Raw genomic sequence first — 144,179 nt, forward strand, 5'->3', positions numbered from 1 at the left:
ATTTCCTCTAGTAATTTACTGTTCAGTGTTTGGCTTTCAGCAGCTGTGCAGCAACAGTCAAATAAAAGTAAAATACCAGACTATTTCATGCTGACAGTAACGGCCACTGCAATAATTTTCTGTTGTGAAGAATGGTGTTCTTAAACTGACGGTTTGAACACTGCAATGCATTACTAGTGCCCTTGTCTTCCTTCTACATTTGAACCAATGTGCCTAGCCAGTTTAAGAGGACCTACATTTTAAAATGGAATCTGAAGCATTTTCCACAAATCATTGCCAGAGGTGAAAGGAGGGCAAGTGGAAATACTATAGCATCCAAACTAATAAGATGGCAAACAGAGATTTGTTTACGATATTGCTCCTTTCCTATTTTGTGTGAGGTGAAATATTTATGAAAATGCCATCGCGACTGAGTAGGTTGGGGTCAAATGCCAGTCATCAGTCCACAGCCAGTTGCTATCCAGCAATAGCTGTAGGCATTTGTCTGTAAAACCAGCTAGATTACATTTCTTGATTATTTTTTATAATGAATATAGTTTATGAAGATTAATGAAATTTGTTACTCTGGCCAAATTTATTGGTTACCAACTGAAGATTAAAACTGAAGAAGTTGCAGAAAAGTACTGAAATTATGAAAAAGTGGATAAACTGAAAGGTGCCAGTGGTTGTTAGTTTCAAAGGGAACATTACACCAATGAGTGACAGAAACAGGGGAATGAAATAAAATAGAAGAATAGGTATGATGTTTGAGAGACAAACCAGTTTAGATAAATAACATAAAATAAGCAAAAAGACAACATCCAGTACAAATGCTTCAGTAAAATATGAGATATGGAAAATAACCAATGAAAAGAAAAAACAAAAATTTGGTAAATAAAGCAGGCAAAAGGGAATAGACATAACGAAAAACAAGACTTTACAAAAAGTGCAAAACCACAAATATGGAATGGTTAGATAAGAAATACAAAGCTGTAGAACCATCCATCATTACAGGAAGAACAGATGATGCCTACAGGAAAATTAAAGAAACCTGTGGAAAAAAATGAAGCACCTGTCTGAATATTAAAAGCTCAGGTGACAAACCAGAACAAAAACAAAGGAAGGAAGGATGAAAGGGGCAAGGAATATATAGTTTTGTCAGAAACAGTTTAAAAAGCTTGTAAGGGCATTGCACAGTAGGTTGTGCTGAGAAACAATTGTTAAGGAAATACAGTAGGTTGCACCATTTCCTAGTTAACTGGAGTTGAAGTTAGTCAATCAGTCCATTGTGCGTGAAAATTCAAACAGCCTGCCAGCGACAGTGTTGCCAAACAAGTTCTTCGTTCGTATTGGACATAGGGTGGTAGTAAGGATCAAACCCGAGCCAAAGGCTGAGCAGTCTTGTGTATTATCATCTACACTATGAGAATAATTGACACTAATTGTATCAGGTGCCATCTTTGTTTACAAAATGTGAAAGTGTATATGTGATGTATTATGATAGAGAAAGGAGCCTGGGACCACTGGAGACAGTGCCAAATGTTACCCCAAAGTCTTAATAAAACACACACATGCCATATTAATACACTCAAATCCACCTGATGGAAGTTTCAACTTTTGAAGCATGTTGTGGAAAAACACTAGTGTCTGGTAACAGTAAATTTGTTGCTTCATTCAACATCAATAAATCCTGGTAATGCTTAACCTGAAACACATTTGAAGTTAATGAGATAGGAGTCACCAAAACATTTAGGATTCTCCATCACCTCAGACAGCTTTAAATACCTACTACTTCCAACCACACATTAGAAAATTTGCTTAAACGTTCTTAATCAGGTGATTCCATGTATATGCATTAACATAGCATTGCATATTTTTACTGTTTATGCATATTTAGGTTATACAACTGACATTATCAATTGCCGGCACATTCAATGGAATAGACATTATACACCTTTACACATATCTGAACAAACACCCCTTGAAAAGTAAAATTTTCAATGCTCAAAAAGTGAGACCCTTTTGGAAATTAGAAATCTTCACTGCAGGAATCAACATTGGTTCCACAAACAGTGACGTAGTGAAATTCAGCTTATTCTTTTTGCCCATGTCATCCCAAAAGCAGCAGATAGTGGCCATAGTTTGATGCCATGTTCTTTGGCTACTGCACTGTTGACTAGTAAACAAAATACAATCTTGCAGAATATCAGGCCAATTTTGTAGTTGGACTTCTACACCAACTTCTACACAGACATGCTGCAAGCCATCGTACCCTGTACCACTACTAGGCATTTCCTTTACAGTTCCACTTGCCGAAGCATCTTCGTAACACTTACATGTTGTTCGAACCTACTCGTAACAAATCTAGCAGCCCGCCTCTGAGTTGTTTCATTCAATCCAACCTGATACGGATCCCAAACACTTGAGCAGTACTCAAGAACAGGTCACACCAGCGTCCTCCTTAACAGACGGCACTCAGTTTTTCACCCATATTTCACCCATACAGTGAGTGGAGAAATTGTCAGTTGTGAAAGCAGTTTCAGGCCCAAACCAAAGACATGCTGTAGGGTAGTTGGTAGTTACTATTCGTATAACCTGAACAGGTATTCACAGATAATGCTGCTATATGTAGTGGGTTAAAATGACAGAAGATTGTAGCAGAATGCAGGCAAGACTTGCAGAAGTCTACACTCACTGTAGCAACTGGATGTTAACCACGAGTTTGAACAAATGTATGTATTGTGCATAAATAGGCAGAAAGGTCCACCTGTGTTCAATCATCACACAACTGGAAATCCATCACTGGAAACAGTCACAACTGAAAACATCTAGGATTGTGCATTGTAACTGACCTAAAGACAAAACAACCACTTGAAGCTAGTTGTAGGAACAGCAGATGCCACATTGTGGTTCACTGGAAGAATTCTAAGGAAATATAATTCAACCATGAAATAGGTAGCTTACAAAAGTCTCAGTCAGCCAATTCCTGAGTACTGATTATCTGTCTGAGACCATCACCAATTTGGATGGAGAAGGTCTAAGGAAAAACAGTGCACTTCATTTCAGATTCACTTAGTAAGTGTGAAATCATCAGATGGATGTATATTTAACTTCAGTGGCAAATGCTACAAGAAATTTGCTCTCTCTTACAAGAAGTTTGCAATTATAATTCTGTGAATGAGCATTTAAAAAAAGACGGGGGGAGGGGGGGGGGGTGAGTCAAGAAATGTATTACTTATTCCCAAATACACCTCATAAAATGAACATGACAGAAAAATCAGATAAATTTCAGCTCATACAGAGGATTACAGACTGTAGTAGTTCTGAATTCAGAAAGTGGAGACTATTACTTAAATTTCAACATCTTGAGAAATCTCTACAGCTTGCATTCTGAGTAACAAAAATAAACCATAAAACTTTCTAAAATCAGAACATTTTTATTAACTCTTATGTTTATCGATGCATCGTCAACTGTCCAGCTACATGTGTTTGCAGCCATTTTTTTCTCATTGCCCAGTTTACATTTCTGAAGTTCCACAGAAGTTCTTACAAATAGGACTACTGCAGAAAAACAGTAATGTTACTCACTTCCACTGAGAACAACACGAGTTGATAACTATTCTCATAAGTATATTGAGATACATCACTTATTTCTGAGAACAAAATACTGTGTGCATCTATGAAATACTACCCGATATGTCAAAAAGAGAATTATGTGGAAAGGACGATCAGCGTATTGACTTGTTGATGGTTGGACCTTCAGAGACATGTCCCGAGCTTGGCTTGGGCCACAGAGGAGGACATCATCCATGCCCTTTGCAAAGGAACAATTCCATTATCCGCGTAAGTCTTTAGGGACACCACAGAAAACCTATATCAGGATAGTCGGAGGAGTTTATGAACTCTGCTTCTCATGAATGTCAAACCAGTCTCTTACCACTGTGCCGCCTTGCTCAGCATATATTGGTAGTGCTGCATCACTTTCCTTAACTATAAGGCTTGCTCAGCTAGATATGGTAAATGACCATAATGTTATAATAACAGTAACCAACTTCAGTTTTAAACAATTAACAACAAAAATTTAATTAGCTCTCATAATTAAATTTTAGAGTACAGAAATAATTAATAAATTAGTAAGAAATTTATCATGAACAAAGTATAGCAAACCAATAATTCAAACACAATTACTTCACATTGAGTATACAGAGCTGTAAACATTTCACACAATAAAACTGAACAAGTAAAAATTTAACATCATTATTTTAGATTATCACGCAATCACACAAAAAATAAAATGAAACTTCGAAAAGTAATTTGCAAAAACTTCTAAATAAGAAAAAAATTATCATTAAAGTACTTATAATAATACAAAATCAATGCATATTAACTTCCAATTTTTATACACTCAAAAGTATTTGAAGTAATTTAGTCATGTCTAGATGTACTTGTAAGTGTATAACACTACTTCATTTGTACAAATTATCACATGTTGTTTGTTTAACTTTTTTACATAAATGTGGACTTCCATGAAATTTATTAGGGGCACCTGCTTCAATTCTCAATCAGTCACAGAGAAACTTACAAACTCGAAACCAAATATTGCTCATTTTAAGACCTATCATTGTACAGAAAAATCAACACAAGAATAGTACAATAATATAATGGCTTGCGTGTTTTCTGTAAAATATAAGCTTGTGTGCACAATTCTTTATATGCTCTAAAAATTAAAATTATAACTTTTTAAAGACCTGAATAGATCACCATTTTAAAATAGTGTCGATGCTTATAAAAGTTAGGTAGGTCCCACTGTACTTACTGTCTTTTTATGTTCCAGATTATTGCACTAACTCATGTCACATGTAGTACATAGAATACAATTATTAAACAAAACATAGGACAGGAAATTAAACAGAAACACATTAGCAACACCAGTTTGCAAAACTTAAATTTAATTTCTTGTATCTCATTTATGATCACCAATTTCTCTTCTAACTGACAACTTTTAACACCCCCTCCCTCCTTTTCACACACACACACACACACACACACACACACACACACACAATGATGCAAACTAATTTTATGTAAGACATGATAAACATTTTTAAACAAATGTAGGAGCAGTAGATATTACACACTGTTCTGCTTCAACAGGAAATTTTGTTTTTGCCATGAACAATTCTTTAGAATCATCACTGAAACAATGAGAAATGGAAGTCACTGACATCATCCTTCACTTTCAGAAAATGTCTTCTTTTCTACAAACCCATCAACTTCACACTTTGTTGATTATCAATACGCTGCCACAAAAGTATCAACAAAATTGTCACTGGTTAATTTAGTTATCTTTCTTATTCCACTGAAAATTCCTTACATGATTACAGACAATATGTAGCAAGAACCATGTAATCATTTCCTTCAGCAAAGTAGTCATGATTTTATTATAAAATTTTCTGTTTTGTGTAAACATGTAAGTAGGTACTGCGATCGTATCTGACATGAAATACGAACTGCACTGCATGTTTTCAGAGAAAAATATAATAATAATAATAATAATAATAAATAAATACAGAAAAAGACCACTTAAATTCCACATAAAACTACTTATTAGAAAATAGATCAATTCTGTAATCACTGTTTAATATTAACAAAAAGTTTACTTATTGCTAGGTGCAAGCATTTTTCCATCACCACCATCTCATGAGGTGGTCGAACGAATATTACAAAGACAACCAGCTCGTGTGCATATTGTAGAAGATTCTTCGATTAAGTATCAAATATGAGGTGTAGATCCCATTCGTTGCTGAGGAGAGAGATGCACTATAGCTATGAAGTAATTTAGGCATTAGTTGCTCTAAGTGTTCTACAAGTCTTAAACAGTGTAATAAATAATGGAATCAGTCTTTTATGATACTTCTCTGTAAACTTACCAAAGATTTAAAATAGTTATTAAAAATTAACTATTTTGTAACATGGCAGTAGTTAAAACTTTCATGGTTACTTTGCATAAGAGAATGTGTCTTGTTTGAAGAGATCTGTGTTTATTAGCGAATTAACTGCTTTTAACAACAATCAACACAAGGATCTTAGAAAAGTATTAAAAAGTCTATGACAGCAGGCTTTGTCTTCTCTTGTTGCAACTCTGACTAATAATTTCTACTTTACACATGATGACTTTCACAGCTGAACTGCTGCTTCATCTGTACAGGACAGGAAATAAAATTCCATTCACAAATAATAATAAACATTTCAGATTTCAATAACACAGAGTTTTAAAAAATTCACCAATTGCTACATTATGTAATTTGCCAATAAAAGTTTTTTGTTTTACTAAAAGCTTACTTTTTGAATCACAACATATGACTTCCTGCTTCAATAACAGATTTCATGATTTGAAGCAGCCTTATGACTGATTAAAAGTATTTTTATAACTGAAATATTAATCTGTGAAATGCAAGGGAAGAAACAGAGTTTTATGAACATCTGACATCACTTATAAAACAGCAATATGAGACACCAAAGTTAAATAATGAAATTTAACTTACAAAAATATTCAGTCCTTTGTAAATAATTAATTGCATATTAAATGAGGTTTCACACTTGATGACATCAACATCTTGCCACAATATTTTGGCTGACAACCATTCAGCCATCTTCAGGTGAGTTTTTACATCATGTACATCGTGGCAAAATGTCAATTTCATTTGGCTGCAAGCCTGAAACCTCATAGAATAGTCATTAAGCTGGAAACTGACAAGAATCAAAATTATCTCCATATATATATACCTCAGCCCAACCTGCATCAACAGATGAAGTTTCCTTAGTCCTTCAATATGGGTATTAACATAAACTTTATGTAAGGGCACAAATGTACCAAAACAGCAAGGAATAAAGAAATTAAATGATTAGTGGTCATGTGACAACCAGAGTATATAACAACATATATGCACATTTAATACACATACTATCACAGACATCTGTTTCACAATAATATGTACAATTAGTGTTACCAACACATTAACATTCTGTTCTGATGGAGGAAATCTAACAATTTGATATATGAAGCAAAAAAATAAATACACTCACACACTGTAAACTAGATATGCTGATAGAAAGCAATAGAAAAATCTTGAAGCTCATTAAAATATAACGTGATGTCTTGGAAAGAAAGTAAGTGGATTTTATTTCAATGTCAACTAATGTCACTCAAGGCCTTCAGCTTGAAAATGTTACCATAGTTTTCCTAGTCTTGGTTTTGTATTTATGCAAATTTTTCACTTAAACCTTTTGAACATACTGCCACATTACAATAAAAATTCTGAAGTGTATTTCTCGGTGTGCTATGTCTAAATTGTCATAACGGTAACAATTTTCTTAATCACATTTAACAGTTTACAGTACAAACAATTTTTTATGTTTGCAGACAAAATCAAGGGAAACAACAGTTAAATCACTTTTTCCCACATGATAAATGTGTGATAGATTGTACACAAGCTTTAAGTGATAGAGAAACTTGAACTTTGTATTCTTGTTTTTCTCACATGTTCCACATCATGGTGACTCTCCTCACCATCAATGTAAAAAACAGAGTATTTCTAATCTAATCAGCAGAACAAAAATTATGTTGTTGCTTAGATTTCTTGGTTTTAAGAACTTAAACATGTGGTAGATGGGAAACATTTATTACTTACATACATTGACGAATTCAGCTCCATATTTACATTGAAAACAAAAAAGATTATACCAATGTACATACTACTGTCACAACAGGTACAAGAAGAATAAGATGGATGGATGGATGGATGGATGAGAGAGAGAGAGAGAGAGAGAGAGAGAGAGAGAGAGAGAGAGAGAGAGAGATTAAAATGTATTCTATGGGTTTCATGAATGTTAACTACCACCAACAAGTTTTTTGAATGTGAATAAAATTCTAACTCATTGGATTCTCAAATTTTTATAATTACCAATGCCCATTAGTGACAATCGTATATCTCCAGCTCCTCCTTCCTCCCACTCAGAAACTCACTCACTCTTTTTCCTTCTTCTTCTTCTCCTCCTCTCTCTCTCTCTCTCTCTCTCTCTCTCTCTCTCTCTCTCTCTCTCTCTCACACACACACACACACACACACACACACACACACACACACACACACTTATGAATCAATGAGATATATAACACATTAAAAAATAGCATTTAACACACAGGAGATATACTGTTGCTCTGCACTATAACTATATTTATTTGGTGTTTATGACTGCCATGTGACAAAACCCGCAATTCAGGAATTATACATTCACACTTCACAAAAAAAGCACTTAAATAAACATTAGTGGTAATATCTCTCATAACCAATGTAAAGAAATTCCTTAATTTCAATAAATTTCTGTAGTGTAGGAAACAATTTCTTTTGGACACCATATCTATACATTTTACCTGTTCAATTTTTTTTAATTAGAATGATTAAATTTAAAGTTACTAGTGAGACTAAAACTAAAACTTTTAGAATGCGAAGATACATGTAAACCCTGAAAACAAACAGCAACAGTAACTAACATTTTTGACATGTCTTTTAATCACAGCAATGCACAGCACATCCCATTCCACATTGAACATTGCAATGGTCATTAAAATATCATCAATGCCTGACAAACAAAAATTTCCACACACAAAAAGGGATGTGCTTCTCTAATCTTTTCCTCAACAACAAAAAGGGAAAACAATATGATGCCTAACATTAGTACTTTTTCTACTGAAGTTCTGTTACTCTCCCACTTTACTTTGTAACAGCTAACTAGCTGTTTCAGTACTTACACACAAGGGCAATGGAATTTTTCTCATTTCATGAAAAGAAACAGGCATTAACCAATGAATTTCCAGTTCAGAGCGAACTTAAGGCACAACCCAAGGAACCTGACTGCAGAAAACTTATGTACTCAACCATTCCAAATTTATGATACACTACATGAATCAGCAATTTCTGAGCATAATTCCTCTTCATAATATATTTAACAGTTCATTGCGAAGATTAACAATTAGTGGGAGGGTGGGCTTTAAGCAACGACATTCATGTTTGTAATTTAGCACTTGTAAGCTCATAAATAGAAAACAACTTTTGAATAAAGAAACAGGCGTTATCAGGTTTTTCAGTCTTCCCATTCATCGTCCCCATCATCATCATCGTCATCATCATCTCCGCTTGATCCACTACTTTCTGAATGAATTACACGAGCCCTTTCTGCTAAAGCTCGAGCCAATGCACCAGCTAAGCTATTCTGTGTCTCCTCAACTTGTGGACGTTGGTTTGGCTGTACCTGTAAAAAAGAATATTACGTAAAACATTGTGCCACATGCTGCTTTAATATAGACAAACCAATTTTATGATAAACAATGCAGTCAGTTGCAATGACACAGCAAACAAGAAAACATGCCAAATTTGAGAATTTACTTCCACTAATGACAGACAGCAAACATGAAAACATGCCAAATTTGAGAATTTACTTCCACTAATGACAGTGGAGAGGTACTTTAGAAGTGCAGCAATTTATTAGAACTCATAACAGAACTACTGCTATACTTCTTTCTTTAGTTCAAGCAACTCTTGAGCAAGTGACTAATGTATAATGCATGTGCAAAACACTCCTAAAGAACATAGTTAATTCTACACTCAAAACTGGTAAGACCACAGCAGTTTGTCTTAGTACAAATTTAATAGTGTTTCTGGAGAACAGTTTTTAAAATTCTGCATAATGAAGATAAAATATTGCCACTAAGTGGGAGGAATATGCAGGATTTAAACAGCTCCTTATCCTATTAATGTTGTTAATGGTCACATTTATTCCTCACTAAAGTTGTGCAAATCTAATGAGAGGAATGCCCATTTTCTTGGAACACAGACTGCAGATGTTCCCAAATCCTTCAAACAGCAAAGAGTACTAGTACTGTTCAGCTGCCAATTTCAGCTGAAGATGGCTGCTGGTGGTCAGCCAAAATACCAAGGCAAAAGATGACATCATTTGTTCCAATCAAGTTCGTTTAACTAACATTGCAGTTTGTTATATTGGCCCATTCCTGGGCTATGAATATTTTTTTGAATACACCGAGTTATTACAGGTTAAAATACTGTAGAACATAAGAGAGTGACAACATAAAAAGTATACAAGGCTGTTTTTTTTTCTTTTTGCAGTGTAAATGACAGTGGGGATTATTCTAATAATAGATAGCATCAATCAGCTTTTACACAGAATTCTAAATATGAAACTTCCAAATAAATATTTTATTTATATTCAGTCCTTGTAACTTAAAATATTTTGTTATAGTGACTTTGTAATACAAATGTCTGCTTGTGTCTGTGTATGTGTGGATGGATATGTGTGTGTGTGCGAGTGTATACCTGTCCTTTTTTCCCTTTTTTCCCCCTAAGGTAAGTCTTTCCGCTCCCGGGATTGGAATGACTCCTTACCCTCTCCCTTAAAACCCATATCCTTTTGTCTTTCCTTCTCCTTCCCTCTTTCCTGACGAGGCAACCATTGGTTGCGAAAGCTAGAATTTTGTGTGTATGTTTGTGTTTGTTTGTGTGTCTATCGACCTGCCAGCGCTTTTGTTTGGTAAGTTTCATCATCTTTCTTTTTAGATATATTTTTCCCACGTGGAATGTTTCCCTCTATTATATATATATATATATATATATATATATATATATATATATATAAATTGGGCTTAAAGCATAGCTCTGTGGCATCCCCCCCCCCCCCCCCCCCCATTAAAATCTCACAGTAGCCATTCACATACAAAAATTTATTCCCTGTTGGTGACAGTTGATAACTTTCTGATCCCAATTTGCCACATCTATACATCTACACAATTACTCAGCAATTCACAATAAAGATTTTGGCAGAGGGTTCAATGAACCACCTTCAAGCTGTCTCTCTACTGTTCCACTCTCTAACGGCACGTGGGAAAACCGAGCCCTGATTTCTTTTATTTTATTATGATGATCATTTCTCCCTATGTAGGTGGGTGCCAACAGAATGTTTTTACAATCGGAGGAGAAAACTGGTAATTGAAATTTCACGAGAAGGTCCCATCGCAACAAAAAACGTCTTTGTTTTAATGACTGCCACTCCAATTCACGTATCATGTCTGCGGCACTATCTCCGCTATTTCATGATAATACAAAATGAGCTGCCCTTCTTTGTACCTTTTCGATGTCCTCTGTCATTCCCACCTGATGCGGATCCCAAACCGCAAAGCAATATTCCAGAATAGTGCGGACAAGCATGGTGCAAGCAGTCTCTTTAGTAGACTTATTGCACCTTCTAAGTGCTCTGCCAATGAACTGCAGTCTTTGGTTTGCTCTACCGACAACATTATCTATGAAATCATTCCAATTTAGGTTATTGGTAATTGGAATCCCTAAGTATTTAGTTGAATTCACAGCCTTCAGATTTGTGTGACTTATCGCATAATCGAAATTTAGCAGATTTTTTTTTTTAAATTAGTACTCATGTGAATAACTCCACACTTTTCTTTATTCAGGGTCAACTGCCACTTTTTGCACCATACAGATATCTTATACAAATCATTTTGCAATTCGCTTTGATCATCTGATGACTTTACAAGATGGTAAATGACAGCATCATCTGCAAACAATCTAAGAGGGCTACTCAGATTGTCTCCTATGTTGTTAATATAGATAAGGAACAATAGAGGGCCTATAACACTTCCTTGGGGAATGCCAGATATTACTTCTGTTTTACTTGATGACTTTCCATTTATTACTACAAACTGTGACCTTTCTGACAGGAAATCACAAATCTAGTTGCACAACTGAGGCAATATTCCATAGGCATGCAGTTTGGTTAGACACTTGTGAGGAATGATGTCAAAAGCCTTCTGGAAATCTAAAAATATGGAATCAATTTGACATCCCCTGTCGATAGCACTCAATACTTCATGAGTATAAAGAGCTTCTTGTGTTTTGCAAGAACTATATTTTCTGAATCCGTGCTGAATATGTGCCAATAAATCGTTTTCTTCGAGGTTCTTCATAATTTTCGAATACAGTATATGTTCCAAAACCCTACTGCAAATCGCTAGATACAAAAGGTATCACTGATGAGCGTTCCCACTAATTCTGCAATGTTTCACTTTGTGATAAAGTATAACTTGCTTGGTTCACACACTCAAATGTTGTTATGATATCTATTGAACTCAAGTTATCATTTTGCTCCAAAACTACTTCACCCGCAAAAGAATGAATTGCCATCTCTGTTAATGTACCTCTTCTGAAGACAAATTCCCAATATGATGGCAAAATACATGTACTGAGTCGGGCTACTAGTCTCTTACGAAGACATCTCAAAAACCTCCAAAAACACTAGTACCAATGAAATTGGCTGTAATTGTCTGCCTTATTTGTTTCTACAATTTTAAACAGTGGGTGTACTAATGACTACTTTTATCAGTCTGGTCAAGTCGCCAAACTGGCATCAACTAAAAAGACTTGCACTAGGTGACCAGTCTATCCGATGGAAGGTCTTAGCCACACATACAGCAGTCTGAAAACTAACCACTCCAGAAAAACATGAAACAAGGAACAGAGTACATCAGTAGTGTAAAATGAAAATGAACAGATGATCTTGAGCGTAACTGATATTTCGTCATACCCACGTAAGTCTTTATACTTCAGCTCTGGCAATAACTGTTTTTTTCATCAGCATGAGTGAAGATATGTACAGAGTCCAGTCTTTTATGACTCAGGCTTACACGTTTACTGATTATGTTTACTGATTGTAATATACTGTATACAATTAGATACTGTGGGTAGTTGTTTGGGTAACATATAACATATATGTACATGGATTTATCCACATGAAAATGGCTACATAACTGTATTGACCAATAGTGGTTTAAACAATTTTTTTTTTCTGCGTACAATAATGGTTCCCTGCTCCTGTAGCACTTATTATTGTAACATGTATTGGTCCCCCTTCAAACACTCATGTCTGTAGGATCTTTTCGTGGTTATAGTAATCAACTTTCTAGGGTAAATGTGCCATTAAACCTGAAGATACTGTAAAAACTGTTGCTTTGGTGGGAGATGATCACAACATGCTGCAAAAATGTTCAGATCTACACCTTCCTATATGTCCAGAAGCGTAAGAAGGTACAGGGAATCTGAAGGCTATGCAACGAAATCAGGATCAGGTCCAAGAAAAATAGCATCTGCAACTATTGGGAATAATGTAGTCGAAGTACCAGATTCAGATATTGATATTACAAGCAATATAAGCATTAGTGATTGTTGCACCTTGACCAGGCGGAATAAAGTGCTTGCAGAGAACACATTGAAAATTGTGAAAGGTTTTAAATACTCTGTTGACATACATATACATGGTATGTCATGTGCTATTCTGAAGGATACTGTATCTGATATTGTTGAACCTTTGACTGCTGTCATTAACCAAAGGCTTGATGTTGGTATTTTTCCAGACTTCATAAATTGGCAAAGACAATACCAGTGTATATAAAAGGTGATCCTAACAGTCCATCCAGCTATAGAACAATTTCTATAATACCTATAGTAGCAAACATGATTGAAACTATAGCGAAGAACCAACTATTATGTTATTTCAAAGACGACAATCTCTTCCTGGATAACAATCATGGATTTAGAAGAACGAACTCTATATTTACTGCAATGCTTGATGTAATAACAAGAACTGCATGGTTTTAATTCTTTGTGCTCTACACAAGGCATCCGATTGCATCTCTAATATGATACTGTTGGAAAAATTAAAATTTTATGGTATAAAGGGTGTCATTTTTGGGACACTACCATCTTACCTAAGAGACAGACGGCAGATTGTTTGTATCTAGAGAGCAATGTTTCGTGAAATGGTGTTTCAACACTGCATACTGCAGGGCTCTGTACTTGGCCCTCTGCTCTTTTTAATATTTTTTCAACGACTTAAGATGTGATGGTCATATTCTGTTCTTTGCAGATGATACAACATTAATGACTAAGAGTAGAAATTCAGGTGAGGCACTAATGGATGCTAATATTTTGTTTGAAGTAGCCAAAACGTGGTTCAAAGCAAACAAAATGGGATTAAATTAAGATAAAAGCCAGAAAATATTATGCAGCCTTGGTGACTGTGGACCCACAGCAAATATTTATAGTGTCTGACTCCTGGGAATGACAACTGACAATAAGCTGATGTGAACCAAACACATTACACATGTGTATTCTAAGCTCTAAAGAGTAATTTACCTCATCAGGAAGCTCAAATGTGTGATAATAGGTCAGTACTTAATCATAATATATTAGGCACTGCTCCACAGCCACTTCACATATGGACTGTTGCTGTGGGGACACTCTACTGGAAGTAAACATATTGAGCCTACAAAAGAAGGCTGAAAGAATAATGTCTTCCAGCAAGAAGTTTGACAACTGTAGACCCATTTCCAAGCAGTTGGGAATAATGACAATATTTAGCCAGTATGTTTTCAACTCTCTTTGCTATATCTTGCTACTAGTGCGTGTGAGTTTCAGTGAACTGAGCGTGGTGTTGTCGTGCATGTGTAGTTGAATCGGCTGCAAATTGTATCAGATTGCTGGAGGCACCTGTGGGAAGTGTGCACATGGCCCAATCTTCATCAACCATCTGCTGCCAGCTTGCGCATATATATGCACGGGGCAGTGCTGACTGGCACTTTCTGTGTTCGCCCAGTTCTGCCGTTCACACCAGATGTCTCATAATGTGTGGATTCCTGACTAGCTCATTTCTGCTATCACTCAGTGGCTTATGAATAAAGCCATATTTATGTTACTTGGATCAGTTTTGTGTATTACTTGGTTATTACACAACTGGTGACGAGTTTGGAACGGTTTCCACGTGTGCAGTCTTTAAGTGCAGTTTCATCAAATTAGTCGTTATGGACACCATGTTACCGACCCTGATTGAACAGCTTACTTCGGCAGTGACCGTTTTGTCAGCTTTCATTAACACACAGGGTACCATTCCAATGGTCCATCCAGCCACTTTTCCTCTGTATGATGATTTGGCCGATGATTGGGAAGCTTACAACAAAAGACTCACAAAGCATTTTTTCACTTTCGATGTGACAGACTCAAATTTGTGCAGAGCCTTCTTCCTCTTCTAGATAAAAAGTATCCATTACTGTGTCGGCTTGCCCTTTTACAAGAGCCAGCAGCTCTTACTTCTGATCACATGTACACTTTATAGTCCAGCTACGATCACAAATGAAAGTCTGTCATAGCGGTGCGAGTTGAATTCTACCGATGCCACAAGAAATCATACTAGTCATACAGGACCTGGGCAGCTAAACTTCATGAGCTTAGCAGAAAGTGCCAAATCATTGCTGATGCCCATAATCACTCTTATGCAGAGTCTCCTGTGCGTGTTGCAATTATCTGTTTAGCTACGGACAACGAAGTGCACCACAAGACTTTACTCTGTGAAACCCCCCCCCCCCATTGGCAGTTGTTTCGCAAATAGCACAATCTCTTGAAGTTTCTGAGGCAGCAGGTGACCAAACTGAAGCATGGGATGATGGGGCAGTAGTGTTACAAGATGTGCCCACTATGATGACAGATAGCTTGCAAAAGAAACAGCAGTAGCAATGGTTAACATATGGACCCAGAGCCGAGTGGATCAAGGCCGGCCCAAGCAGCCGCGACCACCATAGCACCACCATCAGCATTCTGTTTCCATCTTGTCCTTTTTGTTTTGTCAACAGGAAAGTCAGCATGCCGTAAGCACTGGGCTAACTGTAATGCTTGCCAGAAGAAAAGCCCCGTCGCCTCTGTGTGTCATTTGGCGAAGGCTGCTCAGGATATGGACATGGGCATAAACAGTGTGACTCCAATACTTGTGACTGTCCCAGTTATTTACCGAGTTAAGTGTTTTTTGACAAGTACTCTGGCTACAGGTCGACACAGGTGCTGCAGTGATGTTATTGAATTCTCAATTAGAAACACTATGCAAGGAGGTTTTGGACTTTTTTGTTTTTGAAAGGTATAGTATTTGCTACAAATTTTCTGCTCACATCCACAGTTCAGCCCCATTTCTGTCACACCTATTCTATTCCTGTTGCCCTGAAAGATCAAGTGAAAGCAGAATTAGACAGACTTCAATCTCTAGGGGTGGTGTAACCTGTTATGCTTAGTGAATGGTCGTCGTCACTGGTTTTAGTTCAGAAACCACTGGGGAAACTTCACCTCTGTGGCAACTTCAGTACGACTGTCAACACACAGTCAATCATGGATATGTATCCTCTACCACACGAGGAGGAACTGTTGGCAAAAATATTGGGTGGTGAGTACTTTTCTAAAATTGATCTGTCTGAAGTGTATCTGTAGGTTACTGTGGGCAAACAGTATCAGCGATTCTGGATTTGAGTACTCCTTTGGTCTCCTTTCGGAGTGGCTAGCACCACCGCTATTTTTCAAGGATTTTTAGAGCAACTGACTATGATATTGTTGTCATGGGCTCCTCCACAGCTGATCACTTAAAAAATTTGCACATTTCGTTTTCTGTCTTACAGTCTGCAGGCTTACAGTGCAACCTTACGAAATCTCAGTTTTTTTCAACCTTCTGTTGTTTATTTGGGGTTTGAGGTCTCGTGGGATTGGGTTTTCCCCCGCCAGACCACATCTCCACTGTTACGTCTATGCCTCACCACTCGTTCATAAAGGAGCTTCAGGCTTTCCTAGGGCAGATAACCTACTACCATAAATTCCTGCCAGGGGCAGCCACATTGGCCTACCCGTCACATACCTTGTTACGCAAGAATGGACCTTTTCAATGGAGCCAAATTGCTAATTTGATTTTCAAATGAAATCCAAACTACTCTTGGCCCCTTGTTCAGCTATGTTCTCTCTGGACCAGCACACAGTTTTGGTGACTGATGCCTCACAGCAAAGCCACGGCATGGTCCTAGCGCACCGATATGCCAACAGCTATGAATGGCCTGCTGCTTTTGGCTCTAAATCTCTCACTCCACAGCAGCAGCCTTGCTTTCAGGTGCAAAAAGAGGCTCTTGCTGTAGTCTACACTCTCTGGAAGTTTCGTATTTTTTTATGTGGCTCCAAGTTTCACCTTATTACTGACCATAAACCCTTGGTTTCCTCATTTAATCCTCACACTAACTTGCTGACACAGCAGCACATCGCCAACAATGCTGGGCACTGTTCTTGTCTCATTACAATTATGAAATCCATTTTCAACCTATGTCAAAACGTGTCAATGCAGACACCTTGTCCCACATTTCTGGATTTGATTGTGAAGAAATGCTTTGCTTCCAGCTTGATATTTAAACACAGGCCAAGGTTGAAGGTTTCCCAATTATGAGCACGTGCATAGCAGCTACCAATGCTGCCTACACGGTTCTCCACCATGTGGTTCTGTTTGTCAACAGGGCTGGCCAGATAAATTGCCGGGTCAGGCTTCGGACTCCCTGAGCAACTGTTTTTTCTTATGATATCACCTCTCTGTTTTAGACATTGTTTTCCATGGAAGACTTCCCTCCAAGAGTAGTCATTCCCGCTGCCTTATAGCACACGGTTCTACACATCCTCCACCAGGGCCAATGGCGAAGCTTCGAACACTAAACTGTTACCTAGGAGACATGTTTTTTGGCCACGGATTGATGGCGAAATTGTCTGTTTTGTTGTGGCTTGTGAGCAGCGTGCCCATCAACAGACAGCTTCCAGGGCATCCCTGTCCCCCTGACCTGCTCTCTGCCAGCCATGGGAATGTATTCATGTGGACTTTGCTGGTCCCTTCTTTAATTCCTATTGGCTCTTGGTTCTGGATGCATTTTCCCTGTTTCCTTACATTCTCCAGTGTGTTTAGACATCAGCTGAGGTCACAATTCACACACACTTTTAAAGGTTTTTTCTACTTTTTGGTTGCCTTGTACCTTAGCTCCTGATAATGTGCTCCAGTTCATTCCTCACATCTTTCAATTGTTTTGCTCCTATCACGCCATTAGCCATGTTATGGCTCCATCATTCCACTCTCAAATGGCGAGGCAGAACAACTAATGCATACATTCAAGTCCCAAATGAAAAAGTTTGTTGTGGATTCTTTACAGGATGATACCCAACTCCATTTTCTGAGCACCTATCGCTTCATGCCTATGGGAGAGTGGAGGCTGGCGAGTTGCTTTTCGATTGGCAATCGTGGATGCTCCTCCATCTCCTTCAGCCTGCACCACACCTGCCGCAGTTGGGTTCGTCTGGCCATATCACATTGGGATCACTGGTGTGGGCGTGAAGGTTTGGTTACCAGCCCAAGTGGATACTGGCCACTGTTGTCCACTGCTGGGGGTGCCATCTTTGTGACATCTGTACAGCCGATGGGCTGGTGGCACATCACTTTGATCAGTTGTACCCTCTTCGTCACTGGAAGCTACTGGTTTGCAGGTGTGGCCCCATCACCACAACCTGCCCCATTGCCCTCTGCCTTGAGACTGTAATCATTGCTGTGGAGGTGAACCCATCCCATTGGCTGCCTTCTCTGTGTGTGGCACCCTGGGGTTCCATCTTCCTGTCGCGGGGTTCCAGCTTCCTGTCACTGGGTTCCAAGTCCATCTCCGGACTTGGGTCCGATGCGATGGCCTGCTGTTCCAGTCAGGCCATCTCCACTGACCCCCTTGCTATCATCGCCTCAGCCACTGTCATCAGTGGGTTCAGCCCCACCTTTACCGCACTGGGACCTGTCTGCATCCTACTCTCCGGTGCTGTCATAAGGTGTCACGCAGGACCACCACCGTCGGGCGTGCCCACATCCCTGCACATTCCGACCCAATGCTCCAGTGACTGCCTGGCACATTGTTCCGCCCCCTCTGTCCGCAATGGCTGCCGCCAATCTGGAGCTGATGGATGCCTCTCTCGTCGGGCTGCTGCTGTCTCCTCCGTTGCCTGGGTGCCCATTTCGCATGAGGGAGAGGTATGCTGTATCTTGCTACAACTGCATATGAGTGTGCCGAGTGTGGTGTTGCCACACGTGTGTGTGTGTGTGTGTGTGTGTGTGTGTGTGTGTGTGTGTGTGTGTGTTTGTGCCACCAACTGTATCAGGATGGGCTGGCCATTGGAGGCCGCCTACTACAGGCGTGAAAGAGTCGTAGTCTCCGCCACACTGTCTGTTAGCACCGACTGATGCTCTCTGTGTTCGAGTTTTACCATTCACACCATTTGTTCTGTATATCATATTGCATGGATTCCCAACAGGGTTATTTCTGTTACTGTTCAGAGGCTTATGAATAAAGTCACAGTTGTAATACTTGGATCGGTTTCGTGTATTACAAAGCCGACATTGATTTTCCAAGCTGCCGCCTAAGTAAGACACGGGACGGTTTTTCCACAGCAGCCATGATGACATTCAACTGCCTACCACTGGATGTTCGAACATTGCCACAGAGGATGTTCAGAGCTAGACTGACGCATGTGCCCAAGCAACAACCACTATATTCTGTAAATAAATTTTCCTCTACAAGTGGAATTGTAGACTGGTCAGCATGTTACCATCACATGTGAAGCCACAAACTGGAAACATTTAAGAGCTGTAAAGTGTTGTTTATAACTAATGCTTATAACACCAACTGTTGTGTAATGCTTCTTGTCTGTTTTCTTAGTTTTAGTAGTGGTTTTAATATGTAATTGCTAAGATGGGATGCAATCCAGGCGGCCATGGCCGGTGAACAATGTTGTAATAGTAATAGCAAGAGGTGACCACTTCTTGGAATTTCAATTTCTCTGCCACTGTCACACCACTGCTATTGAAGCATGAAATTGACTCCGCCAAGGTAAAGAGGTCAATTTTAGTAAGAGAACTGTCTAAACAAGACAGGAAGAAGCCAATCTTCAATCCAGAAGACCTGCTACAGACCCAGAACTCACCAGACTCATCACACAACTCGACTATGTTTTGCAAGGGACAACTGGGGCAAGTATTGGTCACTGATGGGTCGCAATTTGACCTGCAATTACCTGGCAGTAAAGAGAGAGTATGGGGTTCTCCTTTGAACATTCTCACCCAGGACACCTTTTCAGGGTGGTTCTCTGATGGTGTAGGGAGGAATCATTATGACTGCTTGTACGGATCTCATCTTTGTGGAGCATGGGGACCTTAAAGCACATAGGCATGGGGAAGAGACCCTTTTGAAGCACATGGTGCCTTTCACTCCATTTAATGATGATGGTTTTACACAAATACATGACAATGCATACCCACATGTTACAAGAATAGTACAACAGTTCTTGGATGAAAAAGAGATTTATGCTATGACTTGGCCTGCCCAAAGCCCTTATCTGAATTCTAGTGAGCATGTATCAATGCAGCTGGGGAGAAGGTCCAGTTAGCACTATTGAGAGGGCCTATGGTAGGCCCTCTTGAAAGAATGGTATATGATTTCTCAAGAGGACACTGCAGCAGTAATGAGGAGTACGACTGAAAATGTTAGATGCCGTGATAGGTGCAAGGGGCAATAATATGTATTTTTGAAGGTTTGAAGAGAGATCTGTGGAATGAAATGTAGAAAACCAAATGAGAGGTACACTACTGTTATGAGCTTGCTTAAACTTTGTTTTAAATGTGAATCCATTTGTGTTACTTCCACATCTCCAATTTAATTCAATCATAATTATCTTTTTTTCATTGTTAGTCACGTAGATTGGACCACATGACAATATTTTATGATAAAATAGTAGATTAGCGATATAAAAGTGACTGGAATTTAAAACAAAAAATTTAAATAGAAGTTTTTACAAAACTGAAGTGTTGCATTCTTTTGTGCTGGTCAGCGTACACAGTATTACTTATTTCTGACTACATCCTGTCATCATAGTCCTGCTGTCAACTGAAATAATGTTTTGGCATTATCAGCTGATTTGTCTGCATGTACATGCAAATAAAGGACACTCATAAGGAGTTGGAGGGCTGAAAAGCACTATCACAATTGTGTGCTTTTTTTCATGTTTGGAAGCTGCTATAGCACAATCAAATCAAAGGACAAAATGCTCAAATTGCTGCAAAATTATACTGAATCATTCGGAAGTGAAATTAAATCTCTTAAGGAAACAAACGCCAAGTTACTAAGTGAATCAGCACACTGTGTTTGTGGGAACCCAGTGCCACACACAAAAAAAACTGAAAATTCTCATGTGCAAACTATGAATACTGCACCCAGTGCGAAAACAAACGCAAAAAATTCTCATGGGCAAAATAGGACTGAAAAAGATGCAGAGTGTAAAAACCTATAAGTAACTATAGTTGGAAAACAGCCACATATAATAAAAGGAAGAAACATGAAATTGATTCACAAAATCAGATAAACAAAAATGAATTACCTCTTATTGGCAATTTTAAAATAAAATATGTAGTTTCACCAAACTATGAAATCGCTGTCTGCCCTGGTACCCGACCTCATCAGCTCAACAAACATTTTAAAAATCTCGTGCATAACAGTCCACAACTAAAAAAGGAAACACTATAAAGACCAATTTCATAGGTGTTTTTATTCATTCTGGGATGAACTCAGTACGAAACAGTAATGAGGAAGATATTTAAAGTGAGATCAGAAACATTATTCGCTCAGCCAAAGCATTGTACACAAAACTTAAGACTCTGGAATTCTGCACAGAAGGTCAGTAAGTAGTTCTTACATAAACAAAATAAACAGCGGTATCAGGGAACAGTGCACCAAATCCAGCACAATATTTGTTGATCCTAACCAATTTTTAAGTGACAAATGCCTGGGAAAGGATGGTATGCATTTAAACAGAGAAGGCTCAATGAATTATAGTAAAATGATTACAGACATCTGTAAAATCAATAAGAACAAAGGAAACTGATACCACGTGAAGGGCGGTAAAATTTCAAAAGTCACAATTGAAAATAAAAAATAACTCCCAGTCAGAAATTCCAATATAAATATAAGTACTAAGGGCAGTAAGTTTCAGATCTTAGATTTAACTCCAAACCTGATGATATTTCATCACAATGTATAATCGCTATCCAACAAACAAACAAATAAATTTCATAAGTAGGTTAGAACTTAAATAGTGGCAACACTGCTGTGGAGACACTATGCAATGGAATCTACTATTGTCGCTGATAGCACACGTTGTTGACATACCTACCTTACCTCTGAGCAAATGGACTCACCTGTCCCACATCACCGGCATGCGCACAATCGAGTGAAACACAGTCACTTGTGAGCGAGGGGTCTAATGTAACAAAGTCACTATGTTTTTGAAACAGGAACAATGGAGTTGAATCAAGATTGACTCTGCCAAAGGTTGTACGGAACGACAGTGTCATCAAGGTCTTCAAGAGGGATGCAGGGAATTGGCATTGCCACACAGAACAGTGGTACATTGGGTAAAAGCCTTCAACGTAGGTCGTCAAACTGTGGCAGACATACATCGGGCAGGTCGTCCTAGCGTATCTGAAAAAGAAGTGCATGCTGTTGCCGGGTTAGTGGACAGTGATCGACACCATACGATTTGTGAGCTCACCCACAAAACTGGATTAGCGCATACGACTGTGCTTTGGATTCTAATGGAATGACTGAGCATGTGAAAAATTGCATCATGATGGATTCCACATTAACTGACAGAAATGGATGCATTATGACGTTGCTCAGACGCACTTTGAGTGCTATGAGCGTAAAGGAGTGGCTTTTTTATGCCACATCGTAACACTGGATGGGCCACATCATACGAGCCAAAATTGAAACGCCAATCCAACGAATGGCTTCATTATGGGTAGCCGCGAAAGTCAAAAGTGCGTCAGAGCCCCAGTATGGTGAAAGTTATGGCGATTCTCGTGTATGACTTTGATGGTGTTATCTAACGCATTACGTTCCTCCATGGCAGATCATATTGTTCGTATTTGGAGCATCACCTGCGACCAGCTTTGCGAAAGAAGCGGCGACACATTTTGAGCAACTCACCCATCATTTTGCACAACAATGAGCGGGTGCTTACAGCTGTGGCTGCTCTGCTCAGGCAATGGGACTGGGAAGTACTGTACCATCCACCATACTCCCCGGACTTAAGTTCTTGTGACTTTGATTTGATTCTGAAGATGAAGAAACTATTTCGTGGCATTTGCTTCAGAACTGTTCCAGAGATTCAACAGGCAGTAGACCGCTCCATTCGCACAATCAACAGAACAGGCTCTGCTAATGGTATACTACGCCTTCCACATTGCTGGCAATGGGTTCTGCACAATGCTGGTGACTACTTTGAAGGACAGTAACAGGTGCAAACATGTAACTCCTTTGTACAGATTGTGAATAAATAGTTAGCACTATTTAAATTCCAACCCTCATATTTTGTTAGAAACTAACATGTAAAACACCTTCGTATTATGTTTTACTCAACATTGGCTTAATACGGTATCCATTCCAAATTTTGCACTGAGTAACTATTTTTGTAGGAAACTGAACAAATATGGCGGTAGTTGCATTTATGTCAAAAATGGCATAAATTTTAAATGTATACCCCACTTAGAAAAATTATCCAAAGAAAAAGATACTGAGGTAGTAAGTGAATTTGAAATCACTAATTAAAAATAGCTATAATTTGTCTATAAAGAGCACCAACTGGAATATACATCATTTTAAAGAACCTTGAAAATATCTTACACCAGACTGCACAAGAAAGTAATTATATGAGGGGATTTCAATACTGACTTTGCAAGTGAGTCCCAGCAAAAAACTGTTTTACTGAATCTCTTAGCAACTTTCAATTTAAAGGTTACTGTAGAAACACTAACACACATCACAAAAACCTCATCCACAATCCTTGATCAAATATTTATGAATCTGCCCTTGAAATATGCAACACAGACCTTCAATACAGCCCAAGAAATTAATACATGATTAGGAAAATAGCTTTGTTTGACCAAATAGCTAACAACTACATCTACGAAGTATAATGACGAGAACATACAAAATTTCCTTCACTGCCTGAGTAAAGAAACTTGGGAAGAGCTCTATGAATGTAAAAATACTAATGGTAAGTTCCACAAATTCTTAAGTAGTTTTAGCTATTATTTTGAACTTTGCTTTCTGCAATCACAAAAAAGGGATTTGAAAATAAAATGGGTTACAACAGGGATACAAATATCAGAAAAGAAAAACAGATTACTTCATGACATATCTAGACAGCACACCACATCTCCAGAATTTGCCTCCTATTTTAATAATTACAAAGAGTTTTAACGAAAGTTGTAACTGAAGCAAAAAGAATGGCAAATAGTTCCTACATAACAAATGCACCAAATAAAATGAAGGCCACATGGGACATTGTAAGACAAGAAACAGGCGTACAACAGAGAAAATACCATAACATACAATTGAAAGAAAACTCATTAGTAATATTTGATCCCCATCAGATAGCAAATAATTTCAACCCAAATTTTGCCAAGGCAGCTGAGATTCTGGTGAAGCAAAACTTTCAATATGCTAGCACTGCAAGTCAGATTAGAACTATCCCTAGTAATAAGTCTCTCTTCCTACACCCAACAGATGAATGGGAAATGCTAAAAACAACAGCAGAGCTAAAATCAAAATCTTCCTTTGGTGCTTACAACATACCAGACTTAGTAGTTAGGCCCATGGTTGGCATATGCAACAGGTCACTTTCTGAGGGAATCTTCCCAGAAAAGGTAAAAATAGCTCAAGTGATGCCACTGTACGAAAAAGGTGAAAAAACAGAAGAAACAAATTATAGGCCAGTCTCTCTACTATCACTCTTTTCTAAAGTAATTGAAAAAAAACTTTTACAAAAGACTCATAGTTTTCATTGAAAAAAAAAATTATACTTTTCTCACCCACACAGCATGGTTTCTGAAAATGTAACTCAACCGAGACAGGTATTACTGATTTCCTAAATGAAGCTTTGAACACATTATACAAAAATGAACACATAGCAGCAATATTCCTACAACTTTCAAAAGCATTTGACAACATTAACCACAGTCTATTGCTTAGAAAGCTAGAAAATGTTGGTGTCAGAGGCCCAACCTATGAGTGGGTAAAGTCATACCTACAAAATAGACAACAAATGGTTGAAGTCTTGCACAAAGAAGGCAAAAATTGAATTTCCTATCTTTCAGAAAAATACTGTGTGCCACAGGGTTCCATACTGGGAGCAACCTTGTTCTCGCTGTTTGTAAATGACTTGGAACCACCCAGCCCTAACTATAAGTACATTAAATATTCTGATGATACAAATATTCTTATCCAATGCAAGATCCCAGAAGAGCTCCAAAACGAAATAAAAAAGATCACTTCACGTATATCAGAATGGTTCATAATGAACAACTTAATAAACACACAGAAAACAAACACACAGACCAGAATAAACAGCCCCAACTGCAAACATAGAACTGTTAGGCAAAAGGCTTGAAACTGTAAACAGCACCAAATTTCTAGAAGTTTGGATCCAAGATGACCTAAGATGGCAGAACCATACAGAACACCTAAGTAGTAAACTAAATACCATTTGTTATAGTATTAAATTTCTTGTTGGATGCACATCAATACAAGTCATAAAAATGTGTACTATGCCCTAGCAGAGTCACAATTAAGATAGGGTTTAATTTGCTGGGGAAATCCAATACCCGGCAAAGGCTGTTTCATTGTACAAAAAGAATTAAAAGTGCCATGGCAGGCACAGCACCTCAACCTTCATGCAAACTTTCATTTGAAAAGCTTCATATTCTTCCATTATCATACCTATATATCTTAGAAACAATAATGTTTATAAGGAAAATCATAGAGGACAACAGCAAAATTGCTCCAAAAAATCAAAACCAATTCATACAACAACAGGAATAACCAAGATTTACATGTGCAGTTTGCATATACCACACTGAAACAGAAAGGACCTCTGCAAGCAGCAAAAAACTCTACAACACACTACCTAAAAGAATTAAGATAATAACTGGCTTGCATAAAACCAAAATAACAGGGAGTGACTACTTGCTACAGAATTGCTGCTACAGTGCTGATGAATTTTTATCTACTATGTAAATATGTGAAAAAAATTAAATAGTTTATACAATTAAGGCCAAAATAAGAAATGTGTATGTATAAATTTATTTGTGTATTCTATGTATGTGTGGACTGTTATATACAAATGTGTGTGTGTATAATCAAGGCCAAAAGTAAGAACTGTGTATGTGTAACATTATTTGTGCATTTGTGGACTATTTTCCTCCTTATCTTAGGCTTATATCACTATATACTGTGCTATACGACAGCTTCTGTTCAGAATTTATTGCAATTATTTGACTTGTCCGACATCACTATGTATCCCTGTACAATGTGAGATTCACAGGACCAAGAAATATACAATACTATACAATACAAAACAAAACAAAACAATACAATACAATACAATACAAAACAATACATCAATAGTGGTGTAGATACAGAGAATAAATGAACTGTCAGTACAGCTGCAAGGTTCAGCAGAAGGTTGACAGAAAATACTGGGTTCAGCGACCTGAAAGTGTTAATACATCAGCATAGCAGACTATCTGAATGCAAAATAATGTGTTTGTCACAAACAGGCAAATAGGAACAATTCCAGCATTCATCTGATTTGTAGTCCATTGTTATGTGAGACTGCCAAACTGGTCTGCTACTTGCATATTCCAACCATACCAATAAACAACCAGAAAGAGCTGTGATAGTCTGGCAAATAATGGATATTACGGTATGTGTGTATGAACTTTTGAAGAAACATATGACCTGTTTCCGGTATGACTATGTACTTGCAGACTGGCTGCGATCAACCAACATTACATTTCCCCCCCCCCCCCCCCCCCCCCCCCCCCCCCCTCTAGTCTCAGAATATTACAAGTTGACTACACAGTCATTACACGTCTTACAACATAGTGGAGGAGCTTTATCACATTGGATAGCTCCCAAATAAACCAGATCTGTACACTAACTTGTAAAAGTGGTCCTTGTGGTACATGGTACATCATGTTAATCAGTACAGATAGAATGTCCATACAATCATGGGGAACACTCAGAAAAGAACCTCTTTGAGAAGTTGTTTAACTTGCACAAAACATTGGCTTAATGTCAGTTATGTCATCAACGAGCACTTGCACTCTGTGTATATTTCTGCACTCTGTCATTTTGTGGTAGGTTCCTACCGATAACATCAACTCTCGTCACATGTGATAACTTTTTCCAGAAAATAATTGTCCACATTTTGCATTTCAATCAAGTCGTGGCAGGGATCAAAACATATTTTCTTTTTTTTCTCCCCCACCCCCCTGAGTCAAGGTTTGCAGTACAAACTTTGTACACACTTTTCTCTTCTTCAAAACATTCTGTTGAAGATCTTGAACTTTTTATACAGAGATGTTGCCCCACTGCAACAATGCTTTCACAAAATAGTCACACAACCACTACTTAACACTGGCTGCTCACAACTGAATGGTCAGATGCACATCTGTTGTTTACAATTGTTAGTTCAAGCAGCTGGCTTGTGGCTCTTGAAATAATGTCTATTGGATGGCTATCAGGAGACTCAAATCTGTCACTGACTACAAATGAGGGGCTGAGTTAGTCTCTTCTTCAGGCAACCCTGGAGAAAGTATAACACAGTGACCAATTTGTAGCAACAGTATAATCAAGTTGGACTGCTAGAACTGACTAACAGACCACTCATAAAATTAAGCCTGAATGCAACTATACTTGTCAAATGTTGTGAACGCTATAGCTTTTTTTTTTTTTTTTTTTTTCAATCATGACCTTGAGATTAGGAAGTTTAATAACAATGTTTACAACATGTCTAACAAAATCATTCTATACAAAGAAAAAATATCACACACATCAATCACAAAATGCATGTAAACTTTTGAACTCATCTAATGTCTTACACCTAAAATTTGCTAATTTTTACTGGATTTACACTGGAAATTTTGTTAACCCACAAACTGAAAGAACAAGAAGAATTTCTAAGACAGGTGTTCAAGGAATGGTGCTTCTCTTCTTGGGCTAGGATTCACTAAAATTGTACTGGTGTGCGTGTGTGTGTGTGTGTGTGTGTGTGTGGGGGGGGGGGGGGGGGGGGGGGGGGGGGGCTCAGCTCCAGAGATGCCAGCAATTTATGATGCTTGAAATTTTTGAGTGGATATACAGGGATATTACAATGATTGAAGCGATTTCACAGCTCTACAATCACTTTATTATTTCAGGTATTTTCACAATGCTTTGCACACACATACAAAAACTCAAAAAGTTTTTTTAGGCAATCACAAACGTTCGATATGTGCCCCTTCAGTGATTCGGCAGATAACAAGCTGATAATCAAGTTCCTCCCACACTCGGCGCAGCATGTCCCCATCAATGAGTTCGAAAGCATCGTTGATGCGAGCTCGCAGTTCTGGCACATTGTGTCTGTTCACTTCACCATTAATAAAAAATGTTGCTTCATCACTGAAAACAAGTTTCGCAATGAACGCATCCTCTTCCATGAGCTGTTGCAACCACGCCGAAAATTCAAAGCGTTTGACTTTGTCATCGGGTGTCAGGGCTTGTAGCAATTGTAAACGGTAAGGCTTCTGCTTTAGCCTTTTCCGTAAGATTTTCCAAACTGTCGGCTGTGGTATGTTTAGCTCCCTGCTTGCTTTATTCGTCGACTTCCGCGGGCTACGCGTGAAACTTGCCCGCACGCGTTCAACCGTTTCTTCGCTCACTGCAGGCCGACCCGTTGATTTCCCCTTACAGAGGCATCCAGAAGCTTTAAACTGCGCATACCATCGCCAAATGGAGTTAGCAGTTGGTGGATCTTTGTTGAACTTCGTCCTGAAGTGTCGTTGCACTGTTATGACTGACTGATGAGAGTGCTTTTCAAGCACAACATACGCTTTCTCGGCTCCTGTCGCCATTTTGTCTCACTGCGCTCTGGCGGCAGAAACTTGCAGTGCGGCTTCAGCCGAACAAAACTTTATGAGTTTTTCTACGTATCTGTAGTGTGTCGTGACCATATGTCAATGAATGGAGCTACAGTGAATTAATGAAATCACTTCAATCATTTGTAATAGCCCTGTACTTTCAGAAGCTCATGCATGATATCATACAGAATGTTGAGTTTGGTTTGAGTTCTCAGGCATCTGATAACATCTTTCACTTGTTGCCTAATGGGTGCCAAAACAATGCTTGTGGATCTCCTTACCTAGTTCATCTTAGTGGACTCTGTCAAAGGCATCACCTTTTGTACCATTGCACTGCAAACTGAGCATCTATGACAGACACAGTTCAGAAGCATATAAAAGTGGTATGTGCTTGGTATTAGCCAGTGTTCTGTAATATACCACATGTTTCCCTGATAATGCGATAAACTTCTAGAGACAGTGTAGAAATACAAGAAGCAAATTAAGATAAGGAACCTGTATGGGAATATTTAGTACAAAAGTTACACAGCAAAACAGTTGTTAACAAGACAGCCTCTAACAGAAACAACCCTACCTTGACTGCAATTACATACATATCATTTGCCCCCCCCCCCCCCCCCTCATGCTCATTCAAAGTTTCTATATAGGGAAACATTTTCTTTGTGTTGGGTTCCACAGCCACTAAGATTAATTAAAACTGTGGTTCTACCAAGGTTGTAATTTTTTGTCAACATTTTTAATTTTCAACTAGTGAAACAAAGTATCCTTAAATATATTCTCATCTTAAGGTGTCGGTTAATGCGTAGGAATGCAGAACTCTTTTGAAAACTGGGTCAGTGCAGAAATGTTTTTTACACATATCTATATGCCAGTAAACTTTAATTTTGCTGCATGAAACTTATTTTGTGCTCTAAATATTTTTATGGTTGTGAAATTACAATTAACGATTTTTTATATCTGTGTAGTTACACATATATTTCTCACATTACAAGCAGTACTTGATAATGTTAAAAGCTGAAACAAGATTGTAGTGCATGTGAAAATTGTTAAATTTTGTTAAAAAATTATAGCCACTGCGGAACCAGGGTTTTAATCCTCAACAAGTTCTACACAGATATTATAGTTTTAATATATCTATTCTAACCACCATGTCATTATTTGAACAAGACTACTAGCAAGAATAGCTTTTGCCAGAGTTGCTTCTCACTGTGTATAAATAAAAATACACTGAGGAATAGGTGTCTATTATGTAAGTGTTCACCATGCTTAGCCACATGTTCACTGCAACTCCTTGTTGTTGGTGCACCACAGCACTAGCAATGGGATCTACATAATGACTACTGTAGCTATTACATATCAAATCTGCAAAGAAATATGCTTAATCTGTTGGCGGCCTGTAGAGATGGAAAGAAAGCAAGAGTTTAAAATCCTGTCAACATCAATGTCACCATAAACTTGGCTATAATAATGGCTTGAAAAGGATGGGCAAAGGAGATCACCTGCGTCCTCATTAAAGGAATCACCCTGGAATTCTCGTTGAATGATTTATGAAAACTTAAAACAAGATTTCTAGATGGGGTTTTTAATCCCGAATGAATTCAAATACGATTCAGGCTCCTATTGGATCATTTACCTTGTTGAAAAGTATGTAGACTTGACTGACTTTATTTGATTGTTGTCATAGTAACCATTCCTAACATTACTGCTGCCAACATTCAATTCTTGGGCAACTGATGATTGGTCAGTCACCCAATGAAGTAATTTTTCTTCAAAGTTACAAGATCTTGCTGCTGTTCTTGTCCACTCTCCTTATTCAAAGTGCTATTGCAGTTGCCCAGTTTCCCTCAAATATTGACAAAATCTGTGAAAAACTGTGTAACTCTTCCACTCCCTTGTGGCATCAGTTAGCTTGTCTTTAAAAAATGGAGGGAGAGAGGGGGGGAGGGAGATGAATATATACACTCCTGGAAATTGAAATAAGAACAGCGTGAATTCATTGTCCCAGGAAGGGGAAACTTTATTGACACATTCCTGGGGTCAGATACATCACATGATCACACTGACAGAACCACAGGCACATAGACACAGGCAACAGAGCATGCACAATGTCGGCATTAGTACAGTGTATATCCACCTTTCGCAGCAATGCAGGCTGCTATTCTCCCATGGAGACGATCGTAGAGATGCTGGATGTAGTCCTGTGGAACGGCTTGCCATGCCATTTCCACCTGGCGCCTCAGTTGGACCAGCGTTCGTGCTGGACGTGCAGACCGCGTGAGACGACGCTTCATCCAGTCCCAAACATGCTCAATGGGGGACAGATCCGGAGATCTTGCTGGCCAGGGTAGTTGACTTACACCTTCTAGAGCACGTTGGGTGGCACGGGATACATGCGGACGTGCATTGTCCTGTTGGAACAGCAAGTTCCCTTGCCGGTCTAGGAATGGTAGAACGATGGGTTCGATGACGGTTTGGATGTACCGTGCACTATTCAGTGTCCCCTCGACGATCACCAGTGGTGTACGGCCAGTGTAGGAGATCGCTCCCCACACCATGATGCCGGGTGTTGGCCCTGTGTGCCTCGGTCGTATGCAGTCCTGATTGTGGCGCTCACCTGCACAGCGCCAAACACGCATACGACCATCATTGGCACCAAGGAAGAAGCGACTCTCATCGCTGAAGACGACACGTCTCCATTCGTCCCTCCATTCACGCCTGTCGCGACACCACTGGAGGCGGGCTGCACGATGTTGGGGCGTGAGCGGAAGACGGCCTAACGGTGTGCGGGACCGTAGCCTAGCTTCATGGAGACGGTTGCGAATGGTCCTCGCCCATACCCCAGGAGCAACAGTGTCCCTAATTTGCTGGGAAGTGGCGGTGCGGTCCCCTACAGCACTGCGTAGGATCCTACGGTCTTGGCGTGCATCCGTGCGTCGCTGCGGTCCGGTCCCAGGTCGACGGGCACGTGCACCTTCAACCGACCACTGGCGACAACATCGATGTACTGTGGAGACCTCACGCACCACGTGTTGAGCAATTCGGTGGTACGTCCACCCGGCCTCCTGCATGCCCACTATACGCCCTCGCTCAATGTCCGTCAACTGCACATACGGTTCACGTCCACGCTGTCGCGGCATGCTACCAGTGTTAAAGACTGCGATGGAGCTCCGTATGCCACGGCAAACTGGCTGACACTGACGGCGGCGGTGCACAAATGCTGCGCAGCTAGCGCCATTCGACGGCCAACACCGCGGTTCCTGGTGTGTCCGCTGTGCCGTGCGTGTGATCATTGCTTGTACAGCCCTCTCGCAGTGTCCGTAGCAAGTATGCTGGGTCTGACACACCGGTGTCAATGTGTTCTTTTTTCCATTTCCAGGAGTGTATAATAAAACCGAGAAATTTCAGGGATGGATTCATGACTGGAAGTGGAAGAAAATATGATCATGTGTACAGAAATGCATTGTTGCCATGGTAGATGGCACTGATTAATGACAGTTCCTCTGTCCACATGCCATGTGTTTCTTCCATGTTGTAGCTTTGTGATTGATGCAGCATACTCTACGTAGCAGAATGGCCTGATATTGATGTTAGGAACAAGCCGAGATTGTGTTTGTGTATGGCCAAGCAAATGTAAATGGTCGAGAGGTAGCACAGTTATACCAAAACGGCAAGTATGTATATACACACACACACACACACACACACACACACACACACACATACACACACACCAACCACATCACACAACATTTAAAGCTCTTTTTGTGAGTTTGTGAGATCATGGGTACTTTTGGACAGATCCACGGAGGTGGCGGACTGTGTTTACACGAGATTTGGAGGATCAGGTTCTACAGGATATTTAGATGAACCCTAGTACAAGCTCCAGGCACGTGCCCAACCAACATGGTATAAACCAAAGTACAATTACACGTATCCTGCATCACAACTGCTACTGTCCTTATCATCTGCAATCCCACGTAGGCCACTCTGAATGCCTGTAGTGATGTGGCTGCATTGCAGTTCTGGACTGTGTTCTGGAATGATTTGTTGTCATTGCACGCAGACCATCCATTTCTGGACACATTCATAGGAGCTTTTTTAGAGAAAATGTTAGATCTTCAATATGCAAACATAAAGCACAAGAAAACATATATTCCGATATTCCAAGCTCTTGCCTCCCACCCTGCCCCTGTTAACGAAACGTATGGAGGGCTGACAATGCATTTGGTGCTGCACATTTTCACTTGTTCTTCATTATGTTAGTAGCGTTGTTGTCTCGACTGATATCTTGAGGAGTGTTATCTACTGGCTGCATGTAACTATTTTCGCTGAGATCTTTCAGTTGACATGTTTCCAGACCTATATCACTTAATATAACAGTAGAGAAACTACTGTTTAGAAAAATAAGACTGAGTTATGCTTATATAAAAAAGCACCAGTAGATGAATAAATATTAGTGAAGAGAGGAAAAGCAGAAATGAAACTGCTAAACAGACTGAAAGGACACATGGTTGGAGCCATCACAATACCAAGCAGTGGTAGAAAAATGACAAAATAATACTTCCAAATAATTGCAACTTCCAGGCAATTTGCCAAAAACTGACATTTTGCAATCATTGCTGTGTACAAAATATAAATTAATTCTTACAAAGAAGTAAACAGCAACCAGCCAAAGTTACTATGCAAATAGTGCAGATATTGTTTTCTTCTTTGCAAGAATCAACATGTGCTTTGTACATACTCAAGGACTTGAAATGCAAATTTTCGACAAAATAGTCTTAAGCTTACCAAACCAGGTGCTGAGAAATGTTCGTGCTTTTAATGTAATCTACATGTGAACAGCCATGTGAAGATGAACTTTTGGTTCAAAACCGGTAATGGCACTATTTGTGTATTTACACTGACTAGTTACTGGTTTTTTCTTTGCAAGAATCAACCAATATACTGCTACTTCGATTTTATAATTCACAAGTCTCAGGAAATTCAACTGATGTAATTTTTTTTTAAAGTGAAAAATTATTTCACTGAAAGTAAATCTACTGTGTTCATGTGTAGTATGATAAATAGCATTAAACCCATTGCCCATGGGTAGAATGGATTTACACTGGTGTAATATTAGAAAATATTTAAACTTAAAACTTTACTTCATCTGGAAATCAAATACTGGAACTAATAATGCGCAGTATCCTCTGTCACTTCCTGCATCAATGACGTACTGTATACATTTGAAAAGGTTGGATGGATTTCTTACAAAAAAACTGGAAAATCCTACCATACTTTCTAGTTCACGTGCATTGCCAATTCGGAATAACAAAAGTTATTTTGAACCTTTTAGAATAAATAAATCCAAGTTAATACATTACTACATTCACATGGATGGAAATGATTACGCAATTAATGCACCACTGAGCCACCTTGTGCCAGCAGTTAGCCACCAAATTACACCTAAACTTTAAATGAGTGGTGTTTGGTGATGGAACTTGGCATCGAAATGATATGATAAAGCCAGCAGTTTACAGAAATTAATGATGCATTCATGTCAACTTTCGTCACTTTTTTTTAAATACAGAAAATATTAATTGAAATATCTAATAAAATGTGAACAAACTTGTGAGACTGTTTGTTCAGTCTGCTCTGAACATTTGATAACTCAGTGAGAATCACTTCTACACAGACCATCTGGATTCTTGATGTAATTTATGACAACACATTACTTTTACATGACCCAATTCTCCCATCTTACTTTTACAAATGAATTATTATGTAATCTGCAGAAGACTATGACACAGCTTTTGCCCTTTCATGCCATCAGTATCTATCTGTTTCTGTACACTATTGTATATCGGTCTCATAAATTGACACACAGTTGGGAGAGTGGTTTGCTGATCACATGTCCCTCCATAAACCCATCGACTGACACCTGTGGGCTGAGGATGACGTGGTGGCTGGCTGGTACCGTTAGGCCTTCGTGGTCTGTTTAGGTGGAGTTTAGTTTAGTTTAGTTGTTTACTACAGTATACAGTCTCATCTTCTGCTTTCAATATCTTATGAAACTAATGCACTTCCTACTTTCTTTCTATCTTTCCTTCTTTCTTCGTTCCTTCCTTCCACATTGTTACAACAACATAAGTACCTGTATTTTTCCTAGGTTGTTTGTTGATCAAATTTATACTCTGTATTGCTGTATTTATCTGATTACATGATGAGGCTTTTTCCCTAATTTGTCATTCAAAAAATACAGGGCCATCTTATATTTGCAGATTAAACTATTGCTGCTGAGGTTAACATTTTTACATTGTTTTAGTAGACTATATAGGGGTCACCTTACATTTACAAATGAAGTTCTGGCAATTGAGGTCATGTGCAGATTTATTCTAAAGAATTCGGAAGGGCAGGCTGGGTCAATGATATTCACGTTCAAAGATGCTCAACATTTCCCAGTATGTCTCAGTGCTCGATACAGTACTGAAGTTGCTCACTCACATGACATTCGACTCACATGGCACTAGAGGAAGGATATGCAAGAAATTACGAACTAGCCACTACAACAACCTATTGCTCTGCTTAAAAACTGACAATTTTGTGAAACGCAGAAGAAAATAGCACTAAATTCTATCACCTTACAAACTCTTGTTGTACTCAAACAGGTTTGCAATAAAAGTTCTCATACAGGTATGAATACTGTGTACAAACATTAATCCTGCTTTTTAAGTAAAGGTAATATTAAAAAGCAGAAATGTTGTCCTTCAAAGAACATTACTTGATTCTGAACGGAGATCAATATTTTACTTGGCTATGAGAAACTGTAATGATTTACTAAGCGTGTTGCAAATGAGAAATTCAGTTGCTGTTCACATAATAGAATACAAGGTAAAAATTTTATCAGCTTTTAATCAGCTTTAGAACATGATAGTGACATTCAGATGAAACAAGGAGGAAAGTCAATCCAGAATTAAATGCCTAACACATGAAATTAATCATATTAATCTAACTATAATAATTGTTGTGAAAAAATTACAGCAGCAAGACCATCGTGGGGATAGTACCAACAGATGTCAGTAGATCAAGGGATGAGCGGAAGCTCAAGAATTGGATTGAATCGTGATTGCGATCTTTTAGTTATTTATTAGTTACTGTTGTAATATATGACTTGTACCTGAGAAGATATTGCAATCCGTGTTTCACAGTTGCTTAAGCACAGTATTATGGAAGAGTTGGAGGGGAAACAGTGATATTTGCTTGGCTGAGAACTTGACGATTGCAAGGAGGGGTGTAGTGAGCAAGCCAGCCGGGGTGGTCGAGCGGTTCTAGGTGCTACAGTCAGGAACCGCACGACTGCTACGGTCGCAGGTTCGAATCCTGCCTCGGGCATGGGTGTGTGTGATGTCCTTAGGTTAGTTAGGTTTAAGTAGTTCTAAGTTCTAGGGGACTGATGACCTCAGAAGTCAAGTCCCATAGTGCTCAGAGCCATTTGAACTACTACTTTTTTTTTTTTTTTTTTTTTTTAGTGAGCAGGCAGAAAATTACATCCTGTTGCCAACCATGGAAATCTATACTGCACACTGTGGCTTCTTAGGAACTTCTACCACATTTGACTGCAATTTACCTGAATCCATTTGTATTCGGAATTGAATTACTTTAAAACTAGACAATTACTCAAAAACAGTATTCATTTCTGTGGAGATGATAATAGTCTAGATAGGAGCCAGTGGCGTAACTTACGTGTTTCATGGTGCATTGGTCTTGACACTCACCAAGACGTATGACAGGAATGAAAAGGGATGTGAAAGCTTCTGGTTCTACACAACCAATGAGATAGTGGTGGGCAAATTATACATTTGTAAGCAAGAGACATTATAACATTCTCAATTCAGAATAAAAGCTAAAGTCGATATGCATTTGGATTATAACAGCTACAGTATAACCCCACTTCTACATTCCCGGAATTAACATTTTCCCGCTGTTTATGACATTTTTTATTGTTCCCGTCAAATTTCCTATGTTCACAATTTTAATTTGCACCCTCTACAATATTTTCACTTGACAATGCAAAGCATGAAAAAATACGTAACTAGTGCAGTATTTCATTATTTAAATATTGAATGACAGCAGCAGGCTTTCAAAACATCTATTATGACATATGAAATTGAGTCAAATGTTCATACTTTCCAGAAAGTTATCAGTTCCAGTTACATCAGCGGTTTTTATTAGATAATAAACCTTTATTAGATAATAAGTTCCTGACAAGTCTTTTGAAGGCTGTTACGTACTTATATCACACAACGTGCGAAAATGCAAGGGTGTATCCTATACATAACTTTTACAGCTTAAAAACATTATTTCCCACATTTTACACCATTTTTAAGGCCCTTGATAAGTGTAAAAGTGGGGTTTCACTGTTTTTTCTCAGGTCCCACGGTAACCACAGCCTCAAAAATTGAAACAATCAAATATTTGTGACAATGAATTTTGATCAAAAATAATGACACCACAGACAACAGGGCTAGCAAGCGAAAAACATAGAAAAGAAAATGGATCACAATTTAATGTAAGCCATTCATTTTCATTTATTTTATTTCTGCTTGTATTATCAAAGTGTAGACAATCAATAAACAACATAAATTTATGACACGTATAATGTTTAGCTTTTTAGGCAGATACTGCATGTCAATAAAGCAGTTTGTAGTTTTGATTAGTCAGAATATGTTGAAAATAAATTTTTCTCAAGAAGCCTCTTGAAGAAAAGGGGACCGTCTTATAATCAGGGTCGTCTTATACTCGGGCAAATACTGTGGTTGTTAACATATATACAGTAACCTTTTCCAAGTAAATCACATGCTTGTTCCAAAGTAGTTCAAGAAGTTACTTTCTCTTCAGGATAGTCTGTGTGTTATAATTTGCATCCCTGACAGTACAAAAAATATCTGCCAAAAGTTCTTAACATTCTGCACTTTCCTAAAGGTGGATTTGCATCTGTGCAGCTTGCTCCCAGTTGTCACGTGTTGGTCCTTGCCTCATACACAAAAAGAGGCACATATTGAGAACATGTCATGTGCATGCAACACTTCATTCACATGTTGACAAAAGCATGCACAGTTAATTACAGAGTTCAAAATGACTGCTTTGTTAAAAACAATTGCACCACATTGGTATTATTTTGCAACAAAGACAAAAGGACAGGTGTTGGGTAAATGAATACCTTTCACGTCATAGTGTGCATGTGTGTGTGAATCAAGAAGTAGAGACTGCAGGATGTGTGCTTTATTAAAATTTTACTTCTAAATTGGTAACTGATATTGAGATAATACATCATACTTTCTAGTTTGAGGTATCTATTGCGTCAATATGTGGCTTTACCCTTTTAAATTCCTATAAACACTCTTGCAAAAGACTTGGCACATGCTTAACATTCACAAACTACAGTCAAAGAATATGTGAAAACTTTCTATTTTATGTCTGGACATCCAAGATTGTACAAGTACAGTAGAGTCTCGATTATCCAATCTTCGGTTATCTGACCTTCTATGTTATCCGACCTTTTCTCCACACCGGACGTGTGCCAGCCAACGACAAGTCAGTGACTAACGTGTCGTTTGTTGATACTCAGTTCATTGTCGCCGTCTGCTACTCCTCACTCCTCAGTGCTAACTTAGATCTGTAGTGGAGTGGACGTGTTGCACTTTGTTTATTGTAAAAATTTGTGGTGATGGCTTCAAAATGGAAAAAAGTGGTTGTTTCAATGGAAGAAAAACTTAAAGCTTTAAAAAGAATAGACAATGGTGAAACTTTATTAAAAGTGGCACAAGATTATAACATCGGGATAACAACAGCTGGAGACTGGAAAAGCAACTGCAATGAAATTGAGAAGTGGTGTTCTCAGTGAGCAACCTCGGCTGTTTTGGAAGATTGGAAAACCATGAAAAAATGTGATTATGAAAAAGTAAGTGAAGCTTTGTTCCTATGGTTTACTCAACAGAGATAAAGGTTTACCCATGTCAGGGCCTATTTTGCAGGAAAAAGCCTTAAAGTTTCGTAACAAACTAAACGAAGGTGAACCTGATTTTACAGCTAGTGTAGGCTGGCTCGGTAGATGGAAGAAAAGATACGGAATTCAGCAACTTAATGTCTGTGGTGAAAAGCTTTCAGCAAATTTTGAATCTGTTCAATTGTTTAGGAATAAACTTCACAATGTATTGGACAAGGAAAACAGGTGATCAAATTTTGAACTGCGATGAGACTGGTCTCAATTACAAAATGTTACCGGAAAAAACATTAACGTCAAAGGCTGAAAAGGCAGTGCCAGGCTACAAATGTAGCAAAGAAAGAGTGACAATTCTTGCATGCAGTAACGCCACAGCAAATTTGAAAATGAAACTGTCTATGATAGGTAAGCCAAAAAAACCGAGAGCATTTAAAAATGTATCTAAAAATGCTTTACTGGTGAAATATTACATTAAAAAAAAAATGCTTGGATGAGCTCAGACATTTTTAAAGAATGGTTTTTTAATGAGCTCGTGGCACCAACTGAAAAGTTTTTGAAAGCCAACAACTTGCCCCGCAAAGCACTATTGCTTCTAGACAATACCAATTGTCATCCTAATGAAGATGAATTTCAAGATCAAGATATAAAGGCCATGTTTTTGCCTCCAAATGTCACATCCTTATGTCAGCCTATGGACCAACGGACCTTAGAGACACTGAAGAGGAACTACTGCAGAAACTTGCTTTCCTCTTTAATGCTATGGACAAGGGAGAAGACATGCTAGAGCAGTTGCGCCGTATTAATTTGAAAGACGTAGTTTATGATGTGGCCCAATCTTGATTGAGTGTTGGAGCAAACACAACTGCAACATGGTAAACAAAAAAGAAGACGACGAAGAAGTGGATGTAGTGGAGGAAAGTGCGCCCAAGATTTCTCACAACCAAGGACACAAGGCCTTAGAAACTGCTTTAAAATATGTAAAGCAACTGGATGAAACATTGTCGACCGAGGTTTTACTTCTTAAGAGACTACGTGATTTAGCAGCAAAAAAAAAACGGCAAAACGGCAAACAGCAGGCAAACAAAAGACAATTACTAACTTCTTCACACAGTATATATCAATTCAGTCTAATTTGATTTGTATTGTATTGTATTGGACTACTTAAGTGCTGCTCTTTCCCAAGCATTAGTCTGCTATGTCAAGGATCACATGGTCAGTCTCATCTCATGGTCTGCTTCGTCTTAGAATACACATTAACCTTAGGTTTTAAGTTGGATTCCTCTGCAGGTTAAGGATCTCAATTTCACCCTGCTCTACAAACCAGGACAACAGCTGTCGACTGGTATGTATGCGTGAGCAATCTAGAAGAAATTTGATAAGATCTTGTGGATATCATCATATTCATTCTGGAAACATCACATGCTCCATGGTATGAAGAGACTGATCGGCACTACGGGTACTACCAATACAATGACACACACATCAGGCACCTCTCTACTTTCCTAGATGATATCCCAGCTGGTTCTTGGATCTATGAAGAACTGTTCTAGCAAGACCTTGCTTGAGATACAATATGAGTGTTCTATAGAAACATTCTGTGTACTGATGATCAGTATACTGTTGATACTGGACTCTAAGAGGTAAAATAAGGGAATTTCAAAATGTTTGTGATATTTCCCTTACTGTCAGAGCTCCAAGATCAATGGAGACTTGAAGCCATACTAGATGAATATCAGACTGTAAATTCCGGAAAAAAGTACAAGTTTTTCATTCAGAAAGTGGTTTGCTTCTTAGCACCACCAATTTGCATATGGTCATCATCAGTAGTAAATCTACAAAAATATACAGCATCAGAGAAGAAGATTAGTGTTTTATATATCATCAGTATTCTATTCAGTCACGTCTTTGCACTATTCCACATACCATGAATTACACTTAGGTGTCAACAGTCTTAGCATGAAATTATAACAGCATTACAGATCACTGCATTCCTAATACCTTAAACATTTTCTGTATGGTGTGAAAGTGTCAACTGACTCAAAATAATAAAAAGTGTGAGCCCATCAGATAAGTACTAAAAGAATTCCATTAAATTTTGGTTACACAATAAATAACACATATTTAAAGGTTGTATAATAAAACTGGCTACTGGCCCAACAGGTGAGGCATCCCATGCTGGCTTGGATGTTTTATCAACACTGGGTAGCACCTTACACCTGTGGTTAAGAGGTATGGGGCAGCCATGTGACCAGTTCCCATTTCCGCCCTCTGCCCGGAGATACGTAAACCCATCATTATCCCTCATTCACCCTGAAGTGTAGACAGACCGATCACCTGTTACACACTGAATGATACAATGGCAATGGTGTTTCCGGGGGATTTCAAGAGAATCACAAAGATGATGCAGCTTTTGCCAGTTGTGCCCCAAAGTCGTTCCATCTTAGAGCAGTAGCCTGAAGTGTGATGACAGTTGCCAAGTAGCTGTTTCCAGACAGTGGTCATTTCACCTTGCAGCCACAAACAACAGGCATAGTCTTAATCCATTCCTTACTGTGAAGTAACTATATAACTGCATAACACAACCACATACTGGAAATACATCACAACTGGTATGCATTAGCTCAAGAAGAATAAAAATACTAATGGTGACAGTGCCCCATGGGACTTTATGGTATTAGCCATAACAGCTTTGTTAACATCTTTGGTGTGACGTCATAAGCGAGTGACTGCGTGAGAGATCGCTCTCTAAGTTTTCATATATTTTTAGGTTTCAGATACATATTTTAACAGTTTTTGTGATAATATTTACTACATAAGTGACGTATAGTGGTTTCTTCATTCACCTCTGCCTTTCTTGTGTTGTGACCTGATATTTGTAAGTGTTTCGTATCGAGCAACTTAACCTCTTGCCTGTGTTTACATTCCGCGCTGACCAGTTGCAGCTGTAGCGGCACATCGAAAGCTAAGTACTAATTAATTGCTTGTGTATAGTGGTTTATTTAGGAACTTTAGTAGTCTTCAACCGGTGTTCTTGGTGTTTTCTGGTGAAATAATTTCAGAAGAACCTTTTGGGAACTGTTTTCAGCTTCGTTACTGTGTCATTAGACGTTTGATTCTCTTTCTGTATTAGTCTTTTGTTATATTCACATTTGTTGTTTATTAATACTGTTAATAATAGTAGTTACTTCCCTTGTAGAGTAAGTCTGTGATTATTGTAGTCAGGTTTTTAACATCATCTTATTGTAGTAGCGGAACTTAGAAAAAGTAAAATTTTACCATGAGTGAGAAGTGTGGGCTTTGCCGTAGGTTCGTGAGTAGTGGATTGCGGTGTGAGACTTGTTCGAAGTATTTTCACTGGGGGGGAATGCAGTGGGGAAGCCAGTGGGCATTGTGGTGAGATCCTCTCCTGGAACTGCAGGTTATGTAGCAAGAGTAAGTTGATAGAGGAGCAGGAGCGTAAGATCTGTGCCCTTCAGGTGCAGTTGAAAAACGCACAGGAGGAGCTAGATAGGATGAGGAGGGAGAAGGGGGTTGGGGAATGGGAGCTGGCTGTTGGCAAGAGATCTGCTAGGAGAAGAAGATTTTCAGATAGTTTGGTGTTTACAATAGATATGACCAACTGTCAGAGTCTAGTGGAGAGGAATCTCTAGTAGCTGTAGATGTAGGAAGTATGCAGCAGACCTCAGTAGTTACTGTGCCTAGAACAGTTGCAAAGTCGAAGAGGAAGAAGAAGTTTCTGCTGTTAGGTAGTTCTCATGGCAGAGGTGTAGGCCAGCAGTTGCAGGAAGTGCTGGGGAGTGAGTACCAGGTCACCAGCATTGTGAAGCCTAATGCAGGGTTGGCTCAGGTGACTGTTAACATAGGGGCGTTATGTAGGGATTTTACTAAAGAGGATCACGTAGTGATTGTGGGTGGGGCTGGTAATAGTATTGGTAGGGATGGGGAGTATAACATAGAGGTGACCTGGAAAAGATAGCCACTCAGACTGGCAACACGAATGTGCATTTCGTGGAACTGTTTCAGCGTCACGATCTGCCTCATCTTAATACAGCCGTCAGGCGTAATAACATGAGACTTGGGGGTGCGCTGATGACAGAAAGCATGGGTCACATTTCAGTGGTGTTGGTGGAATCTATCAGCAGGACGGGTTTCACTAGACATGGCCTGCACCTCAACAGGTATGGGAAGGGGAGGTTGGCAAAGCTTATAGGTGACAGCATAGGTGGGGTTGGTGGGATCACTCATGAGAAAATTCCTGCAGTAGTGGGTGTTAGAGCTGCACCTTTTTTAGATTGAAGTCAGCTGATAGGTATTCCTGCTTAAGGAAAGTCTCTCTAACAAGGGAATCACTTTTGACAGAGCTTAGGTATCCGAGTAATGAGGGAATTAGTATATTTCATCAAAATATACAAGGTATTAGAGATAAAGTTAGTGAACTGCTTATAGATGTTGACTCTGAAATTATTGGTATATCTGAACACTTCTTAAATAAGGAGATAATTCAGAGGCTTCCTTTACCAGGATACAGGTTGGCTGGCAGCTTTTCGAGGAGCTCTTTGCGGTGTGGGGAGTAGCCATGTATGTGAAAAACGGCATCCCATTTGAGTCAATTGATGTTTCAAAGTACTGCACTGAAAAGGTGTTTGAATGTTGTGCAGCTGTGGTTAAATTTAATGGAGCTAAACTTCTAACTGTTGTTATTTATAGATCCCCAGACTCCGATTTCACAACATTTTTGTTAAAGCTAGAGGAGGTTCTTGGTTCACTTTATAGCAAATACAAAAAGTTAGTTATATGTGGTGACTTCAATATTAATTGTATAAGTGATTGTGCAAGGAAGAGGATGCTGGTAGACCTATTTAATTCATATAATGTTATGCAAACCGTATTCTTTCCAACGAGAGTGCAAGGGAACAGTAGAACAGCCATAGACAACATTTTTGTTCATTCCTCATTACTAGAAGGGCATTCTGTTAGCAAAAAGGTGAATGGCCTTTCAGATCATGATGCACAAATTTTAACTTTAAAAGATTTTTGTGCTGCAACACGTGTTAAATATAGTCATCAGCTGTTCAGGAAAGCTGATCCAGTTGCTGTAGAGACCTTTGTAAACCTTATCAAGGAACAAGAGTGGCAAGATGTTTATAGTGCTGATACAGTAGACGATAAATATAATGCTTTTCTCAAGACTTTTCTCATGCTCTTTGAAAGTTGCTTTCCGTTAGAACGTTTAAAACAGGGTACTAGCACAAACAGGCAGCCTGTGTGGCTGACTAGAGGGATAAGAATATCTTGTAGAACAAAGTGGCAATTATATCAAAACGTTAGAAACAGTCAAAATCTAAATGCAGCAGCCCATTACAAACAGTATTGTAAGGTGCTTAAAAATGTTATTAGGAAGGCAAAAAGTATGTGGTATGCAGATAGAATAGCTAAGTCTCAGGATAAAATTAAAATCATATGGTCAGTCATAAAGGAAGTTGCTGGTCTGCAGAGACAGGTCGAGGATATAGAATCAGTGCATAGTGGGAATGTCCGTGTTACTGATAAGTTGCATATATGTACAGTATTTAATAATCACTTTCTGAAAATAGCAGGTGAACTAAATAGAAACCTAGTCCCCACAGGGAATCATATAGCGCTCTTAGAAAAAAGTGTTCCGAGACTGTTACCTGAAATGCTCCTCCATGATACTGACAAGAGGGAGATTGAGTTAATAATTAAATCACTAAAGACCAAGAACTCTCATGGATATGACGGGGTATCTAGCAGAATACTGAAGTATTGTTCTATGTATGTTAGCCCAGTTCTCAGCCATATCTGTAACTTTTCCTTTAGGAGTGGTCGGTTTCCTGACCGATTAAAGTACTCGGTAGTGAAGCCACTTTATAAAAAGGGAGACATTGATAACGTTGACAATTTTAGACCTATTTCTATGCCGTCGGTGTTTGCTAAAGTTATCGAGAAGGTTGTATATTCAAGGTTACTGGAGCATTTAAATTCACATAATTTGCTGTTAAATGTTCAGTTTGGTTTTAGAAATGGTTTAACAACTGAAAATGCTATATTCTCTTTTCTCTGTGAGGTTTTGGACGGATTAAATAAAAGGTTGCGAACGCTAGGTGTTTTCTTTGATTTAACGAAGGCTTTTGACTGTGTTGACCACAAAATATTACTGCAGAAGTTGGACCATTATGGAGTAAGGGGAGTAGCTTACAATTGGTTCGCCTCTTACTTTAAGAACAGAAAGCAGAGGGTAATTCTCTGCAATATTGAGAGTGGTAGTGATGTTCAGTCCCAATGGGGCACTGTTAAGTGGGGCGTTCCCCAAGGGTCGGTGCTGGGGCCACTGCTGTTTCTTATTTATATAAATGATATGCCTTCTAGTATTACAGGTGATTCAAAAATATTTCTGTTTGCTGATGACACCAGCTTGATAGTGAAGGATCTTGTGTGTAATATTGAAACAGTAACAAATAATGTAGTTCATGAAATAAGTTCGTGGCTTGTGGAAAATAATTTGATGCTAAATCACAGTAAGACTGAGTTTTTACAGTTTCTAACTCACAATTCAACAAGAACCGATATTTTGATCAGACAGAATAGGCATATTATAAGTGAGACGGAACAGTTCAAGTTCCTAGGTGTTCGGATAGATAGTAAGCTGTTGTGGAAAGCCCATGTCCAGGATCTTGTTCAGAAGCTAAATGCTGCTTTATTTACCATTAGAACAGTATCTGAAATAAGTGACACTTCAACACGAAAAGTAGTCTACTTCGCAAATTTTCATATGCTTATGTCGTATGGTATTATTTTTTGGGGTAATTATTCTGATTCAAAAATGGTATTTTTGGCTCAAAAACGGGCTGTTCGAGCTATATGTGGTGTAAGTTCGAGAACGTCTTGTCGACCACTATTCAAAAATCTGGGAATTCTGACATTGCCCTCACAGTATAAATTTTCTTTAATGTCGTTTGTTGTTAGCAATATTAGCCTATTCCCAAGAGTTAGCAGCTTTCACTCAGTTAATACTAGGCAGAAATCAAATCTGCATGTAGAATGCACTTCCTTGGCTCTTGTGCAGAAAGGAGTGCAGTATTCTGCTGCATCCATTTTCAATAAGCTACCACAAGAACTCAAAAATCTTAGCAGTAGCCCAAACTCTTTTAAATCTAAACTGAAGAGTTTCCTCATGGCTCACTCCTATTCTGTCGAGGAGCTCCTGGAAGAGCTAAAGAATTAAGCAAATTCCAGTGTTACATTGTTGATTTTCTTCATTTAAACTTACGACTTGTCACCTGAATGTGTTTTTTTATATTTCATTTTATCTGTTTCTAATATCATGTTATAATTTCAAGTATTGACTCGTTCCATGACCATGGAGACTTCTCCTTAATTTGGTCCCACGGAACAATAAATAAATAAATAAAACATCCCAGACTTGTTAACCTGAGCAATCACTCATAATCTATCAGTGTCACATTGCCCACAGTGTGATGTGTTTGGCAGTCACTACGGTTGTATCTTTGTGAGAGTGCATGCTTAAACTGGAAAAATAGCAGTAGCCCAGTGCGAGCTAAAAGTTAATTCTGAGTTGTCAGGTGTACGTATGCATCAAATCATCAGTATGCTAGTGAAAAGTAGTTGACTTTCCTCAGTCTAATTCATTAAATTTTTATAAAACTTTTTTAACAACAGTCTGTCCTCAATATCTTCATCCCTGGATGGAAAAAAGGAATATTAAGGTGTAACCTCCAATTACGAATGAGGTCATTAGAGCAGGAGTACAAGATCGAATTTGGGGAAGATACTGAAGAAAATAGATTATGTCCTTTTAAATATAAACATATCTATAACTGTCTTATGATATTTCAGGAAACCATGTAAATACAAAATCTGGATGGCCAAATAGGGATTTGAGTTTTCACTGTATATTGCGTATTGCACCACCTCAACTGAGCCTCTCTGGCATTCTTTATCCAGAGAGACTACAATTAGCACCCCTCAAAACCCACAGTTATCAGTGGATTATTATTCTAATAAACATCTCTGATTTACAACAAAAAAAGGAAAGAAAGAATTTTAATTGGTGTAGTTGACTGATACTGATGCCTCCTTTGAAACAACCTACACTCTTTTCCACCAATAATCACCTAACACTTCTCCAATGATAACACTTCACAACTTCTAACAAATAATCTTATTGGCCTTTCTTCAAATGCATAGACTCCTTTTGCTTATTTGCTTAATGTTCACAGAAATATAAAATGAAAGAACAAAACTTAAGATTAACTTTGTAATTGTAATAGAAATTGTCTTTTGCTATATCTTACTGGAAAATACTCATTTACTCACAGATTTTAGCTCAACGCCTTGTCTTATTTGGTCAAGCAGATCACCACGTGAATCTCCTCTACCTCCTGACGATTTCTTCTGCTCAACTTCCACATGCTGCAATAAGAGATTTTTTGTTTTATTGTTTACAGTCTGCTGTGTAAACGCAATTGTACAAATATTTGTATGCTTCTAAACTGTTTGCATTATTTTAAAAAATATGAAAAAATTAACAAAAATAATTATTATCAACATGATGGAAGAGAATGAATCCAATTTACAACAAAATGAAATACATCCAGTTTGAAGCCACAAAATGGTTTGTGTAGTCAATTTCTTTACCAGTTATATCATGGTATCCAATGAACACAGCAGACAAATAAATGTCAATGACTGTTGAAGCATGAGAAACTGTTATATACACTATATTAGGATGGCTTGCATCAGAAGAGTATAACTGGGGTTTAATGTTCAAACAGCAAAAAATTCATTATAGATGGAGCACCAATCCAGTTCTACAAGGAGTGGAGAAGTATTAGGCCACTCCTTAATAAAGACTCCATCCTGACAGTCATCAGATGTGCAGATGTGGGAGACCTATTTTCCATTGGCCAAATAGGGATTGTAATCCTGTTCCACACAGATCAGTTTTTTATGCTCTGTAGTTCCTCACTCAATTCAAATGCTGTACAAATGGAAGTTCAGAGTGAAATACAGTGGTGGTGTTTTCTCAAAACATTTCATGCCACAGTATAACAATATTATTGCAGAAAAATATTACACTCACAAAAACCAGTGGAGATCTTTTTTTAAGTCAATCATCATAAAAAATACAAACCTATCATCTCAAAATTACACCCGCTACAGGCACATATTCATATTCATATAAAGCATGAGGGGTGAACTTCAAATCCATTAATATGTCACACACAAGAGGATGGTACAATGATCAATCACTATGTTGCTATGTAAGCAACATCCACAATCACCAAGATGAATACTATGGTGATTCAGTGTTCAATACAAATACATACAAGTCTTTTCCACTGGATTCAGAATGTTTTCCAACGACGAATGCCTTTAAAAGTGGGAACAGGTGGAGGTCACATTCTGCTAAATGTTGTGAATAGGGTGGGTGTTAATTATGTACACAGATAGTTCATCTTAAGTTTTGATGATCAAGTTTCCAAGTATCAGACTAGGTGATATAAATGACTGTATCTTTTGATTTCACTGACTAATAGCTTAAATTTTTTTCCCCAGTGGATGTTAGAACTTAATAGTTGACAAATTTCAGCTTGATGCCTCTATCTGGTTTTGAGAAAACAGGATCTTAACAGATGGACAACAAAGTGACCCTATAAGGGTTCCGTTTTTATCAACTAAGGTACGGAACCCTAAAAGATAACTTCACACATGAAACTGACTTTTTTTTAAAGACATTTAATGCAGCTGTGGATGCACGAATACAAAAAGACAACTCAAATCCACAAACTGAAGGATCTTCTAAATCAACATAAAAACATCTCATAATTTCTTTAAAATTAAGAACAGTATCCCTTATCGTTAGTTCAGGAAAGTTAAAAACAAAACATTAATGGTTAAAAGGGGCACAAACTGAATTCAGTTGAAAAATGAAAATCTTTGCTCTCCAGCTATTCCTCCAGTATTCTGTCAGCTCCACAAAAGAAAGATATGTCATCCACAAACAATGAACACTGAACAGGATTTCTTACTGTCACTGTTTTACTGTTAATAGTTACAGCAAGGGAGACATCACCACATTGGCATTTAAAATACCAGGGGGAGAGAAGGACAACATAAAGATGGGAGGACATCAGAAGGCCGATTCGTAGAGCTGCCCGAGAATCTATTGCCTCCAAAATGCATCACGAGCCTTCTCAATGTCAAAAAATATACTATTTCACAACAGCAGTGCATGATATCATATTATGTGGCTGCTTCCAAGTTATCAAAGATGGGTTGATATTACCTAAAACCACATCAAAAATCACTTAGGAACTGTCTGGAGAAGTTATATGCTTCATCACTGGCGAAACTGAATTCCCAATGACCCCTCTTGGCAACAATGCTGTGGTGTTCAAAAGCTGGCATCTGACCGTAACATTGAATAATTGCTTGTCATCAGACCAATCACACAGTAACACTGTCAGTTTTGTAACAGATCATTTTGGCCTGTTTTTCTTATTCCCTTGCTTGGATTTTGGGGAAGCCGTTTCATTGAATTTTTTTTTCCCTCAGCCTGCCATAATTGTTCATTGTTCTGCTCAACGACAGGTTCAGCTACATTATGTTTCTGTTGTACACATACATGCTGGTCTAATCAGAGGTGCAAGTTTGCAGCTATACTTTGATTAAAATAACTTTGTGATTAATAAATGTCAGTGGTGGGGAGCAGAGTAGCCAGCTCATACACACAATAGCATATGCTCATGCAACCGACAGTTGCGAGTCTAAAAAAGAAAAGAATTTCATGTGGCCGGCCCACCTGGCGCACCTACCTCCCTTTGGAGCTTGCACTGCAAGGCACTGCTGTTGGTGTCTGTAGAACAGTATGTGGAGCCAAAACAGTAGCAGCAATAGGCTGGTGCCCAGTTCCTACTACTCAGCCCACAGAAACATCAATCACAAAGATATTTTAAGGAAGTGGAGCCCAAGCAATACTAGCTATGGGCTGGTGCCTGATCCACACCATTTGACCCCACAGAAATGTCAATCACACAGTATACATCTACACATGCAGGTTGTTGTGCTTGACTCAGATGTCACTGACTAGGTGCCAAAAATGGTCTTTATTATGAAGGGGATGACTTTATGGAAGTGGTGGCTGGATGGCCATAAGTGCATTTTTCACCTCATAGTACGGGATCCCCTGGATGAGCTCGATTTTCCACATCCTTCTCTCTTCTGTGAAGGCTCAGCACTGTCTGCTTCATACTGGGTGATGTTGGGAGTAATTCACAGTTGGGGAGTACTTTTTGTTGGCAGCCAACTGCCACATCTGCCACTCGTTGCCTGTCCTTTGCATCTTACAATTGTGTTCTCAAGATGTAGCACATGGGATTAGGTATATAAGGCCTAACCTAATCACGGATGAAAGCTCCAGCAGTGCACTCAGGTAATTTAAGCATATTACTAAGTTGGTGCATAGGTTCATAGCATTTTTGTTTCGCATGTTGGTATTCCAATCACTACAGGTTTATTTATCGACAGTCATTTTTTACTTGTAGTTCATTGTTGCTATCTGAGTTTACATATTGTCATTTTATCATTTGGAGATAGTAAGTGGAGCTGTGGATGTTAGAAAATGGTGTGTCTAGTGGAGAAATCAGAACATTTCCAACATATTCCTGCATTTGAGTTCAACAGAGGAGTGACAGCAGTAGAGGCAGATAGAAACATTTCTGCTGTAAAGGGGATAAGATCAGTCAACAGAGCACAGCAAAAAAACATTTTTCTTGTTTTGACATTAATGACTCTTCAAGTTTAGGATGACCTTCGCAATTTGGTGAAGATCATTTAAACACATTAATCCACAATGATCTAGGTCAGTGTACTTGAGAACTGGCAAATGTGATGAAATGTGATCATTCCACCATCGTGCAACATCTGCATGCAATGGCGAAAGTTCAAAAATCGGGTGTATATATACTTCATGCCCCACACCAAAATCACAAAACTCAGTGTATGACCATATGTGCATCTCTGCTTGCTCACCATCAATTGGCTTGTGAACAACACTGACCATTCCTACCCTGTATTATTGGTGACAAAAAATGTGTCTTTATGCTAACATAAAGAAAAGAAAGGAATGGTTGAGCCAAGAAAAAGCAACAACTCCCCATACAAAGATCTGCAGCATTCACAAAAGATAACATTATGCACCTGGTGTAACAGCGACAGTATATTGTACCACAAATTGCTTCCCTGAGGCGTAACCATAACTGCTGACATTTATTGTCAACAAATGAGATGTCTTGCAGATGCAGTCCAAGAACAATGACCAGGAAGACAACATGAAGTGATGCTACTCCAGATAATGCCTGCCCGCATTTTGTTAGACTGACAAAAAACACTACACAGGAACTGGATTGGAAAGTCTTCCTGCAACCACCTCATTCACCTGATCTTTTGCCCTCATATTTTCACCTTTTCTGCTCTCTATCAAACAACCTTCACGGAACTTCCTTGCTGGGTGAAAACATGCTCTGAAGATGATTTGATGATTTTTTGCCTCAAAGTCACACGATTTCTACAATCACAGAATATAAAAGTTACCCCAGCATTGGCAGACTGATGCAAATAGTGAAGGACAATATATTATTGATGACCAAAGTCTATTTTATGTGTATCTGTTGTGTTTATTAAACTTGTGGAAAAACACAATGAAATTATGCACCAATCCAATATATGTGAGAATAAAGGTATCGTCTTTTCAAACTCATCATTTACTCTAACACCTTAATTCCCATTTGCATTGTAGTTCCTAGGTGAAGAGACGTGTTATTCCCTGCAGCTGAATATCCCTTTACTAAACTTCAGAGTGGTGTTCGGTTATGTATTTATAACGCATTCTCCTAACAACTTAGTGTTTAGCTGATTGCTAAGTTGGGCAGCACTTTTTGTCTTGAGCAGTAATGAACCACTTCACAGTTTATTAATGGATTTTAGTGTCTCTGCGAGTCCCTCCAATGCTTTATTAATGCATAAAGGTGATTGTTCATCAAATGTATTTCCTACACATTTAATTACAATGAATGTGTTATTCATGACAGGACATGGTAGTGGTAGCAGTTTCTCTAGTATTGACAGAGGTCTCGTGTGGACGTCTCGTGTGGACCAGCCACACAAGGCCTCTTTGTTGTATGCGCATTACTACTACCCAACGGACCACTTGAACTGCTGGGAGTGTTCGTAATTTATGTAGGACCCTTTAGTGTACCACAGCAGCTACGGAATGAAGTGTCCAGCCTCAAAAAGCTCTGCTTATCTAGGTAAGCCTTATATAACTGGAGTGTGGCATATGCCCCATATGTTATAGTTAGTGCTTTGCCTCAACACCCATCTCTCTCATTGGCACAGAGCACTTCTTGGGGTTGGACTTTTTTTTAAGTTTTGTACTGTACATATAATCCAGGATTTAACCCAAGATTCCTGTGACAATGTACCACCACCACAAGAACAGCCCAGTTCAGAGCCCCCACATTCATCAAACCTCTATCCAGTCAACAAAGACTCAGCTCCCTAATGCACTCACTATTTAAGCATGACTTAGGAGACATATGTGGCTTATCAAATGCCATGGATGTGCCTTTCATGCCATAATAGATCCCAGGAACAGTGAGGTATGGTCCTCCTCACAGATTTAGTCTCATTTCACCTACAGGAGGCTGTTCCAAAGGTGCCCCAAGAACCAGGAGTGCTCCAGAGCACTCAGTGCAGTGACTCTGAAGCCTGAGAGGTGGGGGAAATTGAACTCACCGCCCCCGGGTTGCATAAAGTCTTAAGAAATGCAACAATCTGTGTTCAACAACAGCTATGGTCCATCACAGAAAGCCTATACCTCAACTTGAAGATACATTTCTATTTATTGATGGGGGAAGGGAAGGGGGCAGAGTGCCTTGTATGTCACAATGTAGTTAATTCTGCTAAGAAGTACAACATACAGTATCATTATGCAAGTCTTCACACAATGCATTCTGGGCCAAGGTATAAGGCAAAGTACTAAGAGAGCTAGTAGCCAAGCTTAAGAACAACACACTAGGAGACATAAGTTTAGAACAGAATTCTCAGTATATAAGTTACATAAGCATGCATCACAAGTTCATTAACTGTAACGCGTTTATAAATTTTCAGGTGAATGACACTGAAGAAAAACAATGGGAGGCGGCAGTTCAAGCAAGCTACAAAGCTGCTCACATTATAGCAACGAGTTGCAATCTGTTTCAGTGGGACCTCCCATAAAACCATATTCATCAACTGCAGAATCACATCCTATCAATGTCGTGCCTCACCAATCCATGACTAGAACTTGGCAACATCTATGCGACTACGCCGCCAATCTGCAGCTGGCTATGATACACGTACTTCTCAGTCCATGCAGTCAGCATTGCCACGGAACCGACTTAAAGGACATTTGCACCAATCTGTCACTCACTCTATTTTAGCCTAATCTAGTGTGCCTGTCCAGTCTAAGCATTGTCATTCAGCCTCTGTAACTATCGTGGATATCCGACTTGTATTGTCTCAAGAACTCACATTGGACATTGTTCTGGACTTGCCGTTATTCAAGTTAAGTATTATTTTAACAATACATGTGGGTTTCATTCTTTTGATTTTCTGTCACAGAATCCACCGACTCCTTAGCATCCACCAGCTGGATGACCACACATCTGGCGACATGGGAAACACTATCTTCGGTTGCTACCTAGTTCTACTTCTCACCAAACAAGCAACTGGTGACGATATTTATTGTATATTTGTTGCAGGACTGTGTTCACCTGCTATGCTTACCTGCTACATTTCTTAAGTATTGTAGTACGTGTGTGTTTCAAAACATTAGCTCTGCAACTGACCCAATGTCTCGTGCTTCACAGAGGCTGTTCCTTCTAGTGACTAATTCACACTTTCTTGCAGCACTGTTTAGCGGTTGTGCTATACTTCTTGTTCAGGTGTTATTTTTGTGTGTTTCATCACAGCCAGTCCACCACAAGAACTGTCAATAACTCAAGATTGTTCTGTTTCAGGTGTAGCAGCTCATGGAAACTACGACCAGAATGCTTGCAGCGCAAGCAAACACAGCAGCACTGTCACAGCAAGCAGCAACTGCTTCCATACTGCCATTCCGTGCATCTGATTCTACATGAAGAATGGTTGGAGTACCATTCACAACTCAGCTCAATCCAACTCATGCTTCACGGCGCGCTACATTGAAGATAGTAAAAGACAACCTTATTTTCTTGCAAAATTTGGAGTCTCCGTTCACCGATTCGCTAGCAAACTGGTCCCCAGTACCCGCCCTGAAAGTGTTCCTTATGATGGTCTCATTGCTCCACTCGATAAGTATTACGATAAGCAGATTAACACGACAGCTGCTTTATGCAACCCAATCAGACACATAAGCAGTGGGTAGCAGATTTCAAGGACTTACACATCATTGTCAAATCAAGTGTGAGTGTGTACACTACTGTAGAGATGCCATTATTAGGGGCACCATTACTCAAAATGTGTCAGATTCTCACATACACAGATTCTGAAGTATCCTGAGCCTAGCTCGGAAGAAGTTTTGAAACTAGTGGAGCATCAGGGCTCTTATGATAATGCAGCGGTAGACTTTGACTCTGCTCCTGCTTGTGCAGTACAGAGAAATGGTACGCCAGTTGTGCCTGTAGTTCGTGCACTGTGGCAATCAAAGCCTCAGCCACAGCAGGATATAAACAAAACCACTGTACTGTGCAGCAGCATAGTGGAGTTAAATTCTGTCCTCGATGTTTCACAGCACGTTATCATCAGGAATGCCCTTGTCGTATGCTAAGTTTTACCACTGTTGCGAGCACACTGAGGTTTAATCTGCTTGCCTGCAGAAATGCAAGTCCAACAAGCACTCTGTACATTCTCCCATATCTCAGTCAATGGATATCAATGCAATATTTTTAAGGTCAAATAGTGATTCTAGTGTTGATCAGTGCACGTCAAGTGCATCAGTGAAGAAGCCACACACTTCTTCCATCCAGTGTCAGGCTAAGGAATCGTTTGTCACTTTGCACATTGGCAAACACAAAATAAGCATTCAATTAGGCACTGGTGTGTCTGTGACTTTGTTGTTGGATAGAAGCATATATGAGGCACTGAGAGCACAAGCGGACCAAGCCACACTTTTTGTGCATTTGAGGTACTGACATGATGTGATAACAGTATACGATTATTACGCATTGCCTGTTGATCTGTTCATTTATCTGAAGGTTTGTCTAATTTAGCAACATACACATCGCTGTTGCACTCAACTGTCGATAAATACCGTTGAGAGCAGGAGTGGGCTATGCATCATAGTCAATTTGCACTCTGTGCTCTCCATCCACTGTCGCTGCATGTGATGCGAGCGAACGAAGAATTTGTGTATTCAGCGTGGAGCAACGTATTGGGCCAGTGAGCAAGTGGAAGTGTATGTCAGTTGTTCAGCATGGAGGCCCCTGCGAAAAGTGTGGAGGAGCAATTGCAAGTTTAGTTGTCGTGTTCCTTTCTTTTGTTTGTGGATAACACTGTCGAATGTACACTAACTTGTTCATATTCAAATACTCCAGAGGTATCACGAACAGTGACTGTTCACAAAATGCAAGTTGTTTTCCATACGAAAACACAATGAAATACAAACAATACTTTATTTATTGCTATATTGTGTAAGAGAGTAATGATCACTTTTAATGTTATGTGTACGACGTTTTAGCGTCCGCCGAGTTGTGTTGTGCAATTGCTTCGCCTGTGGATACCAATGCCCATGTTGACCATTACTGTCATGTAGTTAATATTACGTTGAGGGACGGATATTTTTATTACAGAGATGTTTGCATCAGATGGGGAAGCGCCGGGAGAAGCGAGAGTGAGCACGGCTGCAGCAACAACTTCCCCAGAGGATGTACCAAAGACAAACGATGAAGCCGTGATACAGAGCCGAGGAAAGAAGTGCCTTAGAAACAAAGATTAATGGCTTTGTAATGCTAGGAAAGAACTGAGAGCTCCAGGTCAAGAGTATGCCAACCGTAAGGGTAACATTGTACCTCGAAAGCAATTGCGGACAATCAGCGAGTGTTTGTGTGGTATGAGAGCCACAAAAACATCAATGAAGAACGGCAGGAACGAGTGTTCAATGAGTTTATCTCATTTTATTTTCCACAAAATTTTTTAAGAAAACTGCAATTTGTCATTTCATCCACCCGTGCCTGACTTGTCAAACATGCGATGTTTTGCAGGTAAAAATAACAGCTGCCAATAATGATAAGGAGAGATGGGAGTTAATTGCAGAACGTGAATTCCATCAGCAAAAAGCTGAGTATGCACAGGCAGGTTTACAGAGTGATACTTTGCTTAGCAAATCAGATGGTAATGTTACAGTGATAACATTTGATTTGATGAAAACTTTGCCTACACCAGTTATCTCAACTGGAGTTTGCTATTACAAACATCAGTTGTGGACATATTGCTTTGGCATCCACAGTATGCACAATGATGATGCATACATGTTTCTGTGTAATGAATACATTGAGTCGAGGGGGCCACAAGAAATTGATTCTTGTTTGCTGTATTTCATATGCAATTTTGTCAGGGCTGAAAAACTAATTATGTACTCTGATCAGTGTGGAGGCCAGAATAGAAACATAAAAGTTGCTGTACTGTGCCAATACATTTAAGCAGCTCAGAGTTCTCTGTGAAGGAAACAGACCATAAATTTTTAACAATTTTAACAAACATTTTTGGAACAGTGATTAAACTGATGTCAGTTGACATCACAGCAACTGAGAAGAGTGCTCCACCTACCATCTTCGAAGGATGCCATAGGTCTGATGATGGTCATGTGATATGACCGAAACTGGTCACCTATGTTCTTGTAACATACGTGGTGTGATTAAGACTGAATTTTAAAAACAAAAAATTTCATAAATTTTTAGTCAGTGGACAATCATACCAGCCCTGTGATCAGGATTTTGGCTTGGTTCAGAAACATAAAAAGTATTTTCCTAATATTTACCTTCCTGAACACCGGAATGATGTGGTAGTGAGTGCCAAAAAAGGAATTGGTTCAAGGTAATCAATATGAATGAGGAATATTTACTCTAAAGAAACATCATAAGAAACATCCTAAATCGAAAAATGTCTTCTGACAATTGTAAAGTACAATGGTCGAACATACAGTGGCTGCAGTTTGAAGCAACCAGCGGATTCAAAATATGGTATAAATACTCGAACCAAAGCCAAGAGCCATTTCAGGAAATTGATGTGGCCAAACAAACATCCACATGCATCAGCAATCTCAAATTGCTTTATCCTAATGCACATGTAATAACAGAAGCAAAAAAGAAGGATCTTCTCAGTTTGCTTCCATATGTACCACCACTTCATCATGATTTCTACAAAAATTTAAAAGTGTCTTCAAATGCTGTAGAAACATTGCATGTGGATGATTTTGAAATGCAACATAGTTGTTAAAATTATAGAACCCAATGTATAATGTTACATGTAATCTGTACAATGTATAATAATAATGTATAATATTGTCACATGCAATCTATGATGGACTTTGTGCAATGAACAGCATGAATAATCAGCATACTAACGGACCTGTCATTGAAAATGTTCAACTACTCAGAGTGAAAACGGACTAAGCCACAACAAAACTACTAATATTCTACTATATAATTAATGTTTGTAATGTATCTATGTCAGAATATTGTTCAATAAAACCACAGTTACATAGTATACATGTTAAAAGGCTGCAATGCATCACGGAAAAACATTCTTTGTGAGCCCTTATTATTAGGCCTGTTTCCTCCATATTGACTTCCCCAGGGTTAGTCCACTTGTTCTCTCAGTGCCTCATATGAACTATTAGGCAAGCCCAAACTACATGAGTTGTTTGAGCTTTCTAGTTATGGTGGACATGACATTCCTGTACTAGGTATTTGTACAGTCTACCTGCCACGTTTTGTTACAATACTAAGACAGTTTAATTCACAGTTTTGTGATCACGAGAAAGTGAAAATATTTTTGGTAGGGCCTCTTTAGATCTGTTTGGTCTGCACATTCAAGAATATGTTCTGTGAACTCCTCTGTGCTTTTATACAGGGTAGCTGAACTTCAAGCTGAATTTAGTGACTTTTCCAAGGTAGACTAGGGAAAGCTAATAATTTTGAGGCTGATGTTACTATGAAAGACAATGCACAACCATAGATTTGCCAACCATGGCCCATCCCTCACACTATCAGAAAGCAAGTGTCACAGAAACTATTATCTTGGCAGGACAATGATATGATTTCTCCTGTAGCAGCCCATCAGTGGACATCCCCATTGTTGATAAAGAAACCTTCACAATAATTACACCTATGTGCAGATTTCACTGCAACGGTAAATCCACAGACTGTGACACTTTTTCTTTGCCACAGTCTGAGGAACTCATGGACAAACTTGGTGCAGGCTAATTCTCTTCCAAGACTGATCTTTGCAGTGCTTATTTGCAGCTTCCCATAGATGAACAGTCACAACAAGGAGTTGTTCATTTCTCTGGTTGCCCTTCCGCAGTGTATCTGCACCTGCAATTTTTTAATGTTACTTGTCACAGTCGACTGCTACAGTTCCTTCTCGTTTGAGCTATTTGTGTGACACTGTAGTTTTGGATCGTACTCCAAATGAACATCTTTACAGTCTCAGGAAATCACACAATGGAAAATCCAGAATGGATCTAACAATATTATGAAAAGGAAAGTTGCTACTCACCAAAGAGTGAAGAGACCGAGTCGCAGATAGGCACAACAAAAAAAACTGTCACCAATAAAGCTTTCGGCCAGTACGACCTTCATCAAAAATAGACCCCCCCACCCACACACACACACACGACTGCAATTTCAGGCAACTGAAATCAAACCGCCTGTGGTCTTAGTTGCCTGAGACTGCAGTCGTGTGTGTGTGTGTGTGTGTGTGTGTGTGTGCGTGTGTGTGTGTGTGCATGTGTGTGCATGTCTGTCATCTATTTTTGATGAAGGATTTACTGGCTGCAAGCTTTATTTGTGACGTCTTTTTTTGTGCCTATCTGTGGCTCAATCTCAAGAAATTGTTTCAAGCGCTCTCAAGTGCTGGATTAAAGTGTCCAAGACAACTGCACCTCCTTTCAGACTGAGATTGAATATTTAGGATATGTCATCAACAGTCAGGATATCCACCCTTTGCAGTCCCACTTAACTGCCATCAGGGATCTATCAGCTGCTTGGAGCATCACTGAACTCCAGGCTGTCTTGGGTGAACTAACTTACTACATTTCATTCATTCCAAACACTATGCAGATTGCAGCTCCACTGCCTCAACTTCGACAAAAGAATGTCCTGTTTGAGTGGATTAGGGAATGTCAAATCACATTTCAGAAACTGAAAGATGCTTTATTGAGCGATCACTATTTGGTTCATTTTGATCCCACCAAGCAGGTCATGCTGGCATCTGACACAGTCTCTCTTATGGGATTGGTGTTTTTCTCTCACACAGAGTTGGATCACTGGACAGGCCAACTGCCTTTGCATCTAAACTCTCAAACAAAGCGCAGTGTAAGGAAACTCTTGCTATAGTATATGGGGTGACCAAATTCCACTAATACTTATATGGCAGGAAATTCTACTTGGTGACGGACCCCAAGCCTCTCACGTCATTGTTCAGCCCTTCAAAGCTAGTCCCACAGCGCAGGATTGGTTTCTGTGACTCTCCATTTCCCACTGTGAAACTGTGTACAGGCCAACGATTAGGCACTTGAATGCGTGCACCCTTTCTCACCTACCAGTCAGCACTGATTCAGCATTTACACCACAGCTGATTCTTGCTTTCACATTGATGTCCAGAACAATGGAACACTTGATGGTTTGCCTATCAAATACCAATGGATAACTCAGGCAATGGCTGTGGGCCCCAGTCTCAAGATTCTGTTGCAGTACCTCCAAATCGGTTGGCTACATACCATTAAGCAGATTAGTGATCCAGTCATACAATGTTATTCCGCACTTCAACACAGCTCATCGGTCCAACCGGGTGTCATCCTCTTACACGCAGCCAATGACCAGTTCCATCTCACTGTGCCACGTTTTCTTCAGAAGGAAGTTCTTCACCTCCTTCATCAAGTCCATTAGGTGGGTGACAGGCCAGACCCACAGGCAAGCTTCAGGTATCTCTGACGGATCTGGTACGCTGATCTGAGGCCTGTTGTTTCCCACTAACGTGCAGGCACCACCTGTGCTTGTTGTGGGGGCAAATTGGTGGATTTTCATGATTCATGTGTGGACCTAGGACTGTGGTGCATGCTCAACAGATCACAGGCTAATTGTGATTAATTTCAGGAATTGCAACTGCACAACTATGTTGTACAGAGCAGTGTTTTATAGGCATTTTATTTACTGCAGTACATTTTCGCACTTTTTATCTTAAAGAGAAAATATGGAATATGCTATGAAGCAAACTGTGGCAGCAGTGGCTATTTGTATGCTGTGTATTCATGTGTAACTTGAAAGAAAAATTAAAGAAAATGGGTAAAAAAAAAAAAAAAAGAATTGCCAAAATGCAACATTCCAGATCTGATTCAGAATCATGGGCATTTCTCTGAGAATCATGGAGATTCACTATGCTAGGAAGAGGGCATTCTTGAGCATTTGTAAAGTACTGTAATGCATAATAACTGTAAAATAATGGACATAACACAATTATACAGATAGCACTAGTATCACACCCAAGGTATAAAAGGGCAGTGCATTGGCAGAATGTCATCTGTACTCAGGCAATTCATGTGAAAAGGTTTCTGACATTATTATGGCCACACAATGCGAATTAATTGGCCTTGAATGTGGAATGTTAGTTGGAGCTAGACACATGGGATGTTCCACTTCGGAAACTGTTAGGGAATTCAATATTCCAAGACTCACAGTGACAAGAGTGTGCTGAGAATACCAACGTTCAGGTATTACCTCTCACCACAGACAACACAGTGGCTGATAGCCTTCACTTAATGACCAAGAGCAGCAGAATTTCACAGAGTTGTCAGTTCTAACACTGCCTGAAATAACCACAGAAACTGATGTGGGACATACAATGAACATATTTGTTATGACAATGCAGTAAAATCCAGCATCAATGGGCTAGGGCAGCAGACAACAGATGCAAGTGCCTTTGCTAACAGCACATCACCTGCAGCTCCTCTCCTGAGCTGATGACCATATCGGTTGGAACCTAGATGACTAGAAAACCATAGCCTGGTCAGATAAATCCCAATTTTAGTTGGTAGAGTTCGAGTGTGGTGCAGACCCCACCATTAATCCAAGTTGTCTCCAAGGCACTGTGCAAGCTGGTGGTGGCTCCATAATAGTGTGGGCTGCGTTTACATGGAATGGACTGGGTCCTCTGGTCCAACTAAACCAATGGAAATGGTTATGTTTGGCTACTTGGAGACCATTTGCAGTCATTCATGGCCTTCATGTTCTCAAACAATGATGGAATTTCTACGGATGACAATGTGCTATGTCACCGGGTCACAATAATTCGTGGTTGGTTTGAAGAACATACTGAGAAATTCAAGTGAATGATTTCGTCGCCCAGATCGCCAGGCACGAATTCCATAGAACATTTATGGGACATAATTGAGACATCACTTCATGCACAAAATCTTGCAACTGCAACACTTTCACAGTTATAGACAGCTATAGAGGCAATATGGCTCAATATTTCTGCAGAGTACTTCCAACGATATGTTGAGTTCGTTCCACATTGAGTTGCTGCACTACATCAGGCAAAAGAAGGTCCAACACAGTATTAGGAGGTATCCCATGACTTTTGCCACCTGAGTGTAGTACAAGAAACATTTTATTGGTGCTCACTACTGTGTTGGTTTATACAACTCATCCCCACTTTAATGTTTCTTCCAAGAGACCTACACCTTTCTGAGATTATTTCTGAAATTATTGAAGGTATTTTAAATCTGTCTTTGAAACTACAACAAAATGCGAATTTTTGTCACCAAATGTGTTTTGTTTCACAGACAAGGTACATCATGGTAAAACTGTATACGTTTCTTGATGTGGTCATTGGTCCATCGCCTCCACTATACTTATAGCAATTAAAACTTGCTGTCACCTAACAATCACTCATTCCTCAGTGACGAATTTTGAGTATCACCTGTATTTCTCTTGTTGCCATGTTAAAAGTTGCTTCTTTTGTCAAAAAGAAGCAGAGTTTACATGTCACCTTGCTAACATACTAATGCAGCTGCAAATGCAAAAGAATCCTGAAACAATGGTTTGTTAAATGAGGAACTGAGGACAAATCAGGTCAAAAACTTATGAAAAACCACATTCTCGGTATAAAAATAAGCACGTAACTCCTTCATTTGTCTTGCTGCAAATCCACAGTAATTCTCATTTCACCAGCTATAGACGACTATTAAAAAGTTACACCATTCCATTGCCAAAGTCTACAGTTACTCACATATCTATCACGGTAGATAAAAAGGTCCACGCGTTTATGATATGGAAAAACGACCTGCTCTTAGAGTGCTATCATTTGCCGTAATCTTATTTCGATATCCTGAATCATTTATGATATTTGAGAAACATAGTGAATATACCATTCTCGTGCTTGCGTGAGCGGGAAAGTGAATGTGCTATATACAACCCATTTTCTTGAGATTGGAATTAGGTACGTCAGCTAAATTTCACACACAACAATATATGGTCTAATATGCACCAAACACAAATTCATAGCAACCCCTATTTTTATTACAATGCATTCAAATTTCAGACAATGTGTTACTTACATGGGAAATCTCAATGGAACTATGACCATTATCAAAATGATATGCACTTCATCATGAAGTTGACATATAAAGCTATATTAAAGTAAAAACAATTTTTTTTTAGCTGAATAGTTTCTTTGAAATGGTGGGAGAGTGATTGTAGGATGGCTGACATTAGTGCACTGTTCTGCCACAGTAGCACATCAGCCACCGGCTTGCCGGAAGCTCTTGGACTTCCTGAATCAGGCGTGTGCAGAAATCTGCACGTGTGTATCCACTGTCAGCCTGGATAACCAGTTCCCAGAACTGTAGGTAATGGTCTGAAGATTGGGGGGGGGGGGGGGGGGGGAGGGAGGGTGTTTGCAGGTTTTCAAGAATCCTCCAGAAATACAGAAATATCCATGGCCTGTCACTAAAATCCACTCGTGTGTGGCCAGTTACTGGGGCATTGTACGCACTAAGCAGCTCTTCGGGCGCCACTGCATTTGAGCCAGTATGGACATGCCTAGCGTGTGTGAAGCACTACACTGCTCCTACACAAAAATTTTTCAATTCGCCCAAGCCCAGTGCCCCTTGGAAACATTTGCATATTGACTTTGAATATCCCTACTGGTAATCCTGTTGGCTCATCGTGGTAGACACCTTTAGCACATTTCCATTCATGGTGCCTGTGCACTTCACCACAACAGTTAGGACTATCAAGACTGACGTCAATCTGCTCAAGCACATTACGACAGCACTGTTCTACCACCATCCAATGGTGAAGCAGAACGCTTCATCAGAACTTTCCAGCAACAGATGAACAAGTTACAGTCTTTCCACAGACAAGATCAAGCTTTAGTGTTCTTTCTCTCATCCTACCTTTCTCAATCATGCATCAGAAAACCTCTGGTGGAGCTGTTACAGGAAGGCCGAATAGGACAATGCTTTAGCTGCTGCATTCTCTGCCGCCAGTGGCCCATCCCCACAGCGCTCTTAGTTTAATGTGCATAATTTGCTCTTTTTTTTTGTGTTTTTGGCGACCAAAGGTGCTGGGAATGGGGCACTATCACCAAAGTCTTAGTCTGCTCATTAAATGTGTACAGGGTCCTGTTGGGCTGCAGAAATGACATCAGAATCAGCTTCGTTTGTGTGGGGTGCATGATCTTGCTGCAGGTTTTCCATTTGCACAGTTGGTGCCCAGGGCAACTCTGTGGCCTCAGCCACTTTGCCTCTCTTGACACACACATCTTAGGAGGTTTAGGGAAAACCATAAAAAACCTCAATGTGGATGACTGGATGGGGATTTGCACTGAAATCCTCTCAAATGCTGGTCAAATGTCCTACAATTGCTACACATCTTGCTTATAAAATAAGGGCTGTTATTCACTATTTTAAACTGATTACTTGAACTATTTTGAAATTATATATGAAAAATTTTGGTACTTTGAAAACAGATAATTACTGTACAGAAAAAAATTAAGATAAATTTCACACAAATATCCCACTAAACAAAGTGAGTACAATTATGTGTCGATATTCCTAATGTAACACTGAAATAACTTGTTCCCACTAATAAGCAGATAAAAAAGCAATCAAACTTGCCTTAAGTGTCTTTCCTGAGCGGATTGCATCCATAAGAGCTGCTCGTTGATCTGATCCAGTTGAAACAGGGGGTGCTGGCACAGTTGGTACTGGTGGTGGCAATGGTGCTGACTCAAACATTGGGGGTGGTGGAGGTGGAGGCGGGGCTGGAGGTGCCTGTGGGGGACATGGTGACGCTGCCTCTGAAACACGAAGTAAGAAGCATTTATTTCACTTTTTTCCTAATGCATCAGAAGTTAAAGAACATTTCTAGTCGTCCATGAATTGATAGACTTAACCAGTATTCACCACTATTATTTTCTGCAGAATTCAATATGTATCTGACAATCACATACCTGAAATGTTTTGTAATCTTATTCTCCATGTAATAACCCAACTTTTCGTATGGGCCAATCGGGGTTTTTAACAATACAGCCCCTTATAAGACTTGGATGTCCAACAATGTATGGAACTGCATGGGATTGCATTTATTGTGCTTAGCATTTTATCTACATCCACCTGACTATTCTCCATTCACGCATAAGTGCCTGGCAGAGGGTTCATCGAACCACTTTCACACTATTTCTCTATGGTTCCCCTATCAAACAGTGTGAAGGAAAAACAAACACCTAAGGTAAGAACACACTGAGCAGGAACTGCGCTGTAGCAGAATGGCATGGCATGACATGGCACTATTTGGTATACTGCATTTGAATTGCAGTGGCGTGACAATACGTAGCAAATTTTGTATGTAAGTCATTTGGCAACCTCCAAGCAAAATGGACAAAAGTGATATTGATGTGATGATAATTTCTTTGTTATGTGAGGAAGAAGGCTATAAATTTATATATGTGAAGACTGGTGACCTTGGAAAGAATAGCGACATGGGGATCTTTTCATGGTCAGATTTAGGAACAAAACTGAAGACAAATACCTTGAATACACCAAGCCCAAAAGAATTACCAGGCACGAGAGTTCAGCTGCCTCCTATGATTGTTGGAAACAAAGCTCTTCCATTTATAACTTACTTGATGAGACCTTATCCTCGTACACCATTACATGACCAACAGAAAGAAGTACACAGTTGCAGTCATAACTTTACGATTTACTATCACAAGATCTGTTTCAGTCTGGAACACACAGAGAAAATGATCCTTGCCACTTGTGTCTCACACAGACATGATACTGTGTTGCTTGACGATGAAGAAACTAAAGAGATATAATTACGAACCTTCCTCATATAGGAAGCAATTTCATAAATAGTGCTATCCAGATACAGAATGGATTCAAAGATTATTTCAATTCCCCCCAAGGCAGTTTGGTCTAGCAAAAGACAAAGTAAACAGGGGATATCATTGAAGAGAAAATAAGTAGAAAAGAAATTTAATAACAAGCATGTAGCTACAAAAAAATAAATAACTAATCATCTATTTCACAACATTAAAAAATTGTAAATTGCAGGTATTCATAAATTATGTTTACTGTCATTGCCTTGGTAATTTCTTTTGAAATGTCGCTTTTTCTGCTACAACTAATATAATGTTCATTTTAAAGGTCATACAAATCTGGATATTCACGTATACATACAATGAACTTTTAACTGCCTACCACTATTTTGGTAAACAAACTTTCATTTTGCATCTCAAAAGAGTTATGATTTGAATGATGTGCAGTGTTGTGACACTTACTGTTCTGCCCCAGTGACAATAAAATTAGACAATGCCACACAATGCATCGCAGTTGTCTTGTTCATCAACTCTATCTCGCAGTGCTACACTGTGCAGTTCCACTGTCGCATATTGCTCAGAGCAGTCTTTCTTTTATACCTTTTTGTGCGAGCTTCGATTTCTCTTATTACAATGATCATTTCTCCCTATACATGTAAGCATCAACAGAATATTTATGCATTCAGAGGAGAAAATGGCAATTGAAATTTCATGAAAAGATCTAACTGCAACAAAAAAAAGCCTTTGTTCTAATGACTGCCACCCCAACTCAAGTATCATATGTGAGACACTCACTCAGCTATTTGCGACAGTTCAAAACAAGCTGTCCACCTTTGAACTTTTTCAATACTCTCCATCAATCCTATCTGGTAAGGATCCCGTACCACACAGCAATACTCTAGCAGAGTACAGGCAAGTATAGTGTAGGCAGTATCTTTAGTGGACTTGTAGGATCTTCTAAGTGTTCTGCCAATGAAGTACAGTCTTTGGTTCCCTTACCCACAATGTTATATATGTAATTGTTCCAATTTAAGTTGTTCATAAGCCATAGGTATTTAGTTGAATTGACAGCCTTTAGATTAATGTAATGGATTTCTTTTAGTACTCATGTGGATGACCTCACACTTCATTATTTATGGTCAACTGTCAATTTTTGCATGATACAGATTGTGTCTAATTTTGCAATTGGTTCTTCTCATGATCTAACAGGGCTGCTCAGATTAAATATTTATGAACATCAGAAACAGCAGATGACCTATACAACACTTTCTTGGGAACACCAGATATCATTCTTTTTTACTCAATGACTTTCCATCAATTACTATGAACTGTGACTTTTCTGACAGGAAATCACAGTGAGCATGTAAGTTTGATGCCACCCTGATGGGTAAAGCACACTGTTGTCATGTACCATTTATTATTTGCTTACACTTTAGCAAAAGCCCTGAGTGCTTCACATACTGCTGAACAGACTTCAGGAACTACATGTGAAACTTTTTTTTAACCATAAAAATTTGAACTACGTGCTTAAGACAAATTATACTGCTAGACTTTTCAGTAATTGGCTTTGTATTTTTCTCCCTGTTACTTTGAGTAATCATCAAAACTTATCTAATAAAATAAAAGACAAGTTGTATAACATGGGCATACAACTTGCCTTTGTGAAAAAACCTAAAAATGGCAAAACCTGCAATTCTGTCAGAACTGTTATTGCATCAGGTCCCTGGAGTTTCTGAAAAAGTTCAGACAAACCAATTTTTTTCTTCTCTTGTACAGAAGTATTTGCTTCACAAGTGAAAATGGATTAAAATTAGAAGTAGGAACAGGGAAACAAACATGAATCAAGGAACAGACTAGAGTGGAAGGCATAATTATGACTGAAATTAAAATGAAAAGAACTGCAAGGAAATGTATCCAGGTAAATGGATGAGTAGCTTGATTAAGGATGTTCTCCGCTGAACTTCATGCTACAAGGGTGGGTTGTTTGGGGAAGGAGACCAGACAGCGTGGTCATCGGTCTCATCTGATTAGGGAAGGATGGAGAAGGACGTCGGCCGTGCCCTTTCGGAGGAACCATCCTGGCATTTGCCTGGAGTGATTTAGGGAAATCACGGAAAACCCAAATCAGGATGGCCGGACGCGGGATTGAACCGTCGTCCTCCCGAATGCGAGTCCAGTGTCCATGCTACAAGGAACAGCATCAATGCACACAACTAATGACGTGAATGGAAAAGTCTATAGAGTTGGCCTTAGTAGTGGCTGTTAAATGGCTGAACTGGTAATCTCAATGTGAGATCCATGTGTGAAGCAGTCACTTGCAGCTCTCTGGAAACTCCAGAGCTGAAGATTACTAGCATTAACTGCAATTATTCTTTAATTATGGTTCAACTTTAGTGCCAACAGACTTACTCTTTGTTTTATCAGCAATGGAGATGTTATCATACCCAGCCAAAGACTACATTATACAGCACAAATGTCAAATATCTGTAAAAATGTCTCAAGCTTCTAAAAACAATAGGTTTTTTTTTTTTTTACATAATCAGAAACAGAAGATGGTAAAATAGGGTAGCTCAAAAAGTCTTCCAACAGACAGGTGACTACAATTTATGAGAAAATGAGAGACTACAGAACAAGAGCCTTGTGTTTTTGTTTAAAGTTGTCAGTATTTTCACCCCTTCTAACACAATCTTTGGCTCATTTGAGACATGCTGTCCTCTCATGTATTGACAATATTTTATTTTTTTCCCCGCCACATACATATGACACAGAATCATGTCTGAAATTCTTTTATAATGGAAGTGGATTACTTTGCTCCAACCCGTCAGGTATGCCACGTATCTAGTACTGTCTTGTAAATGAGTATTTTGAGTGCTTGTGGAGTTACAGATGAAAGGAACAGCTAACAGGAAACCAAATGCTGGCACTACAGAGAGATTTGAAATTAAACTGAAGACAGAGTTGCAGTATGGCAGTTAATTAGGTATGACTGGTTGCACGAAAACTTTAGAGTTTGCTCAATCAAGGAATTGTTTAGAAAAATGAGAAGTCTTTTCACACTTGCTGATTTTGACCTTAAGAATAATAAGTTGTTCACATCAATAACTTAAGTATATCAAAATCAGTTATTTTTTCTTAGCCATTTCAAGTAGACAACATGGGGTGTCCTCCAAAGTGTTGTTGCCATATTTATCTTGTACAGACACAGTTGCAAACATATATATCTGTCTTACTAACATCCCCTTTCACTAACCACAACCTTTTCAGAATGTATATACATTAATTTGCCTTGTGAATGTAAAATGATACACTGCACACCATTGTGATCTATTGTACAAACATGTAACATGGAACTAACTAACTAACTAACTAACTAACTAACCAACCAACCAACCAACTAACATTTTGTGAAATAAAGTATTATGGTCTCTAAATGTCACTGATAAAAGCTGCTTCACAATGAAAATATATATGTTATAGCAAGAACAACATGATTTATGGGACATAGTACTTTATAGAGCATACATCAGCACATATCGATGGTGGCAATGAAATTCTCTTACCTCCATCTGTCTGTGAAAACCCTCATTTCCTGTAGTTATCAAAGAGCGATTTGAAAGTACATGGATTCCTCTAATCTGTCAATAACTAGGCATCTATTATATTGCTACACGTGTAACAACTTTACCTGTATCACTTTATATATTTTTAAGAATCTGTTTTTGCTTCACCTGTAAAATTTAGCAAAATGGAGTTATGCAGTTTTCACTGCCTACCATCGACATAAAAGTTCCTCAAACGTAACCTAAAAAAATAGGAGTTTGGCTAACTGATGTATCAAGAACATACTAATTAAAGCTATGATTTGTATCTATCTAGCAGCACTAACATTGTCATAAAGCAGCTCAGAAACTGTAGCCAGGGTCTGCAACGTAACACAATGATTTAAACCTCAAGATCTTTTGTCTTGACCTACAGTATGCATCAAAGTCAAATATGCACTGTTGTTTAAACACACTGATCCAACAGGGCAAAAAAAGTTAATTCTTATATATTTGCCCCAAATGCCATGTCCTGTCCTGGAAATGAGGCTTGGTGGCTCAGTAAGCAAGAACCAGACTACAAAGGCAAAGATCCACAGTTTGATCCCCAGTCAGTCCTAGGGTTTTTTCCTTTCACAACTTCTTTCACATCCAGCAATGATTTGACAATGTAGAAAATGCAATGATGCACTGTGGTTTGGAGGCCATGTTAAGCTGGATGTCCCCCTATAATTGGCTGGGCCAGCCACTTCAAAATTCAAAAGAATGCAGGGGCATGTGACTTCCAAAAGGACTGTGCATAATAAAACACTGTGGCATTCAAAGAATCCTCCTCCAGGTTAGTGACAACTTTATCTTTACATGCTATAAATAGAATTTTCACAACAAATTACGAGGCTAAGCCAGTATAAATATAGTACCTGTTGTCCGTACAGGTGCTGGTGTAACTCCTCTCGACTGTTGTGGTGGAGGTGGAGGTGGCAATGGTGTCGATCGTGATGGGGGTGGTGGTGGTGCAGATCGTACTTGAGGTTGTACTGGAGCTACTGGTGTTCGTGCAGGAACAGGTGGTGGCACAGCTGCTGGTGGTGGTGTTGGAATTGCTGCAGGTGGTGTCACTAACTCCTCTTTAACTGCATCCATGCCACCATGGCGACTGATGAAGTCATAGATGAACTCTCTTGTTTCACGGTCCTGCAGCTGCCTATTTGACACACCAGCCTGAAAATTAATGTTGTGTGGTATTAGCCGTACCGTAAGAAACCATAACTACAAAATGTAATTGTTCATGACTTCATTCTGCAATACATAAATATAGTGTGGCCTAAATAAGTTAAATTAGAATCCATACATATCAGTTTGCAAATACCTAATTGAAGCTTTCCCCATTTAATTAGCACTTTGATGGCGGAGGCCATTCATTCATTGCATCATAAGTGCACCACACATCAGGTGTCACAGACCACTATAGCAGTATGTCCAACATGCAAATGTTGCATTCAACTGTAGTACAAGCTCTTGAGATTCCTGCTCATTTACTGCTTTGCTGTGGCTGATGTTCAAGTCAATTTGATAACAGTACTTGATGTTCAAGTTAATTTGATAACAGTACTACTGATCTAAATCTTGCCAAACTTTCTCATTTGTTCTGAACCAAATACATGACATATCAACGTAAAATAAACAACTTTATTCTTAAGTCCAATGACAGCACTACTGTCACTGTCTAGTGTTATTTTATAGCTTTCTGGAATCTGGATAACTGGTGCTGGGCATAAACAATAATATAGCTTTACTGAAGTCTGGCACAAATCACAGACAATTAACATCAGTGAATGTTCTGGGATAACTCTTTTACACCAGTCAACATTTCATACTTCATACACAACTGGAGTTAAAAATCTGTCATTTTTTTCTGGTAAGAATGGTTAGCACACTAGCTCTAGTCATCCACAGCAGTAAATTCGATCTCAGGTCACATTCTGAACCTTTTATGAGAAAATCAATTATGTGCCTCAATGCAATGTGTCAAACTGTGATACAATTCTATTCAACTCACTGCTCTTCAGAAATCAGCCATCGACTACGAGCAACTGCTCTATTCTGAATTGACCAATCCAAATAAAAACTGCCTTTTAAATTATAATCTGCCATTCTACTAAATAAAAGTCAGGTTTGATGTAATGTAACAGACAGTTTCGGACACTACACAAAATTGCTTGAAATTATCTGTCCCTTCTACATCAATATTTTTACTTGTATCTGCTTTCCCAGCTTTCTTGGTGTGCTTAAAGGTTTTGAATTTGATTTATCTTCTAGAAATTATCACCAGCTTTACAAATATGTACTGAAAGACAGAACAACCTCTTATTCACAAGGACACAATAGGTTTTGTGTAAATAGCTAGCATCATGGATTCAATTAAAAAATGAGGAACAATCAAAACAACAAAGCCTGGCAGATGCGAGAACACAGTTCACATTAATTCTGATAATTTTTTTTTTTTTAGAAAAGCCTTTTGAAGCAATTGATGTATTTCAGTCAAAGCAAGAGGTCAAAATATGGTTCAAATGGCTCTGAGCACTATGGGACTCAACTTCTCAGGTCATTAGTCCTCTAGAACTTAGAACTAGTTAAACCTAACTAACCTAAGGACATCACAAACATCCATGCCCGAGGCAGGATTCGAACCTGCGACCGTAGCGGTCTTGCCGTTCCAGACTGCAGCGCCTTTAACCGCACGGCCACTTCGGCCGGCTAGGTCAAAATACCTCAATTCTAGTAATTAGTTTTAGTTAAAAGGTGTTTTTAGTTGCTATTATTTAATTAAAATGTTGATAACTTTTGTAATACTTTGCCCAGACACGATCCAGTTTCAGTTTCACAATCCTCTGATCAAAAGGAATTACTGATATACATCACAATAATATGGTGTTTTATTTTTTAATTTTTACATTTTTCCAATGATTTTTTTATGTTTTCAGCCCTTTCACCACCTTTCAACCTGGTTCAATCAAAATATTATTAACACAATTTGCATGTGATCAGCTTTAGCAATTTGTGTAAGACTCCCAAAATCATTTTAATGCCATCAGAATTCCTTAAATTTAATTTGAGTCATAGGACATGATTTAATTCAGATGTGGAGCCTGTCTAATGGCAAGGCAATGATGTCATCAGTCACTAGAATGAGGTAATAAGCCCCAACCAAAGTGTAATGGCGCTTGGGCAGTTGTGGCAACAGTCTTGACACAATACACACAGTGTAGGAAGAGGACATTTTGAGAGCTACAAATGTCAAATGTGCACACATTTCCAAGATGTCACTGTGAGATGGCAACAATGATTCACTGATGCAGCGAGATACTTCAGCAGACTGATTTCGCATAATTGATTATGTACAAAAAATTAAACTTATGTTTGAAGGGTTTGTGGATTCCTTAGAAAGCTAAAAAACACCTCAGTCAACATAAGAAGCAGTGGACCTGCAACCCTGGACAACAAATGGCTACAAGATAAGTACATCTACAGGAGTCACCTATTTGGGAATCTACATTATTAGTGGGGGCTCGAATTAATGCCATTTAAAATAAACCATAGTTAGATCTCTACAGGCTTCAGCACTAAAAGTCTAATAGGAAAAATAACTCAAATTGGCACATTGTTATTAAAACAGGCACATCAATAATTATTAAAAAAAAAAAACTGGTGGTCAACTTCACATATTATTTATATAATTACCATTAAGGAATCGTTAGAAAACTTATGATAGACTAATGAGGACAGCTGCATCAGAACAGTCTTTGGACAAAATATGATGACCACAAGAACGACGACGACGACGACAACAACAACAACAACAGAAAAACCATAGGATTTACATCACATTATTTATGTCATGCAATGTTAGTTATAATACAAATCAATGAAATTTAAGATTTGTTTATATAATGAGAAGGAAACATATTTTGTAGCACCACAGTGAGCTGGTATAAAGCCTTCATCACTAAAATATCTAATCATAAGCATTTGATGCATTTCTTAGGCATCATCTGCTAACCTGTTTCAAAACACATCCAATAACTATTCATACTATGTTTTGAAGAAAGCCTACGTCCCATCTGCTGTCTCGCCTTATTGTGTACACTTTCAACAAGTGACAAAGCCAACAACCAGATCAAGAAAGTGGGGGTATATGCTATGCTCTGAAGGAGGCTTCATCCTCCCAAGAAATACAAACTGGAACACAGCCTACGAGTGTTCTGAAAGCTCATGTATTTCATCTCTACAATTTTCATATGTAGCACTGACTTCACAGAAGGGTTTTGTTCTTATTAATTGACTTCATAGAAAGGATTTGTTCTTATTACAAGATGTACAACTTTGCTTCCACCATTTGCTGATAGGTGGTGACAACGGTAAGTAGTGGTCGAAAGAAACAGATTGCAGATGTCAGGCAGTAAGCTTTGACCTTGGTCAACATAACCTCGTTCAAACATTAGTCTATTTGTGTTTGCATCATAAAGTTGTTCTTGATTGAAAATGTCAGTTTACGAGCCTAATTCTCATCATTTGCGAGAGGTGTTACTGTTTTGTTTCAGTATGAAGTAAACAGCAGCTGAGTCTCATTGAATGCTCTCAAGCACGTATGGTAAGGACGCTATTAGTGAAATAACGGGTCATGAGTGGTGTCAACAATTCAAGAACGATGATTTTAACGTTGCAGACTGGCATAGTGGTGGAAGAGAGAATGTTTTCGAAGAAGCAGAAATGGAGACATTGCTGAGTGAAGACACGTGTCAAGCTAAAGAAGAATTGGCATGATTAGTGGGAGTGGCATAGTAAGCCATTTCAAAATGTCTCAAGGCTATGGGCATGATTCAGAAAGAAGGAACTTGGGTCCCGTGTGAGCTGAAACCAAGAGACGTTGAATGGAGTTTGTGTGTTTGTGAACAGTTGCTTCAGAGGCAGAAACGGAAGGGATTTCTGCATCGCATTGTGACCGGGGACGAAAAATAGGTTCATTACGATAACCCTAAACGCAAAAAATCTTGTCAATATTCCAGCCATGCTTCCACGTCGACAGCCAAACCAAATATTCACTGCTCAAAGATCATGCTCTGGATTTGGTGGGACCAGCTCGGCGTCGTGTACTATGAGGCATTAAAACCAAGTGAAACAATTACAGGTGCTCATTATTGAACACAATTGATGCATTTGAGCAGAGCATTACAGTGAGAGGCATGATAAAGTGATTTTGCAGCACAACGCTTGACCCCACATTGCAAAAGAGGTTAAAACGTACATGTAAACGTTAAAATGGGAAGACCTAGCCCACCCGCCATGTTCTCCAGTCACTGCTCCGTCTGACTATCACCTGTTTAGATCAATGGCGCATGGCCTGGCTGATCAACACTTCCAATCTCATGAAGAAGTCACAAATTGGATCGATTCATGGATCGCTTCAGAAGATCAACGATTTTTTGGACACAGGATTCGTACACTGCCCGATAGATGGGAGAAAGTAGTGGCCAGTGATAGAAAATACAATGAATGATACATGTGTAATCAATTTGTTTAATTAAAGCCTCAAATGTTGGAGAAAAAAGGGCGGAAGCAAAGTTGTACATCTTGTAATTATCAGTTTCATCATCAGTTGCCTTACATAGCATCCATTTCTTACCCTCCCAATGATTCATGGTGCTTTTTCTTTATCAAAAACTACGTTACCTATCACAAATGATTTACATAGTATCAGTGAACACTAACAGTTCATTAACTTTGTGTTAACTGCACACCAGGACAAGCAATGAGTGAATAATACAATTACTATTTAATGCTCTGCAAAAACTATAGTCCAAACACTGTTAAAAAATTACATATTTGTATGAAAAACAGCACACAAAGCAGAGCTGTCAGCAAAATAAAAAAGTTGATGTTGAAGCCTTTTAATGCTGGCATGGTACATTTAATAATCCTACGAAAGAGAAACGATTCAATGTACCCATATGTTGCTGATCTTCATTGAACTGTGGCTTTTGTTGACTAGGAGGTATAATAGGTCACTCAAGTCTTGATTGTGAGAAAGAACACTGTTTTGTTGTATAGCCAATATTTGACTTGTCTGTCTCATATGCCAATCTTTGAGTGCACTATTGCACATTTACTTGAGCAATTAAAGAATTTTCACAATAAATTGTTACATTAAGAAAGAATTCACATTTTTGCATCCAACAGAATAAAAAGTTAACACCATAAAACTCTTACGAGACCATCATGCGCACTTATAACAAAGAAGCTTAATTCCCGCGCATTTTTTGTGAACAAAAGACCTGCAAATTACTCGCAGAGGCGTGGCAACTACGATGTGTCTCAGTACAATACAAAATTATAACTGCACTAAATGGTTCGGAATGTATTAGGTGATACTGCTAACTTACGTTTGTATCCAGATATTTCTTCATGAAATTAATATTGGTAATAACATCCACTTTTAACTACAGTGAAAATATGGATAAGTTGCCTATTTTTACGAATAGAAAAATCTGAGAATCAAAATAGTCTTAAAAGATATTTTAAAAAGTTCAGAATTAAATATTGGAAGTTCCAAAATACTTCATGTGAAAAAGTTTATGTACATTTAAAAATATTGTATGTTTGTATCAAGTCAAGTTAACTACATTTTCGGAATAGAATGACGACCATTTATTTAACGAATAATAAATTACAGTTTGGTAAAGCTTATATAAAATTTGGAGATTTGGTAGGTACAAGGCACATTCATTATTAATTGTGTGGTTGAAATGAATGCAAATTATATTCTTTACAGACACAAATTCTCCAATAAATTACATTTATGGTTACTGATAAGTGAAATTTATAGAATGACCAACTTTTTCTGATTATATGTATATACACTGTAACTCAAAACAATGTTTTTCATAATTTATACATAAATACGAAAGAAGTGTAACTCAAAAAGAATCCATGTCTCACAAACTTGTATAAAATCACGATCACATATATTACAACAGAGAATGGATCAAGTTCATAACAAGTGAAAGTAGTATCAGAAGATTCATTTGGACTAATTACCATTAAGCTTGACCTGTTACAACATGTCTGACTTTTCCAAATGTTCCTCCTGTTTGAATCACAAGCAAGTGATGGAAAGTCATTTATTATTGGAAAGATGTTGTGAATCTAACTTCACAAGAACTTCACCGAAAGTAAAATGAAACACAGTTATGACCTACCACAAACAACCCAAACTACCACCACTACACATAAAAATCATAAAGTATTCTCCACAACCACAGATGGCGAATCCTTTAATGATTTCTCTGAACTCTCTTCCTAGCATCCTCAGTTACAAAGAAACTGGCACACACTTATGAAAGTGCAAACTTCTGTCATTTTGTTTTACAAACCTATTGTGCTTTTTCTGATCTGTTTGTTCACCTTTTCACCACAGTAATTATTAGATGTTTTAGAATTGATTTGGATGAGATGTAAAAAGTCCAACAAAATTTCTATGAAAAAGTCAGAGATCAAATTAAGTGCTCTTTTGCAAAGGAGTACGTACTGAAAAGCTTGGTGTCAACAAACCTTAACAAAAAATTGTTTCAGCTGAGGATCATCAACATTATCCAAGTCAAATCCTTTATTTGGATCCCATCCCACATGAGTCACATGACGGAAATCCTTTGGACCACTTATATCAGCCTTTGTTATACGTCTTTTTGGATCCTTTTCCTTCCTTTTGCCAGAGCCTGCAAAATTTGGTACCACATCAGAATTACTACACACATGAAAAAATACGTGCTTCCAGAGCAATGGAGCTGAGAAAGTAACAGTTTCTACAAGAAATTAAATATTAGTTTCAAAACTAAGTTTATTTGAATAAATAGAAAAAATATAGGATACCCCAGGCACAAAGCTTCTGTTATACAAGCAAATTAGAATTCCTCGACAGTTACTAAGTTTAGCAAGACAAACACACAGTACATGGAATGTAAGTCCAGTTCATCTGTGCACAGACAAATGAACAGTAAGTAGGCAAACCAATTTTCAAACTTGACTAGGTTTTATAAGGGGACTCCTAAGATGAGTGAGAACTATACTGCAAGAAACCACATTTCAAGGTGCTATAGTGCACAATAGTTATGTTGATCAGTTATAAAACTACTTCTAAAACTGTACGGGTTTCTGCTTATCATTCTTTTCCAAAGAAAAAAAAAAAAAAAAAAAAAAAAAAAAAATGAAACCCTAGCACATAAAATTATTTCATTCTTGTTAATTACATTTAAAATTTAAGAATAAACATAAAATGAAGATATGTGAAGAGGAAAGGTGAGCAATCAGCCTTACTGACTGTCAAGATTTCCACACAAAATGAATCATGCTATCTTAAAGGGTCAGACCTCGGCTCAAAACAGGTACATTATTGTAGTGAGCAGAGTGAAGTATCATCGCAAAATTGAGGGACCTGACAAATTGCAAGAAATAGAGGAGAAATGGATAAGTCTAGACTGAAAATTTCTACACAGCACAAAATGCAATAGAAAGGACAGGGAATAATTGCATGGGGGAAATATATACTGACGTATGAAGGAGGGGATACAGGCCATCATGGTACAGGTCTTCTTATATGTATCTCAATGAAGGCAAATGTAATTAGGTGTATAGAAGCATAATAGCAAAAGAAAGCCTGCATGACGTCAGTAATGATAATGGGCTAAGGCTGTTAGACTTCACTAACGTGAAGGGGATGATGATGATAAAAAGCACATGGTGTCCAAGGAAAGACATTAAAAAGTGTACTTTGGCATTGCCAGACAGAGTTACAAGAAATCAAATAGACAATGTGATTAAAAATGTGTGCCACACATCAGACACTATTGAAAGGCGACAAATGAAGAGACAGATCATTACTTAGATTGTGTCAGATATAAACAGAAGATAGATATGGCAAGAAACAAAAAAGTAGGGGAAAAGAGAAACACAATAACGAAACTCTCCAAATTAAATAAAAGCAGGAAGAACACAGAAAGACACTGGATGAGATTCTCAAGACAAGAAAGAACACAGGAAAGGAATGGGATGTGAAAACTAAATGGGAGGTACTGAAAATGGCCATCAGCATAGTCACGGAAGGAATACAGGGGAGGGCAGAATACAAAAGAACAGGGAAATGGTTCAACAAGGAGTGCTCATCAATACTCAAAGGGAGAAATGAAGCAAGGCAAAGAATGCTGCCAAAGAAAATAAGACTAGCAGTGGAAAACAATAGAGAGAAGAGGCAAAGAGCAGATAAGTTATGTAGGATGAAGAAAAGGCAGAATAAATGGAGGAACATATAACAGTTGGATGAAATGAGGGACAATAATGAGACATGGAAGTTCTATGAAAAACCTACAGAAATGACAAAAGGATTTCAACATAGAGTAGTTTTCTGTAAGGATAACTGGAGACAAAAGTAAACTTTTGGGAAGATCGCAACAGTATTTTACTGAGCTACTTGATGGAAAATGGGGGAAGTAAATGGGAGGAGAGCTTGAATGAGGAAAAGGAGGAACCAGAACTGGAATTAGAATTTTAAGCGGGGAAACAGGAACTCAAACCACCAGACTTACAGGAAGTGAAGAATGCAATCAAAAACTTAAAGAATAATAAAGCAGCAGGAGAAGATGGCACAGATGCTGAATTACCAAAATTTGGGGGAAAGACAATGGAGTAGGGTGTTAATGAATTGAGATATGAAATAGTGATAAAGAAAGAAATGTCAAAGTATTGGTATAGGAGATAATCTGCTGAATACATAAGAAAGGTTATGAGGCAGAATGTAGCAATTACCACAGGATTACTCTCTTAGATACAATGTATAAGATGTTTAGTAAGATTTTAGCCTCACAGAATGCTGGCTGGAAAGGATACTAGGGAATTAACAGGTTAGATTAGGAAGAAATAAATCCACAATTAACCACATATTTTTACTGAGAGAAATGTTAGAGAAATTTTATGAATATGACACACAACTTCATCATTTGAAACTTTCTGGCAAATTAAAACTGTGTGCCAGACCAAAAATCAAACACAAGACTTTTGCCTTTCATGGGCAAGTGCTCTACTGATATACCCAAGCATGACTCACAACCCACTTTCACAGCTTTACTTCTGCCAGTACCTCATCTCCTACCTGTCAGAGTCGTGAGTCATGCTTGGGTAGCTCAATCGGTAGAGCACTTGTCCACGAAAGGCAAATTCCCCAAGTATGACTCTCCGTCCAGCACACAGTTCAATCTGCCAGGAAGTTTCATATCAGCGCACATTTACTGCAGAGTGAAAAATTAATTCTGGAACTTCACCAGGTGTACACTGATTTTAAACAAGCACAGCTTAGACATGAATACAATTTTCCAAGACATGAAAGATTTTAGAATCCTGCTAAAATTTGGGATATCATTCAAAATGATAATGAAAAGTAACAGTTTGCAAGGTCAGAATAGAACAAGAACTGTCAAGAGAGGTTCCTGTAGGGAGGTGCCTGCAGCAGGCAGTTGTGGTCTCTGCACTTTTCTTTAACTTAGCACTAGAGAAGGTAATTCGGCAGATGCCAACAAACCAAGGGAGAACAATGTTTAATCGGCAGATGCAGCTGGTATATATGCTGATGATGTAGCATTAATTGCAAGGAATATCAGAGCTTTGAAAAGTAATTATATTGCTTTAGAAGGAGCAGTGCGAAAGTTAGAACGGGCAGTGAATATAGGCAAAAACAAAGTATATGATGATGGGAGATCCTGGTAGGGATAGAGGAGAGACTGCAATAAAAATAAATGGGAATGATTATCAAACAATAGAAGAGTTTAAAAGTTTAGATTCAACAATAACAGAAGATAACAGAACAGCAGTAGAAATTCGAGAAAGAGCAGGAAGTGGAAACCAATGTCATTATTCCTTGCAGAATATATTCAAGTTCAAAAATGTTAGTAGGAATGCAAAAATCAAAATATATTTTCCTATATTATAACCTATAGTGATGTATGGATTGAAAGGCTGGGAGATGAGTACAAATGAAGAAGGCTGGTTACTGAGATGGGAAGGAAGATTTTGAGAAAGATATTTGGGGCAGAGAAAGAGGAAGAAATCTGGAAAATAAGTCCAAATGCAGAACTACAGACACTTTTTGGACAGGTGAATATTGTAGTGGAAATCAAGCAAGGAAGAATAAGATGGGCTGGTCATGCACTGGGAATGCCAGATACTCTGAGTATTATGAAAGCATATATAGGAAAGCTCCCAAGGAGAAGGAGAAGAGGAAGACCCAGGAAAAGGTGGCCTGAAGATATGGAGGAGGATCTCAAAGCAATGGGAGGCAGAAATTAGAGAAGAAAAGCAATGGACTGAGAAGAATGGAGGGAGATGACAAAGGAAACCAAGGTTCTACAAGGACTGTAGCACTGACCAGTAAGTATATGGTTAGGTGTGATAAGGACAGCTAGAACACAGATTTTACGACATGTTAAAAGCTGCTCCTAATTTCCCACTCTTACATTACTAGAAATAAATATTGCCTAAGTAGTAAATCTATTTAGCACCCACTAATTTTAACATCATGCCAAACAGCTTTTATCACTAAGAAATAAAGATCAAAGCACTCTGCACAAGGCTGCCAGAAGCACCATGTGACTTATTCAATCCCCAATAGTTGTCCTCCCGTCATTATGACCCTCAAAAGTGTTTTACTTTATTCTGTCTTAAAAAATGTTCTTTCCTGCTCCACATAGTATGGACAAATGTTTAAATTCTTTGGACTCACATTAACACATGTAGGAAACCATAATAAATATATAGGGTTATACATGAATTATGACACTTTTACAACATGCTTTTGTATTAATTTTGTAACAATGATGTTACTTATTACCAGTGGGAATGTGGATCTGACGAGATGGGATGACTCCATTGGCCATATGAAGATTATCTCCAGGCAATAGTGGCCCTGTCTGGTGCACATTAACCTGTCGAGACTGCGGAGAGGTATGAGAACGCCTTGCTACAGAAAAACAATGACAGAAGGTGAACATAAATTAAGTTTCTTTCTGAAATAAAATACATTTCCAAATGCATTATATCAAATACTTTTAAGTGCAGAATATTACCAGGTTTACAAGTTTGAAATGCACATTTCAGACAACATATGTTGAACCACTGCAGTTTGTGTTATAAAGATTTGACACTGCACCATTTTGTTGTGTCATCAACAAGTGTCACATGTGCACAAATGATAAATTGGAAAAGTGTGTGCACAGTGATGTGCTGTTGTGTTCAATATGTCGAAATTTATACTGAACAAAGAGCATTCAAGGACAGCATTAATTTTTTGTTTTCATTTGAAAAAACTGCTGCTGAATCATACCAATTACTTTGAGAAGCTTATGGTGAACATGCTTATGTTTTTTATGTTATACTTTCTGACACATTCCACACCCAAGAGAATCATCTCATTTTTGGGTCTATGTAACGAAAACTGAATCTAATGCAATCTAGCTAAAACACTGATCTTACAACTGGTTCTCCCATGGCATGATCACTGTAGCGTTACCTTTATCCACTTTAAGTACTATGCTATCCATGTCTGCTCCTACATTACAGAGGGCTACCCTCTACACAGATGAAACATTACTCTTTGTGGAGTGCCTCTCCTCAACACTCTGCAAGACTCCTCACTAATTAACTCTGTTGCAACTTGTGTAAGAAAGCGAACAGCCTCCTTGATGAAGCTAACGAAGTCCACCAGTCATGGTGAAAGAGGTGTACAAGACAAATTAACACATCATACCAACACAGATACAGTTTTGTCATCATAGATTTCCCCTTTAAAAATTGATAATAGATCATCAAGCACAAACTCTCTGTGGCACTTACATTCCAAGTCACTAAAAAATTTACTACCTGTTCGGTGTTGGTCCAGTTTGCCTTGGCCCACCCCCAAGACAATTAAGAGATGTTCAGTAACAGCACACCTGATGGCTCGAAAGAAATAAGTATGCGTCTGCGTTCCTGTTCCACGGTGCACTCCTAAATTGTAAGTGTCATTTGCCCTATATAAGATCTTCCACAGTCACAAAATCCTGTAAATGTCTACCTTATGCAGCAGTATCAAGTCATCTTTGATGGTACCACAAGGACTGAGGCTGCATGTAAGCTGTCATCTTGAAGGCATCATCCTCATTGTTGTTTTGTCTGTAGCACCCTCTGAATCTCATGAGAGAAATAGCCACACATCAAACTTTTGGGACACCATCATTTAGTAATCAGTGGAAATACAACTGTTTTTGGATCTTATTAATCAGGGTGGCATCCAGCTGGACAGTGCATGCTGTATGTAGCTGACGTCCAGCTCAAAGCTAAAAGAGAAAGGGTGACTGATCTGATATTAATAAAGGAAACTTCACCACGTAGCAACATATATACTTGCAACAGAGGCACATGCACTCAAGTAACATGTGCATACCCACCTACAAATGCACCATGCATGTGCCACCTGGGTCTTAAACAGATGAGCTTGGTATACCTTCACTAGCGTACAACTGAAGATGGCCAGAAGAATGTGACAAAATATTACAGCAGAAAGTTTCTAACATCCAGCAGTTCACTCAAAACTTCACAGAAGTATTTAGCATTTTTCATGAATGGAGTTATAAATTCATTTTAGTTTCCTTGTAATATTCCGTAACTTATATCTGTGCTCCTTCAATGTAAATTTGATTTCCTTTTGGCTTTGCAAAAGTAGTTTCTCTGGCAACCATTGCAAGGAAAATAGCAATATGATTGAATCAACTGACAAAAAAATTGAGCATACAAACACAATTACCAAAATTACTAGCTATAATACCCAAAAAGATAGTAAAAATTCACCTTTATGTTGCTTCCTTGCTTCAAGTTTTTCAAATAATACAGTCTTTACCAAAGAAGCCTCTTCCTCATTAGCAAAGTTGAACCCAACCATACAATCCTGAAATTAAAATAACCAACATTACTTGACGAGTCTCAAAAAACAAATTTCTTGACAACATCGTTAGATTCCTTAACATTTTTCTTTCTGCTGATGGTCCTGCAAAAGAAAATTAAAGACTTTCACATCAGTTACCTAAAAGACACCACTGTTCTACACTCATGAACATCTGAACTAGAGATATTTATCAAACAACTTGTTGTACCTTACTTTCACCCTGATGATGGCACATGCCATGACTGGACACTCTGAGACACTCAAAGCATTGGGAAGTCATTCTAATGCATAACCACTAAACAACATCGACAATTCAGATAGATTGTTGAAGTTGGGCTCAAAGCACTCGCAATCTTGCATGATGGCTTCCCAGATGGAGTTCAGAAAACTGAACAGATCACACAACCACCCTCCCTCAGATCACTGAACACTTAATCAAAACAGTCTGAAACAATCAGGAAGTGATGGAGTTGTGGACTGTTATGCTGAAAGTAGAGGTCACTTGTAGAGTGCAGTAAGTGAACAAACAGACACACATGCTTGAAAAGTTGGTTCCTCTATCATACCAGAGTGAGGGATGATAGAAGATTTATCAGGGGCTCCATCTCATTATGTGTTAATATCACCCATGCAAAAATGTCTACCTGGATAATGCCACAAGCTGCGATGCTTACAACATGGTACAGTGCTTAGCATGGCTGGCTGGCATGCTGTGGGTCACCAGTTCAAACTCAACCACCAGCAATTACTTGTTATTTAGTACAGATCAGTTCTGGAAGGTTCTTGAAATACCTTATGTTTTTAATGGTCATATACTCTAGAATATTCAATGTTTGTATAAATACCAACATTCTGGAGTACTTGATATTTGTATAAACTGCTGCACTCTCCATCCACTAGTTCAGTCCTGTTCTGACCACACACTGGTGTCAGTAATAAATGTGCTTTCAGTTCTACTTCTTGTACTTAACTGACAACGCCCCCTTCAGATTTGGACTTGATTGTGTTTTTGACATGACAATATTGCCTTGTTGGAAACTGAGATGTATGGAGTCACACTAATGTGTCCTGTGACTCATCAATCCTAGCAACTTTTCATCATGTTCACACACACAGTGCCCATGCTCATCTTTTTGTCCTGTGATGTAATAAGGTAAGCAGAGGTACATGTATGCCTTGTAAACAGATTATTATTGTTGTTGTTGGTGGTGGTGGTGGTGGTGGTGGTGGTGGTGGTGGTGGTCAACATAGTTAGTGAGTGGTGTGCTGCACTGTGAATCAACTAGTTGCTCTTATCATGATTATCTAGAGCAATCCCAGTTGTCCACATTTTGTAGCCCTTTATAACTAACTATGGCAACTATCTCTGGCAGCAAGGGTTTCCTCCAAACTGAGATATTCACCTCATCTTGGCCCACTGGAATGTCATCATACCAATGTTTACGTAAGACCTGAGGTTAGATGTCCAACAAATCAGACATAACTATCTGGTCACAATAAAATGTGAAAATATTACACATCTACATCTACTTCTAAACTCTGGCAGTCACTTTACTGTGTGGGGTGGAGGGTACTTTGTGTACCATGGCCGTTTCCCCCTTTTCCTGTTCCAGCTGTGAATGGTTCTTAGGTAGCACACTCACTGATAAGTCTCTGTGTGAGCTCAAATCTCTCCAAGCTTGCCTTCACAGATTTGCAATGTTTTGCTGTTTTTCAATCTCGCGTTAGGGAAGGTAATGCGAGAGATGTAATCTAATGAACTCTCAGAGGAGTCCAGACCAGGGATATGTCAACAATACAGTGCTACTATCTGGATCACAAGAAGAATTAGGGGAAATGGCTGACATTCTGGAAACAAAAGCAAGGAAAATTGGACTTCAAATCAATTGCGACAAGATGGAATACATGGTTCTATACTGTAGACATAATGAAACTCAAGAACCACTTCCACCCTTACAGACAACTGAAGGTTCTTATTGTCAAGTCAGGGAATTCAAATATCTGGGCACAGGATTCAGAGATGAAACATCCAGTAAAATGGAAATACAGGCATGACTACAGGCAGGTAATCGCTGTTACTACAGCCTTAATGCTCACCTCAAAACCAGAAGTTTGTCAAGACATTTCAAAATAAACATCTACAAAATGCTCCTACAGCCAGTAGTACTATACGGATGTGCCACCTGGAGTACAACCAAGCAAGATATGAACAGACTGATGATATTTTAAAAGAAAGTCCTTCAGAAGATTTTTGGCCCAGTTTACAACAATGAGAATGAAAAATGGAGGAGTCATCACAATACAGAGTTGTATGATATTTACGACGAGCCAAGCATCGTGGCTATAATGAAGACACGACTACTCCAGTGGGCAGGGCATGTTGCTCGAATGCAGGACAACTGATGACCGAAAACTGTACTCAACATCAAGCCAACCGGCAGAAGGCCCATAGGAAGACCTAGAACTCAATGGAGTGACTGCATATCTAAAAGACTTTAAAGAGAGTGGGACTACTGGAAGGATGGCAGAAAGGAGCTGAAGACAGGCTGAAATGCAGTCAATCTCTCAAAGCAGCGTGCGGTGCGTTGGGCCTGATCACATAAAGTAAAAGAAAGAAAGTAAGTAAGTGTTTTGCTGTACCGCCAGAAATAGGTTTGTGTAATGTCACGAGTCCTGAACTGGGATTGTCTTATAGAATCAAACCAAGCACGCACCATGTTGATTTACATGTTTGTGAAGGTATAGGGACACATTTTATGGCTTTTGTATTTATACACAGTTGTAACTGATGCACCACATTAAAGATCTCTCCAAAAAGCATCCTTTTTTTGGTAAGATTTGTTGTGCAAAAATACCAGGAAACGTGATATTGCTGGGTAACAAGTAACAGGAGTACAAAGACTGCTTCATTATTGTAGCGAAAAAACTGTTTTAGAGATGAAACCAGCAAGCTTTTGAGAAATACGAAGGGACAAATACTTCAGGCAGAGGTAAAGGAAATACTGAAACTCAATGTGTTGCACCTTCAAACTAATCTAACAAGTCTTATGACCACAAAATCATTGCAAGTCAGCTGTCACATCCCTATATTCTCCTTTCAACCTTCACAGGCTAATGATGAACTCTATTAATACTGACATGGCAAACAGTCTGTGTACACCTGGAATGGCCACATCTCAGCTGTGTAGATATTTTGAAGGGATACAAATCCCTTCCTAATTTGGTGGAGAACCAACTTTCCATACAGGAGGAAATGTGGATATTGTTAAATATGTGATGTTCTGATCAAGGCAGATTTTCTTGTGTGTTCGAATGTAGACTCCACACAGCCGTTTTCACACTATAGTGAAGAGGTGAAATGGCAACAGATTGTCTCAGAAGAGAACATTAAAGTTATGACAATATATTCTTCTGAAGGCTGTAGAGCTATTTTTTATTTAATCAATTCAAATTTTTATGTCTGACATACATGTTTCTTTCTTTAAATAATGTAATTAAGCGTGATGTTGAAGTAGATAAATGTAATCTAATTAGTAGGTTTATCTTCATTTTCAACATAGCACTGTAAAACAAACAATAAGCTGTCAGAAGCTAATACAAAAACTGGAAAAAAATAATCCAAAATTGGAAATTTTACTCGCCAATTAACTGGGTCTCCAGACTAATTACAAAATATAGACACGGAGAACTGTGAAGAATCTGTAAACAATTTTGAACACACTGATCATTTTGTTCAAATACCAGATTTCGGCTCTACACTTTTAAGAATAACTACTGCAAATCTGATTTCTTTGCCACAAAAGGTAAATCTGTTTCATACCAAAATCAGTGCCGTAGGTTAGGGTTACCACACGTCCGCATTTGTGTGGACACGTTCTCATTTTCGACATTTAATGTAGCATCCACATATATTTTTACGATTTCTACTACTGTCTGCATTTCTTAGTTTAGGGAATTAAGATGATTTGATTTTTGTTTCCATCTCGTATCATACACAATTTATATAACGGGTGATCAAAAAGTCAGTATAAATTTGAAAACTTAATAAACCACGGAATAATGTAGATAGAGAGGTAAAAATTGACACACATGCTTGGAATGACATGGGGTTTTATTAGAACCAAAAAAAAGAACAAAGTATTGCTAGACGCGTGAAAGATATCTTGCACGCGTTTGGTGATGATCGTGTGCTCAGCCGCCATTTTCGTCATGCTTGGCCTCCCAGGTCCCCAGACCTCAGTCCGTGTGATTATTGGCTTTCGGGCTACCCGAAGTCTCAAGTGTATCGCGATCGACCGCACATCTCTAGGGATGCTGAAAGACAACATCCGATGCCAATGCCTCACCATAACTCTGGACATGCTTTACAGTGCTGTTCAGAACATTATTCCTCAACTACAGCTATTGTTGAGGAATGATGGTGGACATATTGAGCATTTCCTGTAAAGATCATCATCTTTGGTTTGTCTTAGTTTGTTATGCTAATTATTGCTATTCTGATCAGATGAAGTGCCATCTATCCGACAGTTTTAGAACGTTTGTATTTTTTTGGTTCTAATAAAACCCCATGTCATTCCAAGCATGTGCAAATTTATACTGACTTTTTGATCACCCGGTACTTTTTACGTAGTAACTGAATTACACCATTTGTTATTTGCTTACAATCAATTTCTTACGTTAAAAAAATTCAGAGCCCATATGATGGAAAATCTGAACCAAGCCATAAGAAATGATGCAAGTACATTGAGTCATGTAGTAGTGAGGAACAGTTTAGTGAATTAATTAAAACTTCTTTCTTTCTTCTCTGCAGTGCCAGCCCATAACACTTGTGTTGAGATGTTGTTCTCCTTGTTACAGGCGAAGTGTACAAAGGAAAGAAATAGATCGACAACTGAATCTGTAAAACTGATTGCAATGCTGAAATTTAATTGCAAAGACTTTTTAAATATCTGTGTGAACAAAATGAACTTTTGGAAAAGATTCGTTCCAACAAAAAATGTGGATAGGAAATGGGCTCTAAAGTAAGTTAGGGTATGTGTAATATTTTTATTTTTCTGTTTCTTATGCACTAAATTTAAAATATGGAAAGAGTGCTCTTTTTTCATCCTAAAATTTGAAAGTGTCCTTTTTGCATTCCAAAATATCGTACCCCTGCCACAGGTTAAAACTGTTAAATAACGGAAAAAATCTTAAAACTAAATGGGGACTGAACTACAGACTTAGTCTGACACTTATATACTCAGCCACCAAGCCACACTGTTCACACACAATTTACTTCCCAATTATAAATGCAATAGTATTTTCACAGAAAATACTTCCCTATGTGGCATGTAAAGTACATCATGACATACAGTGTGAAAGTCTGCTCACTCTTTTTCGTCATGGCCTTTTTTGATATTCCCAGAATTATTTATTCACAGTTCACTAACGGGTAACTCTGCATTCACTGGCCAGTTCTACATCAGTAAAATGACCACCTTCTCTATTTTCTCTGGCTGTCCTCCAAGTTACAAGATGCCTACTATGATAGTATCATAGACAACTGGAGGGAATGCACTAGTCAGAAACTCTAACTCTCCAATTAACCTGATTTTATGGCCAACTCTAATATACAAACAAGGAGCACTGTGACATTTTTGTGAAAGACCTTGGATTCTCTTACTATTTTGCTCAATCAGAGCAAAAGCTGGTTTGAAAAATAAAGATAACACAAAGCTCAAGGCAAACATGTGAACAGGAATGGCAAAAAACACAACTTACAACTAAAGGTCACAAACAGGTCAGTAAATTATCCACAGGAATTAGCAAATTTTGATAATGAAAATTTTTGGAGTGTTGCAAAAAAGTTATAACAAAAATAGCAACAAACGGAGCTTCTGTAAAAGATTATTCGGCAAGTCACTGACCACCACAATTGAAGTCAATAAGACACACCTTGGTTTTGCCACATGTTAAAGACACTCACCAAAGCACTCCTCGAACACCCAACAAGTCACATGCAGTTTCTCAGATGCTCATGCCAAGCCTCTGGACAATTACAATCTGCCCTTGGTCAAACTAAAATAGATTTCATGCTTTCCCCATCCTACACACGGACAGTATGCTCACTGATATAAATGCATCGTGCGTTTGTGTAACTAGCGGTCATTCCTTGCCAGGTGATGCCACTATCGCCTGGACAGGTTTATATCGATAGTAGGTCACTGGTCATAATGTTCTGGTTCATCAGTGTATGTCAGAACTGTTCCGATTTCTCCACTTGGCATTCCATTTTCTAGTGTATACAGCTCCACTCACTATCTCAAAATGACAATATGTAAACTCAAACAGCAATAGTGAACAACAAATAAAAAATGACAGTCGATAAATAAACCCATAGCAACCGGACTACCAACACGCAATAGAAAAATGCTACGAACTTATGCACCAACCTAACACTTTTCCATGAAATCGAACATGAAACCAATGGCAAAATAACAATGTTAGATGAAAAGTAGAGCAAGGAATTACAGTTGTCTGCTCATTGGATAAAAAAATGAGAGCAAGCCACTCTATAACGCAATAAAACCACAAACCTAAGGGTTTGGGCTGGAGTCTAGACAAATCACGAAATTTTAAGGTGAGTACCACATTCTTCTCTGTCTGCTAAAATAGATGGCAGCTCCCCACGAAAATTTACTGGTACCCTGCTGTCAGAATAGCTACACATTGTTAAAATATTAAGTACTGAAATGTGTATGCTACTTGCAATACAAATTGGGTGATCTGAGTGCTCTGCCACAGGCCATTCAATGCCTGTCATGCTGATGAAAAGACTTGTACTCTTCATTACAACATTAATAGGGTGCCACCCATCTCTTTCTGAAATCCCCCAAATGGCTTATATTGGTTGGTTGTTCGATTTAGCAGAACTGTTGATGGAGTTCATTGACTGTTGCCAGAATCTCTTTTTGCTCTCCATAATTATACAACAGCCTTTTGTTTCCACCATCTGAGAGGTTGTAATCAGATGGCATTTGAATTTCCACAGAGTTGCACATCTGTTCCTTACTGCAGAGTGGTAATCTTCGTTTTATTGAATGATGAGTGGTCATCATGGCTGACCCAAAAACTTAAGCATGCATGCATTGACGGTGTGGTGGATTGTTTTGGGGATATGATCCACATAACCGTGGACTATGTGTCTACATTCACACACTAACAGTTGGCTGTGTAATGTCCATTTTGCCTTTCTTAGCACCTATCTAGGCAACATCCTTTCATGTTCACCACAAAGGAGAAATGGTTCTGGGCAGAACAGAATTATCAGTATGAAATGTCTGTACTCTTCAACTGCTGATTAAGCCCTTCCCACACATTTTTCAGTTGTCTCCAAAAGTTGTGCACACACTCCTCAGAAGATACACATCCATCTACAAACCACTGGTTCACTCACTGCCTCGAGCCAGAAATATTTCAGTCATTTGACAGTGAATGTCTGCTAAACATGGGTTTTGTGTATTTAAGAATTTAATCACTGGCAAATCTCACATGTAATCACTGTTTTTATCTTGCTCACCTGCATTAACACGTCACCTCTTGTATACAACTCTCAACACAATTTAGTACATTACTTGTAAAAACAACAAATCTTTTCATTGAAGATATGAGAGCCACAAAGCGAAGTAGCATTTATCTCCCGCATACCTTACTGATGATAAAAAATTGCACAAGTAAATGAAACAATGTCACAACAATTGTAAACAAGAGACTCACACATTTAAACTGATGAATGACTTGAGTTATCATAGTGACATTAAAAATTAATTATACTGTAATTAATGTCATGCAGGAAGGAAATTATTTGTGTAGTCATCAAAGCATTGGAAATTAGCTTACCTCGCCTTCAAAAGAATGCAAAAATGGTCTCAGTGTCTTGTAGTCAAACCCCTTATAAACTTCATGCTCCCACACCATCTGCTTTCTTGTTAAGCAATATAATCTAAAGAAGTAAGACTTCCGTGAATTGTCTTTCACAAGGCACAAGACACCAGCATCATATTTTCTCCAAGACGAGTGATCCGGTGGATCTGACACAAACAACTGGATGACGGCAGATGCCAATGCCTGAAAGTGAAAATCCTGATGTAAATGTCTCACCATGTTCACTGAAGGCAGTTCACACCAAATATGAACTGTTATCTGTGAACTAATTAAAACTTCAAACCATAAGGAAGTAGTATTATATCACTGACAAGAAGTTTAATAATTCAGTAATGTTTAATAATAAATGATGATTTAATATTACACAGTAATTATTTTACAATATCATGCTAAAACCAATTTCTTGGGATAGGTAATCTAGTTTCAAGAGTACGTTTAATGCACACAGATTTCTATCTACAGGCAGCCAATTGCCATAATCTGCTGCAAACTGTGGGTATTTCAGAATTCTGACATGCACAGCATATATTTCAAATTGTGGTAGTTTGGGCAGGGGGAGTGCAAATTGGGACATCTTTGATTTGGGTCCTAGAAAAATGAGTATTATTTTTGTCAAATTTCCTGACATCAGTATCACAATGAATCGATGGTTCAAACACTAAAGATTACATACAAAATTTGTAACTTAAAAAATGGCCATAATCCATAAAATGCATCAGTAGTATAGTAACCCACACATTACTACACCACCACTACAGCCGCACTGCATGGCACATTCAAGTAGTGCACCGTTCAACTGCTTCAGGCACTTCCACCTGAGACTGCCAAGTGGAGACAGTGCAGCAGTTGCCTGCAGCATGAAGGCAGCTGCCCCTGGTGGGTGAGTACCCTTCATATTGTCTTGCACTAGTTCCAGCGAGTCTCCTTGTAAATGCTACCAAACTGTAATGTTTTGATTATGTTATGCATGTCACGCCGTGACTCAAATAAAAGTTTTTGGTTTTTCATAACCAAATATCTTACTGTTATGACAAAGAAGGAGAACACATTTAGTACTTTTGGGCCATCCCTATGTGTGTGTGTGTGTGTGTGTGTGTGTGTGTGTGTGTGTGAGAGAGAGAGAGAGAGAGAGAGAGAGAGAGAGAGAGAGAGAGAGAGAGCTCAACTTCCACTTTGAACACAAAGGTACTTTAGATGGGCCTCCATCAATCACTTACATTCATACTTTCAATGGAAACTACACTAACGTCAGAAATTCTTCTCATAGTTCCAAGACTAGTCTGACATTCATTTACCATTTATAATCCAAGAGTGCAAATCCACCACAAATTGTGACAACCCTCAAACTGGCCTAACACATGCATTTGCACTCCCCCCTCACACACACACACACACACACACACACACACACACACACACACACACACCATCAGCCCACTGGACAACAAATTTTTAGCAACGATTGTCAAAAAGTAAATAATAAAATGGTGAGTCGTATGTGTAAGAAAGCAGTTTACCACATGTCCCATATCTTACATTCATCAACTGTATTGGTACCACCATATTAAGGTCACAGTGGGGACAAAGTGCGACAAATCAGTGGTGCTCATACCTTTACTCTAACATTATCTGAGCATTACTGTAGAGATGTGTATGCCAGTTTCACTGCTCTATCTGCTTGCTGCACGAGTGTGTGAGATTAATGAAATTGAACTTTCAAGCTATATTTGATCAATGCTGTCCACATGGATTTGCAATTAGTTTCTATCTGCCTTTTTAATCATTTCTCTAAGTATTTTTGCTTCTCCTAGTTCAATGTTTAACTCATTATCAAGGATATGTTAGCTCTGCTACATTTAAAGTTATTGCCTCTTTTATTTTAGTGGTCCAGTCAGAGTTGCTCAAGTTATATCCGTTTCTGAACACTGCATTTATACACATACAATTTTGCCCAAATCTTGAAGCACCATTTTCCAAAATATGATACACAAGTTCTTTCCCTTCTCCTGACTTGACACCTTTCCAGTTTACTTTGAACTGTTAGGATCACACCCTTATAATAGCTATCATTTTTACACCAATTCACCTACAGTGCAGTCTCATACTGCTCTACACATTCATTTTCTGTCTTCTGACAGTTATTCAGTGACAACACCCCAATTTCATTACATTGTATTCATAATGGCCTGTTGATAGAAACTCCCCACTTTCATTACATTGTACTCATAATGGCCTGTTGAAAGAATTTAACTTCTGCACCCACTTCATATACCTACAAACACCAAGAGACAATAATTTAAGAGATGATGCACACAGCAGTACACACACACACAAAATTTCATATTACACAACATCACTTTTTTCCATTTTTTTCACTCCCACAACTGAGAGAGTAGTCAAAGTGCTTCATTAATCCTTTGAGTACGAGTGGTTTCTGCTCGAACCATTTATTTTTATTTGAAGTCCCAGTGCCTTTCACATGAAACCACTGATGTTATTGCAACTCAAATACCTCTAGTTGTACATTGAGGTGTTTCTGAGAATGCAGTGAATTGTAGCAGACATTTACGGCATTCAAAGCAACAGTCAGCACGGAGATTGGGCTACATGATTGTAGGAGATAGTACCCCCCCCCGCCCCTTTCTTTTTGTGATCGTGCTGAGTAGGCCATTGACAGTAAAAGTAAGTATACCTTACATTAATGTAATGTAAATTTGAGACTGAACTACTGCTTTTATGAGTAGTTTTGAAATGAAACCACCAAGGCAGTATGTACTTTTGATATTAATTTATAAAATTTTAGGTCCATTTTTGCTTGATATTTTGGACTACAGTTTCTTTTCAGCACTCTGAGTTCATGGGATTACTTCTACGGAAAATATGAAATTGCTTTCAAATATAGCAAATGAAATTATGGATGGTTGAAAACTGTACCCCATTGGTCCTAAAGTGAAACCACCTCATCAAAACTGACTCTTTACTTTTCACCAATTTCTCCTTGTATTCTTTGCTCACTATGATAATAGCCTAAAGGTTAATATTGTGAAAATTTTAAAATTATTTTCCAATGTGAAACCACCACTTTAAAACAATTAATTACTTACTTACTTTTTGTCAATTTCTTTTCTTGAAATGTCACTCTACTAAATATTACTGATTACTTTCCACAGGTAATTTATCTTATTTCCATTATAGTTGTGAAAGTTGAGTTTCTCCCAGCATATAAAATGTTCAAACAACAGCCAGGTGATGTCCTCAGCAACTGCCAACATTTCGACAGGCGAACATCCTTTCATTTTAAAGGCACAAATGCAGTGAGTGAGAACCATGCAAGGAAATTTAAACCCTGGGTAGACAAAGCTACACTAAAATAAAACCACCCACCCACACAAACTAGTGCCACCACAAAACTAATGACAATCAACATCAGACATTACTGACATGAATATTAATTGACCCACGGGTGAGCTCTGCTGTGGGACCAAGGCGACTAGGCGACTGCAGGATTTCAAGCATAATTTAAGCAAAAACTTCCATCTCTACCAGTACCAAGCCAATATTCTGCACAGTATATTTGCTCTGCTACTGTCAGTATGTGAGATGCTTACATTCTATATACCGGGTGATCAAAAAGCCAGTATAAATTTAAAAACTGAATAAACCACAGAATAATGTAGATAGAGAAGTAAAAAGAGAGGTAAAAATTGACACACATGCTTGGAATGACATGGGGTTTTATTAGGAAAAAAAAGTTCACAAAATGTCCGACAGATGGCGCTGGACAGCAAAATGTCAGTGACTGCACATGACAATTTTGTATAAAAGGAGCTGTAATGAGAGAGAGAATCATATGCGCCAGCAGTCACAGCATGTTGACATTACCTGAAAAGGTGCTTTTAGTGAAGCTGTATTATCAGAATGGGGAATGTGTGAGTTCAGCGTTACGATACTATCGCCATAGGAGGGTATTCGAATGGGCAAAGGTCCGTTGACAAATGCAGCTGTGGCGAGAATGATTTCGAAGTTTGAAGCCACGATAGACCCTGTAGTGGCCGACCGAGCACAAGGCGTAATGCTGCTGAGACAGTTCAGGAAGAAATGGAGACTGTAGCGGGTTCATCTATGCACAGGGAAGTCAGCGTTTGTGCAGGTGCACTGGCATTCCACACACTACTGTTTGGTTGGCACTAAGGCGTACCCTCCGATGCTATCCATACAAAATCCATCGGCATCATGAACTGTTACCTGGTGATTTAGTAAAGCGGAGGGCATTTGCGGTGTGGGCGTTTCAAAAGATGGTGGAAGATGACGATTGGTAGAATAACGTGTTGTGGACCGACAAAGCTCATTTCAAGCTCCGAGGGTCTGTCAACGTCCACAACTGCAGAATTTTGGCTACCGAAAATCCTAGAACTGTCGTGGAAACTCCATAAAGCTCATTTCATGCTCCGAGGGTCTGTCAACGGCCACAACTGCACAATTTTGGTTACTGAAAATCCTAGAACTGTCGTGGAAACTCCATTGCATGACGAGAAAGTCATGGTATGGGTTGGATTTACCACATCTACTGTTATCGGGCCTTTTTTTCTTCGAGGAAATACGTGATTCTGGTTTTGTAACTGCTACCGTGACGGGTGAGAGGTACTCCGATATGTTACAGAACCGCATCATCCCCAGCCTGGCTGATAAACACTTGCTGGAACGTACAATGTTTATGCAGGATGGCGCCCCACCCCAAATTGCTAGACGCGTGAAAGATTTCTTGCACGCGTCGTTTGGTGATGATCGTGTGCTCAGCCTCCCAGGTCCCCAGACCTCAGTCCGTGCGATTATTGGCTTTGGGCATACCTAAAGTCGCAAGTGTATTGTGATCGACCATCTCTAGGGATGCTGAATGACAACAACCGATGCCAATACCTCACCGTAACTCCCGACATGCTTTACATTGCTGTTCCCAACATTATTCCTCGACTACAGCTATTGTTGAGGAATGATGGTGGACATATTGTGCATTTCCTGTAAAGATCATCATCTTTGTTTTGTCTTACTTTGTTATGCTAATTATTGCTATTCTGATCAGATGAAGCGCCATCTGTCGGACATTTTTTGAACTTTTGTATTTTTTTGTTCTAATAAAACCCCATGTCATTCCAAGCATTTGTGTCAATTTGTACCTCTCTATCTACATTATTCCGTGATTTATTCAGTTTTCAAATTTATACTGACTTTTTGATCACCCGGTATTTGTCCTCCAAAGTCCTGATTGTCCGATCAATGTATGTCACACACAACTGAAAGGGGTACAGTAGACACCTGCCTTACACAAACTAAATCATCCTTCACAGATCCTAAAAGAGCCCTAACCTTACACAATCGTTGAAACACACACTTCACACCGTGTTTCTGTAGTTGTATTGGAAATGCCATATACTTAGGTGCTACCTGGCTGTTTTCATCAATCACCAAATTCACTATTTGTTTATACAATGGCTACAGCACACAACATTACAAATAGAGGTAATGGTAACATCTATTTCCTCCTGTATTTTAGTTTTTCCATCAATGTGACTAACCATTCATTTACTCTTTCATTAATTCATTCCTTCTCAAGCAGTGTTCAATACATTCCATGAAGAGGAACCACCACGAGTGCACATGAGTCAAAAGACATGGCTACACAAAGCGACAGTAACAAACTATAGATTATACTCCCACAATGGACAGCTCAAGTCTACCAAATATCACATTTTACAAGTGCGGTTAGTGCTCAACGCCTGATAAAAGTGCTACATACCATACACCTGTTTCCCAGCATCCTGTGTACCTGAGCATTTTCTTCCCGTGTAAGCAGGAGTGAACATCGTTGTTCAAGCGACATTGATCCAGATTTCATTACCTTTCTTCAGTTTGCAGACCCTATAAAAGAAAAGAAAAAACGAACAAACATTAATTGAATTCTCTCTTACTGTTGGGTAGAACATTATTAATTGTTACGAAAGGAGCAACAACACTTAATGTCCTACAGCTATTTTTATTTGCAAATACTATTTATAAACTCTCTCACCCTGCCCATTTCCCACTCAAATAGCCACAATTATTTATATCGAATTTCTTCTTTTTTACATTTTTATTCATTTAATGTATTCAGCATCCACACTTGTGAATATCTTCCTTAACATAAACGCAAAAAGTTTCTTTTTTTTTCCATTTGGTTTCAGTAAAATAAATATTCCTAAGAAAGAAGTACTGACTACAAACTATGAATGCCACTTTCCCAGAAAATGTGATTCATAGCAAATTAACTTTCTTCTCAAGTTGAATGGGCAGCACCTAGGTCAAGGTCTATAAATTTGACACACACACACACACACACACACACACACACACACACACACAGTAGTGTTTTTCTGTTTCGTGCGAAGTTCAAATTATGTAAAACAGGATGAGAACTTCAAAAACTACATTGGACTCCAACATGTTATTAGTGTTAGCAACTACTCCAACACAAATGCCTGCCAGAGCTAAACAAAAGAAAACAAGTTGCACTTAAAGTATTCACTACACAACATTATGTAAGCCAACATGTGCACACCTTGTACGGAATCTGAAAGCTGTATGAGACATTAATTTGCCATTAACACTTTATCTTATGATTAAAGAGATGTTAAAGTAATAGATAGAACGAAGTCAGAAGAGATACTGTTTCCACAGCCTTCAGTAGACCAAGTTTTTTCTTTTTTTTTTTTAAAAAAAAAAAAAAAAAAAAAAAAAGGGGGGGGGGGGGGGGGAAGGTGCAATCAATCTATGCCATAAAAACTAATTGATCATGTCTCCTTTGTAACACAATTCTGTGAACAATAGAAAACACTTCCAAAGTGAATGGAAAATATTTTCTCCTGTAAACCTACCATGAATGGGGGGAGGAGAACAAGAATTATAATGATCACTATAATGGAACATAATTATTCGTGATCAGCCAGTTTGAAATTTGGACGTATTTTTGACGACACTTATTTTGCCTGAAATGCCCTTCTTACAAAACTTTTTTCTGTGAGTTGAAAAATGATTACAAGAAGTGATAAATGGTCTCGTATCAGACTGACAAAGTTTTTCCAATTTTAAAAAAAGAAGGAAAAAACAGGATCTACAGAACATGTGAATCAACTAAGTGAAAAGAAGCCACTAAACTGTAGTCGAGATCTGGCCAATAAGCAACTACTAATAAATGTATGGGTAGTTTTCAAATAGTTGGATGAAAATGAAACTGCAGGACAAAATACAACACAGATACAGGTGAATTGTGTGTACAAGTACGTGTGAAATATACTTGACAGGCATTTGTGGACAAAGTCATGGGTAAAAAGCTCATCCTAAACCCTGGAATCATTTCCACCACATTTGGTACACATATTACTTACAATATGGACAGAAATACTGTGGAGGTAAGAACCACCAGCCTCCTACTGGTATGTGAGTGATAATATGGAGAGAGAAAGGGGGGGGGAGGAAGACTGACAGAAAGAGAGGGGGACGGAGGAGATGAACAGAAAGAGGGGGAGGGGAATGGGCAGAGAAAGAAAAGAGGAGACAGACAGACACACTGAGGGGAGAAAGAGATAGGCAGAGAGAGGGAGGAGGAGGAGCAGGAGGAGGAGGAAATGGAAAGAGAGAGGGGGAGAAGGAGACAAACAGAGAAAGGGGAGGAGGAGACGGTCAGAGAGGAGGGCAGAGGAGGAGGGCAGAGGAGGAGATGGAGCAATAGAAGACTGGAACGAATACATACCCAGGCAAAGCTGGGTACTCAGCTTGTATTTTGTAAATGATGGTTATGTGTAGGATTTTATTTGAGAACAAAGTTTTCTAAAACCCTACATGATTTTTTTAATGCTTCAGGGATCAAACACTGGAGTCAATAGCTCCAAATGACACAGTTCAAGCTGACTGTAATGGAAAGTAAATTTCAAAGTTAGCTATGAAGACTGAAGAAAAAGTATCTAAGCATGGCTGATGTGTGTCAGTGACAGACATCTGGCCACGAGTCAGATTATGCAATTTATATAGAACTTTCAGTAAGAACTTTCAGTAACAATGCAGAAATTGTGACACACACACACACACACACACACACACACACACACACACACAGAGAGAGAGAGAGAGAGAGAGAGAGAGAGAGAGAGAGAGAGAGAGAGAGAGAGAGAGAGAGAGACTGAGTCAAGATTACATGAGAATACCACTGATTGTGAAGCAAAAGAATGATTTTACATCACTTCCGCATTCTTATTATTAGCACTGATATTGAGATGTCCAACTCACTTCTCACAAAAATCTGAAGATAGACTTCCCTAATCAACTGCAACAACATCAAACCACACTTTTCTTCAAGGCATTATGGAAGAAAAATTTCAATGGAATTATGTTCTGCGAGATTGACCAATTTGTTTCCTTCTCAGAATTCCAGTTTATTCCCACCCAAGTTAGGATACAGTTTGTCCAAGCAGTCAGTCAGACAGGCAGCCAACCAGTCTTGGTGGGTCCAGGGGATGGTATATTAGCAGGGTGCCTTTTAACATACCATATGTGATCATGCTGCATGTAGGAACAAGGAAGAAAACACATCCTACCTACCTGAGTGCCTGTACAAGAGAGTGTTAGCAACTTGGGCCAAGAATCCTAGGTGGCTTCCCAGTTAGCAGTACTGACTGGCTACACACACCTAGTATGTACTGAGCAAATTCTTTGTCAGAATTTCAGATAAACTTATAACCTCTTCTGAGGCAACATTCCTACCTCGGTACATAGGTCACAATTAACTATAAAATGTTTAACAATAACTTTTGAAAGTAGATTACAATTGGCTGGGCAACCATTACATCATCATCTTAAAACTTAGCAATGATTTCAATCTTTTTTAGTGCCTGTGGACTACTACACACATCCTTCCATTCTCTGATTCCATTCACGAATTTCTGTCCAGTTCACATAAATTATATACGTACTAGGATAATTACAGCAAAATGTATCCACTGCTGTGCAGCCTATAAGAGACAGAAAGGTGGCAGAACAGGAGGATGACATTTGGTTCCCTTTGGCAGAGTCGCATTATGTAACATTGGAGTGACCTCCTCCTGACGCCATGAGACTGACTGACCGACCACTTGGGTTTATTTTTATTGAGATAAATAAATCAGAATTATACTGTTGTTGGAATTGTGGCTGACATCACTCTAATCGACATTTACATCTATAGTGATTATTCCCTAGTCTCAAAATGTTTCATTGAGTAAAAACATAGTGTTTCTTAATCGGACACTCTGCATTCTATTAATTAGATATGCTGAAAACCAGTTCCAGAATTATTTCCACTACAATACTATTTGTTTTCCTAAGAGAATACTGTGAATTGTACAATTAAATGCTTTTGACAAATCACAGAAAACAACAGTTGCCAATATTTTGTTATTTACATTTTGCATAATCTGATTCCTGAATCGAAAAAGTCATGTCCTGTGGAGAGATCCTTTTGAAATCCAAAGTGAAACTGAATAATATTTTATATTGGTATTGTTGTGTTATTGTTCTTGTGTACATATTTTTTTTTCTGTACCTTCAAACACATAAGCAGTCAGACTGGCTGATATTTGTGTAGAATTGTCATTGAAATACAACGTTCAGAGTGCCCTACAAAGTCTATCGTCACTATAGCATTTATATAAAAATGGTTAATTGAGCAATAATTACAAATTTCAGTAGTTCCAGGACACACTTGCACAGAATAATAGCAAAAAGATTCAGAATGAGATTTTCACTCTGCAGCGGAGTGTGCGCTGATATGAAACTTCCTGGCAGATTAAAACTGTGTGCCCGACCGAAACTCGAACTCGGGACCTTTGCCTTTCGCGGGCAAGTGCTCTACCAACTGAGCTACCGAAGCACGACTCACACCCGATACTCACAGCTTTACTTCTGCCAGTACCTCATCTTCTACCTTCCAAAATTTACAGAAGTTCTCCTGCTAACCTTGCAGAACTAGCACTCCTGAAAGAAAGGATATTGCGGAGACATGGCTTAGCCACAGCCTGGGGGATGTTTCCAGAATGAGATTTTCACTCTGCAGCGGAGTGTGCGCTGATATGAAACTTCCTGGCAGATTAAAACTGTGTGCCCGACCGAGACTCGAACTCGGGACCTTTGCCTTTCGTGGGCAAGTGCTCTACCAACTGAGCTACCGAAGCACGACTCACACCCGGTAATCCCAGCTTTACTTCTGCCAGTACCTCGTCTTCTACCTTCCAAACTTTACAGAAGCTCTCCTGCGAACCTTGCAGAACTAGCACTCCCGAAAGAAAGGAGTGCTAGTTCTGTAAGGTTCGCAGGAGAGCTTCTGTAAAGTTTGGAAGGTAGAAGACGAGGTACTGGCAGAAGTAAAGCTGTGAGTACCGGGCGTGAGTCATGCTTCGGTAGCTCAGTTGGTAGAGCACTTGCCCGCGAAAGGCAAAGGTCCCGAGTTCGAGTCTTGGTTGGGCACACAGTTTTAATCTGCCAGGAAGTTAGCAGAAAGATTAATTATGTGCAGTTTCATTGCAAAATACCTATGATGCTTTTAACATGTTTCTGTGACAATCTCCTAACTGAAAAAAGAAAATAGTGCAAACATGCCTGAATATTCTTGGAAAATAGCAGCTGCCATTTCCAAGCAATAATTGTCAGTACCTTAAGAAACTTGCACATCTTTCTGTTTTGAGAAGTGTACTACCATCTAAATGAAAAAGTTTGCATCAGTGTATGCAAGAAACAAAAATGTTTACACTGAAATAAGTCAAGAACAAAGTTTCATTATGAAACAAAGAAAAATTGCATCTTTTAGAATGACTTAACTAAATCAACACTGGTCCATTCATCTCAGTAGCGCATACATGTTCTGTAAGAATTTTCTACTTTGTTCTGAATCCCCATATAAAATTTCAATTGCTACATTATTGGCCACCATCTCAAACTGAATACATGGTCATGTACGACCTACACAAGCAACAACACTTTTTAACTCTACGAATTTTTGCAAGAGCGAGATACCCAGTTGGTACTGTGCTGTTACAAAGCACAAATGTATTATGGGAAAATGTAAAATATTCTTCAAGACCTCTCCAGGCAGCACCAAGCCGAGCCAGGCCAACACCCCACATTGCAAACAAAGCAACAAACAGGCAGAAAAATGACACTGCAGAAAGCAGAACAAACCTGGAAGATATTGCCTCACCTCACACGAGTGAGAGGTCAGAATCACAAACTCAGCAACATGACCTGAGTGAGGAGAAGACATCATATCATTCTAGCAGCACAGCCTGATTTCGTAACAGTGTGTCCTAGTTAGATATCATGAGAAAAACTCACGATAACCTGACCGAAGCACCTTCACTCCCAGGTGCAATAATATTGTGGTCGACTAACATATTGCGGAAGATTGATTTTAGCCTAGTCTGTGAATCACAGAATAACCAGTTGAGTCTGCAAATTTCATTACACAGTGTAGTAGAATCTACTTTTGAGACTTTATTATCCAATATCAGAATTAGATTATTACCTGACCACAATATTATTGCACTTGGTCACCTGTGGTCCTTATCGGAAACATGCAGTTATGTTACAGTAAACAAGTACAGTGGTCACTAAGGAAAATGTAGCAGATTGTGAATGATTTCAAGACAATTGTGCATGTACTGTTTACTGTAGCATAACTGCGTGTTTCCGATAAGGACCACGGGTGGTCAAATGCAACAATATCGTGGTCAGGTAATAATCTAATTCTGATATTGGATAATAAAGTCTCAAAAGTAGATTCTACAACACTGTGTAATGAAATTTGCAGACTCAACCTGTGAGGCTCAAAGGATTATTTCAAATGCTTGCAGCACAGTATTGCCAAGGATGGAATAATTTGGCTATTTCAAGTCTCTTGCAGCATATCAATTTCACAATTTAGGGTACACTCACTTAGCATTTTGAAACAATCTTATTTTTCATTAGTACAGAAGAAGTCTGTCTGAAAAACAATGCACAGTCCTCTGCAGACACACTATAAGCCCTTACTCTGAAAACTAAAAATACTAACTGTACTCTCACTACACAAAGACGTGATTTAATTATCATAGCTAACCTTGAGGATTATCTGAAAAATGCTATCATGTCTACAACATCAAATACAGCTCAACCCTCCATATACAGCTAGCAAAATAACTTTTACACAAAGGTATGTAAGCCATACTTTATTACAACACAATGCCAGTTAAGATCAGACAATTAGAAGAAAAAATAAACTTAAGAAATCTACCTGAGCAGTGTTTTGACTCTAGATGACGAAACTAGTGTATAATATTTATTATGTTTGTTTATATTTTACCAAACAGAAAAAATGTCACAGAATTGCTGGTACACACAAAAATCATTTGTTGCTTAGGAAATATGAAGCACATGCTTAAGACCAGCAAACTATGAAGAACAAAGACAGAAACATGTGCTTGTGTGTGTTCCATTTCCTTATAATGAATTTAAGTAAAATTTTCATGTACATTGGGACAACATACAATATGTATTGTCTATGAATGGATAAATAAATAAAAAATAAAAATGTGACTGACAAAAAATTCCTTGGACCAACCGAGGCTTGAAGAACTGACATTTAGATTTGCAGCCTGACACACACCCAATTAGCCACACACTAATATGGATACAAACCTACTAAGAAATCCAAGGGAAAGCTGAAAAGTAATGCCTCCAATTTTTTTTTATTCTGTACGCTTCACTCACACAAGGTGTAACCGTTTGCCATGAGGGGCCTCCAAGTTGTAGTGTGTCATGTGGCAGCGTGTAACATGCATGAGAGGTCCCCAGGACACTGAAAGCACAAATTCAACAAGTTCAGCCACACATTCAGCATGACAATGCCAGACTACACATGAGTGCTGTGACATTTGCGACAATCTGATGTCTTGGTTTCAATGTCATTGATCATCCTCCATACAGTTGCGACTTGGCCCCCTCCAATTTTTATCTGTTTCCAAAACTTAAAGAACACCTTTGAGAACTTCACTTTGCCAGTGATGCAAGCAGAGGTGAGGTTGTGCCTCACTCAACAGAGTCAAACATTCTACAGTGACTGTAACAACGAGCTAGTCTCCATATGGCACAAACACGTTTGCCATCAGGGCAACTATGTTGATATATAAATGAGGGACATGAAGAATAAAGCTTTACCATATGAATTAAGTTTGTTTTGTCTTAAAAGAGTTTTCACATAAAATTTTTGAGGAATGACTAACTGTGTATTTAACACAGGGCCGGCATATGTAGGAAAAAAACATATGAGGATGCTATAATTACAGAGTTCTCAAAAAGTGAAGCAACCTTATGCAACAAATCTCTTTTTAGCTCCAGACAGATGCAGCGAAAAGCAATTGACAGTAAGTTTTAAAGCAAGGAACTCTGACAGCCAAGTTTCATAATATTCGAGTCCCATAAAGTCTCCAATGTCATCTAGCTTGTGTGATCTCTCCATTGGTACTGTCATGACCTCTTACCTGAAGAGAGTGGTAAAGTGTAGCTTTCTGACAGTGGTTCACGTGACGGGGAATAATTTGATACAAACAGTCTGAGAAGGTATAGTTTCACCTTGATGGAAATGTAAATGCATAGAAATCACACATTTGGGATATGGAAAATCAAGTCAGCTGCACCAAGTTCTCTCTGTGTTGCTGTGCAATTTCATAGGTAAATCTTCTCCGCATTCTTTCACGGTATGATGAACAGTGAGGACTACATATAGATGGTGCAACAATTTGTCAATCCTACAGCAGAAGACCAGCTAGACTACACATGATTTCAGCAAGAAAATATTCCGCTTGGTACAGCATATCTCCATGATGTCTTTGGATCAAAGTTTTCATAGACAAGAGTTTTTGAGGTGGTTGTGACTCCTAAGGTCTCCTAATATATTCTCATCTAAATTTTCTTGTGCAGATACCTTAATGACACTACTTACAAAGCTCACTCTTAAACTATTCCCGATTTGTAGGAAAGCTGAACAATGAGCAAAGGCCACTTTCAACAATTTCTATGACAGCCATTTTGCCACAAGATTGTGATACTTCCTGAACACACAGTACCTTTCCTTCTCAAATAGGGAAACTTTCTAATGCACTAAATATAGAAAATCATGGTTAAATAAGGTAAGAACATGATCATTAGGCTACACTACAGGTCAATGTGTTTCCACAACCTTTATCTGGCATTCACATTAGCTGGCTTCACCAACTCACAGCCAAATTAGCACCTTTCAACCTAACCTACACCTCAGGATATGCCACCACTACCAACACAGGGGTCCAATATCACACTCTAGTCATGAAATTTACGAAATGTTAAAATACAAGTAGCTAATACTATTTCTCAACGTTTGATCATCTCCCTTTAATATATTTAGGCTAAATTAAAACCTCAAAAAATCAACAACCCTTTGTTTCTGTCTGGTAGCATAATAAGGCATTGACACATTTCATGAAAATTTTCCAAATACAAAAATGCTGACTTATCTCAGACAATATCTTTCACAGACAGTTTTATACATTGACCATGACCTCCCTGGCAGGAAATTTTATCTGATGTACTTCATTGTAAGTACTGTGCATGCAGCACAATAAGTTATTAACGTACTTCGATAACATTAAATGACACCACAGCACATACTTTTTGCCAAATGCCTCAATGACATATCACTTAAGCTGACTAATGAAAGACAGTACAATGACTATTTTTTTTTAAGTCTTCAAAATCTAACATGCTGACACAGGTTGTCCTTTTTTGTATTCCGTGGAGGATTAGGCTATGGAGAACCAGTAAATGTTTACTACTCAATGCATGTAATAAAAGGAAAGGAAAAGGATTTGACTACTAACTTATATGAGATAGCCGTGGAAGAAGTATAAAGTTACCTTGTGTCTTGAAAAATGAATACACAGAAATTAGTTAACCACACAGGCAATTAAATGATAATTTTGACATGCATAGGCTCTGTTTTCGAAAAGATTTATCTTACATAGTTGTTGAATGGTAAGGGCCAATGCTGTTTTCAACATAAAGTTTGGTTTCAACACCACACTGCAATACTAGGCATGGTTCTACTAGAGGTGGCAGGCAACTACACTTCTCAAACCTATGAAATGTCTTACTCAATGAGTTATCGGAGACCTATAGTTTAATACTGACTCCTAACCACAGTGCAACTTTGCATTTTTCACATTTGTGATCACTATCACATGTTCAAAACATTCAGAACTTACTACATCAATTAAAAAAATGTGAGCCCAAAAAATTAAGCTACAACAAAGGAAATGTACTGGAGTCTTGACCCAAGTGCATGTGAGAGCTACAATGTAGGTAATCAGCATAATAAATAGAAGAGACTTCCCTCTACGAGTAATGCAGTCTCCCCTTGCATTTTTTGTAGTTTATATATGATATGTGTATATTATTTTATATGCACAAAACACTTGTAGATTTATTACCAAATAGTTTTTTTCTGATTTCTCTTGCAATTGAAATGTTTAGAACACTACAGACCACACAAGTTTTGTCACCACAATCAAGATCTCAGACAGGCCCCAACAACACACTAGCTGTACCATTGCAAACAGTTGTCCCAGAAATGGCCACTATCATGAAGTGTGAAGAAAAATTACACATTAGGTTCTACAAGACTTTAACATAAATTGTCTCCCATTCTTGCAACATATCTAAGAACTTTATCAATTGGATTCAAGGAACAAATTTCTTTACATTGAAAGGAGATTTATCATTACACCATACACAGAAATTTAAAATTTTAATGTGCAATTTCGGTAAAACATTTAACATTTTTTCCAAAAATGAGCTTGCTATGAAGAACAAATAGACTATCATAACAAATAGAACACTGCACAGTCTTTTTCAATTTTCTTCACCACTCGGATCCCTATTTCTCAATCAATAAAAGTCCACAGAAGACTTCAGGATGGGTATGTTAAGTGTTGCTACTGTCAATCTTTGTTGTCAAGAGTAGCAGTTGTTTACTCTGCTGCATTCTGGCCATTTTTAATAAAACCAATAGGAGACACTGAAACGACCAATTCCCAGAGAAGAAAACTCATTCAGATGGAGGGTAAATGTTCGGTGGGAAGTATTACATCATTAACATAACTTTCCCGTATTTTGTACAACACAACATCGACTTTGCATATTTGGAATCATTTGATACACTCTATAAGGAAATAATGTCACGTATAAACAAGCATGGTTACATTCAAAGCATTACCTGTGAGGAGACATTTCACCCAAAGTAACTTAAAATGGAAATCAGAACAGCAAGATCTTTTTTTTTCTTTCGTTTCAGGGAATGTGAAATCATTTCCACACGGATAACTTAATCCATAACGGCGTAAAGAAAACGCTATACATTGTCCACACACAGAAAAATAGGGCAACAATCGCACTTAAAAATATAACCACATTCTTATTAATGTAGCACAGGAGTTAAATCCCCATAATAGCTGCCACACGTAGCACTAACAGTAACGCCCTAATCTTATCTCAAGGCGAGCTTCCGTATACAATAACAGGAACAAAATTCTATAATAACTTGGAGTGGCAATGAGTTTATAAACAGTTGATTAGAGACAATAGTACAACACAAGCGCAACATGTCGGTACGAAGTTACTTACTGCAATTCACTCTGTGCGCACTTTCAAGCCACGGGAGAAAAACAATGCTATAGAAGCAAGTGTTATGTTGGTGGGGTTAACGATAAGTTACGATGTTCGGCTTTAATTGTTGCAGAGATGAAAACGATATCAATGTCCATGATTATGTAAAATCGTGGGAGTTCAAGTTACATTAAATTTGTATTTTTAAACAGACATCATAAATATTCTAAGAACTGACACTTCCCCATCACAACGGCATTACACTACTATTGTCTGTGCTCAAAGATAAACCAGTTACCGGACGGCTGATGAATGCAAGGAAGTTAGAAAGCTAACCATTCGTTGCTGACACAAGTGGAATACTCAAGAGCGCATTGAGCTTAGCGCGCGGCAGTACACTTTTTCTGGTGTAGCAGTAGTGTGTTTAGGTTCACGCGTTCGTCCTGGCAGCTAACAAATAGTTTTTTTTATTGAATTTCGATCCCCCCCGCCCCCCCAAGGCGGCGGACTGGCAGCAGCTTAGTATGCCGCTCTTCAACCTACAAACTTTGTTTTAAAAAGATGAAGAGAATAAATAATAAAAACAGGCGATAAAATCGGAGACTTAAATAGTAACATGGCGAAAAAAAATCGTAGAACATAAAACATACAACAAAGGGATGATGATGCAAATAAAATACATACGAAGCAGACAGGTCATACGAAGCAGACAGGTAAAATAATAGACAGACAATTAAAAAACACGGCGACAGTCTGGTTTCTGTTCGCAAAAGACATAAAATTCACACCCAGTGACAGCATGGTTTCTGTTCGCAACACTAGAAAGACGAACAACACTGAACATTCACTGGAACACTGCACTAAAAGGGTGGCAAATGTGACAACCACAGCCGAGAGCAGGTGGGGGGAAACTGGACAGATGATGGGAAAATAAAAAATGAAAATGGGGGTGGGGCGGGGAAGGAGAGGAAAACGAAGGGGGGGGGGGGGGGAGGGGCGACAAATAGTTTAGAGGAAGTGTTTACTTAAGTCACGGAAAGATTGCTGTCAACGACTACAGTTAAAACAGAAACAAATGACGCGTTACCGGCCAGGGTCGTCTGTGGCACTGCATGCAGGTCATACCATCGAGCCAGTCATGACACAGTCTCCCTCAACAGTGCAATTTACAGACCAGCGTCACTCGGTTACTGCTGAAATCTGCCTTCAACATCGCTGTCCTCAGAATCATCGGATGGAAGTGGAACGTCATTCCTCGTATACAGCTGTCTCGTCGCAGTCTCCGACAGTCGACACACAGCACCCAGCGACAAAAACCAACACACCAATCACCATCATCACAACAAGTACCAGCTCCTGATGCAAACCCAAGTGACCTGCATAGTAGTAATGTTGTAGTGGAATTGATGTAGTTGACACCGCAGATGTTGCCTACACTGTGAAAGCCATAGCCATAGACAGTAACTTGTGTGCTAGTTCAGTAAACTGCCATTGCAGAGGGCAGTATACTTCCCACCAATCGTGTAGTATGGACGTGGCTATTTCAGTGCCCACAGCGGTCTCTCCTGCATCCCCCCTACCATCTGGTTTCCTCCTTCCTCTCCACCCCCCGCCCGTTGCCGCGCCTCTATCGCTGTATCCCTCCCTCTCACTACCTCCACACCTTCCATCTCCTTCATCAGGGCAATTTCCAGCGCCTCCCCCTCCCAGATGACGAACTTCGCCGTGACATCTCCCCCTTCCTTCCAACTATAACCTGGCCTTGTTCCTACCCCCTCCCCAGGGCCCCCTTTTTCCTCTCCCCTCCTTCTCACAGAGTGGATTTTCCTCCTTACCCCCCCCCCCCTCCCCCCTGAGACCCTGCACCCCATACTTGCCTCTTTCCTTCGCACATCCCTCCCTACCTGGCCCTCTCCAGCACGCCCCCCCCTCCCACCTCCCCCTCTCTTTCCCTCCCTCCCTTCTTCCAGTCTCCCTCATCTCCTTGCACGCGGCAAATCCTCCGTTTTGATCGTCAGTGTGCCACGTCAGTGTTATGTTTAGTGCTGTTTCTACTGTGCGTCAAGAGGTGTGATTTTAATTGTTTACTGCCTTGAGGTTCGCCGTCAGTGTTTGTTATGTGCTACGCCATCCGTCAATACTTTTTATGCTCCAGTCATACTGTGCCTTGTGTGTGCTACTTTTAAACAGTTTGTATCTCCATTTTGCAGTCACCCCTTTTTTAGTCTATTGCCTTCCATGATGTTCCCCCTTTTTTATATCTATGTTCACCATATTCTCTCCTTTGTTATTTTTAAATGTCTTCTATTTGTTTGTTCTATGTCTTTCAGCTGAAAAGCAGCGCATATGCTGCTGCCTGCCCACCCCGATGGGGAACTGGAGTACAATAAAGAAAAAAAAAAAACTCTCCTGCAGGACACAACACATACCGTAGCAACCATAGCAACAGGGGGAGTACATACCAGCTAACAGGCATGGATTCATATGTTGTGTTTGTAGAATGTGAAATGGTAATATGGGAAAATTATATTCGATGACAATGGGAAGAGCTTTGTTTATAGAAAGTACTAACAATTTAAGACATGAAATTCTTAATATCTCTGCTATTGGCAGACACAGATACAAAACTTAAACCAGATCTGGGTAGTCAGCAAATAAGTTACCGTTGTCTGATGTCTTTCAGCAGAAAAATATGGATGCTTACATCTGTAATTTTCTCACAAAGAGATGGGGCATTATTCAAGATGCTGATAATGCTTTACCTAAAGATAACATCCTTGCCGAAATAAAGTCTGAATTTTTAGTCACAGAAGTGAGAAAAATCCCAAATAAAGTAATTGAAAATGGAGATGTGAAAATCCTCCCACACCTAAGTAGGTTGTAGCGTTTAAATATCACAATTTCCTTAATATGTATATTTGTGCAGTATGTGCTACCCAGTTGCACTGTATGTTCAATCAGTTTTGCAATGCCATGATTTCCTTAGATATTTCCATTCAAATACAGAGTGACTTTGAAGTGCTCACATAGTGGAGTGCTTGGGTGATTGCACTGTAATGGGAACCACGCCGCCACAAACTGCTGTTGCCCATTTTATCAGCAGCACACAGAAACCAAGCACAGTGCAGCATACAGCACTTCTTACTCTTTTGATGCTCCACCCCAGCGTCCATCATTTGCACAGATTACTGCCGGTGTTCCTACAACTTGAGTACTCTTCAATAGTGACTAGGCTAAAGCATATAGGAAACCAGAGGGTTTGTAAATGGTAGAAAACAGGCTACATAAGGGGGCTAAGCATGCAGTTATATCGGTTTTATCTTCCTGGACTTACAAAACTAAAACATTCACTCACAGTCGTACCAGCATGTCTATCCTGACATGTTACATGAATTTCAGGGTCCACAGAGTTCCATATGAGACAATCCATATCCTCCCACTCCTCTGGGCATATCTCAGCCAGATCGAGTAGCTGCTATTAACAGCTTTTGTGCTTTACTACTGCAGATCTTCTACTCCCTGCTCGTATATGGAATGCTGTTGAAGACTTCTACAAGTCTGACAATGGCTTTTAAAGTCCTGCAGTGTAATGCAAAATTGGCTATCTTGAATGGAGAAAATCTTTGTAGGGAACTTGGCAGCAACGACGTATCAGTAGCTTGTATCTGCGAAACTTGGTTCAAGCCATCAAAATTGGTTCAAATGGCTCTGAGCACTATGGGACTTAACATCTGAGGTTATCAGTCCCCTAGAACTTAGGACTACTTAAAGCTAACTAACCTAATGACATCACACACATCCATGCCTGAGGCAGGATTCGAACCTGCGAATGTAGCGGTCGCGCGGTTCCAGACTGAAGCGCCTAGAACCGCTCGGCCATACTACACATTCGCTCCAAGATCACTTCCCATATTGTCCCATCTGATGGACCACGATGTCAGATGCTGCAGTGTCATGCTGAATGCCAGACCTGGCCCACCAATATGGTACACCATCAGACTCATGTGACACTGGAGTGTTACAATGGTTCTGCCCTGGACTGGAGCCATATTGGTAGACCTCTGGATTACCCATCAGTGCTGACTGCTGTGCCGACTTCAGTACTTGATGCTGGACTTCAGTATCCATGGCTACAGGTTACAAATTTCTCGTAAGGTAGCAGTTGTAAGACCAACATGAGAAAAATCTCAAACACAAGATGTTGCTATACCATAACTGGAGAATCGAGTGTAAATGGTATGGACACGATCGGTCCTACTGATCGAGTGTTCTAGGCTAGTAGGGATGGGGTGTTTATGCCATCAAGGACAGGATTCACTCTACGATATCACTGTAATGACTGAATCAGTTCTGCTCTTCTTGAGTTGTCAGCGGTCTTCAGTTCCAGTACACATGCTTAACGAATTTGTTCCCTTGTAGTTGCTACTTAGTCAAACCATTGCTAGACGATGTTGCGTCCTACCCACTGTCTCTTACACAACATTAGAAAGGCAGTTCAGACCATTCTTCTAACGATTTTCTGCTGAGCTCGCTCGCAGTCTTGCTCAAGAGTGCCAAGGTTGTTGTCTTCCTGACTGTGTAACGATGATGAAATGTTTATGTTTCCTGGCTAATGACTTTTGATACTTCCTCATGATGGAGTAACGACAGCCATTCGACCTTCGACCTATTTCCTTACTAATTTGTCACATAACATAACCCTCCACTTTAACATAATGTGTCCTTAATTTTACCCTTTTCTGTCTGTTTGGTTAACTGTCTTGCATACTTACATCTACTTTGAGCCTTTCCTTCATTTAAGTACAAAGAAAATCTTATCCTGGCTCGAATTATTTTTCTAGCTTCCTTTTGTTTTACACTTTCCTCTAAAACATCTTACATATTAGTGCCAATCCATTCCAAAGGAATATCACGGATGATTGTTCCCTTTGCACAACTTATTCTCTTTCTGAGGCAAAAGTAGACTGTACAAATAAAAGCTAATATCATCATACCACTAGTGGTTGATTGTTTGATTGTTACGATATTTTGTTAACGCTTCTTTTGATATTTTCACACATGCTGTAACATTTGATCTCCTGAAATTAGTCCTTTTTTGCAATGATTAACCCATCTATTGCCTGTAATAAAGTGGGATGTAAAGTATTATTCAGAAAGGTGCTGCTTTGCGTGGGTAATATACTTAAAGGTTTTTCCAGCAAATATAACATTGATCCAAGCAAATATAACATTGATCCGAGCTCCTATACTTAAAGCAAGAAGGTGAAACTTTGTTTCCATTATATCATACGTGGTTCTATTTACTAATAATCCACTTTGTTTTAACTCTAACTTTGTCATACCTATAAAAGTACTATTATTGTAGCAGTTCACTATTACTATCTCTGACGAAAACATAAAATATAACCAGTGGCTGATAATCCACTGAAAATGTGGTTGTGGCACTGATACTACTATTTTACTTTCTTTTGCTTCCATATTTCCTAGTAACAACAATTTCTCATAACTGCGAGTTAGTTCGAACGTTCTGCGCTCAAAAAATGGTGACCAACTCCTTGACACAATTGCTGTGGTCTCCTATTGACATAACAACGTGTGTCTCTCTTTGTTTTGACCCAAATAACACTTTATTAATTGACACTTTTGCTCACTCATCGGTAATACATTTCTACATTGTCTTCGACATCACCTAAGAGAGAGGATTACCATAAATCCCCTCCCTCCTCTGTAAAAAGTGTATCTCACAGAAAACTACTATAGCAAACTAAAAAAATATTAATCTAGTTAATCCAACACAAAGTTAAACACAATACACTGCTGTTTTATCACTTATTCCTAAATCTAAGGTCGTAAAGTATGCTCTGTGCTACTCTCATTCGATGCTGTAATTTCTTTTTCTGTGGTAACATGCAGATATTTGCAGTACCCTTAAAAGATTTAACTCTACTGATATGTACAACCAATATTTTCGTTGGTAATTGCAACTTGACTCTGACCAGTGAAATCATCTTCACTACCTGCTATGGTCCTTGAAACTTTGTTAAAAGTTTCTTGGTTTTACCCTTCATGGTACACAGATTTGCTTCACATGTTGGCCCTGCATTCCCATCTTTGGTGGGATAAATCAAAAGGTAATGCCATCTTTCGCCAATACACTACTTCATACAGTGAAACACCTAACGCTGCGTGGATTTTTGAGTTGTGTACACCCACCACATAGCCTAAACAGGTATCCCAGTCTAAATGTTAACTGTTCATATAGTGACTTAACTTCTTCATTGTGATACAGTGGACTCATGTCATATGGCCATTACCTTGTACATAGAATGGACTAGTATGCAGTTTATTTACTTTCAATAGACAACATAACTGTTTCATCAGACCAGACATAAAATTAGTTCCTTGATCTGTGAATATAGTTTCTGGTGCATCAAACGTAAGTAACCAATTCTTAGCCATAGCTTGATGTACAGTGTTTGCTTTTGGATCTTGTATTGCTGTCATTACAAGTTATCTTGAAAAATGGTCGCTCATCATCAGCATGTATTTATCACTCCTTAAACTTCTATTAAAAGGTAAATCAACTAAATTCGAACGATGCATTTTCATTCCTTCAGCACTACAAACTGGAGTGTTACTACAGGACCATGATCATGCACTACCAGTTTTTTTTGTTTTGTTTTTGTTAGTTTGATTTTAAAAGGTACATCACTTCCTGTCATTTGAAAAGGTTTTTTCGATTCTGGTAATTTATGAAGTTGTATACTCTGGTTACTCAAATCTGTTTTTTGAGCAATAGAAAGCAATCTTTCTGCATCTCGTCTGCCAGTATCTCTCCTACCTCCACGTCCTGGTAGTGCATGATCATGGTCCTGTAAATAACACTTCAGTTTGTGGTGCTGAAGGAATGACAATGCATTGTTCGAATTTAGTTGATTTACACCATCTTGCTTAAGAAACTGGTTGTTTACTGTACACTTAGCATTCTGTATCCACTGCTTGTGCCTTTTTCAAATCTAATAGATTAAGTCTCAATACTTGCAACACTGCAATTTTCCTACACAGTACATTTGCATCTAGTTTCTTGTCACCAGGCTCGTGAACTACTTCATACTGAAACTTACTCAGTTTCAATGCCCACCTTGTTAATCGACTTCAGGGGTCTTTTAGTCCTAATAACCCCTTCAGTAGACTTTAAATTTGTGGTCATATAGCTAGCAACATAAATACGAAATACTGTGTATCAAAGCTAACATCCCCTTTTCTGTATTAGAATAACTGTGCTCAGCCTTACTCAGCTTGCGAGATGCATAAGCTACCGAATGTTATTGTCCATCTACAGTTTGACTTAAAATGATAAGCAAAGCTGGACTGCTTGCATCACAAAGTAATATATTTTTTTTCGTGAAATCAAGAAAACTTAACACAGGAACTGACGTCAGCGTCTCTTTCAAATTTTGAAACGCTACTTGTCATTCAGGTGCCCACTGAAACATAACCCCCTTTTTCAATAATCTAGTCAATGACATCTTGAGGTGTTGGGTATTCTGCCAGACATCAGCGCCATTCTTGCATGATATTTCGACAACGTGATTTGTTATCTTCGTCAGGTGCTATCTAAGACTGCTCGTTGAGTGGAACAGGTCCAGTGTTTATACCTACGCTGTTCCCCTTCCATCACTGGTTCCAGGTGTTCCATCTCTCGTCCACTTCTGCTAGCAGCGTCTGTAGGCAATCCCTCTTCGTTCCAGAGCACATGTCTGTTGCCTGCCATTCCGTTTACGGTCTGCAGCGGTTTCAAATGCTCTATCTGTTGTCTTAGGCGTTCCCTCTTCAATCTGATGCCCCAGGACGAATGTTGATATTTCGTCTTCGGTCCCATGCACCTGCCTGTGCGCTGGCCTTTCAGTTCAGTGCAGTGCCAAGTGTTCCCTTTGTGATCTACTCCCATTAGACGCCCCTGTGACTTCCTATCTTCGGTCTCGTGCACCTGATGTTCTATCTGGGGGTCGTTTCACATGTCCACACCTTCAGTTCTTCTTTTGTGGCGTTCTGCTCCTGCCCACATTGCAGTTTCAGCAACCCCCAGATTCTACTGAGTTGGTACCAAGTGTCACGATTTATCAGTTATTCTTTACCTGTATCTCGATAGACACTCTTATAACACTGTCCCAATATCTGGGGGTCTGTGCCTAAACCCTCATTTCATTATAATTCATGGAATGATTGAGTTCCAGACAGTGCTTGACAATGGCTGATTTAGTTGCCTGTATTAGTCAGTTGGGCCTCTGATGTTCTCTGCATCTAATGTCCACTGTCCTAGTTGTTCAGCCAATGTACAACGTACAATATTGGCAATGTATATAATAAATTTCTGGTTTCCGTAGTACCAGGCCGTATTTCACATTTCCCAGCAGTCCTCTTATTTTCGTAGGTGGACATAACACACACTTGATGTTGTGCTTCCTGAGAATCCTGCTAATTTCGGCAGAAACAGAGCCTACATTGGGCAGGTATGCAACAGTCTTGCCTCATTTTGGCTTTTTGCTAGATTGTGTGAAGGCCAAAACTATGGACAGACAGAAGATGTAGCCATGGGTAGCCCTCTCTCTCCAGTGGTTGCCAAAATGTTCATAGAGAGATTTGAAGAGGAGGCATTAGAAACAGTTACATACAAACCTACATGGTTCCTCATCTATTAGGAGGATACCTTTGTGATCTGGCCTCATGGTAGGGATAGGCTCAGTGAGTTTCTCGAACACCTGAACTAGTGCCGCCCAAATATTAAGTTCATTGTGGAACTGGATGGCCAGCTGCCATTTCTAAATGTACTTGTTAAAACGAAAGCAGATGGGTTGTTTGCTACAGTTTTTATCTCAAACCTACACAAAGTGATTTATATCTGCAAGCCATTAGCTGTCACCACCTATTGCAGAAGAACAGAGTTATGAAGACATGAGTCCATAGAGCACACTCGATGTCAGACTCAGATAGTCTGGCAGTAGAAACTGGGCATCTACAGACAGTATTCTGTGAGAATGGATATATGGCCAAACACATACAGAAGGCTCTTCATCCAGCCACTCTGCTACACAATCTAGAAGAAGTGTATGATGAAGCAAAGACTATGATGTACCTGTCCTATGCAGGATCTGTTTCTGCCAAAATCAGTAGGATTCTCAGGAAACACAACATCAAGTGTGGATTCTGTCTACCTACCAAAATAAGAGGGCTATTGGTAAACATGAAAGACGACTTGGGACTATGAAAACCAGGAATTTATAATTTGGTGCACTGGCCAAACAACTAGGACAGTGGACATTAGATGCAAAGAAAATCAGAAGCAAACTTGAGTAACACAGGCAAGTAAATCAGCCGTTGCTGAGCACTATCTGGAACTCAGTCATGCCATGTATTGTGCTGAAATGAGGGTTTTGGCACAGGCTCCCAGATACTAGGACAACGTTATAAGAAAATCTATAGAGATGTAAGTGACAAATAACCTAATGAATCGCAAAACTGGGTACCAACTCATTAGAGCCTGGAATCCTGCACAGTAGTTGCTGAAAACCCAGTAAGGGCAGCTGCATAACTCCTCAAAAAGAACTTAAGGCGTGGACATAGGAAACGACCCCCAGATAAAGCACAAGGTGTGCAAGACCAAGGAAGGAATGCCAAAGGACACTTCTAATGGGAGCAGACCACAAAAGAAAGTAACACCTGCAACTGCACCAAACCGAAACAGAATGCCAGCACGCAGACTGTTGCATGGGACCAAATACAAGACACCAGCATTCAGCCTGGGGCACCAGACTAAAGCGATAAGGCCTTAGAATGTTCCTAGTGGGAGTGGACCGCAGAGAGAACACCTGGAACCGTAGTAGACCAATAAAGGAACGCCAGCTCACAGAGAGGGGCTTCAGACCAAAGAGGGAACGCCCAAGGGCGCTTCCAGCGGGAATGGACAACAGATGGAACGCCTGGAACTGACGATGGAGGGGGAAGAACGTGGATATAAATACTAGATCTATTCCATTCAACGAAATATCAAGTAGCACTTGATGAATAATGAGTTACATTGTTTTAATATCATGCAAGAAGGATACTGATAACAAGCAGAATACTTAGCACCTAAAGAAATCAATAGATCACGGGGAAAATCTCAGGAATTTCATCTAGTTAACGGTTGGGCAATTTCTGCAAAGTCTTTGACGAATTTTCTGTAACAGTTTTGCAATCTAAGAAATGACTGTAATTGCTTTACTGTTTGAGGGACCTTAAAATCACTTACAACTGAAGTGACTGTCCTCACTCCATCTTGACTAATAGTATGCCTCAGTCAAGTAACTTGTGACTGAGCGAAGTGAAATGAGGCAAGCTGCTTTTCAATCTATCAAATACTTCTCTTAGGCACTCTGCAAGTTCATCTAGATCATTTGAAAAAAAAAAAACAATAACGTCATTCCAATAGACCATGCATTTTTTGGTTGTAACCCTTGAAGGACAATCTAATAAGCACCAAAATGTAGCAGGTTCGATTTTTACCCTGGAAGACCCTCTGTGCTACTGTTAGTGACCAGATGATGTTGTAAAAGATGTTTTCAGCCTGTCTTCTGGACATACTTCAATCTGGTGATGCCCACTCCTTAAATCTATCATAGAAAAAAGTTTACACTGTCACAGGTTATCTGAAGTTTCAGTTATATTTGGAATTGGACATGCGTTAGTTACTGTACATTTGTTTAAAAAACTGTAATCAAAACATAATCTATATTTTCTTGTTCTGTCAGGTGACTTCTTTGGCATGATTATTATACTTGCTGACTACAGACAGTTGCTGGGCTCTATTATGCCTTCGAGAAGCTATTGATCTACAAAACTGTTCTGTTAATAGCTAGAGATGTTTAGTAACTTATACTGCTTATGATGCACTGATGCATTACTCTATGTTGGAAGATGATGCAGTTTTATGAGTGTGGTTGGTAAAGCACCTTCTCAACTGAACAAATCTCTGTACTAAACTAGCAATGGCTCCAAGACTGATCAATCACTACACTGTAAGTGACAAATCTTGTTACGTAATGCAGATGTGCTAATGGTTTGCTTGTCATTGTAGTGTTTCTCTGACCCATCAATGTCTTCTTTGTTGAGCACCTATAGTACTTTGAAGTCTTACTTTGTTCATTCCGAATTTTTCCAGGCATACTGCCATCAGAAACTGGCCATTTATTTCCCTAACATGTTCTATACTTCTTCGTATAAAACAGTATTGTTCATCCAACATATCATTACTCAAAAGAGGTTCTATTAAACATAAAGGTTGTTGTGGAACTTCAACATCTGCGGGTACTTTGTCATCTGAATCAAACTTTTAATGCACTTGTACACATTTTAGTGGCGTATGTTGTGATGCAGAAACCTTTGCAACCGTTGCACCCATCGAAAACGAATACCTGTTGAGTTAACTGTTTGTTGCTGGAGGTTGTAATCTTACCCTCCCACACATCACCATTAAAGTTCGCATTCTTTTCACAAATTTTCATAGTTTCGAGAGGAGTAAGATTACAAAATAAGAACTTTTTTTTACTTATCTTGATTATCTCGTTGTTGTTGTTGTAGCTGACTCAAAATCTTGTTGTGTCTAGGAGTACACTCTTGCTGCTGAAAATTTTGATTTAACATTGCGGTCTCTTGTTGCACTAAATAACTGATGAAGATTTGCCTGTTGCTATAAAAATCTTTTTATTTTATCCCATTCTTCTATACCACACTGAATTCACAGTCTCCATTTTTGTCACACCACAAATTACATTATTAGAGACAAGATTATCAAAATACCGCTACCTACATTCTGGGGTACTCACAATTTCCAAATAGTTTACAAAGCAAAAGAGTTTACATATTTTCTTGACAACAAAAGAATCATCACCAAGATATAACAATGTTTTACTGAGTCCAGAAATAAATTTAATAATTAGCATTAGATTGTACAATTAACAATATTAATATTAAAAATGCCAGATATTTTCGTAATTTCAAATGTTTTTAAAAGAAGAGTAATTTTAACTATACATACACAGTGTAAAAAATTAATTTCTTTTTATGTAATTTAGCCTGAAATATAATACATTGCATACAAAATCATATGAATTCTTTTAAGTGAAACAGGTGCAATAATTTTAACCTATTCAAAAATCGATAGTATACATGGTATCGGTTATTTATGTAAAAAACGAAAACGCTAGAGGTGGGGGGGGGGGGGGGGACTCATTATAAGGTCTACTTTATAGTGGTACCTAACCAGAAAGTTAAACTGAGTATCGCAGGAAATCCCTGATCCATAGCTGGAAACATATCTATTTCCTCCTGAAACCGTGTGTTTCCTACCCTAAACTTGAGCTGTGTTTTCCTCACTGAATCTATTTTATTATTCTCTACTTTGCCCTGTATGTATCTTTGCGTCTTCAGTCTCCTCTTGCCCATGAGGTCCAGACAATCAATATGTGTGCCCCAGTATCCATTAAAAACTTATACTTCCATTTGTTTATCCAAACTATCAAGCAAAAATCCATCTCTGCATACGTTTTTACAGTACTGCGATTTACTGAGAAAGTTTCCTGACGGAAGGAACATTACCATTGGCGTTTACCTGTTTCTTTTTCGCTTTGTACTTGTCATATTTTCTAAATTCACAAACCAAAACCTTATGTCAGAACCGTTGGCAATTACAGCATTGTGGTTGGCGAAACTGTGCCTTTAAATGACTCTGCTGAACACAAAACACATTTTCACCAGATCTAAATATCCCCAGTTCAGTATGCATCCTAGTTGTACTGTCCACTTCTTGTAAATGTGTAGCAACGCGAAGTGCTGAAGCTAAATCGTCAGGACTTTCCATTCAAAACCGTTGTGAAAACTCTGGGTGGATCCCTCGGAGAAATACGTCAAACGCTGTATTTTCTGCTTCTTTCAATAGGCTCATGTCCACATCTGGCCTATGTGTTAGCTCATAAGTCTGCATTGATTTTGCGTATTCTATCAGAAAATAATTCCACTGTTTCATTCTCCTTCTGTATTAAACAATTGAGTTTCTCACTAAGAATAGTGTATTTCTTTATTTTCTATACCTCTAACACAAACCCTCCGTGAATTCACTGTGCCTTACTAAGCGCCGGCTGGTATGGCCGAGCGATTCTAGGTGCTACAGTCTGGAAGCGCGCGACCGCTACGGTCGCAGGTTCGAATCCTGCCTCGGGTATGGATGTGTGTGATGTCCTTAGGCTAGTTAGGTTTAACTAGTTCTAAGTTCTAGGGGACTGATGACCTCAGCAGTTAAGTCCCATAGTGCTCAGAGCCATTTGAACCATTTTTGAACCTTACTAAGCACTTCATTGTACGAGATATAGGTCTTTGCTTTGCCCGTGATTTGTAACTTGACCATCCGCAAGCAAATGTCATCTGACCAACCACGAAACGGGGCCATGGTTAAGGCATCATCTATAAACACATTAACATACTCCGTTGTTTTCCCAGAGAAAGTAGTTATGAGATTTGCAGCTGAAGGGTCAGTGGATGAAGGGAGGACGCTTACTACAGTTGTAACTTCATTCAAACCTGATTGTGGATTCTATTCTGCCAATAAAGCTTGTAACTATTGACTTAGCTATTCATTCTTTCTGTTATCCATTATCTTACACCAACTAGGAAACCTGGTCTGTAGCAGTGTGTATCACTTCGTTAGTACAAGCTGACCATGTCTGTGCCATTTTTGTGCAACTTACCTTTCTTTCCTTCACGTGAAATCAACAGGGTTTACTTCTGACAATAACTCAATAGCCACAGCTGCCAAAATAAACACTTACATCTAATTCCGACGCCTCATCATTAACGAATGACATTCTGAACAATCTTCTGCCGTGTGACCATATTTTCCATACATAGTACATGTTGTTGGTGCAAATCTATCATTGGATACACTATGTCCCACTAAATTACATGTTTTACAAAGTGCCCGAATAAGAGATCGTTGCCAACTATTACCCTTAAACTGCGTTAAATCTGCCGGTGCTCTCAGTCTGTACGAGATAACTTCAGAGTCTTTAAGTCTTAACCTGAACATCGCAAGTAATACATTCTTTATTTTGAGGACAAATAACAGCGTTTTCTCTTTGACTCACTGTCTGTGAAGGTTGCTGATCTTGGTGTGCCATATCGTTGCCCTCCAACTCTTACTGACATAGGGCTGGGGCACATCTGACCACCAATTTGTTGTAGTCGTTCACTGTCTGGCTGGAAACCACTAATGTTTTGCCAGGAAGCAGACCAAAGACCTGCGTGGCTCCACTAAATGCAATCAAACAGTATTCAAGATTATTTCATTTAGTACTCAGAATACAAAAAAGTCGTTTTCGTGTCTTCTGCAATGACTCATGGCAATGTGATCTGGAGAGGAATGGGCCAAATCCAACAGCAGACTTAGGCTGAGGATGTGCTGCATCAACTCATAGTGGAAGTCGATCAGGGTTTGGTGCAGCAGTTTGCCGCCCACATTCGAAGTAGCCCTACCTGGAGATCGCTACAGATTGCTCATCTTCTCTTAAGGCAGAAAATATAAAACGAAGAGAAGAATAACATCACAAACAAGATGTTACCATATCATTACCAAAGAATCGAGTGCAAAAGTCATGAAAGACATTGATTCTACTGATCGAATGCTCTAGGCTAGGGAGGGTGGAGTATTTATGTCTTCAAGGAGAGGCTCTGTTCAATGATGTCATTGACAATGATCGGATCAGTTCTGCGCTTCTCGTGTTGTCAGTGGACTTCAGTTCCGATACAGTTGCTGAAAGAATATGTTACATTATCTTTACTGCTTAGTCAGACTTGTCTTACATGACGTTATGAAGGCAGTTCAGCTTGAACTCTTAACGATTTTCTGCCGAGCTCGCTCGCAATCTCGCTCAAGGGCTTTGAGGCTGCTGTCAGTAGTCGAACAAAGTATGTTTCAGTGCATTTTGTTAGTGCAGGTTGCCCACATGAGGGCCAGGTATGCACTCAGAGGCAAACCTATTGTTCTCCTTTGATTGACAGGTTATTAACCAATTGTTCTCCTTTGATTGACAGGTACTTAACCTATCGTTCTGCTGAAAGGATCGTTCATTTTGATTGACAGGTCCTTAACCTATTGTTCACCCCTCCCATCCCACCCCTCAGGAAACCTCCCACCTCGCTGCTGTAGGTACACTTTCAGATCTGAGTTACTGGAACAGCCGCTCTCACTCTTATCAGATTGATTGACTACTTAATTAAATTGATCAATTAATTAACCTCACCCCCGCTGGTAAACCCCCTCCCACCCTCCCTCCCAAAAATTGGCGGGAAAAAGACACAGTTGATCGGTCATTCGGACTAAATTCGATTGTAGTGTATGGAATATTCTTTAAACAATTTAGACAATGTATATAATATTGTTTAGTTATTTGTGGCAGTTTATGAAATACAATCTATTTATTTATTTCAAGAATTTTTCAGGAAATCGATCACCACCCCCACCACCCCAACCCCACCCCCTCACCCCCTCCCCTCTCCACCTCCCGTCCTCTACCTGGAAATTGGCGGTTCTGTGGTGGAGAGGAAGGATCTCACGAAGGGAAATTGAAGGGTATATATTTTTTTTTATATAAAAAAAGTCAGTTTGCAGGACCTGAATTTCTCTTGCTCATCATTCTCTGCTGTTTGGAAACATGCAGGTCTTATGAGAAGTAATTACATCGATCACACTTCTTTTCTTATTCCAATTGCGCAAGGAATACTACAGCACACACTCCCAGGAGTTGGGATGGACCGGTGCCCCCCCGCGAAGTGACAACACAGCTGTCAGCTGCCGAACAATGCATAGGTGTCAGATCAGGTCCCGCAAGGATGGCGCGGTGGCATCCCTTTCATACTTGACACTCGAGAAATTCCTGTCGAAATATGTGTTCACCTAGGCACCATTGCTGGCATGATGACACAGAGCTGCGGGTACAGCATTATAGAAATCTGTTCCAATGCTTCCCAGGATAGCTCAGGTTGCATTGTTCCTAAAGATCCTAACGGGACATGCGAGACACCACGATCCACCGCTGGACAGACGAATACAGGGGCGTGATCCATCGCTCTCACGTCACTGCAGATGGCAGCCAGCAGGTGAAAGTCTCGTCTATTTTCGGGTATACAGTTAGAGTTCTTTGAGTGTTATACTGACGTCACATGTCAATGTAAATAAGCGCCAAGTCACTCTGTGAGCTGTGCGCATGTGTTTACCCTTGCTGGCACGAAACCTCTCTACCTGTGAATACTGACATCACAGGTCGCGCTATAGTAATCTGTTCCACTGCGTCCCAGAATAACATCAACTGTAGCCTCCGTCGTGATCCTAATGCGACAGTCCGTCCATTACTTATCAACTTCTTCTCAAAATTGTAAAGTTTCACAGAAATAGTTAACTGTCGCTTATGTAAGAGCTTTCGTGATGTCTCAGCTTGTCTGAATGGAAATTCTTGTCCTGACAGGATCTGTTCACGAAAAAAGCTCAGAATAACACCGATTGTATTGTTCCTGATGGTCCTAACGAGGCTCCCCATCCATCACGTGTTACCCTTCTTGGAAATCGTTAATTCCTGCTTTCAACAAACATCTCCGAAACAAAAACTTTCTCACCGCTATGTAGAGACTCCTGTGCCCCAGCACAAAGGATGTCCTGTGAATGAATGGAGCATTCCGATAGGCTCTTACTGAATTTACTGGCCAAATTACTGATGCTGCCAGTGTGGAAGCAATGTCCGCCCCCTTTTTTTTTTCATATGAGACTTTTAGCGGCAAAAGACTATTTTGTTGTACAGATCCCTATAGTGCACTGACAGTTAAACCCTGCAAAAGTGATCTGCATACCATCAAATACATCTCACATATTCACTGTGCCGTTGTGCAGTGCCGTCGGAGGAAACTACCATCGTAAACACTGCCATACATTTTATTTTTTCCACCACGACTTCGAGATCTGTGTCAGGTTCTCAACTGACATTAACACATTCTGATCCATTGCTTCTCACAGAAAACTAGACGTCCCACAGTACAAGTCATGTTGTTACTGCTGCTACCATTACATACCACATGCACAGGATGATTTTAAATAAAAGACAGTTACAACATAAGGAAACTGGAAGAGTTTTGGCAGTGTTTTGGAGGGATTCAAACTGCTATCCAAAGATGATTGATGACCTCTACATTTAAACTCATCTGTCACAGTGACGGAATAGCTCATGGCTCTGCATCCCATTTCTACTGATTCCTCATATTGCAGTCATGTAAGCAATCACTGTTTCAGTGCTAGCCATCCTCAGAAGTTGTTGCCTCTCCACCAATACTCTTTCTCCAACTCAAACAACCGATGTCAGTCAATCATTATGTGTAACCAACAGCATACCAGTGGACAGATGGGATAGAAAAGACACCGTCGATGTACTGAAATAATAAGCATCACAGTTGATAGTGCGAACAATTTTAGCAATTTTACAGTACTTTCAACACTGACCAATGATGTGAAAGTATGTTTCCCAATTTCAGTATCATAGCTAAACCATCCCTTCACTACTTTGCGAGTATTATTGCGAATGTAGATATATGACTGTGCAGTATGTCCATTCATTGTTAATTCTCGAACATATACATCATCAAACTATACCAGACAGTGTTCTACATATTTCTAGCACCTCGAGCATAGTGCTTAATTTACGATCTATTTCTATGTGGATGGGAGTCACAGAGCATTGTCACATTCTTAGGATAAAATTAGAGACTGAAAGACCCCCCACACTGTGTTTGACCAACCTGCCTTGCAGCATCGTTACCGATTTAATCTGCAACCCTTGCCGAGCCCTTGCCCATCCAAGTGCACAAGATTTTTGCAGATATGCCCATGTTGAGGAGGTTAGCACTCCTTATCGAAGGATAGTAACAAAGTGTTGTGATGTAATAGCTAATGGTTAAGAAGAACAAGAAATGGGTGATTTTTATGCACGATGGGGCTCCAGATGCGTGGAGTTTTAAGCATTTTATGTAAATCAACTACACTATCAATTTTAAAGTATTGTTCTAGTGTCTGGGATCAGTACCAGGGGGGAATTGGTAAGAAGGAGGATAAAGACACGCACTCCTAAGGCAACATGGTTCTGCACTTATAGCAGGCTATAATGTTAGACTACTTGAGTTTCCGAATTATCAGTCATGTGGAATGCAGCGCTGTTAATATTCCAATGTAAGAAATATATTTCCAGCGCATGACATGCATCCTTCTTGCAGGTTTCTCTACTACAAACTATGGTAACAAACTGTACAACGAAAAAAGGTACTTCCTTAAAACAGTGGTTCTGTGTGGTATGTGCACAATATAGCTTTCCAGAGATGTATGGCTTCCACTGTTCACATCTGATCATGGTTCAGAAATTATACTGTGCCCATATCAGTCCTATATAAAATGATCGTTAGTAATGGAGAATACCTCTTACAAGGAAACAGATAAACGCATAACAGCAGCGTCATAGATGTGGAATTCCAAGTCATTCCGCCACTAACTCAAACAAAAGTTTCAGACAATGAAACAGGGTCACAGGGAGGGTCTCTTCGACTTATAGTATAGTTTGTGGAATATGATCGTCCTCCTACAGTACAGGCGATGCACCTTTACACTGGTCCGTGCAGTGGATCAATAGCTGTATATTTAATAGGATCGTCACATGTGCTTGATGCCGGCATGTAGACAGTATTTATTTTCGATATATGGGAGGAGAGAGATGGGGTAAAAATCTTATCGAGTTCTCTGTCAGATAAAGTTAGTGGAGCTTTTATATTTCGTAATTTCCCTCTGTTGGATGGTACAGAATAACGAAGATAGCAAGTTGGGGTGATAGACGTCAATGGGCCCTGAGGGACGCGGATCAGCTTCGGACAACAGTACTTGTATGTAGTTTGGGGACCCACCACAATGCAGTAGCAAAATCCTCGCCCTTCTCCCAGTTCTGATACTGTCTTTTATACTACTTTTTGTTGCAGGAGCAGGCTTCGTCTAGCGCTGACCTTAAACATCGTACATAGTTGACAGAGCTACGACAATATGTTCCCGTTTCCAGCGAATGGTCAAAACACAGTCATTTCACACTAACTCAGCTTGGCCTGTTTCTACACAGGTTGCAGAAGGTGGTAGATATAGCTTTTTCCGACTTCTACTCAGTTCCGACTTAAAATTGGAACTATCACAGGCCTAAAGCTGCAGAAATGGCAGCAGTTGCAAAATGCGTAGGGACTACCTAAAACGACATTGGAATTTTACTGTAGCAGATACTCAGGTGGTGGGGGTGGTGATCGATTTCCTGAAAAATTCTTTAAATAAATAAATAAGCTATATTCCAGACACTGCCACAAATAACTAAACAATATTCTATAAATTGTCTAAATTGTTTAAACAATACTCCATACACCACAATCGAATTCCCTTCAAATAACCGATCAACTGAGTCTTTTCCGCCAATTTCCGGATGGGAGCATGGGAGGGGAGGGGGTTTACCAGAGGGGGAAAGGTTAATAAATTGATCAATTTAATTAAGTAGTCAATCAAACTGATAAGCTTGCATCGTGCTTTATGACATGTCCAAAACGACAACACCATAAAGTTGCAAGTTTTTGTTGTGACTGTGAACTTGGTTGCTGGATGGGAGGTATTATGAACCCCCAACGTAAGTGCCCCCTTGATAAAACCTGTTCTTCAGGTAACTCCACAGCCAGAAATCACACGAGTTCAAATCTGGTGATCTTGGTGGTCAAGCAGTTTGGAATGATTGACTACTGATTCGGTTTCCTCCATATGTGTTATGGAGTAACCGAGCAACCTCATGAGCAATGTGAGGTAGAGCTGCATTGTGCATCTAAACAGTCAGCCCACAGCACCTCTCTCCCATGGAGCAGGGATCACATATTGCTGAAGAAGATCACAATACCGTGTTCTGTTCATGCTGCATATCGTAGGTCCTTGAGGTCTGAATTCCTCCTATGTCACTGGTGCCTTAGGGCAAGTCATGACACTAACGGTACTAACAACGCAAATCCTGCAATGCACAGTGTGAACATTATTCTTATAAAGCTGGGTACCTATGTGGTAAATCGTTTTCCAACTACATTTGGTTATGTAGCGAAAGTTTAATTATAACCACCCTCTACAAAAGTAAATTATGTTTTAAGACTTGTCACTTTCTTTTAAGTGCTTTCAGAAAAAATCTGCATTTTTGTTAAAATACAGGTGTGGTAGTTTGCGAAAATTAGATAAGAATAATCTTATTACTATACTTATTCACTACAAAAATTTGATCATTTTATGCTGTATGGTAAGTGTACAATTATCAAGATAACAAAATGATGTAGTGTGTGTTAGGGGATCATGTAAAAATTTGAAGTAAATCTGCCAAGAACTATTCAAGATGTTTTGTAAAAACGTTAAACATTGACTTATTTTTATGTAGTAGTATAAATACAGGTTTTTAAAAACCACATATGCTTAAAATGTGTAGTCTATTTCTCTCTGAACGTTAATTAGCATTGCATGTAAAAATCTCAAGAAAATTAATAAGGAACATATGGAGATTTTGCTAACTACATTTCCTGTTTATGTATTATATATTTATATACCATGTATATTAAGAAATACGTAGCTTATGTCTGTCTGAATTTTTATTAGAGCACCATGTAAAAATCTGAAGTAAATCGATCAAGAATTTTAAAGATTTTTGGTAACAACATTAAACTACAACTTGTCTTTATATACTAGTATAGACTACATACACCCAGAACTATGAACACCATTGTAGTTATCTTAATATGAACATAATATTAATTTTCTGCAGTCAAGGTTGCTGATAGTTAAAGGTTTTGTCTGTTGCTGGATTGAGAGCATTATTGGTTAATCTGTGGGGTGAAGCTATTTGATAATTCAGTGCACTTAAGCACCTGTCCATGGACTTGAGAAAGGAAGCAACAAGGTTTCTCATGGTGGTATAATTTCAGCTTGACAATAGTTTTTCATAAAGGAACATGAATAGCCAATCGCCAACTATAATGCAGTGTCTTTTAGTGCACTTGCATAAGGCATAACTATAGAATTTGGTATAGAATAACTTTTATAGTTCATTTTAGTTAACTGATGTCAGGTGCAAGAATGAAAATATTAGCTCTTAAATGAGTCTTCTGTGCATTGTACTAGTAAACAACATCCAACACATCACACAAGAACTTTCAAATTGCAGTTTCATACTGGAGAGCTGACAGGTAATCTATATATGCCAAATATCGGAGTGTCGCTTGTAGTTTTAATGGAGCCAGTACTGAATATGAATCCAATTACTTAAATAGAATTCAGTATGCAGCTTGAAAAGTGGCAAGCTATTTGGTTCGTCTGTTTTCATCTATTTATGATTAATAAAGTGACTCGAGGGGAGTCGAGTTAATTTAGATGGTTTAATGAGATTAAAGTGATTGTGTGCACTCATTTCATTTCCTCTTTTTAATATTCTTTAATCCAACAGTCAGTTACTTTTCTGGGTGAGCTTTGGAAGTGAGAAGTGCTGTTGATACGAGACAGGTGACATGTAGGGAGACTCTCAGCTAACCAATGGAATGTGGCAATTTGTAGAATTCCAGATATGTGACCAACAAGTATAGCTGCTCCTGTGTTGTATTGGGGAAAGGCGGCTTGGCTGGTATCATGCAAGCGCCAGCCTAGTGAGCAGTTTATTGCACATATCCACTTCAGACAGCCGAGCTGAAAGCATTCATTCCGGCCGACAAAACTCTGCCAGCAGGAGGTAGATGTTCGGATGATGTTATGAAAGATACTTTCAGTAGATAACCATTTTCCAGTTTTCCAAAAAACATGGTAAAACAGCTCTGACATACCATATGTTTGCAAGATGTTGGAGAGTTGGTGGCTAGCCTAGAGTGCAGTTTCTTTATCTTTCCCCAGGACCTGTAATCCAAGGCTAGCTGGTGGCTGAGAGGGAACTGACTGGTAAAATCAAAGTGACATAAGGAGGAAATAGCATATAGCGGGAATTTTTTAGAAAAGAGAGGAGGAAATTGATTATTTGTTGTTTGGTGTTTCGCCTCTTCTTGGCGGGATATTTTGTTAAAGAAACTATCACACCATTGGTTCACCAATTTAGAGGGGACTGGCAGTCGAGTTTTTCTTTGTGGGAAGAAGGGAGCTCTCAGTTCTTTACCGACTTAGAAAAAAAGGACTTGGCGTTGAACACAGGCTGCACTCTCAGCTGGAGGCGCCGATGGGTTTGCAATGTTCTACTTCTTGGCAGAGCGACCCTAGTGTTGAACTTCACGGTGGCGAGAGATAGTTTCACCAAGCTGCTCATATTACACGAAAGATTATGGCCAGCATAGCTACCAACTCTGGCATATTAGGACAATCGAGAATTTGAATTTCAGATTCATGATAAATTTCACTGTCCCACTTCCATCCATATGTCCTCATATCTATTGGTTCTTTGGTTCTCTATTCAGTTGCTTACTGTAATTGTTGTATTGTCAGATTGAGATAAATTTCACAAGCTTAGATGCGACATCATGAAGCAATTTTGATGCCATTCAGTAACTTTGGCAGCCAATAGTCCAGGTTTTGCAATTCTCATGGTTGGTTCTGTGAGTGCGGTTCTAGTAATTTTATGATTGTTTTGGATGCTTTAAGTTTCTAATGATTTTTGTAATAATCCACCCAGTTCATTTAAATCTTATATTTGTTATTAGATTTAATACTTTTCAGTAATAAAAAGCAAATTCTCTTTTTTGAGGTTCAGTGATAGGTTCACAATATTTCATGGTATTAAACAGTCCTTCGAGTACATTAATTCCAGAATCTATTTATGTAGCAATCATATCAATTTTCTTCTGATTGTATTTGACTCTTGGTTCAGTTATAATACCACAATCTGCACTACTACATAATAATTGCTGATGTTTGTGATGTTAATTGATGCTATGTTGAAAACTGTACAAACAGTAAAACGTGTGGCAGCCTGTGGGAAGGATAGGTTATGGTGCCAGTAGAGTATGTCAACGAGCTGTGGTGCACTTTAGTTGTGCGTGTGAACCCAGTTTCAGTGAAACATAAAATGGAATTATCGATTATAAAGAAATTGAGGTTGTCTTATTTTTCAGTGTGGTGCGAAGTAGTGAGGTGGCATTTGTGATAGGTCGAGGAAAAGTCATGTGTTACTTGATATAAATCGAGTTAAGTGCAACAACAAAGTATGTACGGGATTCTGTGCAACACCTGTGACAAATGGAGTCAGTTCCGCTGTGCTGAACTTCAGAAAAATAGAATGAGATTTTCACTCTGCAGCGGAGTGTGCGCTGATATGAAACTTCCTGGCAGATTAAAACTGTGTGCCCGACCGAGACTCGAACTCGGGACCTTTGCCTTTCGCGGGCAAGTGCTCTACCAACTGAGCTACCGAAGCACGACTCACGCCCGGTACTCACAGCTTTACTTCTGCCAGTACCTCGTCTCCTACCTTCCAAACTTTACAGAAGCTCTCCTGCGAACTAGCAGAACTAGCACTCCTGAAAGAAAGGATATTGCGGAGTCATGGCTTAGCCACAGCCTGGGGGATGTTTCCAGAATGAGATTTTCACTCTGCAGCGGAGTGTGCGCTGATATGAAACTTCCTGGCAGATTAAAACTGTGTGCCCGACCGAGACTCGAACTCGGGACCTTTGCCTTTCGCGGGCAAGTGCTCTACCAACTGAGCTACCGAAGCACGACTCACGGCCGGTACTCACAGCTTTACTTCTGCCAGTACCTCGTGTACCTTCCAAACTTTACAGAAGCTCTCCTGCGAACCTAGCAGAACTAGCACTCCTGAAAGAAAGGATAATCTGCCAGGAAGTTTCATATCAGCGCACACTCCGCTGCAGAGTGAAAATCTCATTCTGGAAACATCCCCTAGGCTGTGGCTAAGCCATGTATCCGCAATATCCTTTCTTTCAGGAGTGCTAGTTCTGCTAGGTTCGCAGGAGAGCTTCTGTAAAGTTTGGAAGGTAGAAGACGAGGTACTGGCAGAAGTAAAGCTGTGAGTACCGGGCGTGAGTCGTGCTTCGGTAGCTCAGTTGGTAGAGCACTTGCCCGCGAAAGGCAAAGGTCCCGAGTTCGAGTCTCGGTCGGGCACACAGTTTTAATCTGCCAGGAAGTTTCAGAAAGATAATTTACCAGACGAAAGTACCAAGTGAAGGTGTCATGGTTGTATAGATACAAACGGAAAACACGTTCTTCCAATCGGAGACATTATATTACTGTTAAGAGAAGATAGTAAAGTTCTCCAGTTAGAGAATGTGAAACTAAAGGAGAAGGTTAGTGTAATGGATTAGAATATTGAGCCCAACAACCATACTTGTAACAACACTGCTGAAGCAACTGCTCAAATATATAACGTTGTTAGGCGATGGGCATCTCTTTCATGAGAAACAACATTCACAAAGAAGCTATAAGGCTTTAAAACGAATTTCCCCTTTAAAAATAGCTTTGAAGTGTTAACTAGACTCGAAAATAAGTAATGAAAGCTGTTAACTGATAAAGGAGAAAATTTGTTAAAAGGGAAGAGGTAATAATTTAAAAAATCGTGTGGCAAAGCCGGTAAAGAGAGACAAAGTAATTATCGAATAACCCCATCGATTCCGCTATGATTGGATAATTTTAATTATAGCATTCCAGTTTTATCGTGATGAAAGCTGTTGTCACGATTTATAAGATTATCGGCAAGACGTATTTCCATCAGTACTTTGATTACTGAATCCCAAAAACTGGAAACTGCAACTAGAATTTTTGTTTTATTGTATCCCATTTAGTGTCTGATGGAACTGCTGACTTTAACGGTTGACGAAGACGGGTGTATCTTTCGTGTTCTGTACAATACTCCTGGATAATTTGTGTCATCTGGCCTATAAATGCAGCACCTGACTAACAGGAAATTTTATAACGTCCGTTTTTTTCAGTTGTAAGTCATCTTTAACGAATGTAACCAGGGCCAAGCTCTCTCTGATGAACAGAAGATAACCTTAATTTAAATTCTCCTATGCAATCTGCCTGTTTTAGAGGATACATTCCTGGCATATGGAAGCAACGCGGTTGATCTGTAGTTATCATCAGTGTCCTCAGTGCGATGCTTCTTGTTATTATGGCTGTGTGAGGACTTACTCATTTGGCGTGAAGTGTAGCCATTCTATGTAAAAACCTTGTCCAACACTTCTAATTCCGCATGGAGGTTTTCATTCTATGATATTACATGCGCCCAAGGTATTAAGGTACTAAGGACACTGGCGGTTTGTGTGGTTTGATGACAGTTAGACGCTTGGAGATATAGATGTATGTGCATGGGTTTTCTGTACGCAGAATGTTCCAATGACCCATCATTCTTACGGTGTACTAGGACGTCTAGAAAGGGTAAAGTCCCATCATTCTGATTCTCCATCGTAAACTCCATGTTCGCATGTACTGAGTTTAAGTGCTAATCGAATTTTTTAAGTTCTTGCCTGCCATAAGTCCATACAACAAAAAAGCAAGTGATTGAAAAATTCCCTGCTAGTGTAGTGCCGCATGTACAGAGTTATAATAAAATACTTTGAGAGGTGGTAGTACTCACTGAAACAAGAAAAATAAGTCCAACATACATGGATCTGGAAATGCATACTTTTCACGTCCAGTAAACATGGGTCCGAAAGTATACAATTTCTGCGATAAACAGGTGTTTACAGGAGGTGTTCATCGTGGCGTGCAGTCATGGTAATGGACACCTTTTCCCTCTAGTGTAAGGAATGATGCACCCTTTGAAGTATACCCTGTTGTTGTTGTACAGCTGGCATGCAATGAAGACGCGACCCTGTAGTGTCCAAACGTTGTTGATCGGCGTGGCACAGACCAGTTTCTTCAAATGTCCTCATAACCTCAAGTCTAGGGGATTGAGGTCTGAGTAACGAGCAGGCCAAGGATCCCCTCCCTCTCCACCAAACAATCCAGTGGTCCTGAAATGTCTACATCAGATCTTCACGAACATTGTGACTAAAATGTGCTGGTGCGCCATCATGCATGAACCACATTTGATTCGTTGCTGTAATGGCACAGCCTCCAGCAAAGTAGGCAACTAATTAATGAGAAAGTGGTAGCACATATGGCCTTATGCTTGCCCACACATTGATTGAGAATCGGTGTTGATACCCTCTTTCCTGAATTGCTTGGGGATGTACATCTGCCCGTACGTACTGGTTATGGAAATTAACAACACCATCTGTTGTGAATCCTACCTCATCAGTAAATAAAATCTTGGATGTGAACAGTGGATCTGTGGCACACTGCTGCAACAGACATTGACAGAACCGCCGATCACCATGATGATCCTCTGGCCTTAGGGCCTGAACGCCCTGTAGATGATATGACTACATCAATTGTTCATGAAGTACCACCCAGATAAGGGTGTGAGGCACGCCCTACTAATTGCCGCACACTGGTTCCAGGGATTGCTTTCACCAAACGTAGCACATGCTCCTCCATGTCAGGCATACGGACTGTGCAGGACCTTCCAGTGTCAGTCTGCTGAGGTGCAAGGGACCTGTGTCCCTCAGACACCAGAAACGTCTACTGAGCAGCTCATCAGAGGGCATTCTGCGCTGTGGATATTTTTCAACATAGATCATGTGTGAACAGCAGTTAGGCCTCCGATCTGTAAATCCCATGATTGCTGGACTCCTTACTTCTGAAAATTTTGATGGTGATTATAATAATAATAATAATAAGAAGAAGAACAAGAAGAATGATAATAATCACACAGTAGTGTACTACCTATTACAAAGTTACTGTTGTATTGGGCTGTTATTGTTGCGAAATAAATAATGAAGTAATATCAGATCAATTGTGGGTACTACGTACAACTTGGAGGGGGCATTTTTGTGAGATATTCAAGCACATGTGATGTTTATGTCTCAGTTTTACTGTTATGTAAAGGACGATCAAAAAGTTTCTCTTTGAAGACTCTTCAGTCGATAATCGGTATGCCGATCAGGCACAATCGTCATGAGTTTTGAGACAATCATCCCACCAACGCACCAGGAGTAGTGACCCAAGGTGGTTACAGCCCCACTCTCCATTGTTGCCAAATGTATCCAAGATGCCGGCAAAAGCGTCATCCAAGATGGCAGTGTGTAGACTTGGCAACAGCGCATGATTTCATCCAAAATGGCGGTGACAACGTCATCCAAGATGGCGGATTTTGGCGGGAAAATATGTCAATTGTGTTACCTCCACCAACCTAACTCCCCTCCCCTCCCCCAGAAAATGGTGGGAAGTTCAAATTACATCAGGACAATGCAACACACCTCTACTAACCTAAGAAAATGGCGGGAAAAAAGGTCACTTGGGCTACCTCCACTAACCTAAGTCATCCGATCACCACCTCTTCCTAGGGATTGGTGGGAAAAGGACCCAGCCTGTGATGGACATACGTCTTTATTTTGCATGCAGTCTTTATTTAAACAATTTGATGCAGTACAGCCATCCAGTGTATTCACCCCAAGGTCCAGAGTCCAACTAACCTAGAACACACTCCCACCACCAGAGAGCACTGTCATCCCTTCTGTGGCGAAATCCAAGATGGCGGCCATGTCGTCAGCTGATGACACAAGTACCGTTATCCAAGATGGCGGATTTTGGCGGGAAACAGTGTGGTCACCACGAGGTCTGTACCTAGTACACAGTACTGTCACTAGAGCACACTGTCATCCCCCCCCCCAATTATGTAATCCAAGATGATGGTCCAGGGTGTGGGAAATGGTGGGAGCCAATAAGAATCCTTAATCAAGTCATGTGTTAAATTTCATCCAGTTGGACGGCAGTATCTGGTAACATCATTGGAGGGGATATAGGGGAGGCTCAGCAGTTCTGGGGCCTCAGTCTTGCTCAGTTATTCAGCAGCAGCAGAAGAAGAAGAATCATTAGGTTTCAACAGCAGTCGCAACCCAACACGGCCCTGCAGAACAGGAGGAAATGGAAAAGTAAGTACCTCATATCACATCTTTCTCTGTGGTTAGCATTATTATTACTACTATTCATTGTTTCTGAGTATTAGTTCATGTCTAATGCTTCCTTGTCTTTGTTCAGGAGTAGCCCCGACACATCGAAGCCAGCAGGGTCGAGTGCCAACATGCCAATCTGTGCCACATCCGGACCTGTAGCAACCTTGGCAGCCATCTTGTTGAGACCTGCAGTGACCTCTAGGCCTACGACAGCAACAACCTCCAGCACGTCTGAACCAGTAGCAGCCATGTGGGATCCTGTAGCACACATAGCCCACTTGCTGGAGCAGGGCACGAAGCTGCTGTTGTCCATCCCACTCATCGATTTGTGTGATGAGGACACGTGATCTGCCCCCAACACATCGATCGCTGTTGCTAGTGTTCCTAAACAACATCAAGATGGAGGACAATACTGCTCACCAACATACGACACATACCAGCAGAAGGCCCCTGTTATAGTGCAACCACAGAGTGCAGATGCTGTGGATAAGAAGGCATTGACTGTACCCATGCTTTTCACTTCCACGTACAATTTAACTCCCAGTGGAATGAAACATGTGAGCGTTGGTGTAGAAGCACATCATATCTGGGTCTTGCATGCAAGAATGGAAATTTAAAATGTATCAAAGTGTGTTAAAGTGCCAATTCCTGAGTTCGACTGGGATGAAATATGCCGTGTAGAGCGCTACATCAATCAACAGATGACTACAGAGTATTATCCAACTTGTTCTCCCCCAGGCATTTGCCTTACTGGTGTGACACTTTCTATTACAACAGTGTATGATGACTGTGCATTATGAGTGAAATCGGGTGACAACTGTGTTTATCTAAGGCATACCTCAGTTATGAAGTTATACGATCTGGACTCTGTGCTACGTCTTGCATTGGAGAGACTGAACCGTTGGTTGCCAAGCATAGAGTGCATACAATGATGATGTAAACTCCCTACGTTTGCATAGTGGAGATGTTGATGATCTGAAGCAGCATATTTGTTTGCACATGAACGCTGAACCTAGAGAGAAACAGATTAAATACGTGTGTAAAAAACCTGAGTACTGTGAGGGAGATACACACGGAATTTATTGCATGTCAGAAAGCTTTGTTTGGGAATAATGTACAGGTGAGAAGAAGAAGATACATAAAGAGTTTAACGATTTTCCTGAAATACTACATGCCATGTATGATATTTAAATAAATAACTAATTTATGTCTATATATAATGTCAAACCATGTTTGTGTTTTATTTCATTCCTCTCTCATTATAATCAAAGTATTACAATTATTAATATTTTTTTCAATGTTATACCAGTTATTGAGAAAATGAATGATCAAGTTACTCTTCATGGGTTAAATATATAGCTGTTTTCTCTATGTAGCCAATATAGCTCAGTCGGTTAAGTGATGGAGCTATAGTTGGTACACATACTATTACTGTCCCTTCAAGTCCATCTTTCTATATATGTCAACTACTTGTCAGTACCTGGTGTAGTTAGTATCATTGCAGGGTGGGCAAAACATCCTCATCGCAAGGACTTTGTTGTCGGTGACTGGTCCTGTGAAGATGCAAAAGAAGATCTGAAGAAGAACAAGAACGGAATTCTCCTTTCTGATAATATACGAGCAATTATTGTAGGTCCAACCAATTGTGGGAAGACTAATGTCCTCATGACGCTGCTAACACATGTAGAAGGAGTCTGATTTGAGCATGTTTGCAAATTCTCAAAAACACTGTTTCAACCCAAGTATCAACTATTGCAGGAGATACTGCGTGGTGTAGATGGTATTGCATACACGACATTCAGTGAAAGCGGTGATATCCCTCCACCTGAAAAAGCAAAGCCAAACACTGTCTCCATATTTGACGATGTTGCTGTGGAAAACCAAGACCAAATTCTAAAATATTTCTGTTTCAGTAGTCATATGGGTACTGATGTATTTTATCTAAGCCAAACATATTCCAGAATCCCGAAACAGTTTGTTAGGGATAATGCAAACCCCATTATAGCCTTCAAACAAGACAAAGGAATTTAAAACACATTAACCAGGCACATGTCGGAACTAACATGTCGTTCAATGATTTTGTAAAGATATGCGCTGACTGCTGAAATCATTCACGTTATAGGTTTCTCGTTATTGATAAACAAGAAAACTGAGTGATGGTAGGTACAGGCGAAAGTTTCAAGAGTTTTTGCATATATAGCACGGTAAGAGAGGTTAGTACGTCAGTATACGCTGCACCATGGACAAATTCGCGCGTATGTCTAGCTCTCAACCCGAGAGAATGGGCGTACACAGACAGAACATTCGCCTGTACATGGATGCGAAAATCAGGCAATTGTGCATAAAGTTGGAGGTATGCGCAGGGAACTAGAGACGTATTACCAGACTCTTCTGAGAATGGTGAATGCGATAAATGAGTTAGTTAATGAAGTCCATAAGAAAGTAGCCGACTAAACAGAAGAAGTCGACGCTATTCAGGGGAAAATAGATGTAGAGTTCCTTGTTGTTGAGAAGGTGGAGCAGGTACACAGTAAGAGGAAGAAGAAATCAGCTGATATGGTTCAAATGGATCTGAGCACTATGGGACTTAACATCTTAGGTCATCAGTCCCCTAGAACTTAGAACTACTTAAACCTAACTAACCTAAGGACACCACACATATCCATGCCCGAGGCAGGATTCGAAGCTGCAACCGTAGCGGTCGCGCGGCTCCAAACTGAAGCGCCTAGAACCGCACGGCCACTGCGGCCAGCGAGCTGATATACACTCCTGGAAATTGAAATAAGAACACCGTGAATTCATTGTCCCAGGAAGGGGAAACTTTATTGACACATTCCTGGGGTCAGATACATCACATGATCACACTGACAGAACCACAGGCACATAGACACAGGCAACAGAGCATGCACAATGTCGGCACTAGTACAGTGTATATCCACCTTTCGCAGAAATGCAGGCTGCTATTCTCCCATGGAGACGATCGTAGAGATGCTGGATGTAGTCCTGTGGAACGGCTTGCCATGCCATTTCCACCTGCCGCCTCAGTTGGACCATCGTTCGTGCTGGACGTGCAGACCGCGTGAGACGACGCTTCATCCAGTCCCAAACATGCTCAATGGGGGCAGATCCGGAGATCTTGCTGGCCGGGGTAGTTGACTTACACCTTCTAGAGCACGTTGGGTGGCACGGGATACATGCGGACGTGCATTGTCCTGTTGGAACAGCAAGTTCCCTTGCCGGTCTAGGAATGGTAGAACGATGGGTTCGATGACGGTTTGGATGTACCGTGCACTATTCAGTGTCCCCTCGACGATCACCAGTGGTGTACGGCCAGTGTAGGAGATCGCTCCCCACACCATGATGCCGGGTGTTGGCCCTGTGTGCCTCGGTCGTATGCAGTCCTGATTGTGGCGCTCACCTGCACGGCGCCAAACACGCATACGACCATCATTGGCACCAAGGCAGAAGCGACTCTCATCGCTGAAGACGACACGTCTCCATTCGTCCCTCCATTCACGCCTGTCGCGACACCACTGGAGGCGGGCTGCACGATGTTGGGGCGTGAGCGGAAGACGGCCTAACGGTGTGCGGGACCGTAGCCCAGCTTCATGGAGACGGTTGCGAATGGTCCTCGCCGATACCCCAGGAGCAACAGTGTCCCTAATTTGCTGGGAAGTGGCGGTGCGGTCCCCTACGGCACTGCGTAGGATCCTACGGTCTTGGCGTGCATCCGTGCGTCGCTGCGGTCCGGTCCCAGGTCGACGGGCACGTGCACCTTCCGCCGACCACTGGCGACAAGATCGATGTACTGTGGAGACCTCACGCCCCACGTGTTGAGCAATTCGGCGGTACGTCCACCCGGCCTCCCGCATGCCCACTATACGCCCTCGCTCAAAGTCCGTCAACTGCACATACGGTTCACGTCCACGCTGTCGCGGCATGCTACCAGTGTTAAAGACTGCGATGGAGCTCCGTATGCCACGGCAAACTGGCTGACACTGACGGCGGCGGTGCACAAATGGTGCGCAGCTAGCGCCATTCGACGACCAACACCGCGGTTCCTGGTGTGTCCGCTGTGCCGTGCGTGTGATCATTGCTTGTACAGCCCTCTCGCAGTGTCCGGAGCAAGTATGGTGGGTCTGACACACCGGTGTCAATGTGTTCTTTTTTCCATTTCCAGGAGTGTATAAAGCCTCCAGCTTCGGAGATGTCTGATTAGTATACACCGAGATGCCGACGAAGCAGAAAGTGCTTCAAGCGCGGAAAGCAGTTCGACAGAAATTACGGTTGCTGAGGATAGGGCATATGGATCGACAGCAAAAACTAAGAAAGGCCTTTAAACCCCAATTACAGAAACCTTAATAAACAAACTTTTGTTGTAAAAGAAGTATGAAAATCAGTCATCATGACATTAATGACAACTACTGACGACAAAATTTACACTTGTGATAATTTGTTCAACAGGAATGTCATGTGAATAATAATATTTATCATGAAATAGAGATTGAATGAAAGAATCTGATAAGATACGCAACAAAAACATCAAAGAAAGAAATGCAAATTAATTAATAACGAAGGTTAAAGCCTAGATGGTAAACTGGCCAAAGATAACATTTACCATAGAAGAGAGTTGTAGCCGCATCGAAAAGGAAGTTCGATGTGACTACAATGTAACTAGAAAATGGAAATGTTTGCTTCAGTTGATATCTAGTCGCTCTCTAGTACTGTTGCGATAGTAGCATGCACGTAAGCGCTACTAAATTGTTTTAAGCTAATCGGAAGTTTGAAAGTTTTGTGATATAGACTGAAGTATTATTCAGAAGTTGTACTAAAGCAAAGTCATCTTTACCGTTAGCAAAATAACGGGATACGGAGATTCGCGACGAAGTTAAATCGTGTGAGATGTTCGATGGGACTTAGCCTTCGTGATACAGAACAAGCACGAACATTCAAGGACATTGAAAAAGGAAGATCGCCGACAGAAAAACAATTATTAGTCTCGAGTAGGTAATATACAAACGCCAACACGATGAATGTACAATTGCGCCGAGTTGTCAGAAGTTGTCGTCAACGACAGGATTACTGATACAAACGGAAGCAATTCTCTGAGTGAGAAATCGGTGTGCATGCTCAGCTTAGGGACAATTAATTACAAGGAACAATAAAATTGGATTCAAACTTTAATTCTTCGTGTCGCCTACATAATTGAGTTGACCTTATAATGTGTATTAGTGAAAATTAATTGAGTATTAGAATATTATGAAGTGAAAAGTGAATGCATGATTATTTAACAGTGAACAATCATCGATTTGTCCCAAGATTACTACGCATTCTGAACACTGCTTAAGTATATGTTATCTCTGGAATTACGTCGTGTAGTTATTGAACACGCGACGTAGCGAAGTCTTGACGACGGAATAACAATTTATCAACTTAACATCCTCGCAATTCCATAATGTGGCCACGACTTAGGTGATGAATTGAAGATTCAAGGCTTTATATTACTAATACTCAACATCTGTTATCTGACCAGGCATAATACAAAGAAGAAGTAAGAGCGGCTTACACATTCTGACGTGCTGCTCTATCGAATATTGCCATTAATCACAAAAGACGGTATCTGAAATATGACCAAACCACGCGAGGAGTTTGTGTTTTCTTACTATTTACAGGCTGGCGTTGTCGTGAGCGACGGACGCCGTTTCACGTCTATCGACTGGGACAACCATCACCGGTGAGTCGTGTCAACTCTAAGGAGACGCAGACGCCACATTACTGAATCTCTCCGACAGCTCTCAGCAAAAACAAAAACACACGATAACGATGGTGTTTGCCATTGATGAATTCATTATCCGTCACGCCCCTGGTCAGATAGATAGAACATTCGGCGTTTAGCAGGGGGATAACGTACATGTTGGGTATGCATCATATAAATATAACTGATGACACAATACAGATTGGTGATGGGCGGTTTGAGAGAACATCTGGCTTAATGAATCTTATTTTCCTAAGACCTACCAAAAAACCTATAAATTATTCTGTTAATGATAGGGAAACGTACCGCGCAATACTGCACATGACTGGTGTCATAAGATCACGAACACCCTGACTAACAAGCAATATAATACCATTATAAAACCAATACTTGAAGGTGAAAACAACAAGAACAGCAGTAGCAGCAGCGGTGATGGTACTGACATTGAGCATCAAGCAGTGAACAATCGAATCCCGCAGCATATATATTATGACGACCCCACCGAGCTAATAGATCGACTACGGCTGCTCATGGCATCAGCTGCTGCAGGTAATACAGCTCATTCGAATGAGGGTTGTTGCAATAATCTCTGAGCTTAGAGAGAGAAGTATCATCGAATAAATATGGAGACAGTAGTTCGAGAACTGCACAAACCAGCACGAAAAACATTCCCTCGTAGACATGTTATCATTAAAAGTTTGTATGAATTATGTCAAGCTGAACATGACATTGCCGCAAATAAAGATCTATCAAGTCGCCACCTTGCAGATAGGATTTTAGCTGATAAGGCTAAGGCGATACGGAGAAGAAAGGATATTGGTATAGATCAACGCGTCGCAGCATTTGCAGTTGATAACCATGCGAGGAAAAATTAAGTTGGGTTTAGGAGTGTTGAATTTCGAGTGAGTTATGAATGCTGCACGTTGCGCACTAAAAAAGAAGAAGGACAAGGGCGGGAAGCAGAGCTGTTTGAAGAACTGTATCCTGACAGCGATGTATGCAGCTAAAAACGCACTGAAGCAGAATGATGCGGGAAGAATAAGAACAAGAAGAGGATCGATTAATGCACCTATACTTGAAAACTCCCAAGCGCAGTTAGGAGAGACAAGAAGACATAACCATGCGATGGAAATCGCAGCCATCGGAAAAGGACTATACTTGAAACCGTACAGGAAAGGACTTGGTCTATTCATAAATTTAAAAAAATCCTATTAGCGGTCCTACCAGATCGACCACTCACAAATACTGATCTTAAGTTTGTTAGAAAGAAATTCAACATACCAAGATTCCGTGGTGTGTTTATGCGGGATACATTACCAAAGACTATGTGGAAAACTGGTGAATGCGGCACTGTGAATTTAGATGTTGCTGGAGGCCCCGGCACCCACTGAGTATCATATGTTATGAAAAGCCGGCCGGTGTGGCCGAGCGGTTCTAGGCGCTTCAGTTTGGAGCCGCGCGACCGCTACGGTTGCAGGTTCGAATCCTGCCTCGGGCATGGATGTGTGTAATGTCCTTATGTTAGTTAGGTTTAAGTAGTTCTAAGTTCTAGGGGACTGATGAACTCGGATGTTAAGTCCCATAGCTCTCAGAGCCATTTTTTTTGTTATGAAAAATGCAGATACCGTCTACTATTTCGACTCATTTGGTGACCTGCAACCACCAGAAGAATTACAATGATACTTCACTCACAGAAGACGTGTATTCTACAGTTATCGGCGCTAGCAGGACTTTAATACATACCTCTGTGAGCATCTATGCATCATGTTTCTCTTGACGTTTGCACAGAAGAAGAAGATGCATGGTATATAAGGAGGAGCTTTAAACATTCCTTCGTCACTTGAGGTTCAGATGCAGTGTCATAAACTTTGACGTTCAAAGAACGATCATCTGTATTGCGTGCAAATTACTTCCCGCCAACTGATTTTAGCTTTGGTTAATTGAGTATTGCAGTGATTGGACTGGAGACGTACGGCAGCATCCCAAATATAACTGAGAGTAACAACAATCTGCATCTGGATATTAATGGTGAAAAAGGTAGTGTGGAACTGGAACTGAGTGCATATGATATCGACGATTTAAACGAAGTCTTAAAACAGTATGGAAAAGGTATTGAACTACGTGCAAACATCAACAAACTTAAATCTTAAATAAGGACTGTAAAAGCAACGATTGACTTTAACCAAAAAGGTTCAATAGGGCACCTGTTGGGTTTCACAAAAGGGCAGGTTTTGAAGAAGGATCCAAGTAAATTTTACAAGTCAGATCAGACTGTGGACATAGTTCCCGTCAGCACAATCCGAGTCGAGTCTAACATTGCACGCTGCAGTCCGGAACCGCACGACTGCTACGGTCGCAGGTTCGAATCCTGCCTCGGGCATGGATGTGTGTGATGTCCTTAGGTTAGTTAGGTTTAAGTAGTTCTAAGTTCTAGGAAACTGATGACCTCAGATGTTAAGTCCCATAGTGCTC

General features: G+C 39.4%; 1 protein-coding gene across 1 annotated transcript; it reads right to left on the reverse strand.

Moving 5' to 3' along the window:
• Positions 1 to 6,000: 6,000 nt before the first annotated feature.
• Positions 6,001 to 108,065, reverse strand: LOC126470488 (neural Wiskott-Aldrich syndrome protein-like). The gene is made up of 10 exons (XM_050098358.1): positions 107,816 to 108,065; positions 96,861 to 96,982; positions 91,022 to 91,249; positions 83,050 to 83,146; positions 81,056 to 81,184; positions 76,735 to 76,898; positions 70,047 to 70,347; positions 64,383 to 64,564; positions 47,276 to 47,371; positions 6,001 to 9,291 (listed from the first exon to the last, which is right to left on the reverse strand). The coding sequence occupies exons 2-10, from the start codon at positions 96,957 to 96,959 to the stop codon at positions 9,124 to 9,126; spliced, it is 1,464 nt and encodes a 487-aa protein (XP_049954315.1). The 5' UTR covers positions 96,960 to 96,982; positions 107,816 to 108,065; the 3' UTR covers positions 6,001 to 9,123.
• Positions 108,066 to 144,179: the final 36,114 nt, after the last annotated feature.

The sequence above is a fragment of the Schistocerca serialis genome, chromosome 3 (genome assembly GCF_023864345.2).
Source record: "Schistocerca serialis cubense isolate TAMUIC-IGC-003099 chromosome 3, iqSchSeri2.2, whole genome shotgun sequence".
Lineage (NCBI taxonomy): Eukaryota > Metazoa > Arthropoda > Insecta > Orthoptera > Acrididae > Schistocerca > Schistocerca serialis.

Bases quoted from the DNA above. Each gene is read 5' to 3' on its own strand.
- LOC126470488 (XM_050098358.1), bottom strand. From the start codon at position 96,959: ATGAAATCTGGATCAATGTCGCTTGAACAACGATGTTCACTCCTGCTT. The intron at 70,348-76,734 runs GTTTGTTGACAC...ATTAATTTTCAG, and splicing joins TGAAACAATTTTTTGTTAAG to GCTGGTGTGTCAAATAGGCA. The intron at 64,565-70,046 runs GTACTATATTTA...TTCGTGTTTCAG, and splicing joins AGCACCTGTACGGACAACAG to AGGCAGCGTCACCATGTCCC.